The sequence below is a fragment of the Phyllobates terribilis genome, unplaced genomic scaffold, assembly GCF_046119375.1.
Source record: "Phyllobates terribilis strain yellow unplaced genomic scaffold, ASM4611937v1 Scaffold_1__5_contigs__length_1240528914, whole genome shotgun sequence".
Classification (NCBI taxonomy): Eukaryota; Metazoa; Chordata; class Amphibia; order Anura; family Dendrobatidae; genus Phyllobates; species Phyllobates terribilis.
In genome coordinates this window covers 596,488,140-596,632,318 of record NW_027362761.1, presented here as the reverse complement: position 1 = coordinate 596,632,318, position 144,179 = coordinate 596,488,140, and the positions used below count along the sequence as shown (strand labels likewise).

Below are 144,179 nucleotides of genomic sequence, written 5' to 3'. Positions count from 1 at the left end.
CATGAGGATAGCTTCCTACTCAGGCCAATGCTGATTTCGTCCCCTTAACGAGGTCAGTCAGGGGTGCGGCCATCATGGCGAAGTTTGAGATGAACTTCCTGTAGTATCCCACGATTCCTAGAAAGGCTCTAACTTGCTCTTTTGACAGCGGTCTCGACCAGTTTTGGATTGCCTCCACCTTACTGATTTGATCTCGCCTCTGCAGACTACATATCCCAGGTATTTGACTTCTTCTTTCCCCATGGCACATTTTTATTGGATTTATTGAAAACCCCTCTTTCCTTAGAGCATCAAACTCTGCCTGAACCTTTTCCAGATGACTTCCCCAGTCCAGGCTGAAGATTACAATATCGTCCAGGTATGCCACGGCGTACTTCTTAGGGGGTGCGAGGATCTGATCCATTGCCCTCTGGAAGGTGGCCGGGGCTCCCTGCAATCCAAACGGCATCTGGACACATTGGAAGCATCCGTGCGGCATAGAAAAAGCAGTCTTCTCCTTGGTTCCCTGTGACATTGGGATTTGCCAATATCCCTGTGTTAAATCTAAGGTGGTTATGTACCTTGCCGGCAGGGCCGGCGTCAGCACCCGGCGTACCCGGGCAAGTGCCGGGTCCCTGGAAAATCTGAGGAGCCCACCGCCCACTCACTGTCGGGGCCCACTGCCCACTCACTGTCGGGGCCCTGGCCACTTCCTCGGCACCTGTTCAGGGACGCAGGTGCTGCTTGATTGCCAGCACTCCCCCCAGACATGGCCATGCGCTGTGCGGCTGTGTCTGCTAGTAATGACGCGGCAGGGTCGACGGCACTACACCTTTAATTGTGCTTGTGTGTCGCCCCTGCCGCGTCATTACTAGCAGACACAACCGCACAGCGCGCGGCCATGTCTGGGGGGAGTGCCGGCAATCAAACACTGTCGGAGGTCCTGCACAGATGGGGGGGAGCGGCCCGGACCCGACCGCAAGTGGGCCCCTCTGATGGTCCAGGGCCATGATGTCTGTGACACGCCGCTGGCCCTGCACTGCCCCATACCTGAGGAGCTGCTGGACAGGACATTGGACCGGGGACAGGTGAGTGAGGCTTCCCCAATCCCCATATTAAAAATATTTGTAATGGGTCTGTGTGAGTGCATGTATGTGAATGTCAGTGTGTATGACTGTGTATATATATTTGTCTGTTTTATATATGTCTTTAAGAATTTGTGTAAAAATGTGTGTATGTCTGTATGTGTACATATCTGTGTACCATGTGTGCGTGCATGTGACTGTATACCGTGTGTGCGTGCGACTGTGTACCGTGTGTGCGTGCGCATGTCTGCGTACCATGTCTGCGTATCGTGTGTGCGTGCGCATGTCTGCGTACCGTGTGTGCGTGCGCATGTCTGTGTACCGTGTGTGCGTGCGCATGTCTGCGTACCATGTCTGCGTACCGTGTGTGCGTGCGCATGTCTGCGTACCGTGTGTGCGTGCGCATGTCTGCGTACCGTGTGTGCGTGCGCGTGTCTGCGTACCGTGTGTGCGTGCATGTGTCTGCGTACCGTGTGTGCGTGCGCATGTCTGCGTACCGTGTGTGCGTGCGCATGTCTCTGCGTACCGCGTGTGCGTGCATGTGTCTGCGTACGCATGTCTGCGTACCGTGTGTGTGCGCATGTCTGCATATGTGAAGGATGAGGTGGCAGGCTGGGCCCTGTGTACTATATATATATTTCTCCCCCGTATCTGTGCATTATGAATCGTGTATGTGTTAAAAGGGCCCACTGAGACTCTTTTGCCCGGGGCCCAGAAAAACCTGGAGCCGGCCCTGCTTGCCGGCCCAAGTCTCTCGATCAGCTCATCGACACGCGGCATCGGATATGCGTCGAATTTTGAGACTTCATTCAACTTCCTATAATCATTGCAGAATCTCCACTCGTCATCGGGTTTTGGAACCAGGACAATTGGGCTCAACCATCTGCTCTTGGATTCCCCAATGACTCAGAGTTTCAACATGCGACTCACTTCCTTGGAGATCAACTCTCGTCGAGCCTCGGGAATTCAATAGGGCTTCAAGTTCACCCGCACATGTGGTTCCATCAGAAGCTCGTGTTCTATGACCTTTGTACACCCAGGCAGTTACGAGAACAGGTCCCTGTTCTTCTGCAGCAATTCCCGACCCTGCTGTTTTTGGGCCTTTGACAGCGTCTCCGCTATTGTGACTCCTCCAACCTTGGGCTTCTGGCTTGATCAGCAAACATGGAGTTTCAACAGGCTCTCTGTCTTGCCAAGGCTTGATGAGATTGACGTGGTAGATGGTTTACGTCTTCCCGGTTGATGAATCTTGTAATTCACTTCACCAAGCTTTTCCACCACCTCATAAGGCCCTTGCCACTTGGCCAAGAACTTACTTTCCACAGTAGAAATTAGTACAAGGACTCGGTCTTCAGGATTGAATTGCCTGACTCTGGCTGACCGGTTGTAGACCCTAGCTTGAGCCTCTTGTGCCTGGAGGAGATGTCCTTTTACGATGGGCATCACCTTCGCAATCCTCTCCTGCATCTGTGCGACGTGCTCGATGACGCTCCTGTGGGGCGTGACTTCGGCTTCCCAGGTTTCCTTTGCTATATAAAGGATTGCGAGAACCCAGTAGAGGCCTGTGGAACCTCTCGGACAGAGAACAACAGATATGTTAGGAGACAGTCCAGTCTCTGCCGTTCTTTTCTATGGGCTTCCTCAGCATAATCTTTAGAGTTTTATTGAACCTTTCCACAAGGCCATCTGTCTGAGGATGGTATACTGATGTCTTTAGTGATTTGCAGGGCCTTACACAATTCCCTCATCACCTTACTCATAAAGGGTGTTCCTTGGTCGGTCAGGATCTCCCTTGGTAATCCTGTCCGGGAAAAAACGTGGACCAATTCACAAGCTATACTCTTTGCCGAAGAGTTTCTCAGGGAATCGCTTCAGGATAGCGTGTGGCATAGTCCAGGATGACCAATATATATTGATGCCCACGAGCAGATTTAACCAGGGGACCTACCAAGTCCATGGCAATTCTCTCAAACAGCACTTCAATGATGGGCAATGGCACGAGGGGACTTCAAAAGTGGGAGGTGGGGCGGTTAACTGGCACGTGGGACAGGACATGCAATACTTTAAGATTTTCCGGTGACATCCAGGCCAATAGACCCTCTGCATGATCCATTCCTGAGTTTTTTTCCACCCCCAGATGGCCACCCAAGACATGTGAATGGGCCATGTCCAACACCTTTCGTCTTTAGGGCCTTGGGACCAATAACCGTTCCACAAGCTCCTCCCTCACTTTCGTAACCCAGTACAATAACTCCCCACTCAGCATAAAAAAGGGAAATCTCTCGTCAGCCCCTGACTCCTGCGCAATACCATTTATGACTGTGACATTAATAAATGCTTTCCTCAGTGTTAGGTCCCCATGTTTGGTGGACCCAAAATTTTCGCTGGTCACCCCTTACTCAGAAATTTCAATCTCAGGAGACATTACCTCCTCATCCCCCACAAGGACACAGAAAGGAAACCCGTCCGACTCTGGGTGTGGTGATACCTCTTTAGGGCTAACCGGTGTCGTATCCGAGTCACCGAGGCCTGAACCCTTCCCCCACAGATCCCAAAACAAACTAATGTCCCGGCCTATAATAATGGGGTTCAATAAGTCCTAGACGACGCCGACGTCATGGGACTCAGTACCGTGGGCCGTTTCAATGTCCACTCTGGCCACGGGGTAGTCTTTAGCATCACCATGAATGCAGCGGACGTCAACCTTCTTCCATGGGATCAGCTGGAGAGGAAGTGTGGCCCTCACAAGGGTCACCAGACTCCCTGAGGCTAGCAGTACAGTTACTTGCCAACCATTTACCTTTACGGGACAAGCTTGTGGCCCCTCGCTGGGTGGACAGTTCATGCAGGCCGGATACCCATAGTATGAACAGCAGCGTCCCAAGCTGAAGTGCATATGCTCGGGGGTCAGGGGGCAACAGGCGGCTATATGGCCTGAGCCTTGGCATTTCCAGCATATAATATCACCAGCAGGGACCTTTGGCATTACATGCCAGCCCGTTTGGACCTTGGATGCCCCACCCCCTTTTGGGCCTTTGCCCCCTGTTGGGATTCCCAATATGGAGTGGGCTGTCTTCCCAAGGAACCCTCAACCCCCTGATACCTCTCGACCAGTCCGATCAGTTCATCAGCGTTCCGGAGATCACCCTGGGTAACCCAAGTCTGTATTGGCCTTGGCAGGGAATGCACAAACCGGTCCATCACCACTCGCTCTACCATCTGTGCAGGCATAGAGGACTCCGGCTGCAGGCAATTTTTGACCAGATGCAGTAAGTCAACCATTTGGAAGTGAGGGCGTTTTCACGGTGATACCCCCAGCTGTGGACCCACTGAGCCCTGACAGACATTGCTGCCCCCAAGAGTGCCAGAATTTAAGTTTTTAGCTTGCCATGTTCCTTGGCGTCTTGCAAGGCCAAGTCATAATAAGCCTTCTGGGGCTCCCCCATCAAGTATGGCGCCAGCACCTCTGCCCACTGCTCTGGCGGAAGTTTCTCCTTGTCTTGAAATTCATTACCATAAAGATGAAATGGTCTCTAATTCTCCACCTCGGCCCCTGAAACCTTATACAAGGGGCCACAATTTCATTATTACCATACAATGTAATTCTGGAAAAATTTCTACTCATCCTAACACTGATAGATCCACAGCGATTCCCCATATACAGTCATGGCCAAAAGTGTTGGCATCCTTGAAATTGTTCCAGAAAATGAAGTATTTATCCCAGAAAATTATCACAATTACACGTTTTGTTATACACATTTATTTCCTTTGTGTATATTGGAACAACACAAAAAAAACAGAGGAAAAAAGGCAAATTGGACATAATGGATTCTCACTGTCTCACTGCTCGTACAGTAAAGAATCCATAGTAAAGAATCCATAGTCTCACTGCTTCTACAGTAAAGAATCGATAGTCTCACTGCTCCTACAGTAAAGGAATCCATAGTCTCACTGCTCCTACAGTAAAGAATCCATCATCTCACTGCTCATAGAGTAAAGAATCCATCATCTCACTGCTCCTACAGTAAAGAATCCATAGTCTCACTGCTCCTACAGTAAAAAATCCATGGTCTCACTGCTCCTACAGTAAAAAATCCATGGTCTCACTGCTCCTACAGTAAAGAATCCATAGTCTCACTGCTCCTACAGTAAAGAATCCATAGTCTCACTGCTCCTACAGTAAAGAATCCATAGTCTCACTGCTCCTACAGTAAAGAATCCATGGTCTCACAACTACTACAGTAAAGAATCCATAGTCTCACTGCTCCTACAGTAAAGAATCCATACTCTCACGGCTCCTGCAGTAAAGAATCCATAGTCTCACTGCTCCTACAGTAAAGAATCCATAGTCTCACTGCTCTTACAGTAAAGAATCCATAGTCTCACTGTTCCTACAGTAAAGAATCCATAGTCTCACTGCTCTACAGTAAAGAATCTATAGTCTCACTGCTTCTACAGTAAAGAATTCATAGTCTCACTGCTCTACAGTAAAGAATCCATGGTCTCACTGCTCCTACAGTAAAGAATTCATAGTCTCACTGCTCCTACAGTAAAGAATCCATAGTCTCACTGCTCCTACAGTAAAGAATTCATAGTCTCACTGCTCCTACAGTAAAGAATCCATAGTCTCACTGCTCCTACAGTAAAGAATCCAGAGTCTCACTGCTCTTACAGTAAAGAATCCATAGTCTCACTGCTTCTACAGTAAAGAATCCATAGTCTCACTGCTTCTACAGTAAAGAATCATAGTCTCACTGCTCGTACAGTAAAGAATCCATAGTCTCACTGCTCCTACAGTAAAGAATCCATAGTCTCACTGCTTCTACAGTAAAGAATCCATAGTCTTACTGCTCCTACAGTAAAGAATCCATAGTCTCACTGCTCCTACAGTAAAGAATCCATGGTCTCACTGCTCCTACAGTAAAGAATCCATAGTCTCACTGCTCCTACAGTAAAGAATCCATAGTCTCACTGCTTCCACAGTAAAGAATCCATAGTCTCACTGCTCCTACAGTAAAGAATCCATAGTCTCACTGTTCCTACAGTAAAGAATCCATAGTCTCACTGATCCTACAGTAAAAAATTCATAGTCTCACTGCTCCTACAGTAAAGAATCCATAGCCTCACTGCTCCTACAGTAAAGAATCCATGGTCTCACTGCTCCTACAGTAAAGAATCCATAGTCTCACTGCTCCTACAGTAAAGAATCCATAGTCTCACTGCTCCTACAGTAAAGAATCCAGTCTCACTGCTCCTACAGTAAAGAATCCATAGTCTCACTGCTCTTACAGTAAAGAATCCATAGTCTCACTGCTCCTACAGTAAAGAATCCATAGTCTCACTGCTTGTACAGTAAAGAATCCATAGTCTCACTGCTCCTACAGTAAAGAATTCATAGTCTCACTGCTCTTATAGTAAAGAATCCATGGTCTCACTGCTCCTACAGTAAAGAATTCATAGTCTCACTGCTCCTACAGTAAAGAATCCATAGTCTCACTGCTCCTACAGTAAATAATCCATAGTCTCACTGCTTGTACAGTAAAGAATCCATAGTCTCACTGCTTGTACAGTAAAGAATCCATAGTCTCACTGCTACTACAGTAAAGAATCCATAGTCTTACTGCTCCTACAGTAAAGAATCCATAGTCTCACTGCTTGTACAGTAAAGAATCCATAGTCTCACTGCTTCTAAAGTAAAGAATCCATAGTCTCACTGCTTGTACAGTAAAGAATCCATAGTCTCACGGCTCTTACAGTAAAGAATCCATAGTCTCACTGCTTGTACAGTAAGAATCCATAGTCTCACTGCTCCTACAGTAAAGAATCCATAGTCTCACTGCTTGTACAGTAAAGAATCCATAGTCTCACTGCTTGTACAGTAAAGAATCCATAGTCTCACTGCTTGTACAGTAAAGAATCCATAGTCTCACTGCTTCTACAGTAAAGAATCCATAGTCTCACTGCTCCTACAGTAAAGAATCCATAGTCTCACTGCTCCTACAGTAAAGAATCCATAGTCTCACTGCTCTTACAGTAAAGAATCCATAGTCTCACTGCTCCTACAGTAAAGAATCCATAGTCTCACTGCTCTTACAGTAAAGAATCCATAGTCTCACTGCTCTTACAGTAAAGAATCCATAGTCTCACTGCTCCTACAGTAAAGAATCCATAGTCTCACTGCTCCTACAGTAAAGAATCCATAGTCTCACTGCTCCTACAGTAAAGAATCCATAGTCTCACGGCTCCTGCAGTAAAGAATCCATAGTCTCACTGTTCCTACAGTAAAGAATCCATAGTCTCACTGCTCTACAGTAAAGAATCTATAGTCTCACTGCTTCTACAGTAAAGAATCCATAGTCTCACTGCTCCTACAGTAAAGAATCCATAGTCTCACGGCTCCTGCAGTAAAGAATCCATAGTCTCACTGTTCCTACAGTAAAGAATCCATAGTCTCACTGCTCTACAGTAAAGAATCTATAGTCTCACTGCTTCTACAGTAAAGAATTCATAGTCTCACTGCTCTACAGTAAAGAATCCATGGTCTCACTGCTCCTACAGTAAAGAATCCATAGTCTCACTGGTCCTACAGTAAAGAATTCATAGTCTCACTGCTCTTACAGTAAAGAATCCATAGTCTCACTGCTCCTACAGTAAAGAATCCATAGTCTCACTGCTCTTACAGTAAAGAATCCATAGTCTCACTGCTCCTACAGTAAAGAATCCATAGTCTCACTGCTCTACAGTAAAGAATCCATAGACTCACTGCTCCTACAGTAAAGAATTCATAGTCTCACTGCCCTTACAGTAAAGAATCCATAGTCTCACTGCTCCTACAGTAAAGAATCCATAGTCTCACTGCTTCTACAGTAAAGAATCCATAGTCTCACTGCTCCTACAGTAAAGAATCCATAGTCTCACTGCTCCTACAGTAAAAAATTCATAGTCTCACTGCTACTACAGTAAAGAATCCATAGTCTCACTGCTACTACAGTAAAGAATCCATAGTCTCACTGCTCCTACAGTAAAGAATCCATAGTCTCACTGCTCCTACAGTAAAGAATCCAGAGTCTCACTGCTCTTACAGTAAAGAATCCATAGTCTCACTGCTTCTACAGTAAAGAATCCATAGTCTCACTGCTTGTACAGTAAAGAATCCATAGTCTCACTGCTCCTACAGAAAAGAATCCATAGTCTCACTGCTTCTACAGTAAAGAATCCATAGTCTTACTGCTCCTACAGTAAAGAATCCATAGTCTCACTGCTCCTACAGTAAAGAATCCATGGTCTCACTGCTCCTACAGTAAAGAATCCATAGTCTCACTGCTTCTACAGTAAAGAATCCATAGTCTCACTGCTCCTACAGTAAAGAATCCATAGTCTCACTGCTCCTACAGTAAAGAATCCATAGTCTCACTGCTCCTACAGTAAAAAATTCATAGTCTCACTGCTCCTACAGTAAAGAATCCATAGCCTCACTACTCTTACAGTAAGAATCCATAGTCTCACTGATCCTACAGTAAAGAATCCATGGTCTCACTGCTCCTACAGTAAAGAATCCATAGTCTCACTGCTCCTACAGTAAAGAATCCATAGTCTCACTGCTCCTACAGTAAAGAATCCATAGTCTCACTGCTCCTACAGTAAAGAATCCATAGTCTCACTGCTCCTACAGTAAAGAATCCAGTCTCACTGCTCCTACAGTAAAGAATCCATAGTCTCACTGCTCTTACAGTAAAGAATCCATAGTCTCACTGCTCCTACAGTAAAGAATCCATAGTCTCACTGCTTGTACAGTAAAGAATCCATAGTCTCACTGCTCCTACAGTAAAGAATTCATAGTCTCACTGCTCTTATAGTAAAGAATCCATGGTCTCACTGCTCCTACAGTAAAGAATTCATAGTCTCACTGCTCCTACAGTAAAGAATCCATAGTCTCACTGCTCCTACAGTAAAGAATCCATAGTCTCACTGCTTCTACAGTAAAGAATCCATAGTATCACTGCTTCTACAGTAAAGACTCCATAGTCTCACTGCTCCTACAGTAAAGAATCCAAAGTCTCACTGCTCCTACAGTAAAGAATCCATAGTCTCACTGCTCCTACAGTAAAGAATCCATAGTCTCACTGCTCCTACAGTAAAGAATCCATAGTCTCACTGCTCGTACAGTAAAGAATCCATAGTCTCACTGCTCTTACAGTAAAGAATCCATAGTCTCACTGCTTGTACAGTAAGAATCCATAGTCTCACTGCTCCTACAGTAAAGAATCCATAGTCTCACTGCTTGTACAGTAAAAAATCCATAGTCTCACTGCTCCTACAGTAAAGAATCCATAGTCTCACTGTTCCTACAGTAAAGAATCCATAGTCTCACTGCTCCTACAGTAAAAAATTCATAGTTTCACTGCTCCTACAGTAAAGAATCCATAGCCTCACTACTCTTACAGTAAAGAATCCATAGTCTCACTGCTCCTACAGTAAAGAATTCATGGTCTCACTGCTCCTACAGTAAAGAATCCATACTCTCACTGCTCCTACAGTAAAGAATCCATAGTCTCACTGCTCCTACAGTAAAGAATCCATAGTCTCACTGCTCCTACAGTAAAGAATCCAGTCTCACTGCTCCTACAGTAAAGAATCCATAGTCTCACTGCTCTTACAATAAAGAATCCATAGTCTCACTGCTCCTACAGTAAAGAATCCATAGTCTCACTGCTTGTACAGTAAAGAATCCATAGTCTCACTGCTCCTACAGTAAAGAATTCATAGTCTCACTGCTCTTATAGTAAAGAATCCATGGTCTCACTGCTCCTACAGTAAAGAATTCATAGTCTCACTGCTCCTACAGTAAAAATCCATAGTCTCACTGCTCCTACAGTAAAGAATCCATAGTCTCACTGCTTCTACAGTAAAGAATCCATAGTCTCACTGCTCCTACAGTAAAGAATCCATAGTCTCACTGATCCTACAGTAAAAAATTCATAGTCTCACTGCTCCTACAGTAAAGAATCCATAGTCTCGCTGCTCCTACAGTAAAGAATCCATAGTCTCACTGCTCCTACAGTAAAGAATCCATAGTCTCACTGCTCGTACAGTAAAGAATCCATAGTCTCACTGCTCCTACAGTAAAGAATTGTAGCGTCGGCGTCCCTGCCTCCTGCTAGGCAGGGACGCTGTTCCCCTCTCACCTTTCCGCTCCATGCCCGGCGTCTTCCTCCCACTCTGCTGGCAGCGCGCGCTCCTCCCCGGTCACTGTGCTTAGGGCGCGCACGCTCCCCCTCACTTAAAGGGGCCGCGCGCGCGCCGCCCTAGGGTGTCCCCGGCCAATGGCCGGAGGACCTCTCCATATATAAGGCACCTCCTCCAAGATGGAGGTGCCCGAGCAATGTTGTTGCAAAGCCTTCACTCTGCTTCAGCCCTCAGGTCCCGTTACCAGTCACCTGCCAGATTCCTGCTTGTTACCTGCCAGATTCCTGCTTGTTACCTGCCTGATATCCGCTTACCTGCTTGCAAGCCTGCGGTCCGACGCTCTGCCTTCCGACACCTGTCAGTCTGTCTATGGACCAGACTCTTGCCCGCTCACCTGGGAGCGTTCACCTGCTACCTGCCTGCTAGCCTACCTGGAGGCTCTGCCGTCACTTGCCGTGACCACCTACCTGTCCAGAGACTCTTGCCCGCTCACCTGGGAGCGTCCACCTGCTACCTGTCTGCTAGTCTACCTGGAGGTTCTGCCGTCACTTGCCGTGACCACCTGCCTGTCCAGAGACTCTCGCCCGCTCACCTGGGAGCGCTCACCAGTCACCTGTCTACCTGCCCTTCTACCCAGAGACTGTCCCGGTCACTTGCCGTGACTACCTGCCCGCCTTCCCTGGGTGTCACCCGCTTCCTTACAAGGACTGCCCCTTTGTATAGTTGCTCTGTGGTTCCACCTCGCAGACCCGTTACAGTTTGCTCGGGCCATGGAACCTGGTGGCACCCAAGCTCCCTCGCTCTCGGACCTATGTCATGAACTGTCCCGGCAGAGGTCCCAACAGGAGTCCATCCTGAGTCACCTGCGGAGTGTCAACTCTCGCCTGGACACTCTGACTGCTCCACCAGCAACCACCGCTAGTGTCATGACTCGCAACCCGGCAGCACCGCTGCCCACCAATACCATGGTATCCTGCCCCGGACCTCCTCGCTTTGGAGGCGATCCCGCTCAAGCTCGGGGCTTCATAAACCAGTGCACCCTGCACTTTGAACTCCTGTCCCACCAGTTTATCTCCGACCGGGCCAAAGTAGCCTTCTCTATGTCCCATCTCACGGGGGAGGCACTGGCTTGGCTGAATCCTCTATGGGAGAGAGGAGACCCCCTGGTGTCCGACCTGCCAGCCTTTCTCACGGCTTTCCGGAAAGTCTTCGACGAACCCGGACGGAAGATCTCATCCGCATCATCTCTGCTACGCCTCCATCAAGGAAATCTCACCGTGGGTCAATATGCCATACGGTTCCGTACCCTTGCTTCGGAGCTGGCCTGGGATAACGACGCCCTGGTGTCTGTCTTCTGGGAGGGTCTGTCCGGCCGTATTAAAGATGAACTCGCCGGTCGGGACATTCCTACCACTCTCGACGACTTAATAACACTTGCCACCCGGATTGACATCCGGTTCCAGGAGCGCGCCAAAGAGGTCACCCGTGAGAGGAGGTTTCCACGTCTAGCCACTACCTTCCAGAAACCCGTCACTCCCTCCGTTACTCCCCAGGCACACTCACCTGAGCCTATGCAGGTCGACCAGACCAAGATGGTCAAAACCCGTCAAGACTTACGCCGTGCCGAGGGGAGCTGCTTCTATTGTGGCAGTAAGGAGCACCGGATCCGTTCCTGCCCAGAGAGGTCGGGAAACGCCTGTGTCTAGCATCGCTCAGACAGGTCGCCCTAGACAAAAGTAAACCCTCTCCATCCCTGATGTTGTCAGTCTCTATCATCTGCGGAGAGAACCGCTATTTTGAACTGGCTCAACTTGACTCAGGAGCTGCTGGAAATCTCATCTCTCAATCCCTGGTAGAAAAATACCGCATTCCCACCAAACCTCTGGCCGTACCTTTATCTGTCGCCGCCGTGGATGGGGGCCTCTTACCACATCCCATCCAACTCATCACCGAATCTCTAACTCTACAGGTGGGAATGCTGCATTCTGAGAGCATGTCCTTTCATGTTCTGCCTGGACTCTCTCACGCACTCTTGCTAGGCCTACCTTGGCTCCAGAAACATGCACCCGTGCTTGACTGGCAGACCGGAGAAGTCCTTCGCTGGGGACAGGACTGCCATAAGACTTGTCTAGTTCCCGTTCATCCTGCTCGTCCTTCTCCTACCCAAGTCAATCTACCCGGTCTACCGGTTCCCTTTGGTCTTATGCGGATGTCTTCAATAAAAAAGAAGCAGAGACATTACCCCCTCATAGACCATACGACTGCCCAATCGACCTGATACCCGGCTGTACTCCTCCCCGTGGGCGTATCTACCCTTTGTCCGCTGCAGAGACCCGGTCCATGTCAGAATATATTGAGGAGAATCTGGCCCGGGGATTTATCCGGAAATCTACCTCCCCGGCGGGAGCAGGCTTCTTCTTCGTCAAAAAGAAGGACGGCTCACTCCGTCCATGTATAGATTATAGAGGCCTTAACCAGATTACAGTGAAGAATAAATACCCCCTCCCGCTCATTCCTGAATTATTTGACCGTCTGAGGGGGGCTAGAATCTTCACCAAACTGGATCTCCGTGGGGCGTATAACCTGGTCCGTATCCGTCAGGGGGATGAGTGGAAGACGGCATTCAACACCCGGGGCGGCCACTATGAGTACCTTGTAATGCCCTTCGGTCTCTGTAACGCTCCTGCCGTCTTTCAAGAGTTGGTCAATGACATCTTCCGTGACCTTCTCTACTCCTGCGTGGTGGTGTACCTGGACGACATCTTGGTCTTCTCTCCGGACCTTCCTACTCACCGGAGGGATGTTCGTCAGGTCCTGCTCAGGCTCAGGCAGAACCACCTCTACGCTAAATATGAGAAGTGCATCTTTGAGCAGACCTCTCTTCCATTTCTGGGCTACATAATCTCTCAGACCGGCCTACAAATGGATCCTGAGAAACTGTCTGCCATCCAGAAGTGGCCCCGACCAGAGGGGTTGAAGGCTATTCAGCGGTTCCTGGGCTTCGCCAACTATTACCGCTTCTTCATACCGCACTTCTCTTCCCGGACTGCCCCTATCTCTGCGCTCACCGGTAAGGGTACTAATCCCAGAGAATGGCTGGCCGAAGCAGAGGAAGCCTTTCTTTCCTTAAAACAGGCTTTCTCCTCCGCCCCGGTGCTGCATCGTCCGGACGGCAACAAACAATTCTTCCTAGAAGTTGACGCTTCCTCCTCCGGAGCCGGGGCGGTACTTACCCAAAAATCATCTTCCGGAAGAATGGTAACCTGCGGCTTTTTTTCCAAACTCTTCTCCTCTTCTGAGCGCAATTATTCTATAGGAGACCGAGAATTATTGGCCATTAAGCTGGCACTGGAGGAGTGGCGTTACCTGCTCGAGGGGGCTCTTCACCCGGTAATAATTTACACAGACCACAAGAACTTGGCCTATCTCCAGAACGCCCAGAGACTTAACCCGCGCCAAGCCCGGTGGTCCTTGTTTTTTGCCCGCTTTGATTTCGTTCTTCATTTTCGCCCGGCTGACAAAAACATCAAAGCTGACGCCTTGTCCCGATCCTTCCTGGTGTCTGATCTTGAGGAGGAGCCTAAACACATCATCGATCCTGCCAGAGTAATGCAGGTGGCCCCCGTGAGTCTAAATAGTCTCCCTCCCGGTAAGACGTTCGTAACGGTACCTGATCGGGAGAAGATCCTACACTGGGGTCACTCGTCTAAGCTAGCTGGCCACGCCGGTCAGAAAAAGACCCTCCAGCTTATTACCCAGCACTACTGGTGGCCTACCCTGCACAAGGACGTAATAGACTTTGTTTCTGCCTGTGTGTCCTGCGCCCGCAACAAGGTTCCGAGACACCTGCCAGCCGGTCGCCTCCTTCCTCTTCCAGTACCTGCTGCCCCCTGGCAGCATATAGCTATGGACTTCATAACAGATCTCCCTGTCTCTGCCGGTTGTACGGTCATTTGGGTGGTCGCTGATCGCTTTTCCAAAATGGCTCATTTCATTACCCTGCCAGGCCTCCCGTCTGCACCCGAGCTGGCTAAAGACTTTATCCGCCACATCTTCCGTCTCCATGGCCTGCCCCTCCACATCGCGTCGGATCGTGGGGTTCAGTTCACCTCACGCTTCTGGAGAGCCACATGTAAGCTGCTAGACGTCACCCTGGACTTCTCCTCCGCTTACCACCCACAGTCCAATGGTCAAGTGGAGCGGATCAATCAGATCCTGACCAGTTACCTCCGGCACTTCGCTAATGCCCACCATTCAGACTGGGTGGATCTCCTACCATGGGCCGAATTCTCTTACAATAATCACGAGAGCGAATCTTCCTCCAAATCCCCGTTTTTTGTAGTCTTCGGTCAGCATCCTCGGATCCCATTTCCCGTCTCCACCTCGGTGGACAATCCGGCTGCGGAATCTCTCGTTAGCAAATTTTCCTCCATTTGGGAGAGTACCCGATCCGCACTCCTTCAGTCGTCCGAGCGGATGAAAAAACACGCTGACAAAAAACGCCTGGATCCTCCACAATTCCGTCCTGGAGATAAAGTCTGGCTCTCGTCCAAGTATGTCCGGCTCAAGATTCCTTCCTACAAGTTAGGGCCTCGGTTCATCGGCCTACTGGAGGTTATCAAACAGATCAACCCGGTGGCCTATAAATTGAAACTCCCGGCCAACTTGCGGATCCCTAACTCCTTCCACGTATCTCTCCTCAAACCCGTGGTACTTAACTCTTTTTCCAAGTCTACAGGTACGCCTCCTGCTCCGGTTTCCGCTGAAAACGAGTTTGAGGTAGAGAACATTCTGGCCACCAAAAGGGTAAGAAGAAAGACCTTTTTTCTAGTAGATTGGAAGGGGTTTGGTCCTGAGGAGAGAACGTGGGAGCCCCGGGAGAACATACATGCCCCTCTCATTCTTGGTAAATTTCTGTCTGGCCTAAAAAAGGGGGGGCCTAAAGGGGGGGGTACTGTAGCGTCGGCGTCCCTGCCTCCTGCTAGGCAAGGACGCTGTTCCCCTCACCTCTCCGCTCCGTGCCCGGCGCCTTCCCGCTCTGCTGGCAGCGCGCGCTCCTCCCCGGTCACTGTGCTTAGGGAGCGCGCGCTCCGCCTCTCTTAAAGGCGCCGCGCGCGCCGCCCTAAGGAGTCCCCGGCCGGAGGACCTCTCCATATATAAGGCACCTCCTCCAAGATGGAGGTGCCCGAGCAATGTTGTTGCAAAGCCTTCACTCTGCTTCAGCCCTCAGGTCCCGTTACCAGTTACCTGCCAGTCACCTGCCAGATTCCTGCTTGTTACCTGCCAGTCACCTGCCAGATTCCTGCTTGTTACCTGCCAGATTCCTGCCTGTTACCTGCCAGTCACCTGCCAGATTCCTGCTTGATACCTGCCTGATATCCGCTTACCTGTTTGCAAGCCTGCGGTCAGTCTGTCTATGGACCTGCCTGCCCGCTCACCTGGGAGCGCTCACCTGCTACCTGCCTGCTAGCCTACCTGGAGGCTCTGCCGTCACTTGCCGTGACCACCTGTCTGTCCAGAGACTCTTGCCCGCTCACCTGGGAGCGTCCACCTGCTACCTGTCTGCTAGTCTACCTGGAGGTTCTGCCGTCACTTGCCGTGACCACCTGCCTGTCCAGAGACTCTCGCCCGCTCACCTGGGAGCGCTCACCAGTCACCTGTCTACCTGCCCTTCTACCCAGAGACTGTCCCGGTCACTTGCTGTGACTACCTGCCCGTCTACCCAGAGACTGTCCCTGTCACTTGCTGTGACTACCTGCCTGCCTTCCCTGGGTGTCACCCGCTTCCTTACAAGGACTGCCCCTTTGTATAGTTGCTCTGTGGTTCCACCTCCCAGACCCGTTACAAGAATCCATAGTCTCACTGCTTCTACAGTAAAGAATCCATGGTCTCACTGCTCCTACAGTAAAGAATCCATAGTCTCACTGCTCCTACAGTAAAGAATCCATAGTCTCACTGCTTCTACAGTAAAGAATCCATAGTCTCACTGCTCCTACAGTAAAGAATCCATAGTCTCACTGCTTCTACAGTAAAGAATCCATAGTCTCACTGCTCCTACAGTAAAGAATCCATAGTCTCACTGCTTCTACAGTAAAGAATCCATAGTCTCACTGCTCCTACAGTAAAAAATTCATAGTCTCACTGCTCCTACAGTAAAGAATCCATAGTCTCACTGCTCCTACAGTAAAGAATCCATAGTCTCACTGCTCCTACAGTAAAGAATCCATAGTCTCACTGCTCCTACAGTAAAACATTCAGTCTCACTGCTCCTACAGTAAAGAATCCATAGTCTCACTGCTCCTACAGTAAAGAATCCATAGTCTCACTGCTCCTACAGTAAAGAATCCATAGTCTCACTGATCCTACAGTAAAGAATCCATAGTCTCACTGCTCCTACAGTAAAGAATCCATAGTCTCACTGCTCCTACAGTAAAGAATCCATAGTCTCACTGCTCCTACAGTAAAGAATCCATAGTCTCACTGCTCCTACAGTAAAGAATCCAGAGTCTCACTGCTCTTACAGTAAAGAATCCATAGTCTCACTGCTTGTACAGTAAAGAATCCATAGTCTCACTGCTTGTACAGTAAAGAATCCATAGTCTCACTGCTCCTACAGTAAAGAATCCATAGTCTCACTGTTTCTACAGTAAAGAATCCATAGTCTCACTGCTTGTACAGTAAATAATCCATAGTCTCACTGCTTGTACAGTAAAGAATCCATAGTCTCACTGCTTCTATAGTAAAGAATCCATAGTCTCACTGCTCCTACAGTAAAGAATCCATAGTCTCACTGCTCCTACAGTAAAGAATCCATGGTCTCACTGCTCCTACAGTAAAGAATCCATAGTCTCACTGCTCCTACAGTAAAGAATCCATAGTCTCACTGCTTCTACAGTAAAGAATCCATAGTCTCACTGCTCCTACAGTAAAGAATCCATAGTCTCACTGCTCCTACAGTAAAGAATCCATAGTCTCACTGCTCCTACAGTAAAAAAATTCATAGTCTCACTGCTCCTACAGTAAAGAATCCATAGTCTCACTGCTCCTACAGTAAAGAATCCACAGTCTCACTGCTCCTACAGTAAAGAATCCATAGTCTCACTGCTCTTACAGTAAAGAATCCATAGTCTCACTGCTCCTACAGTAAAGAATCCATAGTCTCACTGCTCTTACAGTAAAGAATCCATAGTCTCACTGCTCCTACAGTAAAGAATCCATAGTCTCACTGCTCCTACAGTAAAGAATCCATAGTCTCACTGCTCCTACAGTAAAAAATTCATAGTCTCACTGCTCCTACAGTAAAGAATCCATAGTCTCACTGCTCCTACAGTACAGAATCCATAGTCTCACTGCTTCTACAGTAAAGAATCCATAGTCTCACTGCTCCTACAGTAAAGAATCCATAGTCTCACTGCTCCTACAGTAAAGAATCCATAGTCTCACTGCTCCTACAGTAAAAAATTCATAGTCTCACTGCTCCTACAGTAAAGAATCCATAGTCTCACTGCTCCTACAGTAAAGAATCCATAGTCTCACTGCTCCTACAGTAAAGAATCCATAGTCTCACTGCTCTTACAGTAAAGAATCCATAGTCTCACTGCTCCTACAGTAAAGAATCCATAGTCTCACTGCTCCTACAGTAAAGAATCCATAGTCTCACTGCTTCTACAGTAAAGGATCCATAGTCTCACTGCCTGTACAGTAAAGAATCCATAGTCTCACTGCTCCTACAATAAAGAATCCATAGTCTCACTGCTTCTACAGTAAAGAATCCATAGTCTCACTGCTCCTACAGTAAAGAATTCATAGTCTCACTGCTCATACAGTAAAGAATCCATGGTCTCACTGCTCCTACAGTAAAGAATCCATAGTCTCACTGCTCCTACAGTAAAGAATCCATAGTCTCACTGCTCCTACAGTAAAGAATCCATAGTCTCACTGCTCCTACAGTAAATAATCCATAGTCTCACTGCTCCTACAGTAAAGAATCCATAGTCTCACTGCTCCTACAGTAAAGAATCCATAGTCCCACTGCTCCTACCGTAAAGAATCCATAGTCTCACTGCTTGTACAGTAAAGAATCCATAGTCTCACTGCTCTTACAGTAAAGAATCCATAGTCTCACTGCTTGTACAGTAAGAATCCATAGTCTCACTGCTCCTACAGTAAAGAATCCATAGTCTCACTGCTTGTACAGTAAAGAATCCATAGTCTCACTGCTTGTACAGTAAAGAATCCATAGTCTCACTGCTTCTACAGTAAAGAATCCATAGTCTCACTGCTCCTACAGTAAAGAATCCATAGTCTCACTGCTTCTACAGTAAAGATTCCATAGTCTCACTGCTCCTACAGTAAAGAATCCATGGTCTCACTGCTCCTACAGTAAAGAATCCATAGTCTCACTGCTTCTACAGTAAAGAATCCATAGTCTCACTGCTCTTACAGTAAAGAATCCATAGTCTCACTGCTCCTACAGTAAAGAATCCATAGTCTCACTGCTCCTACAGTAAAGAATCCATAGTCTCACTGCTTCTACAGTAAAGGATCCATAGTCTCACTGCCTGTACAGTAAAGAATCCATAGTCTCACTGCTCCTACAATAAAGAATCCATAGTCTCACTGCTTCTACAGTAAAGAATCCATAGTCTCACTGCTCCTACAGTAAAGAATTCATAGTCTCACTGCTCATACAGTAAAGAATCCATGGTCTCACTGCTCCTACAGTAAAGAATCCATAGTCTCACTGCTCCTACAGTAAAGAATCCATAGTCTCACTGCTCCTACAGTAAAGAATCCATAGTCTCACTGCTCCTACAGTAAATAATCCATAGTCTCACTGCTCCTACAGTAAAGAATCCATAGTCTCACTGCTCCTACAGTAAAGAATCCATAGTCCCACTGCTCCTACCGTAAAGAATCCATAGTCTCACTGCTTGTACAGTAAAGAATCCATAGTCTCACTGCTCTTACAGTAAAGAATCCATAGTCTCACTGCTTGTACAGTAAGAATCCATAGTCTCACTGCTCCTACAGTAAAGAATCCATAGTCTCACTGCTTGTACAGTAAAGAATCCATAGTCTCACTGCTTGTACAGTAAAGAATCCATAGTCTCACTGCTTCTACAGTAAAGAATCCATAGTCTCACTGCTCCTACAGTAAAGAATCCATAGTCTCACTGCTTCTACAGTAAAGAATCCATAGTTTCACTGCTCCTACAGTAAAGAATCCATGGTCTCACTGCTCCTACAGTAAAGAATCCATAGTCTCACTGCTTCTACAGTAAAGAATCCATAGTCTCACTGCTCCTACTGTAAAGAATCCATGGTCTCACTGCTCCTACAGTAAAGAATCCATAGTCTCACTGCTTCTACAGTAAAGAATCCATAGTCTCACTGCTCCTACAGTAAAGAATCCATAGTCTCACTGATCCTACAGTAAAAAATTCATAGTCTCACTGCTCCTACAGTAAAGAATCCATAGTCTCACTGCTCCTACAGTAAAGAATCCATAGTCTCACTGCTCCTACAGTAAAGAATCCATAGTCTCACTGCTCGTACAGTAAAGAATCCATAGTCTCACTGCTCCTACAGTAAAGAATTGTAGCGTCGGCGTCCCTGCCTCCTGCTAGGCAGGGACGCTGTTCCCCTCACCTCTCCGCTCCATGCCCGGCATCTTCCTCCCGCTCTGCTGGCAGCGCGCGCTCCTCCCCGGTCACTGTGCTTAGGGCGCGCACGCTCCCCCTCTCTTAAAGGGGCCGCGCGCGCGCCGCCCTAAGGTGTCCCCGGCCAATGGCCGGAGGACCTCTCCATATATAAGGCACCTCCTCCAAGATGGAGGTGCCCGAGCAATGTTGTTGCAAAGCCTTCACTCTGCTTCAGCCCTCAGGTCCCGTTACCAGTCACCTGCCAGATTCCTGCTTGTTACCTGCCAGTCACCTGCCAGATTCCTGCTTGTTACCTGCCTGATATCCGCTTACCTGCTTGCAAGCCTGCGGTCCGACGCTCTGCCTTCCGACACCTGTCAGTCTGTCTATGGACCAGACTCTTGCCCGCTCACCTGGGAGCGTTCACCTGCTACCTGCCTGCTAGCCTACCTGGAGGCTCTGCCGTCACTTGCCGTGACCACCTGCCTGTCCAGAGACTCTTGCCCGCTCACCTGGGAGCGTCCACCTGCTACCTGTCTGCTAGTCTACCTGGAGGTTCTGCCGTCACTTGCCGTGACCACCTGCCTGTCCAGAGACTCTCGCCCGCTCACCTGGGAGCGCTCACCAGTCACCTGTCTACCTGCCCTTCTACCCAGAGACTGTCCCGGTCACTTGCCGTGACTACCTGCCCGTCTACCCAGAGACTGTCCCTGTCACTTGCCGTGACTACCTGCCCGCCTTCCCTGGGTGTCACCCACTTCCTTACAAGGACTGCCCCTTTGTATAGTTGCTCTGTGGTTCCACCTCGCAGACCCGTTACAGTTTGCTCGGGCCATGGAACCTGGTGGCACCCAAGCTCCCTCGCTCTCGGACCTATGTCATGAACTGTCCCGGCAGAGGTCCCAACAGGAGTCCATCCTGAGTCACCTGCGGAGTGTCAACTCTCGCCTGGACACTCTGACTGCTCCACCAGCAACCACCGCTAGTGTCATGACTCGCAACCCGGCAGCACCGCTGCCCACCAATACCATGGTATCCTGCCCCGGACCTCCTCGCTTTGGAGGCGATCCCGCTCAAGCTCGGGGCTTCATAAACCAGTGCACCCTGCACTTTGAACTCCTGTCTCACCAGTTTATCTCCGACCGGGCCAAAGTAGCCTTCTCTATGTCCCATCTCACGGGGGAGGTACTGTCTTGGCTGAATCCTCTATGGGAGAGAGGAGACCCCCTGGTGTCCGACCTGCCAGCCTTTCTCACGGCTTTCCGGAAAGTCTTCGACGAACCCGGACGGAAGATCTCATCCGCATCATCTCTGCTACGCCTCCATCAAGGAAATCTCACCGTGGGTCAATATGCCATACGGTTCCGTACCCTTGCTTTGGAGCTGGCCTGGGATAACGACGCCCTGGTGTCTGTCTTCTGGGAGGGTCTGTCCGGCCGTATTAAAGATGAACTCGCTGGTCGGGACATTCCTACCACTCTCGACGACTTAATAACACTTGCCACCCGGATTGACATCCGGTTCCAGGAGCGCGCCAAAGAGGTCACCCGTGAGAGGAGGTTTCCACGTCTAGCCACTACCTTCCAGAAACCCGTCACTCCCTCCGTTACTCCCCAGGCACACTCACCTGAGCCTATGCAGGTCGACCAGACCAAGATGGTCAAAACCCGTCAAGACTTACGCCGTGCCGAGGGGAGCTGCTTCTATTGTGGCAGTAAGGAGCACCGGATCCGTTCCTGCCCAGAGAGGTCGGGAAACGCCTGTGTCTAGGATCGCTCAGACAGGTCGCCCTAGACAAAAGTAAACCCTCTCCATCCCTGATGCTGTCAGTCTCTATCATCTGCGGAGAGAACCGCTATTTTGAACTGGCTCAACTTGACTCAGGAGCTGCTGGAAATCTCATCTCTCAATCCCTGGTAGAAAAATACCGCATTCCCACCAAACCTCTGGCCGTATCTTTATCTGTCGCCGCCGTGGATGGGGGCCTCTTACCACATCCCATCCAACTCATCACCGAATCTCTAACTCTACAGGTGGGAATGCTGCATTCTGAGAGCATGTCCTTTCATGTTCTGCCTGGACTCTCTCACGCACTCTTGCTAGGCCTACCTTGGCTCCAGAAACATGCACCCGTGCTTGACTGGCAGACCGGAGAAGTCCTTCGCTGGGGACAGGACTGCCATAAGACTTGTCTAGTTCCCGTTCATCCTGCTTGTCCTTCTCCTACCCCAGTCAATCTACCCGGTCTACCGGTTCCCTATTGGTCTTATGCGGATGTCTTCAATAAAAAAGAAGCAGAGACATTACCCCCTCATAGACCATACGACTGCCCAATCGACCTGATACCCGGCTCTACTCCTCCCCGTGGGCGTATCTACCCTTTGTCCGCTGCAGAGACCCGGTCCATGTCAGAATATATTGAGGAGAATCTGGCCCGGGGATTTATCCGGAAATCTACCTCCCCGGCGGGAGCAGGCTTCTTCTTCGTCAAAAAGAAGGACGGCTCACTCCGTCCATGTATAGATTATAGAGGCCTTAACCAGATTACAGTGAAGAATAAATACCCCCTCCCGCTCATTCCTGAATTATTTGACCGTCTGAGGGGGGCTAGAATCTTCACCAAACTGGATCTCCGTGGGGCGTATAACCTGGTCCGTATCCGTCAGGGGGAGGAGTGGAAGACGGCATTCAACACCCGGGGCGACCACTATGAGTACCTTGTAATGCCCTTCGGTCTCTGTAACGCTCCTGCCGTCTTTCAAGAGTTGGTCAATGACATCTTCCGTGACCTTCTCTACTCCTGCGTGGTGGTGTACCTGGACGACATCTTGGTCTTCTCTCCGGACCTTCCTACTCACCGGAGGGATGTTCGTCAGGTCCTGCTCAGGCTCAGGCAGAACCACCTCTACGCTAAATATGAGAAGTGCATCTTTGAGCAGACCTCTCTTCCATTTCTGGGCTACATAATCTCTCAGACCGGCCTACAAATGGATCCTGAGAAACTGTCTGCCATCCAGAAGTGGCCCCGACCAGAGGGGTTGAAGGCTATTCAGCGGTTCCTGGGCTTCGCCAACTATTACCGCTTCTTCATACCGCACTTCTCTTCCCGGACTGCCCCTATCTCTGCGCTCACCCGTAAGGGTACTAATCCCAGAGAATGGCCGCCCGAAGCAGAGGAAGCCTTTCTTTCCTTAAAACAGGCTTTCTCCTCCGCCCCGGTGCTGCATCGTCCGGACGGCAACAAACAATTCTTCCTAGAAGTTGACGCTTCCTCCTCCGGAGCCGGGGCGGTACTTACCCAAAAATCATCTTCCGGAAGAATGGTAACCTGCGGCTTTTTCTCCAAACTCTTCTCCTCTTCTGAGCGCAATTATTCTATAGGAGACCGAGAATTATTGGCCATTAAGCTGGCACTGGAGGAGTGGCGTTACCTGCTCGAGGGGGCTCTTCACCAGGTAATAATTTACACAGACCACAAGAACTTGGCCTATCTCCAGAACGCCCAGAGACTTAACCCGCGCCAAGCCCGGTGGTCCTTGTTTTTTGCCCGCTTTGATTTCGTTCTTCATTTTCGCCCGGCTGACAAAAACATCAAAGCTGACGCCTTGTCCCGATCCTTCCTGGTGTCTGATCTTGAGGAGGAGCCTAAACACATCATCGATCCTGCCAGAGTAATGCAGGTGGCCCCCGTGAGTCTAAATCGTCTCCCTCCCGGTAAGACGTTCGTAACGGTACCTGATCGGGAGAAGATCCTACACTGGGGTCACTCATCTAAGCTAGCTGGCCACGCCGGTCAGAAAAAGACCCTCCAGCTTATTACCCAGCACTACTGGTGGCCTACCCTGCACAAGGACGTAATAGACTTTGTTTCTGCCTGTGTGTCCTGCGCCCACAACAAGGTTCCGAGACACCTGCCAGCCGGTCGCCTCCTTCCTCTTCCAGTACCTGCTGCCCCCTGGCAGCATATAGCTATGGACTTCATAACAGATCTCCCTGTCTCTGCCGGTTGTACGGTCATTTGGGTGGTCGCTGATCGCTTTTCCAAAATGGCTCATTTCATTCCCCTGCCAGGCCTCCCGTCTGCACCCGAGCTGGCTAAAGACTTTATCCGCCACATCTTCCGTCTCCATGGCCTGCCCCTCCACATCGCGTCGGATCGTGGGGTTCAGTTCACCTCACGCTTCTGGAGAGCCACATGTAAGCTGCTAGACGTCACCCTGGACTTCTCCTCCGCTTACCACCCACAGTCCAATGGTCAAGTGGAGCGGATCAATCAGATCCTGACCAGTTACCTCCGGCACTTCGCTAATGCCCACCATTCAGACTGGGTGGATCTCCTACCATGGGCCGAATTCTCTTACAATAATCACGAGAGCGAATCTTCCTCCAAATCCCCGTTTTTTGTAGTCTTCGGTCAGCATCCTCGGATCCCATTTCCCGTCTCCACCTCGGTGGACAATCCGGCTGCGGAATCTCTCGTTAGCAAATTTTCCTCCATTTGGGAGAGTACCCGATCCGCACTCCTTCAGTCGTCCGAGCGGATGAAAAAACACGCTGACAAAAAACGCCTGGATCCTCCACAATTCCGTCCTGGAGATGAAGTCTGGCTCTCGTCCAAGTATGTCCGGCTCAAGATTCCTTCCTACAAGTTAGGGCCTCGGTTCATCGGCCTACTGGAGGTTATCAAACAGATCAACCTGGTGGCCTATAAATTGAAACTCCCGGCCAACTTGCGGATCCCTAACTCCTTCCATGTATCTCTCCTCAAACCTGTGGTACTTAACTCTTTTTCCAAGTCTACAGGTATGCCTCCTGCTCCGGTTTCCGCTGAAAACGAGTTTGAGGTAGAGAACATTCTGGCCACCAAAAGGGTAAGAAGAAAGACCTTTTTTCTAGTAGATTGGAAGGGGTTTGGTCCTGAGGAGAGAATATGGGAGCCCCGGGAGAACATACATGCCCCTCTCATTCTTGGTAAATTTCTGTCTGGCCTAAAAAAGGGGGGGCCTAAAGGGGGGGTACTGTAGCGTCGGCGTCCCTGCCTCCTGCTAGGCAGGGACGCTGTTCCCCTCACCTCTCCGCTCCGTGCCCGGCGCCTTCCCGCTCTGCTGGCAGCGCGCGCTCCTCCCCGGTCACTGTGCTTAGGGAGCGCGCGCGCTCCGCCTCTCTTAAAGGCGCCGCGCGCGCCGCCCTAAGGAGTCCCCGGCCGGAGGACCTCTCCATATATAAGGCACCTCCTCCAAGATGGAGGTGCCCGAGCAATGTTGTTGCAAAGCCTTCACTCTGCTTCAGCCCTCAGGTCCCGTTACCAGTTACCTGCCAGTCACCTGCCAGATTCCTGCTTGTTACCTGCCAGTCACCTGCCAGATTCCTGCTTGTTACCTGCCAGATTCCTGCCTGTTACCTGCCAGTCACCTGCCAGATTCCTGCTTGATACCTGCCTGATATCCGCTTACCTGCTTGCAAGCCTGCGGTCAGTCTGTCTATGGACCTGCCTGCCCGCTCACCTGGGAGCGCTCACCTGCTACCTGCCTGCTAGCCTACCTGGAGGCTCTGCCGTCACTTGACGTGACCACCTGCCTGTCCAGAGACTCTTGCCCGCTCACCTGGGAGCGTCCACCTGCTACCTGTCTGCTAGTCTACCTGGAGGTTCTGCCGTCACTTGCCGTGACCACCTGCCTGTCCAGAGACTCTCGCCCGCTCACCTGGGAGCGCTCACCAGTCACCTGTCTACCTGCCCTTCTACCCAGAGACTGTCCCGGTCACTTGCTGTGACTACCTGCCCGTCTACCCAGAGACTGTCCCTGTCACTTGCCGTGACTACCTGCCTGCCTTCCCTGGGTGTCACCCGCTTCCTTACAAGGACTGCCCCTTTGTATAGTTGCTCTGTGGTTCCACCTCCCAGACCCGTTACAAGAATCCATAATCTCACTGCTTCTACAGTAAAGAATCCATGTTCTCACTGCTCCTACAGTAAAGAATCCATAGACTCACTGCTCCTACAGTAAAGAATCCATAGTCTCACTGCTTCTACAGTAAAGAATCCATAGTCTCACTGCTCCTACAGTAAAGAATCCATAGTCTCACTGCTTCTACAGTAAAGAATCCATAGTCTCACTGCTCCTACAGTAAAGAATCCATAGTCTCACTGCTCCTACAGTAAAGGAATCCATAGTCTCACTGCTCCTACAGTAAAGAATCCATAGTCTCACTGCTCCTACAGTAAAAAATTCATAGTCTCACTGCTCCTACAGTAAAGAATCCATAGTCTCACTGCTCCTACAGTAAAGAATCCATAGTCTCACTGCTCCTACAGTAAAGAATCCATAGTCTCACTGCTCCTACAGTAAAATATTCAGTCTCACTGCTCCTACAGTAAAGAATCCATAGTCTCACTGCTCCTACAGTAAAGAATCCATAGTCTCACTGCTTCTACAGTAAAGAATCCATAGTCTCACTGCTCCTACAGTAAAGAATCCATAGTCTCACTGATCCTACAGTAAAAAATTCATAGTCTCACTGCTCCTACAGTAAAGAATCCATAGTCTCACTGCTCCTACAGTAAAGAATCCATAGTCTCACTGCTCCTACAGTAAAGAATCCATAGTCTCACTGCTCCTACAGTAAAGAATCCAGAGTCTCACTGCTCTTACAGTAAAGAATCCATAGTCTCACTGCTTGTACAGTAAAGAATCCATAGTCTCACTGCTTGTACAGTAAAGAATCCATAGTCTCACTGCTTGTACAGTAAAGAATCCATAGTCTCACTGCTCCTACAGTAAAGAATCCATAGTCTCACTGCTTGTACAGTAAAGAATCCATAGTCTCACTGCTTGTACAGTAAAGAATCCATAGTCTCACTGCTTGTACAGTAAAGAATCCATAGTCTCACTGCTTCTACAGTAAAGAATCCATAGTCTCATTGCTCCTACAGTAAAGAATCCATAGTCTCACTGCTCCTACAGTAAAGAATCCATGGTCTCACTGCTCCTACAGTAAAGAATCCATAGTCTCACTGCTCCTACAGTAAAGAATCCATAGTCTCACTGCTCCTACAGTAAAGAATCCATAGTCTCACTGCTCCTACAGTAAAAAAATTCATAGTCTCACTGCTCCTACAGTAAAGAATCCATAGTCTCACTGCTCCTACAGTAAAGAATCCACAGTCTCACTGCTCCTACAGTAAAGAATCCATAGTCTCACTGCTCTTACAGTAAAGAATCCATAGTCTCACTGCTCCTACAGTAAAGAATCCATAGTCTCACTGCTCTTACAGTAAAGAATTCATAGTCTCACTGCTCCTACAGTAAAGAATCCATAGTCTCACTGCTGCTACAGTAAAGAATCCATAGTCTCACTGCTCCTACAGTAAAAAATTCATAGTCTCACTGCTCCTACAGTAAAGAATCCATAGTCTCACTGCTCCTACAGTAAAGAATCCATAGTCTCACTGCTTCTACAGTAAAGAATCCATAGTCTCACTGCTCCTACAGTAAAGAATCCATAGTCTCACTGCTCCTACAGTAAAGAATCCATAGTCTCACTGCTCCTACAGTAAAAAATTCATAGTCTCACTGCTCCTACAGTAAAGAATCCATAGTCTCACTGCTCCTACAGTAAAGAATCCATAGTCTCACTGCTCCTACAGTAAATAATCCATAGTCTCACTGCTCTTACAGTAAAGAATCCATAGTCTCACTGCTCGTACAGTAAAGAATCCATAGTCTCACTGCTCCTACAGTAAAGAATCCATAGTCTCACTGCTCCTACAGTAAAAAATCCATAGTCTCACTGCTTCTACAGTAAAGAATCCATAGTCTCACTGCCTATACAGTAAAGAATCCATAGTCTCACTGCTCCTACAATAAAGAATCCATAGTCTCACTGCTTCTACAGTAAATAATCCATAGTCTCACTGCTCCTACAGTAAAGAATTCATAGTCTCACTGCTCATACAGTAAAGAATCCATGGTCTCACTGCTCCTACAGTAAAGAATCCATAGTCTCACTGCTCCTACAGTAAAGAATCCATAGCCTCACTGCTCCTACAGTAAAGAATCCATAGTCTCACTGCTCCTACAGTAAAGAATCCATAGTCTCACTGCTCCTACAGTAAAGAATCCATAGTCTCACTACTCTTACAGTAAAGAATCCATAGTCTCACTGCTCCTACAGTAAAGAATCCATAGTCTCACTGCTCCTACAGTAAAGAATCTACATCTGTGATGATGAATAAGCCTTATTACCTGAAGTCGAGGAGGACACACATGAAGGTGGTGAAAGAAAAAAATGTCCTGTGCAAAAAATGGAGAACAAATACTGATCATCATCTCCATGGCAGGGAGGGTGGGGGTGTAACCATTTGGCTGAGATTGGTCATTGTACTCAGACCGACCAATAGCAGCACGGGGAGCTGAGGAAAAATAGCTGCTGTCAGCTACATTTTGGTACATCCAATGACGGGAAAAGGGTTAAAGCCAGCGGTGTGGGGGAAGCAACTGGGGCTAAGAATCATTCTGGGCCTTCTTACTCCAACGGCTGCAGGTCCAAGACCGACATACAAAATGGCTAAACTTATAAGAAGTGAAATGCTCAGACAACTCCAGAAGTGATAGAAAGTTTTAGAACTTTTCCTATATAGAGATTAAGGCTGATTCACAATAACACAGAAAACCATTTTAACTCGATGAAGGTGACATGGACCTGGTGAGGGAGAGCACTAGTAGGATCTATTAACACTTAGTGTAATGATCCTTTTCTCCTGGACACCGGCGGTGACGTGGACCTGGTGAGGGAGAGCACTAGTAGGATCTATTAACACTTAGGGCAATGATCCTTTTCTCCTGGACCCTGGCGGTGACAGCCGGTCTCTGTGTAACAGGCGTCTACTGTGGTTGTACTGATCCCGCATTATCTGGGGGGTCATGAGGTTATGGGGGGGTAGCACTAGAGGCTCCAGCAGTTTTCCTGGAGGTGGAGGTTCCCCGCTGTTCTTCCATCTAGAAGGACGGCGCACAGAGCGTCCGCGCCTTCCCTGGACATCGTCACAACTGCCCCATCATTGAATTCACAAAGGACCACAAACGGGGAGAGGGCGAGATAATGGGATGAATAAGTCCATTGTTCCTGGCGGACATTCATCAATAGGCCGGTAATGGTTCTGGCAAACAATGGTGCAATGATGCATCAACTGAACGTCTCGTGTTTCCTCCTCTACTAACCGACCTGTACCCGATATTGGAATCACCTTGGAGGGTTCACCCATAACTCCCAGCAGCACGCCCGCTGTTTGGGGTCATATGTGACACACAACTTTCCTTTACTCCCTATATCCGATCACTCGCTCGTGTCACCTGCATCTTAAAACTTCCCCAGAATCCGAACTTTTCTCACCTTTAAAACTGCAAAAACTCTTACTGTCGCTCTCATTCACTCTCGTCTGGATTATTGAAGCTCTCTACAGATTGGTCTCCCTCTTACCAAACTTTCTCTTCTACAATCCGTCCTGAATGCGGCAGCCTGGGTCGTATTTCTGCCCAGCCCCTTCACCGATGCCTCCACCCTGTGCCAGTCATTACACTGGTTACCCATCTGCTACAGAATACAATACAAACTCATCGCTCTCACCCACAAAGCTCTCCAGAGTTCTGCACCGCCTTATATCTCCTCTCTCATCTCTATCTATCGCCCTACATGTGCCCTCCGTTCTACAAATGACATAAGACTAACATCCCCCATAATCCGAACTTCGCACCTCCATCTCCAAGACTTCTCTTGTGCTGCACTACTTTTCTGGATTGCACTACCCCAAACAACTAATATCTACCCCCACATTTTTAAACTTGCTTTAAAAACACATCTCTTTAGACAGGCCGATCACCTCACTAACCTAACTCTCCCCTGTTCCCTATTCTTACATTCTCCTCAGACTCTGCTCCCTCGGTCATCTGTCTCCACTTTCTTCATGCAGCCATGCTACATGCACATTACACACACCGCTCCGCTCATTACACACACCGCTCCGCATATTACACACACGGCTCCGCTCCGCGCACATTACACACACAGCTCCGCTCCGCACATTACACACACGGCTCCGCTCCGCACATTACACACTCGGCTCCGCTCCACGCACATTACACACACAGCTCCGTACATTACACATACAGCTCCGCTCCGTGCACATTACACACTTTGCTCCGCTCCGCACATTAGACACACCACTCCGCACATTACACACACCGCTCCGCACATTACACACACGGCTCCGCTCCGCACACATTACACACTCAGCTCCATTCCGCACACATTACATACACGGCTCCGTCCGCACACATTACACACTCGGCTCCGTACATTACACATACAGCTCCGCTCCGTGCACATTACACACTTGGCTCCGCACATTACACACTCGGCTCTGCTCCGCACATTACACACTCGACTCTGCTCCGCACATTACACACTCGGCTCCGCTCCGCACATTACACACTCGACTCTGCTCCGCACATTACACACTCGGCTCCACTCCGCACATTACACACTTGGCTCCGCTCTGCACATTACACACACCGCTCCACACATTACACACTCGGCTCCGCACATTACACACTCGGCTCCGCACATTAAACACTCTGCTCCGCACATTACACGCTCGGCTCCGCTCCGCACATTACACGCTCGACTCCGCTCCGCACATTACACGCTCGGCTCCGCTCCGCACATTACACGTTCGGCTCCGCTCCGCACATTACACGCTCGGCTCCGCTCCGCACATTACACGCTCGGCTCCGCTCCGCACATTACACGCTCGGCACCGCTCCGCACATTACACGCTCGTCTCCGCACATTACGCGCTCGGCTCCGCTCATTACACGCTCGGCTCGGCACATTACACACTCGGCTCCGCTCGGCACATTACACACTTGGCTCCGCACATTACACACTCGGCTCCGCTCCGCACATTACACACTCGGCTCCGCTCCGCACATTACACACTCGGCTCCGCTCATTACACACTCGGCTCCGCTCCGCACATTACACACTCGGCTCCGCTCATTACACACTCGGCTCCGCTCATTACACGCTCGGCTCCACTCTGCACATTACACACTCGGCTCCGCACATTACACACTCGGCTCCGCTCCGCACATTACACACTTGGCTCCGCACATTACACGCTCGGCTCCGCTCCGCCCATTACACACTTGGCTCCGCTCCGCACATTACACACTCGGCTCCGCTCTGCATATTACACACTCGGCTCCGCTCTGCATATTACACACTCGGCTCCGCACATTACACACTCGGCTCCGCTCCGCACATTACACACTCGACTCCGCTCCGCACATTACACACTCGGCTCCGCACATTACAAACTCGGCTCTGCTCCGCACATTACACACTCGGCTCCGCTTCGCACATTACACACTCGGCACCGCACATTACACGCTCAGCTCCGCTCCGCACATTACACACTCGGCTCCGCTCTGCGCACATTACACGCTCGGCACCGCTCCCCACATTACACGCTCGGCTCCGCACCTTACATGCTCGGCTCCGCTCCTTACACACTCAGCTCCGCTCCGCACATTACCCACTCGGCTCCGCTCCGCACATTACACACTCGGCTCCGCACATTACACACTCGGCTCTGCTCCACACATTACACACTCGGCTCCGCTCCGCACATTACACACTCGGTTCCGCACATTACCCACTCGGCTCCGCTCCGCACATTACCCACTCGACTCCGCTCCGCACATTACACACTCGGCTCCGCACATTACACGCTCCGCTCCGCTCATTACACACTCGGCTCCGCTCCGCACATTACACACTCGGCTCCGCACATTACACACTCGGCTCCGCTCCGCACATTACACACTCGGCTCCGCTCCGCTCATTACACACTCGGCTCCGCTCCGCACGTTACATACTCGGCTCCGCTCATTACACACTCGGCTCCCCTCCGCACATTACCCACTCGGCTCCGCTCATTACACACTAGACTCCACTCCGCACATTACACACTCGGCACCGCTCCGCACATTACACACTCGGCTCCGCTCCGCACATTACACACTCGGCTCCGCTCATTACACACTCGCCTCTGCACATTACACACTCGGCTCCGCACATTACACGCTCGGCTCCGCTCATTACACACTCGACTCTGCACATTACACACTCGGCTCCGCACATTACACGCTCGGCTCCGCACATTACACGCTCGGCTCCGCTCCGCACATTACACACTCGGCTCCGCTCATTACACACTCGACTCCGCTCCGCACATTACACACTCGGCACTGCTCTGCACATTACACACTCGACTCTGCACATTACACACTCGGCTCCGCTCCGCACATTACACACTCGGCTCTGCACATTACACACTCGGCTCCGCACATTACACGCTCGGCTCCGCTCCGCACATTACACGCTCGGCTCTGCTCCGCACATTACACACTCGGCTCTGCTCCGCACATTACACACTCGGCTCCGCATATTACACACTCGGCTCCGCTCCGCACATTACACGCTCGGCTCTGCTCCGCACATTACACACTCGGCTCCGCTCCCCACATTACACACTCGGCTCCGCACATTACACGCTCGGCTCTGCTCCGCACATTACACACTCGGCTCCGCTCCGCACATTACACACTCGGCTCCGCACATTACACGCTCGGCTCCGCTCCGCACATTACACACTCGGCTCTGCACATTACACACTCGGCTCCGCTCCGCACATTACACACTCGGCTCAGCTCTGGACATTACACGCTCGGCTCCGCTCCGCACATTACACACTCGGCTCCGCTCCGCACATTACACACTCGGCTCCGCTCCGCACATTACACGCTCGGCTCCGCTCCGTACATTACACGCTCGGCTCCGCTCCGCACATTACACGCTCGGCTCCGCTCCCCACATTACACGCTCGGCTCCGCTCCCCACATTACACGTTCGGCTCCGCTCCCCACATTACACGCTCGGCTCCGCTCCGCACATTACACGCTCGGCTCCGCTCCGCACATTACACACTCGGCTCCGCTCCGCACATTACACACTCGGCTGCGCTCCGCACATTACACACTCGGCTCCGCTCCGCACATTACACACTCGGCTCCGCTCCGCACATTACACACTGGGCTCCGCTCCGCACATTACACACTGGGCTCCGCTCCGCACATTACACACTCGGCTCCGCTCCGCACATTACACACTCGGCTCTGCTCCGCACATTACACACTCGGCTCCGCTCCCCACATTACACACTCGGCTCCGCACATTACACGCTCGGCTCTGCTCCGCACATTACACACTCGGCTCCGCTCCGCACATTACACACTCGGCTCCGCACATTACACGCTCGGCTCCGCTCCGCACATTACACACTCGGCTCTGCACATTACACACTCGGCTCCGCTCCGCACATTACACACTCGGCTCAGCTCTGGACATTACACGCTCGGCTCCGCTCCGCACATTACACACTCGGCTCCGCTCCGCACATTACACACTCGGCTCCGCTCCGCACATTACACACTCGGCTCCGCTCCGTACATTACACGCTCGGCTCCGCTCATTACACGCTCGGCTCCGCTCCCCACATTACACGCTCGGCTCCGCTCCCCACATTACACGCTCGGCTCCGCTCCGCACATTACACGCTCGGCTCCGCTCCGCACATTACACGCTCGGCTCCGCTCCGCACATTACACTCTCGGCTCCGCTCCGCATATTACACACTCGGCTCCGCTCCGCACATTACACACTCGGCTCCGCTCCGCACATTACACACTCGGCTCCGCTCCGCACATTACACACTCGGCTCCGCTCCGCACATTACACACTGGGCTCCGCTCCGCACATTACACACTCGGCTGCGCTCCGCACATTACACACTCGGCTGCGCTCCGCACATTACACACTGGGCTCCGCTCCGCACATTACACACTCGGCTCCGCTCCGCACATTACACGCTCGGCTCCGCTCCGCACATTACACACTGGGCTCCGCTCCGCACATTACACGCTCGGCTCCGCTCCGCACATTACACGCTCGGCTCTGCTCCGCACATTACACACTCGGCTCCGCTCCGCACATTACACACTCGGCTCTGCTCCGCACATTACACACTCGGCTCCGCTCCGCACATTACACACTCGGCTCCGCACATTACACACTCGGCTCCGCTCCGCACATTACACACTCGGCTCCGCTCCGCACATTACACACTCGGCTGCGCTCCGCACATTACACACTCGGCTCCGCACATTACACACTCGGCTCCGCACATTACACACTCGGCTCCGCTCCGCACATTACACACTCGGCTCCGCTCCGCACATTACACACTCGGCTCCGCACATTACACACTCGGCTCCGCTCCGCACATTACACACTCGGCTCCGCACATTACACACTCGGCTCCGCTCCGCACATTACACACTCGGCTCCGCTCCGCACATTACACACTCGGCTCCGCTCCGCACATTACACACTCGGCTCCGCACATTACACACTCGGCTCCGCTCCGCACATTACGCACTCGGCTCCGCTCCGCACATTACACACTCGGCTCCGCTCCGCACATTACACACTCGGCTCCGCTCCGCACATTACACACTCGGCTCCGCACATTACACGCTCGGCTCGGCTCCGCACATTACACGCTCGGCTCTGCTCCGCACATTACACGCTCGGCTCCGCTCCGCACATTACACACTCGGCTCCGCTCCGCACATTACACACTCGGCTCCGCTCCGCACATTACACACTCGGCTCCGCTCCGCACATTACACACTCGGCTCTGCTCCGTCCTCCTCTATAATACTATACATCATCCAGCACAGCAGAGTCCTGCAGACACTGAGCAGAGAACCCTGGAGCTCCGCCCCTGATCATGTGACTGATCTCATGACGGTGACGTCACACAGGTCCTGGCAGCACACGGCGGTGTCGGCTCTGCAGGTGGAGGTGTGTTGTGTTGTTTTGTGTTCTCCTCATATTATGACTTTGTTTCTGATGCTTTTCCTCCTCTTTTCTTTCTCTCCATTTATCTTCTTGTTGCTTTTTACAGTAATGTTTTCTTGCATGTTACAGTTTCTATGATGTACAATAACATTTATATTATTCTAGCGCCATTTATTCCATTTACATGTGATAGGGATATACCTAATAAAAAACAATTACAATAATCTTGAACACAATGTGATGGCGACCGTTACAGGAGGAGCGAGGACCCTGCCCGCGAGGGCTCACAGTCTACAAGGGATGGGTGAGGATACAGTAGGTGAGGGTAGAGCTGGTCGTGCAGCGGTATGGTGGAGCGAGGACCCTGCCTGCGAGGGCTCACAGTCTACAAGGGACGGGTGAGGATACAGTAGGTGAGGGTAGAGCTGGTCGTGCAGCGGTATGGTGGAGCGAGGACCCTGCCCGCGAGGGCTCACAGTCTACAAGGGATGGGTGAGGATACAGTAGGTGAGGGTAGAGCTGGTCGTGCAGCAGTGGTCACTGCAGGTTGTAGGCTTGTCGGAAGAGGTGGGTCTTCAGGTTCCTTTTTAAGGTTTCCATGGTAGGCGACAGTCTGATATGTTGGGGTAGAGAGTTCCAGAGTAGGGGGGATGCACGGGAGAAATCTTGTATGCGATTGTGGAAAGAGGAGATAAGAGGGGAGTAGAGAAGGAGATCTTGTGAGAATCGGAGGCTGCGTGCAGGTAAGTGCCGGGAGCCTAGGTCACAGATATTTGGAGGAGACAGGTTGTGAATGGCTTTGTATGCCAAGGTTAGGGTCTTGAACTGGAGTCTCTGGGCAATGAGGAGCCAGTGAAGGGATTAACAGTAGTTAGAGGCCGGTGAATAGCGGGGGGACAGGTGGATTAGTCTGGCAGCAGAGTTTAGGATACATTGGAGGCGTGCGAGAGTGTTAGAGGGGAAGTCACAGAGCAGGAGGTTACAGTAGTTTAGGCGGGAGATGATGAGGGCATGCACTAGTGTTTTTGCAGATTCTTGATTGAGGAATGTGCGGATCAGGGAGATATTTTTGAGTTGCAGGAAGTGGAAAGGGCTTGGATATGTGGTTTGAAGGAAAGATTAGAATCCAAGGTCACCCTGAGGCAGCGAGCTTGTGGTACTGGGGAGAGTGGGCAGCCATTGACGTTTTTATGGATAGGTCAGGTGGGGGGGAAGATGATACATTCTGTTTTGTCCATGTTAAGTTTTAGAAATCTGTCCAAGAAGAACGACGAAATAGCGGACAGACATTGTGAGATTCTGGTCAGTAGGGAGATGATAACTGGTCCAGAGCGTTAGATCTGTGTGTCATCAGCATAGAGATGATACTGAAAGCCGTGAGACTATGAGCTGGCCAAAGGTGTAGATGGACAAGCTCAGGGGTCCTAGAACTGAACCTTGGGGGGCACCAATAGATCGGGGGCGAGATGAGGAGGAGGTGTGTGAGTGAGAGACACTGAATGTCCGGTCTGTTAGGTATGAGGAGATCCAAGATAGGGCCAAGTCGGTGATGCCAAGAGATGAGAGAATCTGTAGTAAGAGGGAATGGTCCACTGTGTCGAAGGCAGATGACAGGTCCAGGAGGAGGAGGACAGAGTAGTGTCGCTTGGATTTGGCGGTTTGTAGGTCATTGGGCAGTTTCTCTGGAGTGATGATGTAAGATTGTAAGCGGTCAAAGAGGGAGCAGGAGGAGAGGTGGGAGGACAGTTCAAGATGGGCGTGTTGTTCCAGTAGTTTTGAGGTATAGGGGAGAAGTGATATGGGCCAATAGCTAGACAGAGAGGATGGGACCATGGAGGACTTTTAGAGGGTGGGTGTGATCGAGGCATGTTTGAACATGAGGGAAAGACACCAGTTGTTAGTGATAGGTTGAAGAGACGGGTTAGGGTTGGGATGAAGACTGTGGTGAGGTTTGGGATGAGGTGGGACGGGATGGGGTCAAGTGTACAGGTGGTGAGTTTTGATCTGGAGGCAAAGAGGAAAGTTAATCTTTTTATGGCGGAAAAGCTGGTTTTAGAGGAGAAGAGCTGAGTATTTCTAAGAAGGGGCTGTTGAGACTTTGAGAAAAAGCTTTGTTATCAATCTTCTGCTTGAAGAATGAGGCGTCAGCTGAGAAGAGAGGAGAGAAAGGAGGAGCTGGGGGACGGAGCAGAGAATTTAAAGTGTTGAATAGTTGTTTAGGGTTGTGAGACAGGGAGGATATGAGCGATGAAAAGTAGGTTTGTTTTGCTGCAATGAGTGTGGACTTGACAGTAATTTGAATGTGATGAAGTGCTCTTTGGAATAGGATCTTTTCCATCTCCGCTCAGTAACTCTGGAAGCCCACCTCAGTTGTTTAGTCAGGCTGGTGTGCCAGGGTTGCTTGTTGATTGTGTGAGCTTTGGTATGTGTGAGGGTGGTGACCGACTCAAGAGCTGCAGTTGTTGTGGAGTTACATGCAGTAGCATGTACGGTACTAATGTTTGCAAGAGGGAGAAGGGATTGTGAGGGTAGATCAAGATGTTTAAGATTTCTGCGAGGATGTGAAAGTTTGTGGAGTGGAGATTGTCCACCTGGAGAGGAAAGGGGAGAGAATGTAAGGAGGTTGTGGTCAGAAAGGGAGAGGTGAGTTAGAGAGGTTAGATAGGGAACAGAGGCTGGTGAAGATGAGGTCCAGTGTGTGGCCATCTTTGCGAGTGGCTGTGGACGACCATTGATCAAGGCCGAAGGAGGAAGTGATAGATAGAAGCTTAGAGACAGCTGAGTGGGAATATTGTTGTTCTGCGTTAGCCAGAAATATTGATGAAAATACTTTTATGCCCAAACATGACAGGACTCTTCTAATAGTGATCCCTTTATTGGTACCAGAAGAATTATGTTTACAGCATTTTAATCACAGCGGCTTCTTCAGGCAGTTTGCAAATGAATGACAAGGGCAGAACATGTAAGACATATGACACCAGGACATTTGTGCCCGGGGTGGATGGGGCAAGTCCTCCTGAAGACGAGCCCAGGAAATCGAGCTAAGGTTTCTGTTACAAATGGAGAGGTGGTGGAGTGATCAGGAGTCTGGTAGAGGTATGAACTGCATCCATGTAGGGAGTCATATTAACACCTGGATTTATGACTCCATCTGCTCAGATCAAAAGATGTTGTGGGGTTTGTAGTAGAGAATAAAGTGGGGTTGTCTAGGCGGATAATACTGATGACCCATCCTTGGGATTGTCAGCTCCAAATTGTTCAAAATAAATAAGAGACAAAAGTCTTGGTGGGGGCTCGGTGATGTCTACAGTGAAGCAAGGCAGGGGCTCGGTGATGTCTACAGTGAAGGAAGGCAGGGGCTCGGTGATGTCTACAGTGAAGGAAGGCAGGGGCTCGGTGATGTCTACAGTGAAGGAAGGCAGGGGCTCGGTGATGTCTACAGTGAAGCAGGACGGGGGCTCGGTGATGTCTACAGTGAAGCAGGACGGGGGCTCGGTGATGTCTACCGTGAAGCAGGGCGGGGGCTCGGTGATGTCTACCGTGAAGCAGGGCGGGGGCTCGGTGATGTCTACCGTGAAGCAGGGCGGGGGCTCGGTGATGTCTACAGTGAAGCAGGGCGGGGGCTCGGCTCGGTGATGTCTACAGTGAAGCACGGCGGGGGCTCGGTGATGTCTACAGTGAAGCAGGGCGGGGGCTCGGCTCGGTGATGTCTACAGTGAAGCACGGCGGGATCTAAGTGATATCTACAGTGAAGCATGGCAGGGACTCGGTGAGGTCATCGCCACACAATGTAGGATGTTCTGAGACGATGTGCCTGTTCCAAATTAAATTGTAAAATACTTACAGGAGAGAGAACCACGCTGACATGGTTAGTATCAGAACAGAACTCTGTTTATTACCAGTGATGAGCGAGCACTAAAATGCTCGGGTGCTCGATGCTCAGGTCAAGCAAATTGGAATACAAGGGTGCTCGATCCAAGCAACGAGCCAAATGTTAGTCTAGGGGAAACTCGAGCATTTTTCAGGCGGCTCCCCCCGGCGGTCTGCAGAGGGCCTAAAAATTGCACAAATCGATGGGAACAGTGCTCAAATGACATGGGGACAGCATGGGGAAGACCCCTGGAAGCATTTCTGACTCCCAGGTCACTGCTGTTAACAACGTTGTCAGAGTATTACGCCACTTTTACGGACTCACAATAAAACATACAAAAACTAAACCAAAATGGATTTTCCTGGGAAATATGTTAAGGAACATCCTTTCCAGGGTAATGACTTGTATATAAGGCAAAATAAATAACCAAAAACAAAAATACTCCTCCACACCTTGGGCTATGTTCACACGTAGCGTTTTTGATGCATTTTTGCACTTTTACATTGCTTTCAACCGTGACACATGCATTCACCAGGAAATGTCATTTTAACATTTTACAACCTTATCTGGCCATGTGGTGTGTGAGACGTGATCCGACACATCCTGTTTCATTTATGAAGGAGGGACTCTGAAAATCACAAAGCCTATTTTTAAACGGCCATCAGGCGGCCTTTACTATTCTTAAAGGGCCAGCAGTCGGCCCTCACTATTGTTAGAGAGCCATCAGTCGGCTATGCTTTGTTCCCATTACTAAAGAGTGGGTCTCCTATACTGTTATTGCGTATGCAGTGAGTGGCAGGGCTGGCCAAAATTTGGACGCATCCCAATGCCCCTTTGAAGAGACTTGGAGGAGGGCCTCCTGAAAACAATGTTCCCATTATTAGGAAGTGGGTCTCCCATAGTGTTGGCCTGTGCAGTGAATGCAAGGGCTGCTAAAAATAGGGAGGCACTCCAATGCCCCTTGGAAAAGACGTGGAGCAGGGCCTCATAAAAAAATGTTCCCATTAGAAAGGAGCTGGTCTCCTATACTTGTAATACCCATGCACTAAGTGTATGGACTGACAAACATTTACCCCTGGGGGGTATACATGAACATACTGTATACATTTTTGTTTTTTACGGGCATCATAAACGTCCTTTAAAAAAAATTATGCGGGTGCTGCTTCACTTACCACGGTCACCCTGGTGATATGATGGTGTAGAAGGAGGAGGACAAGAGCAAATGGCCAAAATCAGGAAGCGTATACCCATGTGTGGGTGTGAAAATGTGCATGGGAATATGCCTCCCAAAAAAAGACATTGGATTTGAGTTTGTTACACTGCTATCATTTGGTGTTGTTGAGAAGTCTGGCCCAATCCAGCCCTTGTTCATTTTTATAAGAGTCAGCCTGTCAGCATTTTCAGTTGACAGGCGGATGCGCTTATCAGTTATAATTACATTAGCGGCGCTAAAAACCCACTATGATAAAACGCTAGCGGCAGGGCAGGCCAGGACCTCCAAGGTGTAGAGAGCGAGTTCATTCCACTTATCCAGCTTGGATACCCAATAATTATAAGACACAGCGGAATCACGGAGGATGTTGGTACAGTTGGCAAGGTACTCCCTCAGCATCTTCCCAAATTTTGCACTCCTTGTGAGAGTACCCTGCGCCTCAGGGCCTGTGCGATGGGAGGGGCTGAGAAAACTCTCCCAGAACTTTGACAGTGTTCCCCTGCCTCTGCTGGATTGGAGTTGTCTCTCTCGCCTGTACTCCTTGGTTGTCCAACAAACTGTGCCCTCTGCCGCCAGCGTTTTCAGATGTGAATTTTTTTAATAGTTCCGCAACAAGGGCCTTCTGATACTGCCCCATTTTTGTAGACCTGTCCGCCTCAGGAATAAGAGATATAAAGTTCTCCTTGTAGCGTGGGTCTAGGAAGTGTCACCAACCAGTAATGACTGTCACCCGAGGGTCACGGGAAAGGCAGCATAACATAAACTCAGCCATGCATGCCAGACTACTAACAGGTAAGACTTACGTGTCCTCACCAAGAGGACGACTGACCATGCTCTCTTCCTCCTCCTCCTCCTCCTCCCTGTCCTCAGGCCATCCACACTGAACAGATGGTATGACAGTTGTGCAGGTAGTACTGTCTATAGTGCATGAAACTAGCTCCTGTTCTTCCTCCTCCTCCTCTTCCTCATTGTCACCCAATCCATGTTGGGATGAGATGAGGCTGGGCTGTGTGTATTCACCCTGTATGGTTCCTTGCTTCATCTCATCATGCTCCGCCTGCAATGCATCCTCTTTGATTGTGAGCAGAGAGCGTTTCAGAAGACAAGACAGAGAAGCGGGATGGTGACGCTAATTATGGCGTCATCGCCGCTCACCATCTTGGTGGAGTCCTCAAAGTTTTGGAGGATGGTACATATGTCTGACATCAATGTCCACTCCTGAGGTCTCATGTGTGGAGTCTGAACTCAATACCGACGGCCTTGTTGAGCTGGTAGTCAACAACTGCCCTCTTCTGCTCACAAATCCTTCCCAACATCTGCAGTGTAGAGTTCCAATGCGTGGGGACATCACACACTAGTCGGTGAGCCGGAAGCTGCAAACGCTGCTGAAGCACTGCAAGGGAGGCGGAAGCTGTAGCTGTCTTTCTAAAATGGGCACACAGGTGGCATACTTTAACAAGCAGCTCCAGGTAGGTTTTGAGAAACCCCTGAACCACAAGGTTAAGCACATGGGCCAGGCATGGTACATGTGTGAGCTCGCCTCTCCACAGAGCCGCCACCAGGTTCCGGCCATTGTCACACACGACCATGCCTGGCTGTAAGTACAGCGGTGTCAGCCACAGATCTGCCTGCTCTTTCAGAGCTGTCCACAACTCTTCAGCATTGTGCAGTTTGTCACCTAAGCATATTTGCTTCAGCACAGCCTGTTGCTGCTTGGCCGAGGCAGTGCTGCAGTGCTTCCAGCTTGTGACTGATATGGTCATTTTGGAGATGGAGGCTGAAGAGGAGGAGGAGGCTGAGGTGCAGGAGCTGTAGATTGTGGGGGCAAACCTGATTGACCTAGGGCCCGCAAACCTCGGTGTCAGGAGGATGTGTTCCATCCCAAGGTCCGACTGGGTCCCGGCTTCCACTATGTTAACCCAGTGTGCCATCAGCTAGATGTACCGCCCCTGCCCACAAGCACTTGTCCACGTATCCGTGGTTAGGTGGACTTTCCCTGTAACTCCATTGTTGAGGGCACGGCTAATGTTGTGGGACACGTGCTTGTGTAATGCGGGGACTGCACACCGAGAGAAATATTGGCGGCTGGGGACCGAGTACCGAGGGAAGGCCGCCATCAGGTTGCAGAAAGCTTCCATCTCCACGAGCCTAAAAGGCAACATTTCGAGCGCAAGCAGTCGCGAAATGTAGGAATTTAGTAGTGTGACCTGTGGGACATTGGCTGCGCATTTGCGCTTGCGTTCCAAGGACTGGGGTATGGTCAACTGAACGCTGCGCTGGGGCAAGGACGTGTTTGCTGATGGTGCTAGTTGAGAGTGTGCAACGACAGGTGCAGGGCAGGAGGCATCTTCGCATGCACTATGGACAGGGGATTGGCTTGCACGCACAACAGCGGAAGAAGCAGTGGTTTCACCTGCAGACACTGTTCCTGGACCCTGGGGTTCGGCCCACAAAGTCGGGGTGCTTTGCTGCCAAGTGCCTGATCATGCTGGTGGTGGTCAGGCTGGTAGTTTTGCTACCCCTGCTGATGCTGGCCTGGCAGGTGGTGTAAATGGCCTTTTTGGGGTTATTGGCAGAGTCTTTAAAAAACAACCAGACTCGGGAAGACCTAACAGTTGTACTGGCAACTTACGTCATGTTGGTGTTACGGGGAACGGTTGCCCGCCTTCTGTCTGCGGCCACCACACTGCTTCTTCCTGCCTATTGGGGTGCTCTGCCTCCCTCCCCCTGTGTGCTGCTGTCCTCTGCATGTCCGCCTGCCAGGTTGGGTCATTTACTATATCATCCACCACCTCGTCTTCCACTTCCGCACCCTGGTTCTCCCCCTGACTTTCTGGCAATTGTATCTCATCATCGTCCACCTCTTGTGACACTTTCCCACCGTCGCCTTTGTATGACCGTGGCTGCTTAAATATTTGGGCATCCTCGCTCCTCCTGTACCAGTCGCTGACTCGTTTTGTTAAGATTATGTAAATGCTTTTGTTATGTATATCCCTATCACATGTAAAGCGCCATGGAATAAATGGCGCTATAATAATAAATAATAATAATAATAATAATCCCTACATGCGATCTCCTCTTGCCCCGCTTCAAGTGGACCGGGCGAGAGGCCCGAATCTATAAATGGAAAAGTGAACAGCTCTTCGGAGTGTCCAAGTGTGGGATCAGTTGTCTCTGGGTACTCGGCATGGTGGGAGGAAGGAGGATCAGGGTGAGGAATATGCAGTCCAGATTCACAGCTACTGAGACTTGACCGTGTGGAAGACAGGGTGTTGGTGGTGGTGGCTAAGTGACTGGAAGCATTATCTGCTATCCAACAAACAACCTTTTGACACTGCTCTGGGTTCAATAGTGGTGTTCTGTGGTGCCCTATTAATTGGGACAGGAAGGTTGAGCGAGAAGATGTGGGTGTTTGTTGTGGCACAATTTCAGCTTGCCCACGGCCTCGGCCTCTGCGTTCACCATCACGTCCAGTTCTCCGTCCCTTGCTACGTGCCTTGCCCATTTTAAATGGAGGACAGTATCTTCCATGCTCACTACAAATGGCTGAATTAGGAGTGAATTTATATGTGATCTGTGTAACAGACAAACCACAGTTTTAAATACCTGGCCTGTAGGTAACTATTTTTAACAGCGCCTACCTCGTATCAATAAATTCACTGACACACTGCAACAAAATGTCAATGGAGGCCAGAAATGGCAATATTTACAGCCAATTCTATGTGATCCGTGTGATGGACAAGCAACAGTTTTAAATAGCTGGATTTTTAGCGCTGTAATATGGAAAGGACCTGACTGTATTCTGCAGTGCCAACGAGCAAATGGTGCAGATAAACTGTGTTCTCTGGATTGCTTTTTAAGCAAATAATCTGGATTAAGATAAAAAAAAAATTATTCCTGGCCCCTGATACCTGGGCCTATTTCTAGAAATATCTGTAAAAGCACCAGCAGACAGAATTGGAATGGACCCTCTTACTATGTGCACTGCAGTCTGCTATCTACCCTGCCTGCCGGCCTAGCACGGACATCTCTGCAGCTGGATTAGTCCTCAAAAGGACTGTTAGTTGAGATGGATATGTGTCTCTAATATAGTTTGGTATATCTACGCTAACTAGAAACAAGCAAAGCTCTCCCTAGCTCAGCAGCACCTCTCCCTACACTGTCTGATTCCGGAGTGACTGTGGCAGACAATCCCTGCATATTTTTGGCGCTCTAAAGAGCGCCAAACATGCAGGGAGGGGACCCGAGCTCCCGCCGAGCAACCTCGGAAATACCCGGCGAGCACCAAGCAGTAGCAAGCATGCCTTCTCATCACTATTTAATACATGATTGGTCAGGGTTTATATAGGTTTTCAAAGGACAAAAGCTGAGCCAATTATATTGCTACAATGTATCTCTACATTCTAAGCATATATACATCTAATTGGCTAAAATTAATATCATCTACGCCCTAGGTGTGGCTCTCGCTTCTTTCTTTCACTTTCCTACGTTATCTCTAAGTTCCGTTAGACAAAGAAATTCCTGAGACTCTTTGTATCAAAACATACACAGACTCCATTTTGGAAAGCAAGGAGATGCACGTATAATAACCAAAATGGAGTAGTCAGGATAGATACTGTAAATAAATCTTGCTCTCACAATTCCCTTCTCTTGTGGCAGTGGGTGGCTGTTCCAGCTGACGTGCTCGTCTAAAGACTCCCCCAAATACATTCTGCTTCCCTAATAGAAGCAGTCGGCCTTCCTACGCTGCTTCGCCGGATTCTCCGGATCGGTCTGCCTGTCACACCATCAGATGGACACACATACACACACAAGTCAGAACAGCTATTCCCCAGAATGCATCCCTACTAAAATTAAAAAATCTCTGTTGGTTATAGTATCCACAAAAATTGGAGGCAGCACACAAATAGAAGATGAAAAATATCTTATTTAATAGCCCATGTGGCTGTGGCGACGTTTCGGTCCAATATTGTGGACCTTTCTCAAGCAATGTTGGTTATAGTAGATATAATTTATCCAGTCCACAGTTTTATTCACTGTAATGATGGGGAATAGTGATTCAAATTGATCTCTGGCTTTGAGCTCGTCTGATACTCCTCTTGGTACTCCAATAGCATCAATGTACACGTGAGGATCGAATTGTCTATAGGTGTCCCCATGCTGCCACTCCACTCTAGGGCAGGAGACCATGTTAAACAGGTCAAATTTATAACTGACTCTCGGGTCTGAGGTATTAAACCAGAAAGTGGAAACTATTTCACCATTCTTTCTCTTTTGGGACATAGCCCTTGATGAGCCGAATTCATCAAGGAAAAAAGAATAAGGCACAGGGTGTGCGTCCACATCATTCAGTGGCTTTCTTGAGCTCATTTGTCTTCTTGCAGTTTGAGGCGTGGATCCAGTTGGGCTTTCCCTCAGGCTTTACAGCCGTCTCAGTTGTCAGCAAAACTTGGAAGGGCCCATCAAATCGAGGCTCAAGGGCTCTTCTGACGTGTCTTTTGACCACCACCAAATAACACCCCTATGAGCTGAGGCATTGTCTTTTTCTTGGGAGTATGCCTAATTGAGAAGAGTGCTAGGGGCAAGAATTCTGTCCATGGTTTACCCACTTCAGGGATGATTTTTTAGTGTTTCAGGGTCCCATTCAATCTCTCTACTTTACCGATACTTGTAGACACAGAGTATGAAAGGCCTGTTCCACTCCCAGACTGGACATTATTTCCTGCATAACTTCTCCGGTAAAGTGGGTGCCTCTGTCACTCTCTATGGTCTCAGGCACCCAGTATTTGCAGACAATTTCTGAAATTAGTTTCTTCGCTGTAGCCTTGGCGGTGGCTTTACACATGGGGTACGCTTCTGGCCATCCTGAGAAGAGATCGACACACACAAGTACATACTCTTAGGTTTACATTTTGGGAAGTTGAATGTAGTCTATCTGAAGACGTTGGAGCGGATTCAGGGACCTCGGTGTGTGTCTCATAGGTGTCTTGGTGGTACATCCCACGTTGTTTAGTGCACAAGTCAGACAGGCTTGAACGTGTTTGGCTGCAGTTACACTGAACTCAGGAGCATACCAATGGTGGCTAAGAGGTCTGTCATGGCAGTCTTCGATTGGTGGGTATTACTGTGGGTGGCTTGAGCCATCATGGTATACAGAACCCGTGGAAGGCACACATTGTCCCCCACATGCCACAGTCTTTCTGGTAACTGCACAGCTCCCTTCTCTTGCCATATGGTGAATTCTTCAACACCAGCCTGTTGTTGCAGCTTCTGAAGAAGGTCATAGGTCACAGGTGGGTCTGCCGTGGAGGCCACCTGTGCAGCTGCCACCCTGGCAGGGTTGTCTCTTGGTTGGTAAGCTGCGCATTTTACAGCCTGGTCGGCCAGGTGGTTGCCTTTAGCTGTGGTTGAGTCGTCGTTTGCATGGCCTTTGACTTTCACTTAGTAACATAGTTTTTAAGGTTGAAGGAAGACTATTTAGAATACTGTGTACAGTTTTGGTCTCCGGTGTATAAGAAAGACATAGCTGAACTAGAGCGGGTGCAGAGAAGAGCGACCAAGGTTATTAGAGGACTGGGGGGTCTGCAATACCAAGACAGGTTATTAGAGGACTGGGGGGTCTGCAATACCAAGACAGGTTATTAGAGGACTGGGGGGTCTGCAATACCAAGACAGGTTATTACACTTGGGGTTATTTACTGTGGAAAAAAGAAGGATTAGGGGTGATCTTATTACTATGTACAAGTATATGAGGGGACAGTACAAAGACCTTTCTACTGATCTTTTTACTCTGAGGCCAGAGACGGGGACAAGGGGGCATCTTCTACGTCTGGAGGAAAGAAGGTTTAATCATAATCACAGACGGGGATTCTTTACTGTAAGAGCAGTGAGACTATGGAGCTCTCTGCCGCATGATGTTGTAATGAGTGATTCACTACTAAAATTTAAGAAGGGCATGGATGCCTTTCTTGAAAAGTATAATATTACAGGTTATATATACTAGATTCCTTGATAGGGCGTTGATCCAGGGAACTAGTCTGATTGTCGTATGGAGTCGGGAAGGAATTTTTTTCCCCAATGTGGAGCTTAGTGTTTGCCACATATTTTTTTTTGCCTTCCTCTGGATCCACATGTTAGGCTATGGGTTGAACTAGATGGACTTAGTCTTCATTCAACCTTAAAAACTGTTACTATGACAACTTTCTCGGGTAATATTAAGGCCTCCATCAGGCGTTGGACGGATTCATAATTCTTGATACACTTGCTTGCTACTGTGAGGAAAGATCGAGCTAGGTCCATAGTTGTGATCTATGCCAAAAACATAGTGGCTGTTTGTATAAATGATGGCCGTTTGTTTTTTGGCATGTCTGCAGGCTTCTTCTAGGGCACAGCATTAAGCTTCCTGGGCAGACGTGTGGCGGCAGTGGTTCTGCTTTTATGGTTTCATGGAGGGAAACAGCATATCCAGTATAGAACTGGCCATCCACGCCATACCGCGATCTATCCACAAATAGTTCATGGTCTGGGTTATCTAGTGGGACATCGGTAACATGATTGAAACACACCGTTTCCTGGGACATTAGTTGCACACAGTCATGTTCCTCTACTGGCTCAACTAGCAGGTCACTCAAGTTACCACTACAACCTCCTCCTCCAGAGGGAACAAGGTGGCTGGATTCGTTCCCTTGCTTGGTCTGGTCATACATAAGAGGGGATTGGGACCGGGTTTTTCAGTCCATTGGTTGATTCCACACCTTTAGCTACTTAGAGTATCACGGCTGGGGACATTGTCCAGTACTCCGGGTAGGACACTATTAGTGGCTCACTAATCACGGGCTTTAAACCTTCAACAAAGGCACAGAACAGAAAACGGGTGTGGACCTTGGACGTGTTCTATTAAGTCCTGTAATCTTTGCTAGAACCGGGTATAATATTTTTCTACTGACTGTAGCATCCTGTTGAATATCATGAAGGGTGGCTGACTGGGAGGCTAATTTGGCCTGCCCCACTGTGTGAGTTTTCTCACATACTGCTTCCCCGAATCTAGATTGCCCTCGCCACAAGGGGTTAGAAGGTATCCCCTTGTGCTGACACCAGATCCTCTAAATCCCACTAACAACAGGAAAAAGCCTTTCTAATTTTCTCTACTTCTCTAGTAAATGGCATGGGAAACATTTCAGGGTCTGACATTCTACTCATCATGGTCAGCATTTCACTAGAGTTCCAGGGACGCCACAGACCCTCCTGGGGCTCTAAAGTATTAGGTCCCCTAGACTGGCGTGTGAGGTCTGGTGGTAGCAATCTGGGCGAGTGCTGCAGACAGCAGCAGTGGTTGAGGTGAGCTGCCCACCTTCACTGAGTAATTGTCCTAGTAAGTCTTGGATGGCAGCAAAAGACTGATGTAAATGTGTGGCATTGACCTGGTCTCTAATCTGAGCTGCTGTTAACCTGCGATTTCTGAGGCTGGTGACTCGGATAAACTTATCCTCAGAAGCAGAGGTGACTCTTGGTCTTCCTTTCTTGGGGCGGTCCTCATGTGAGCCAGTTTCTTTGTAGCACTTGATGGTTCTTGCAACTGCACTTGGGGACACTTTCAAAGTTTGCCCAATTTTTCGGACTGACTGACCTTCATTTCTTAAAGTAATGATGGCCACTCGTTTTTCTTTACTTAGCTGCTTTTTTCTTGCCATAATACAAATTCTAACAGTCTATTCAGTAGGACTTCTGCACAACACAACTGATGGTCCCAACCCCATTTATAAGGCAAGAGATCCCACTTATTAAACCTGACAGGGCACACCTGTGAAGTGAAAACCATTTCCGGTGACTACCTCTTGAAGCTCATCAAGAGAATGCCAAGAGTGTGCAAAGCAGTCATCAAAGCAAAAGGAGGCTACTTTGAAGAACCTAAAATATAAGACATATTTTCAGTTGTTTCACACTTTTTTATTCCACATGTGTTAATTCATAGTTTTGATGCCTTCAGTGTGAATGTACAATTTTCAAAGTCATGAAAATAGTGAAAAATCTTTAAATAAGAAGGTGTGTCCAAACTTTTGGTCTGTACTGTAAATGAGTAAGCTCTCCTTTAATGATGGTGGGGAGCAAGGTCATGGGGGAAGGGCAGTGGTCTGTTAAACTAGAGGGTTGTGGTTGGGCAGTGAAGATTTGTCTTGTTTGGTCGATCTTATTTTTTAAATGTGTGGTAAAGTTTTTTTCAGAGATGAGGGAGGATGGAGGAGTCAGTGGAGGTCGGAAGAGGGCATTAAAAGTGTTGAATAACTATTTGTGGTTGTGAGATAAGGAAGATAAGAGGGAGGTGAAGTCGTCCTGTTGAGCACCGACTAGAATGTGAAAGTTACTGTTTTGAATGCGGTTAAGTCTTCTTGAGGCTGAGTGCCCACGATGCGTTTTTCAAGCGTTTAAGCTGCGGAATTTCCACAGCGTAAACTCTTCGGAAACGCTTGGTAAACCTTCCCCCATGGTCTCCAATGCAATTCCGCACTTTCAATGTCCATGCTGCGTATTTTTCCGCAGCGTTTATGCTGCGCTCAAAAATACGCAGCATGTCCATTAATTTTGCCGAAACGCAGTGTAATCGCCACCATTGACTTGCATTAGAACGCGCCAATTCTGCAAGACTGCATCTGTACTTGCGTAATTGGCGCATTCTAATGTGCGGATGGTACCCAAGTCTGGAGGAGAGGAGACTCTCTTCCAGACCTGGGTACCATAGAATCTGTAAAAAAAAAAATAAATAAAAAAAATAAAGTTTATACTCACCTTCCGATGTCCTCCCGGTGTTTTTTCCACGCCGTCCGGTCTCTTGCAATGCTCGCGCTGTTGTGAAGGACCTGCCATGACATCACTGAGTCATGTGACCCATCACATGAGTCAATGACGTCACCGCAGGTCCTTCACAACAGTGTGAGCATTGCAAGAGACCGGACGCAGCAGAGATGACACCAGAAGGTAAGTATAATCTTTTTTTTTCATTTTTTACCATTCTTATTCTTTTTTTTAACTATTACTTGGTCACACTATATAAATCTATGCCGGTTGCATGGATTTACAGTATATAGTGTGACCAACTTGTCAAGCACTTTTCCAAGTGATGCTCAAAATCGCTTGGAAAGCTGCTTGAAAAAACGCATGCGAAAACGCTGAAAAAACGCTTCTCTCTGGCAGAAAAAACGCATGTAAATCTGCATGCGTTTTTTTCTGGCAGAGAGAGGCAAAAACGCTCTGCATCAAATCTGCTACGTGGGCACATAGCCTAAGAGTGTGTACAGTATTCTTCCAGCGTCGCTCCACAGCCCTGGACACTTGCTTTTCTATTAGTTTGTTGCACTCAGCCATGCACGAGAGGGGCAACTGAATCAATAGCTGATGTCAGTGTGGCATTATAGAAAACAGTGGCACTGTCTGTGTCGCGGAGTGAAGATATGGGGGACAGCGGTAGAATAAAGTCAAGAGAGTGTATGAATGTCTAGGTGTCTGATGTTTCTGCGGAGAAAGTTGCTGGACAAGGACGGCAATTGAAAAGGACAAGGATGAGAAAGTTAGTAGATGGTGGTCAATTAGGAGAGATGGAGTTGTGAGACTAGATAGGGAGCAGAGACAGGTGAACAAATAAAAACTGGAATGACAATAAGCGCAATTACAAGGATTACAAGGGAAAAAGCAAAACAGTATTTGCTCACCTGGGGGGGGGGGGTTACAGTTTTACAGTCACAACCCCTTTGTTGACTTGTATAAAAATGGCTACTGCAGATCTACTAAAAGATAGAGTACAAGCTTGGGAGTAAAAGTGGATGTAAACCCGCATTGCTGGGGATCCGATATACGATAAGAGACCAGATGCAGTGTGGCTGCGCTTTTATTTGTCAAAGCTTTTTGAGGTAATTATACTTCTTCATCAGGACAAACCACAATGAGCATCCCCTGTGATGACTTTTGACAAAAAACAGGGTCATATCCTTACTCGCCTGACCTAGCTCCCTGCGACTTCTTCTTATTCCCAAGAATTAAGAAAAACCTTAAGGGAAAGCGTTTTCAGGACGTAGAAGAGGTTAAGAAAAAATAGCTGGTGGCACCGAACAGCATTAGTTCAGAAGAATATAAGAAAATGTTTTGAACAGTGGCAAAACCATTGGGACAAATGCATATCATCTAATGGACATTATTTTGAAGGGTATTAATGTTTTCAAGATGTTATCTTGAAGAAGAAAAAAAAAAAAAAAAAGTCTCTTTTTTTGGGTACCCCCTCGTGTACCATAGGATTACATTTTTGATGTGCACTTAAAACAGGCACTTGAGAAGAGGCTCGCAGAAATCATAAAAAGATTTGGCTAATAAAAAAAGCCTTCCACATTCTTCATCTTCTCAGAGAAACAAACAAGTCTGAAATGGAACTTGTGAATCTCTGAGGTTCTGTATATACCGAAACAGAAATTTATTGTCTATAAGATGGAATAGACGTCTACAACACCTCATATAATTATATATTATCCATGTTTCAAGTTTATTGGATATAGGATGAAGGATGGATTGGGACAAGACCAAGATGGCGGAGAGGATACTAAACCTCACCCTGGAGATAATCTTACATCTCACTGGAGAGGTGAGAGGTTGTGATGTCATCACATGACATCATTATCTATGGGAATAACAGGTGATATGACCGGAGAGGTGATGGACTCTGGGAATGTCTGTAGTGATATTATTAATGTCTCCACACTCAGGATTACACAGTAGTGAAGAAGACCTCTAGTGATCGCTGTCAGGCCCCTGTGTCTGAAGGATGGGGAGGAACCCTGAGCCCAATCCCGGGGCCTCCACCTCACCCCCGGATACATGAGGACATCAATGACCAGAAGATCCTAGAACTCACCAACAAGATGATTGAGCTGCTGACTGGAGAGGTGACACTGCTGGGAATGCTGGGACATTATACAGGACAGCACTGGAGGATTCTGGGTGATGACGGTATCATTGTGTGTGTCAGGTTCCTATAAGGTGTCAGGACGTCACCGTCTATTTCTCCATGGAGGAGTGGGAGTATCTAGAAGGACACAAGGATCGGTACAAGGAGGTGATGATGGAGGAGCACCGGCCCCGCACATCACCAGGTAATAGACAGGACTAAATCCACACGGCCTATAATTCTCTGTATGTAATAATGATGGCAGTCCTGTCTGTGTCTCCTGCAGGTCTCTCCAGTAAGAGGACAACCCCAGAGAGATGTCCCGCTCCTCCTCCTGCACAGGACCATCAGGTAGATGGAGATCTCCCCTATGATGTGTAGACGGCTGTGACCTCCTTGTGTTCAGTCTTGTCTTCTCCTCCAGTATTAGATGTTTTATACTTGTGTAATGAGAGCGGTGGAGACGGCAGGATCACAGCTGACCACAGACATGGCCGGATCTTCTCACCATTATTCCCGGGGACTTCTCCAATCATCGGGGACTTTTACAATATTTGTTTTGCAGCTTTTGGATCCGGATAAAGATCTGAACAATATTAATGCTCCAGAGAGAAATGTGAGGGGCGATCAGCGGTGTAAAGAGGAGACTCAGACAGATAACCGCCCAGGTGAGTGGTGACCGCTGGATAAGAAGAGAAGTCACATTCCTTTCACTATATTTTTTAATATCACAATTTTTGTATTTAAAAAGAGTAATTGAAATCTAGCTATTTATTCAGTGGCCAGTGGGGTTACTATAGACTCGTACCTTCTGTTCTTTCATAAGTCTTATTATCATCACAATAAATGATGTCACAGCTCACCTCCTCCTCCTCCTGTACAATGACTGATAACACCTCTATATACAGTAGATAACACAGGATCCACCATTCACAATAAGTGATGTCACTGCTCACCTCCTCCCTGTCCCTTCTGTAAGGTAGCGCTATTCATCACGCTGGGGGGCACTCGCTTCACCGGATCAATTAAAGCACACATGCAACGTTTTCCGGTATTTCACAGTCCAGCAGTTTATTACACATCATAAACTGCACATAACCTAGTCCATCTCAGTGGCTCACCGACATGTTACACATATAACATCCAAGAGCCTTTCCAGTGACAGATATGCCCACTTGGCTCCAGATACAGCCTTCAGCAAGGTAACAATATCAATGTCCACATCAAGCAGCGGTTTTACCTTTGTCAGGTCATAGCTGCTTCAGCAGCTCGGTCCTGCCACAGCTGTGGCTTTAAGGCTTCCCAGATGGGGACTCCAGGCCACGTACCTTCAAAGGCTACTGGTATCTCAAACACAGGGGGATCCAGCCTCTGCCTTCCAGGCTAGTGGAGTCCCACACAGGGACCAGGTCTCTCTCTCTCTAGGCCTCACCAGGCCACACTTTCTCTTCCAGCCTCTCCAGGCTAACGGTGTCCCACACACAGGGATCAGGCCTAACGCCTCTCACACGGTTTTAAAACCACCAGGATTTATATATCCTTCAGCGCACACAGGACCTGTGATGATGTCACAGTCATGTGATCAGTCCTTCTGTGCGCGCAGGACCTTTATGATGTCACAGTCATGTGATCAGTCACCTGAGGGAGAGGTACATGGTCAGGCAGAACACACCCCCTGGACCATTACAGTAATGCCGCAAGCCGCTGCATTACACTTCACAATAATCTTTGCTCACGCTCATTAGATGCTTCAATATAAATGCTGCTAATGTACATGTCAATTTCCTGAACAAACGGGAAGTTTGAGTAAAGAGCAGGCCCAATGACAAGTGTGAAAATTGCAAGATTTCATTTTTTTGAGAGATGAGATCATAAAGAATTAAAAGAAGACAACTCAAAAAAATGCCTAAAACTCTGATGTAAACATTGGTCATTTTTTGATGACGCGTTCCCTTACACGGTGACTGTGAATTGGGTAGAGTCTAATAGCTGTCTGATCTCAGTCATTTAACCCTTAGGATGCTGTTATCTATAACACAGAATCTAGGTGGTTAGACAATGTAGGGAAATGTGTTAATAAGTTATTGGTGCTCCTTGAAGAGTCTGGTGCACATATTGTTCACCTGTCAGCTGCTATCGACATTATCGAGCAGAACCTCTGATCTCCTGATGCAGAAGTCAGAGGTGAAGAGAACTCCTTAACCAATGCAGAGTAAATATCGGCTCCATCCTCAAAGGATTAATGGATTTAGTCAGTGACAGTTTATTGTGCTGCCCACTAGCTGTTCTGATTATGCCTGTCTCTAAAACAGGGGTGGGAAACCTCTGGCCCACAGGCCATTTATGGCCCACAACATCTTTTTCTCTGGCCCCTCGGCAGATTCCCAGGGCCTGCAGTGCTTGGGCCAGAGATGGAAGTGCTTGAGCCAGCGGCCAGCAAAACACCGGCCGCTGGCTCTTTAATTGCTTTTTCATTGCACGTGCAATTATCGGATTATGTCCTGATGTGTGCCAGCATCAAGACGCACTTAGTGGGCTCCAATCCCGACCGCAACAACATTGGTGGCAACCCCAGACTTTCCAGTGATGTATATCCCCCCAGCTCCTCCTGTCATGTATATGCTCCAGCCCCACTTGTTATGTATATGCCCACAGCTTCTCCTGTGATGTATATGCTCCCAGCTTCTCCTGTGATGTATATGCTCCAGCCACAGTGTCTCCTATGTCATGTATGTGCTGCAGCCCAATTGTCTCCTGTTTGATGTTTATAGAGCAGTCTCGGTGTCTCCTATGTGATGTACAGTACAGACCAAAAGTTTGGACACACCTTCTCATTTAAAGATTTTTCTGTATTTTCATGACTATGAAAATTGTACATTCACACTGAAGGCATCAAAACTATGAATTAACACATGTGGAATTATATACTTAACAAAAAAAGTGTGAAACAACTGAAAATATGTCTTATATTCTAGGTTCTTCAAAGTAGCCACCTTTTGCTTTGATGACTGCTTTGCACACTCTTGGCATTCTCTTGATGAGCTTCAAGAGGTAGTCACTGGAAATGGTCTTCCAACAATCTTGAAGGAGTTCCCAGAGATGCTTAGCACTTGATGGCCCTTTTGCCTTCACTCTGCGGTCCAGCTCACCCCAAACCACCTCGATTGGGTTCAGATCTGGTGACTGTGGAGGCCAGGTCATCTGGCGTAGCACCTTATCACTCTCCTTCTTGGTCAAATAGCCCTTACACAGCCTGGAGGTGTGTTTGGGGTAATTGTCCTGTTGAAAAATAAATGATGGTCCAACTAAACGCAAACCGGATGGAATAGCATGCCGCTGCAAGATGATGTGGTAGCCATGCTGGTTCAGTATGCCTTCAATTTTGAATAAATCCCCAACAGTGTCACCAGAAAAGCCCCCCCACACCATCACACCTCCTCCTCCATGCTTCACTGTGGGAACCAGGCATGTAGAGTCCATCCGTTCACCTTTTCTGCGTCGCACAAAGACACGGTGGTTGGAACCAAAGATCTCAAATTTGGACTCATCAGACCAAAGCACAGATTTCCACTGGTCTAATGTCCATTCCTTGTGTTCTTTAGCCCAAACAAGTCTCTTCTGCTTGTTGCCTGTCCTTAGCAGTGGTTTCCTAGCAGCTATTTTACCATGAAGGCCTGCTGCACAAAGTCTCCTCTTAACAGTTGTTGTAGAGATGTGTCTGCTGCTAGAACTCTGTGTGGCATTGACCTGGTCTCTAATCTGAGCTGCTGTTAACCTGCGATTTCTGAGGCTGGTGACTCGGATAAACTTATCCTCAGAAGTAGAGGTGACTCTTGGTCTTCCTTTGCTGGGGCGGTCCTCATGTGAACCAGTTTCTTTGTAGCGCTTGATGGTTTTTGCAACTGCACTTGGGGACACTTTCAAAGTTTTCCCAATTTTTCGCACTAACTGACCTTTATTTCTTAAAGTAATGATGGCCACTCGTTTTTCTTTACTTAGCTGCTTTTTTCTTGCCATAATACAAATTCTAACAGTCTATTCAGTAGGACTATCAGCTGTGTATCCACCAGACTTCTGCACAACACAACTGATGGTCCCAACCCCATTTATAAGGCAAGAAACCCCACTTATTAAACCTGACAGGGCGTAACTGTGAAGTGAAAACCATTTCCGGTGACTGCCTCTTGAAGCTCATCAAGAGAATGCCAAGAGTGTGCAAAGCAGTCATCAAAGCAAAAGGTGGCTACTTTGAAGAACCTAGAATATAAGACATATTTTCAGTTGTTTCACACTTTTTTGTTAAGTATATAATTCCACATGTGTTAATTCATAGTTTTGATGCCTTCAGTGTGAATGTACAATTTTCATAGTCATGAAAATACAGAAAAATCTTTAAATGAGAAGGTGTGTCCAAACTTTTGGTCTGTACTGTATATCCTGCAGACTTCACCTCACACTGCTTGAGTTCTATACATGTACTGTGAGCAGTGATTTCCCCCTGTGTTGAGACCTGCAGTGTGATCTACATCTGTGTTCAGAACAACTTACTGCTGTAAGTTCTTTTCAAAATTCATCATAAAGAGTCGACTGCGCTCCAGACGGATACAAATCTGGACAAGCAGTTGCGAGTAGCAACATTATCAATATCACCTAACATCGTTGTACCAAAGAGAAGCCGATCCAGCCATTATATTAGGAGTGAGTTAATTAAATGTTTCACCAAACATAGAAGGGTAAATTTCAAGTTGATCATTTTGTACTGTCCCCGAGTGATGGTATAAATATCCAAATGGCCCCAAATGGCCCCTGGTGGAGAAAAGGTTCCCCACCCCTGCTCTAAAAAGAAAATCCAACACTATTCCTCCCTTGAGGTTCTGACAAACCTCATTGTATCGGCCAATCTAAATATATCATGGCAGCTATGTAATGGTTGGTGGCTCGGGGTGCATAGTATTGGACCTGGATGGACCTGACAGCATATAAAATTATTCTTGTAGAAAATACATTTTAATAGATGAGCCGTTCTGTATCTGTATTATTTGTTATTAAAACATACATCGCATTCCAAATTATGATGCAAATGCTATTTTTCTCTGATTTTCCTGGATGTTGGATGCAGTTGCGTCAGTGTAATGTTCAAATCATCAATGGTGGATACCGCATAGACTCACTCTGCACTGTATTTTGCAGTTCTTCTTCTATCCTGCTTGACTGATGAAGGTCAAATTTTGACCGAAACACCTCAAATTTTTGTCTGGATTTCTCTACAAAACAAAATTGCATCTGTGTTTATCATATCAAACGAGTGCTAAGTTTTTTCCTCAACCTTCACAATTTTTGCATCCATTGAACTTGGGAGTTTTTTTTGCAGAGTTTCTGCTTGAATTTCTTTGCAGGATGTCAGACTCTCCTCCTGGAGCAGCTGTTTTAATGTGAACAGCCTCCCACCATCATAGATCTTTTACTTCGGGATACTTCAAAGATTCTCAGAAGAGTTGAGGTCAGGGGAGGATGGTAGCCGCACCATGAGTTTTTTTGCCTATAGCAGCTAATGATTCCAAGGTTTTCTTTGCAGCATGAGATGGGACATTGTTAACGTGAAGATGTTTTTTTTTTATTGATGGCACTGTTCTTCTTTTTCTACAATGGAAGAAAGTGGTCAGTCAGAAACTCTTTGTTCTTTGACGAGGTCATCTTCACACTTTAAGGGACCCTAAAGAGGTCTACCAGATCTCTTTCCATGATTCCAGTCCAAAACATGACTCCACCACCTCATTGCTGACGTCGCAGCCTTGTTGGGACTTGTTAGCCATCCACCAACCATCCACTACCCCATCCATCTGGACCATCCTGGGTTGCACTGCATCATCAGTAAACAAGACTGTTTTAAAATAAGTCTTCATGTATGTCTGGGCCACTGCAACAGTTTCTGCTTGGGAGCGCTGTTTAGGGGCGGCTGGATATTAGGTTTATGCACCATTACTGCCTCTGGGGGATCCTACACCTTGAGATTCGTGGGATTCTAGAGGATCCAACAGCTTTGCTGCTTTTGTACTGGGATTTTAGCAACTGCTCTTTTAATCCGATGAATTTGTCTGGCAGAAACCTTCCTCATAATGCCTTTATCTGCACGAACCCATCTGTGCTCTGTATTAGCCACAAATTCCCCTTTCCCAGTACATTGATCACGCTTACGTTTTCGTATAATATCTATTGTTTTCATACCTCGTCCGAGGCATTGCACTATGTGATGCTTTTCGGCAGCAGAGAGATCCTTTTTATTTCCCATTTTGCTTGAAATCTGCAGCTGCTTAATAATGTGAAACATCCTTCTTAAGTAGTTTTCCGTTATTTGGGCACCTAGTAAACAAATTATCATAGGGGCCTGAGGTTGATTTCATTGATCTAAAGAGCCCTGAAACAGAAACCATCCATGAGGTTATGGGAAAAGCAAAAATTGCATCTGTATGACACTTAAACCTAATTTGCATAATAATTTGGAAAGCAGTGTGATTTTTTTTTTTTTATAAGATCTTTTAGGAAAAATAGCAATGGCTTTTGGTGCAGAAAAGGACATTTTTTTCCTTATGGAATATGTTTTTTTATGTAGCTTGAGGTAGGTGATCTACTGGAGAATTGGTGAAAGGTACCAAGTTCTTGCAGAGGGCAAGAAGGGTTATTCTGAAGTCCTGGGAAGCTCACAACTCTGCAGTCTCCTTACTTCCTGGTTTCTGGGGGTGTGTTCTCCTCCTTGAGTGACAGTTCTGGTGAGTAGCAAAGCTGTAGTATTAGTAGAACTATAAAGCTCAGCAAAAGTTCTGCTGTACAGCTGCCCATAGACATTAGATGGCTGAAGGATGCCTTGGCCAATCATTCGGCCGGCAGCTATCTCTGCCATCTCTCTCCTACTCAGAAGCCCTCGTTTGACTGAGCACTGCTATGTTGTCTATGTGAAAGTTGCCGGTTGACACGTCGGCTTGCGGTTTGTCCCCACAAGAACAATGCAATCAGCAGTCCAAAATTGGACATGTCCAATCAACATCTCCCTTGACAATCTGTTGATCAGTGCCACCATACACTTTACACTGTCTGCCAAATGTGTATGGAGGCCTTTACACATTCAGTTGTCAGTGGTTTGTTTTAAGTCTACATTGCTATCACTGTATTTACCCACATAGATACCAGCGCAATTGAAATAACAAATGGGTCAGCAAGAGCCCTATTAAAAGAACTGCTCTGAAAGCTGCTGATGATGGGGGCTGGTGATTTTGCAAGATCTATAAAAGCATCTTGTCAGGAGCTAAGGGGGAGAGAGGTTAGCAGTAGGGTTGAGCGAGTATGTTCTGTCCGAGTATCTCGGGCCGAGCTCCGAGTATTTACAGCTGCTCGGTGATATGGTTGAATCGCTCCCGTGTGCATGATTTGCGACTGTTTGACAGCTTTATTACATGTGAGGAATGTGTAAGAAATAGACAATCCTCCCATGTAATAAAGCTGTCAAACAGGTGCAAATCATGCACACGGGAGCGATTTAACCTTATCACCGAGCAGCTGTAAATACTCGGAGCTCGGCCCGAGCATACTCGGCGAAAGGGTTAATAGAACATACTCGCTCAACACTAGTTAGCAGCTAACTTCTGCATATAAATCCATGTTCTGGAGGGAGGTGGCTAGGATATTAGAAGTTATCTCCTCTTCTTGAATGTAATTACTGCGCGCTGTAGGTCAGGGCTAGGACGTTGATTAGTGGCCGAGCTCCATGCAAACCAGCTGTACACTATGAAAGATAAAAGCTCTCATTGCAGTAGAATGACAGCAGATAGTAAAATCAAGCCAGTTGCAAACATATATTGATGCTTTCTAACTAATGCAATTTAGTAACTTGGGAATCCCCTTTAGGATACTTAGGATAATAAGCTACATGTACATGAAGCTAAAGGCAATTGTGTGAGATGGATACTACCTGACAGCACTGACTCACATGTCTACTTATGATTCTCCACTGAGTATTTTATTTTAAAATGGGGGTGACAGAAACATGAACCTCCAAAGGTGTTTCCTTCAACTCATAAGTGGATAACTGCAACATATCAGCCTGGTATCCTAACATTGTGATCTTTGCTCTGACTTTTACTTTTAGTCCATGGCCCCACTATCAGTATTCAGTCTGTATTTTTTCTCAGGAGTGGGTGATAAATGCAGAATTGGTGACTTGTTTCTATTATACCTTTTCTCTGATTGTTCCTCACCTGGTTTTAGCTCCCACTCCTGAGAAAAAAATTCTGATCGAATACTGACCAAATACTGATAGTGGTGTCGTGGCCGTAGATTGTGATCTGATTTGTAGCCAATGTTTTAGTCAATTAATAATTAAATTTTGCTAAATACAGTACAGACCAAAAGTTTGGACACACCTTCTCATTTAAAGATTTTTCTGTATTTTCATGACTATGAAAATTGTACATTCACACTGAAGGCATCAAAACTATGAATTAACACATGTGGAATTATATACTTAACAAAAAAGTGTGAAACAACTGAAAATATGTCTTATATTCTAGGTTCTTCAAAGTAGCCACCTTTTGCTTTGATGACTGCTTTGCACACTCTTGGCATTCTCTTGATGAGCTTCAAGAGGTAGTCACCGGAAATGGTTTTCACTTCACAGGTGTGCCCTGTCAGGTTTTAATAAGTGGGATTTCTTGCCTTATAAATGGGGTTGGGACCATCAGTTGTGTTGTGCAGAAGTCAGGTGGATACACAACTGATAGTCCTACTGAATAGACTGGTAGAATTTGTATTATGGCAAGAAAAAAGCAGCTAAGTAAAGAAAAACGAGTGGCCAACATTACTATAAGGAATGAAGGTCAGTCAGTCCGAAAAATTGGGCAAACTTTGAAAGTGTCCCCAAGTGCAGTTGCAAAAACCATCAAGCGCTACAAAGAAACTGGGTCACATGAGGACCGCCCCAGGAAAGGAAGACCAAGAGTCACCTCTGCTTCTGAGGATAAGTTTATCCGAGTCACCAGCCTCAGAAATCGCAGGTTAACAGCAGCTCAGATTAGAAACCAGGTCAATGCCACACAGAGTTCTAGCAGCAGACACATCTCTTCAACAACTGTTAAGAGGAGACTTTTTGCAGCAGGCCTCCATGGTAAAATAGCTGCTAGGAAACCACTGCTAAGGACAGGCAACAAGCAGAAGAGACTTGTTTGGGCTAAAGAACACAAGGAATGGACATTAGACCAGTGGAAATCTGTGCTTTGGTCTGATCAGTCCAAATTTGAGATCTTTGGTTCCATCCACCGTGTCTTTGTGCGACGCAGAAAAGGTGAACGGATGGACTCTACATGCTTGGTTCCCACCGTGACGCATGGAGGAGGAGGTGTGATGGTGTGGGGGTGCTTTGCTGGTGACACTGTTGGGGATTTATTCAAAATTGAAGGCATACTGAACCAGCATGGCTACCACAGCATCTTGCAGCGGCATGCTATTCCATCCGGTTTGCGTTTAGTTGGACCATCATTTATTTTTCAACAGGACAATTACCCCAAACACACCTCCAGGCTGTGTAAGGGCTATTTGACCAAGGAGGAGAGTGATGGGGTGCTATGCCAGAGGACCTGGCCTCCACAGTCACCAGACCTGAACCCAATCGAGATGGTTTGGGGTAAGCTGGACCACAGAGTGAAGGCAAAAGGGCCAGCAAGTGCTAAGCATCTCTGGGAACTCCTTTAAGGTTGTTGGAAGACCATTTCCGGTGACTACCTCTTGAAGCTCATCAAGAGAATGCCAAGAGTGTGCAAAGCAGTCATCAAAGCAAAAGGTGGCTACTTTGAAGAACCTAGAATATAAGACATATTTTCAGTTGTTTCACACTTTTTTGTTAAGTATATAATTCCACATGTGTTAATTCATAGTTTTGATGCCTTCAGTGTGAATGTACAATTTTCAAAGTCATGAAAATACTGAAAAATCTTTAAATGAGAAGGTGTGTCCAAACGTTTGGTCTTTACTGTATGTCTCAATTGTATTTTTTATGCAGAAGTGTCATAAAATGTCAATATACTTTTTAATATTACCTTGTTCATAAGTAGTAAAATGAGTTTTATATTTGGCAGATGACTGTGCCAGGAGCTCAGTTGGATTTCTGATATCTTCACGTTTTAATGCAGATGATTGTAGTATGATACAATATGCATATGAAGAGAATGCCAATATTGAAGATATAACCTCAGTCTCTTATGTCCAAAATATATCATCTGATCTTTTTAAATGGATCCTCTCCCCTGATTCATCACAGTCTGCAAAGCAAAATAAAAGTTACAGAAAGGGTGTTGAACATCTAAGGGCGACCATAGACCAGAAGCCATACTTATGTTCTGAATGTGGCAAATGTTTTAACTCAAAATCATATCTGGTTAGACATCATAGAACTCACACAGGGGAGAAACCATTTTCATGTTCAGAATGTGGGAAATGTTTTAACCAGAAACCAACTCTTATTGTACATGAAAGGATTCACACAGGGGAGAAGCCATTTTCATGCCAGCAATGTGGAAAATGTTTTACCCATAAATCAGATCTTGTTAGACACGAGAGAATTCACAAAAAAGAGAAGCCGTATTCATGTTTCGAATGGGGTGAATGTTCTGACCATAAACCAGATCTGATTAGACACCAGAAAAGCCACATAGGAGAGAAGCCATTTTCATGTTCAGAATGTGGGAAATGTTTTAACCAGAAACATATTCTTATTAGACATCAAAGAATTCACACAGGGGAGAAGCCATTTTTATGTACAGAATGTGGAAAATATTTTACAGTGAAAACAGATCTTGTAAAACATCAGAGAATTCACACAGGGGAGAAGCCATATTCGTGTTCAGAATGTGGAAAATGTTTTAACCAGAAACATGTTCTTATTGGACATCAAAGAATTCACACAGGGGAGAGGCCGTTTTCATGTTCAGAATGTGGAAAATGTTTCACTCTGAAATCAGATCTTGTTAAACATCAGAGAATTCACACAGGGGAGAAGCCATATTCGTGTTCAGTATGTGGGAAATGTTTTAACCAGAAACCAACTCTTATTGGACATCAAAGAATTCACACAGGAGAGAAGCCTTTTTCATGTTCAGAATGTGGAAAATGCTTTACGTGTAAATCAAGTCTTGTTGGTCATGATAGACTTCACACTAAGGAGAAGCTGTATTTGTGTTCAGAATATTGAAAATATTTTACCAGAAAATCAGATCTGATGAGACATGGTTGAATTCTCACAGTAAAAGACATTTTCATGTTCTAAATGTGGGAAATGTTATAACTTTTTAATTTAAATCAGATGGGACATTGAAAAACTCACATGTTCGAAGCCTTTTTTTATGTTTTATGTTCAAAATGTGGGAAATGTTTTACTCAGAAATCGCATCTTATTGATCATCAAGAACACAGGAAAGAAATTATATTCACATTTAGAACTGGGAATTCAGATTTTGTTTAACATGAAAGATGTAGCAATGGGGAGAAGCCATACTCATGTTTAGTATGTGGAATGCAGATCTTATTTAACATGAAGGACGAAGCACAAAAGAGAAGCCATATTCATGTTTAGAATATGAGGAATTTTTTTTTTTTACCCAAAAGAAAACTCAAGTTCCCGTAGGGGAGAAGCTCAGGGGATTCACATGAGAGACACTCTTTTCTTTGTATGCAGTAATTGGTCCATTGCACGCAATCTGTGAGAGGACTACACACAGTGAAATCTCTCTGCTTTGAAAGTAGAGGGGAAAAAAAGGAGTGCGTAACTAAAGGTCCCCAGGTTTAAGATTAGAGCATGATATTTTAAGAAAAATTCCCGAAAACTTAGTATCCTTGCACTCCTAGCAAATCGGTTGGAGGTGTGAGCTAATAGGAGAAATAGTAGTTAGTTTCATACATTGTGAAGAAGGTAGAAGCAAAAATCTGATTAGGATTTTAAGCTGGCCATACACTTTAGATAAATGTTGAATGTGCATTCATGTGTTTTCTATAGGAAAATGGAGAGAGTCACTGCTGGATTAGTTGCCTGCAGAACAAAAGGATTAGGCAAGTGCAGGTGCTTGATGTTCATCTCCCCATCATCATTTTTCATGAAAAAGTCAGGAGGACGCCATACATATTGGATGGTCGAAAATTGGCAGTTTTGGCTGACTTATTTAAAGAGGTTGTCCACTAATATTTTGAATGCCCCAATGTATTTAAATGGTGGATATAAGTTTTTTTTGTAATTACTTCTGTTGTGAGTATTGCCTGTGAGCGGCGCTATCGCTGACTGTGCTCACAGGCATCACATGACCCCCGGCTGCAGCCGGCTCCGGCATTCGCTGATGTCACGTCAAGTTCCGGCTGCAGCCGGGGGGGTGACCCAGTGACGCTTTCCCCCCCACCGCGCGCTTTCCTCATGAATGCAGAGAAGAGGGAAAGCACGCGGTGAATGCTGAGTTGTGACGTGTTGGGAAACCCCACCCACAGCCCATCAATCGGGGGAACGATCATTGGGTCATCCCCGGTTGCAGCTGGAACTTGATGGGACAGTAGCGGGTGAGTGTCAGAGCCGGCTGCAGCTGGGGTCATGTGATGCCTGTGAGAGGTCAGCGGTAGGGCTGCTCACAGGCAATACGCCGAAATACCGAAGGTAATCACAAAATCTTATATCCACCATTTAAATACATTGGGGCACTCAAAATAGTAGTGGACAACCTCTTTAATGTTTGTACAAAAAGCCTATTTGCTGGCACCGTACTTAGCAGGCAGTGAAAGCCAGGTCTCGCGTAACAAGTTCTCATGTGTACCTATTGTCAGTGTTAACTATAAGTACTCATTCAAGGGGGAATCAAAATATAGTATGTGATTAAATTTGTTTAAGGGCGCAGTTAGATGGCTATAGAAGACGGACAACGATCGCAACACAATGTTCAGACTGGCCGACGGCTCTCCTGAGCATGTATTTCTATGCAGCTGTCTCTTTCGGGTCAGGGGAGTCGTTGGCTAATTCGTGCACTGCGATCTGATCGTCCTCCGGGTTATACGGCCGTCTGACTGCTCCCTCAGACTGAGCGCTTAAACTAGATGACGTGATAGTGACTGTTGACTGACTGATTGCTGTCCTCAGTACCATTTTTGGTACCGAATTGCCATCAGCGGCTTTAATAGTCAAGAAATGCTGAGGTCTATCAGACAAGAAGCCAAACTGAATACTTCTGAAGCCAAGTGGGTGAGGTACATGATGGTGTATTGTGGCTATTGTGTATGAACATTTAAGTAAAGGGGAGGCCCAGACCTATAGATAAAGTATGACACTACGTGTATGATCTGGGTCAAAAAATGGGATACAGGGAACAAGTACAGTATAAGCATCAAAGCCAACAAACTACTGGTGTAACCCAAACTGTGAGATCGTAAAAGAAAGACGTGCCGCTTGGTCCATTACTCATCAGTTGACTTGACGAAGACCATAATTACTTAATGGTGGACCATATGGAAAATATCTAAGGATTCTAGGCTACAGATTAGTTATTAGTGTAGGCTATCTATCAATTGGTGATCACAACGGTAACTTAGATGTACAAATGAACACAATAACTAAAGCTTGTAACGCACCATGGACATTACTTCGACTTACTCTGGGTAAAAGAAATCGGACTTTATGTGATATATACTATTATGTTGTAATTTTTCATGTACGTAACTTTAAAAAGTATAGAAATGTTAAATGTAGTTTTCAATAAAAATGTCATGTTAAAAAAATATATATATAATGCAATCGGTTGCAAGGTGAATTACAAATCTGTACAGCAAAATTACCGACCTCGAGGATTACAGAAGAAAAATTATTCATTATACAGTGTTCCCGGATCCCTAGTCTGGCATATACTGCATATTGACTGGCAATCTGGGGAGAGGGATTGACGTCCTCTCCAGGTCCCCTGATGAACCCTGGTGGAAACGCGTTGGGACTAGGGATTACTAATGATAAGTGTCATTCTCCACTTACTTATGAATATTTATGATTAGATGTTATTTCTGTTTGTCTGAAAAAGTTTAAAAAATGTTGGGTACATTATGAATTGTGGTGACCTAACACTGCGTTACAGATGTGATGCCTATCTATGTGGTATCAGCGCCAGAGCTTCATTGGGTGCACAGTGAAGTAAGAAATATCATTTATCCGTGTTGATCCATTACTGTGCTGCATATGTAACATTCGTTTGGGTGGAATTGGTGCCAGAGTTTTTATTGGGTGCATAGCTAGGAAGCTAATATTACATATGATACGTACATGCCGGTTCACGACTGTTTATAAACTGATTAATCTGGCTATGCTAAGACAAAATTTGCTCCTAAGTCCTTGAGCACTGCTATATACCCAATTATATAGATTTGGCTTTTCTATAATTATTAATAAGGATTATTGGCTTCTTAAATTATACGTTCACTTTTTTTCCACCCTTTCTCACCATTGTGGTTTTGTTAATATTAAGATAAGGGTCTTTGTAGGGATATAAGGGACTGCGACGTGGAGCGGGGGCACCACGAAGTACAAAATAGGGTGCCAACCTCCGCTGTCAAGAAGGGAGAGGAATTAGGGATAAAATAGGGACAGGATCAGTCTGTATTCCCTCACTGTCGGTGTGCGACCTGATTTTGGAGTCCTACCATTAGGAGTATCATTGTTGTTCGTTTAGGGATTGTTTACTCCTTTTTAGATTCAATTTATTAAGAGTTATTTTTTAGGGGGCTTTTCTCTTATGGTTGTCAGTTTTCCCACCTACAAAGAATGGAGAGGCCTGTAATTTTTATCGAGAGTATACTTCAACTGTGCGAGAACCTAAAAAAAAAAAAAACAGAAAATCACATTGTATGATATTTCACGCAATAAAATGCAATTTAATTATTTAAAAGCGTATTTGATCACCTACCAACCAGAAAGATTTCTGGCTTTTACAGACCTGTTAGTTTTTCTTTAAGAAGCCCTCCTACTCTGCACTCATTACAGTGCTGGCCAAAAGTATTGGCACCCCTGCAATTCTGTCAGATAATACTCAGTTTCTTCCTGAAAATGATTGCAATCACAAATTCTTTGGTATTATCTTCATTTAATTTGTCTTCAATGAAAAAACACAAAAAGAATTGTCCTAAAGCCAAATTGGATATAATTCCACACCAAACCTAAAAAAGGGGGTGGACAAAAGTATTGGCACCCTTTGAAAAATCATGTGATGCTTCTCTAATTCGAGTAATTAACAGCACCTGTAACTTACCTGTGGCACCTAACAGGTGTTGGAAATAACTAAATCACACTTGCAGCCAGTTAACATGGATTAAAGTTGACTCAACATCTGTCCTGTGTCCTTGTGTGTACCACATTGAGCATGGAGAAAAGAAAGAAGACCAAAGAACTGTCTGAGGACTTGAGAAACCAAATTGTGAGGAAGCATGAGCAATCTCAAGGCTACAAGTCCATCTCCAAAGACCTGAATGTTCCTGTGTCTTCCGTGCACAGTGTCATCAAGAAGTGTAAAGCCCATGGCACTGTGGCTAACCTCCCTAGATGTGGACGGAAAAGAAAAATTGACGAGAGATTTCAACGCAAGATTGTGCGGATGGTGGATAAAGAACCTCGACTAACATCCAAACAAGTTCAAGCTGCCCTGCAGTTCGAGGGTACAACAGTGTCAACCCGTACTATCCGTCAGCGTCTGAAAGAAAAGGGACTGTATGGTAGGATACCCAGGAAGACCCCACTTCTTACCCCGAGACATAAAAAAGCCAGGCTGGAGTTTGCCAAAACTTACCTGAGAAAGCCTAAAACATTTTGGAAGAATGTTCTCTGGTCAGATGAGACAAAAGTAGAGCTTTTTGGGAAAAAGCATCAACATAGAGTGTACAGGAAAAAAAAAAAGGCATTCAAAGAAAAGAACACGGTCCCTACAGTCAAACATGGCGGAGGTTCCCTGATGTTTTGGGGTTGCTTTGCTGCCTCTGGCACTGGACTGCTTCACCGTGTGCATGGCATTATAAAGTCTGAAGACTACCAACAAATTTTGCAGGATAATGTAGGGCCCAGTGTGAGAAAGCTGGGTCTCCCTCAGAGGTCATGGGTCTTCCAGCAGGACAATGACCCAAAACACACTTCCAAAAGCACTATAAAATGGTTTGAGAGAAAGCACTGGAGACTTCTAAGGTGGCCAGCAATGAGTCCAGACCTGAATCCCATAGAACACCTGTGGAGAGATCTCAAAATGGCAGTTTGGAGAAGGCACCCTTCAAATATCAGGGACCTGGAGCAGTTTGCCAAAGAAGAATGGTCTACAATTCCAGCAGAGCATTGTAAGAAACTCATTGATGGTTACCGGAAGCGGTTGTTCGCAGTTATTTTGGTTAAAGGTTGTGCAACCAAGTATTAGGCTGAGGGTGCCAATACTGTTGTCCGGCCCTTTTTTGGAGTTTTGTGTGAAATGATCAATGATTTGATTTTTGCTTCATTCTCTTTTGTGTTTTTTCCTTGCAAGCAAATTAAATGAAGATAATAATACCAAATAATTTGTGATTGCAATCATTTTCAGGAAGAAATTGAGTATTATCTGACAGAATTGGAGGGGTGCCAATACTTTTGGCCAGCACTGAACCTGTATTAATTGCACCTGTTTGAACTCATTGCTTGTATAAAAGACACCTGTCCACACACTCACTCTAACCTCTCCACAATGGCCATGACCAAAGAACTATCTAAGGATTCCAGGGACAAAATTGTAGACCTGCACAAGGCTGGGATGAGCTACATGACAATAGGCAAGCTGGTGGGTGAGAAGGCAACAACTGTTGGCACAATTATTAGAAAATAGAAGAAACATAAGATGACTGTCAATCTTCCTCGGTCTGGCGAGTTCACGCCTCGTGGGATAAGGATGAGTCTGAGGAAGGTCAGGAATCAGCCCAGAATTACATGGGAGAACCTGGTCAATGACCTGAAGAGAGCTGGGACCACAGTCTCAAACATTACCGTTTGTAACAAAGGGGGCTGTCACTAGGAATTTCGGGGCCCCATACTGTCAAAATTTCCGGGCCCCCTTGAGACTCCGCCCAGGCTCCACCCCTGAAACCGTCTACAGTCTCACCGCCCACTCTTGGAAAAACACTTCTGCACCACGTTCTCACCAATCACACATTACCAGTTCCCATGGAACACCAGATCACATATATAGCCAGCAGCTTTTGTTTTGGTGAAAAGATTTTTTAAGCTGCCACCACAAAAAGGAGACTCTTCTGGCCGGGCCCTAATCTACTCTAACCTAATAAACATTTCTTAAAACATCCAATACTCTTTTTTTTTTTTTAGGTATATTTTATTTTTAAGGGAATGTGTCACATACATTTTTTTTAAACTAATTGTAACCAGATTGTGAGATTTTTTTTTATATAATCTGTATTTCTGATTACAGATTCCATCAATCATTCCCTCCGCTCTCCAACCAAAATGTATAAGCTCCTGGAGAATCCTGATCGCGGCCGCCTGATGCTGTAATTCGGCATTTGGTTTTGCAGCATCGCTCAGGATCAGCCAGTAGCTTATAAAGTTTGGTTGGGGGTTGGAAGGGTGGAGGGAAGGGAATGATTGCATCATACCATCAGTACTGAGATGGTGGACAAACTGATACATGGAATTAAGTTATCTACTCACACAGCCGGTGGCACCGCCGCCCAGTCAAGAAGAATCTAATGGTCACCTCAGCCTGCGATCACCGAATTAATAAATGTAAACAGGGTATATGATTGCATATATATTCACTGATTATACACTATTAAAAATATCTTTATTGGTATTCATTAACCTAGAAATTCTAGAATATAAATACAAATACACCTCAAAACATAACTCAAAGTGATAATATAAAAAAATTATCAAGTAGTCAAGAGTAATGGGGGGAGGGGGAACACCCCATTTAGCAACTAGTCGTCTCTACCTGCCTCCCCTCCCTCATCGGCGTCCCCTCAGCAGCCTCCACTCCCTCCTCGGCGTCACCTCAGCAGCCTCCCCTCTCTCATCTGCGTCCCCTCAGCAGCCTCCCCTCTCTCATCTACGTCCCCTCAGCTGCCTCCACTCATTCATCGGCGTCCCCTCAGCAGCCTCCACTCCTTCATCGGCGTCCCCTCAGCAGCCTCCACTCCTTCATCGGCATCCCCTCAGCAGCCGCCCCTCCCTCATCGGCGTCACCTCAGCAGCCTCCCCTCTCTCATCTGCGTCCCCTCAGCAGCCTCCACTCCTTCATCGGCGTCCCCTCAGCAGCCTCCCCTCCCTCATCGGCGTCACCTCAGCAGCCTCCCCTCTCTCATCTGCGTCCCCTCAGCAGCCTCCACTCCTTCATCGGCGTCCCCTCAGCAGCCTCCCCTCCCACATCGGCGTCACCTCAGCAGCCTCCCCTCTCTCATCTGCGTCCCCTCAGCAGCCTCCACTCCTTCATCGGCGTCCCCTCAGCTGTATATAGTGTACAGATATTACAGGGATCACCAGGGACATTATACACGGGAGCTCTGTATATAGTGTCAGTGTACAGGGATCACCAGTGATATTATACACAGGAGCTCTGTATATAGTGCACAGGTAATACAGTGATCACCAGTGATATTATATACAGGAGCTCTGTATATAGTATCTGTGTACAGGTAATACAGGGATCACCAGTGACATTATACACAGGAGCTCTGAATATAGTGTCGGTGTACAGGTAATACAGGGATTACCAGTGACATACATAGGAGCTCTGTATATAGTGTCAGTGTACAGGTAATACATTGATCACCAGTGACATGCAGAGGAGCTCTGCATATAGTGTCAGTGTGTGTGTATAGGTAATACAGTGATCACCAGTGACATTACACACAGGAGCTCTGTGTATAGTGTCAGTGTGTGTGTATAGGTAATACACATACTCACCAGTGATGTCTCTAGGTGAAGTTCTTTATCTGCCGCAGACTGATATATCACATCTTCTATGCAGGACTTATCTCTGCAGAAAATAACATAGTTCGCTATAACTGATCACTTCCCGAGCACAATCCACACTTTCCTCAAGATTTCTACACTGCATGAAATGACAAAAAAAAGAAACATAGCACTACACTACACAGTAACATTGCTCCAGCGTCATTCTGTGCCGGCTCATCTGTCAGCAGACATACTGTATTTGTCTGATGGCAAAGATATAGCAGAGCTGAAGACAGAAGACCTATAGATTACGTTGGAGTGAGGATTTTTCTTTATTAAAGATGGAGTCCCTAAAAATTCTGTCTTTTTTTTTCTGTTTAGTAGAAATTCATGGTGGCTATGTCTAATTTGGCGTGACACCATGAATTTCAGGCTTAGTACCAGCTGACAATACAAAGCTGGCCTGGTACTAACCCTATTATTACCCAGGGTGCCACTCACCACCAGGGCCGCTGGAAGAGCCGGGTAAAGCACCTGGAAATGCTGCTATGATGAATGCGCCATTTTCAGGGGTGGCTGCAGGCTGAGTTTTGAGCGTGGGGGGCAAAGAACGCTTGGGCCTTACCATGCTGCGAATCCCAGCCCCCAGCTGCCTTGTTTTATCTGGCTGGCGATCAACATATGGCGGGAGCTGGGCAATGGGCATGATTATCAAATAATATATACCTGACAGGAGCCCATAGATTCTGCTGGCTCCAATAATATATACCTGACAGGAGCCCATACATTCTGCTGCCTCCAATAATATATACCTGACAGGAGCCCATACATTCTGCTGCCTCCAATAATATATACCTGACAGGAGACCATACACTCTGCTGCCTCCAATAATATATACCTGACAGGAGCCCATACATTCTGCTGCCTCTAATAATATATACCTGACAGGAGCCCATACATTCTCCTGCCTCCAATAATATATACCTGACAGGAGCCCATACATTCTCCTGCCTCCAATAATATATACCTGACAGGAGCCCATACATTCTCCTGCCTCCAATAATATATACCTGACAGGAGCCCATACATTCTGCTGCCTCCAATAATATATACATGACAGGAGCCCATACATTCTGCTGCCTCCAATAATATATACCTGACAGGAGCCCATACATTCTGCTGCCTCTAATAATATATACCTGACAGGAGCCCATACATTCTCCTGCCTCCAATAATATATACCTGACAGGAGCCCATACATTCTGCTGCCTCCAATAATATATACCTGACAGGAGCCCATACATTCTCCTGCCTCCAATAATATATACCTGACAGGAGCCCATACATTCTCCTGCCTCCAATAATATATACCTGACAGGAGCCCATACATTCTGCTGCCTCCAATAATATATACCTGACAGGAGCCCATACATTCTGCTGCCTCCAATAATATATACCTGACAGGAGCCCATACATTCTCCTGCCTCCAATAATATATACCTGACAGGAGCCCATACACTCTCCTGCCTCCAATAATATATACCTGACAGGAGCCCATACATTCTCCTGCCTCCAATAATATATACCTGACAGGAGCCCATACATTCTGCTGCCTCCAATAATATATACCTGACAGGAGCCCATACATTCTCCTGCCTCCAATAATATATACCTGGCAGGAGCCCATAGATTCTGCTGCCTCCAATAATATATACCTGACAGGAGCCCATACATTCTGCTGCCTTCAATAATATATACCTGACAGGAGCCCATAGATTCTCCTGCCTCCAATAATATATACCTGACAGGAGCCCATACATTCTGCTGCCTCCAATAATATATACCTGACAGGAGCCCATACATTCTCCTGCCTCCAATAATATATACCTGACAGGAGCCCATACATTCTCCTGCCTCCAATAATATATACCTGACAGGAGCCCATACATTCTCCTGCCTCCAATAATATATACCTGACAGGAGCCCATACATTCTCCTGCCTCCAATAATATATACCTGACAGGAGCCCATAGATTCTCCTGCCTCCAATAATATATACCTGACAGGAGCCCATAGATTCTGCTGCCTTCAATAATATATACCTGACAGAAGCCCATACATTCTCCTGCCTCCAATAATATATACCTGACAGGAGCCCATAGATTCTCCTGCCTCCAATAATATATACCTGACAGGAGCCCATAGATTCTCCTGCCTCCAATAATATATACCTGACAAGAGCCCATACATTCTGCTGCCTTCAATAATATATACCTGACAGGAGCCCATACATTCTCCTGCCTCCAATAATATATACCTGACAGGAGCCCATACATTCTGCTGCCTCCAATAATATATACCTGACAAGAGCCCATACATTCTCCTGCTTCCAATAATATATACCTGACAGTAGCCCATACATTCTGCTGCCTCCAATAATATATACCCGACAGGAGCCCATACATTCTCCTGCCTCCAATAATATATACCTGACAGGAGCCCATAGATTCGGCTGCCTCCAATAATATATACCTGACAGGAGCCCATACATTCTACTGCCTCCAATAATATATACCTGACAGGAGCCCATACATTCTCCTACCTCCAATAATATATACCTGACAGGAGCCCATAGATTCTCCTGCCTCCAATAATATATACCTGACAGGAGCACATACATTCTCCTTCCTCCAATAATATATATCTGACAGGAGCCCATACATTCTCCTTCCTCCAATAATATATACCTGACAGGAGCCCATACATTCTCCTTCCTCCAATAATATATACGTGACAGGAGCCCAAAGATTCTGCTGCCTCCAATAATATATACCTGACAGGAGCCCATACATTCTCCTGCCTCCAATAATATATACCTGACAGGAGCCCATATATTCTGATGCATCCAATAATATATACCTGACAGGAGCCCATACATTCTCCTGCCTCCAAAAATATATACCTGACAGGAGCCCATACATTCTCCTGCCTCCAATAATATATACCTGACAGGAGCCCATACATTCTCCTTCCTTCAATAATATATACCTGACAGGAGCCCATACATTCTCCTTCCTCCAATAATATATACCTGACAGGAGCCCATGCATTCTGATGCATCCAATAATATATACCTGACAGGAGCCCATATATTCTCCTACCTCCAATAATATATACCTGACAGGAGCCCATAGATTCTCCTTCCTCCAATAATATATACCTGACAGGAGCCCATACATTCTGATGCATCCAATAATATATACCTGACAGAAGCCCATACATTCTCCTACCTCCAATAATATATACCTGACAGGAGCCCATACATTCTCCTTCCTCCAATAATATATACCTGACAGAAGCCCATACATTCTGCTGCCTCCAATAATATATACCTGACAGGAGCCCATAGATTCTGCTGCCTCCAATAATATATACCTGACAGGAGCCCATACATTCTCCTGCCTCCAATAATATATACCTGACAGGAGCCCATACATTCTGCTGCCTCCAATAATATATACCTGACAGGAGTCCATACATTCTGCTGCCTCTCATAATATATACCTGACAGGAGCCCATAGATTCTCCTGCCTCCAATAATATATACCTGACAGGAGCCCATACATTCTGCTGCCTCCAATAATATATACCTGAGAGGAGCCTATAGATTCTCCTGCCTCCAATAATATATACCTGACAGGAGCCCATACATTCTCCTGCCTCCAATAATATATACCTGACAGGGGCCCATACATTCTCCTGCCTCCAATAATATATACCTGACAGGGGCCCATAGATTCTCCTGCCTCCAATAATATATACCTGACAGGAGCCCATAGATTCTGCTGCCTCCAATAATATATACCTGACAGGAGCCCATAGATTCTGCTGCCTCCAATAATATATACCTGACAGGAGTCCATACATTCTGCTGCCTCCAATAATATATACCTGACAGTAGCCCATACATTCTCCTGCCTCCAATAATATATACCTGACAGGAGCCCATACATTCTCCTGCCTCCAATAATATATACCTGACAGTAGCTCATACATTCTCCTGCCTCCAATAATATATACCTGCCCATAGCCCATACATTCTGCTGCCTCCAATAATATATACCTGACAGGAGCCTATAGATTCTCCTGCCTCAAATAATATATACCTGACAGGAGCACATACATTCTCCTGCCTCCAATAATATATACCTGACAGGGGCCCATACATTCTCCTGCCTCCAATAATATATACCTGACAGGGGCCCATAGATTCTCCTGCCTCCAATAATATATACCTGACAGGAGCCCATAGATTCTGCTGCCTCCAATAATATATACCTGACAGGAGTCCATACATTCTCCTGCCTCCAATAATATATATCTGACAGGAGCCCATACATTCTCCTGCCTCCAATAATATATACCTGTCAGGAGCCCATACATTCTCCTGCCTCCAATAATATATACCTGACAGGGGCCCATAGATTCTCCTGCCTCCAATAATATATACCTGACCGGAGCCCATAGATTCTGCTGCCTCCAATAATATATACCTGACAGGGGCCCATACATTCTCCTGCTTCAAATAATATATACCTGTCAGGAGCCCATACATTCTCCTGCCTCCAATAATATATACCTGACAGGGGCCCATACATTCTCCTGCCTCCAATAATATATACCTGACAGGAGCCCATACATTCTCCTGCCTCCAATAATATATACCTGACAGGAGCCCATACATTCTCCTGCCTCCAATAATATATACCTGACAGGAGCCCATACATTCTCCTGCCTCCAATAATATATACCTGACAGGGGCCCATAGATTCTCCTGCCTCCAATAATATATACCTGACCGGAGCCCATAGATTCTGCTGCCTCCAATAATATATACCTGACAGGGGCCCATACATTCTCCTGCTTCAAATAATATATACCTGTCAGTAGCCCATACATTCTCCTGCCTCCAATAATATATACCTGACAGGGGCCCATACATTCTCCTGCCTCCAATAATATATACCTGACAGGAGCCCATACATTCTCCTGCCTCCAATAATATATACCTGACAGGAGCCCATACATTCTCCTGCCTCCAATAATATATACCTGACAGGAGCCCATACATTCTCCTGCCTCCAATAATATATACCTGACAGGAGCCCATACATTCTGCAGCCTCCAATAATATATACCTGACAGGAGCCCATACATTCTACTGCCTCCAATAATATATACCTGACAGGAGCCCATACATTCTGCTGCCTCCAATAATATATACCTGACAGGAGCCCATAGATTCTGCTGCCTCCGATAATGTATACTTGACAGGAGTCCATACATTCTCCTGCCTCCAATAATATATACCTGACAGGAGCCCATACATTCTCCTGCTTCCAATAATATATACCTGACAGGAGCCCATACATTCTCCTGCTTCCAATAATATATACCTGACAGGAGCCCATAGATTCTGCTGCCTCCGATAATATATACCTGACAGGGGCCCATACATTCTCCTGCTTCAAATAATATATACCTGTCAGGAGCCCATACATTCTCCTGCCTCCAATAATATATACCTGACAGGGGCCCATACATTCTCCTGCCTCCAATAATATATACCTGACAGGAGCCCATACATTCTCCTGCCTCCAATAATATATACCTGACAGGAGCCCATACATTCTCCTGCCTCCAATAATATATACCTGACAGGAGCCCATACATTCTCCTGCCTCCAATAATATATACCTGACAGGAGCCCATACATTCTGCAGCCTCCAATAATATATACCTGACAGGAGCCCATACATTCTACTGCCTCCAATAATATATACCTGACAGGAGCCCATACATTCTGCTGCCTCCAATAATATATACCTGACAGGAGCCCATAGATTCTGCTGCCTCCGATAATATATACTTGACAGGAGTCCATACATTCTCCTGCCTCCAATAATATATACCTGACAGGAGCCCATACATTCTCCTGCTTCCAATAATATATACCTGACAGGAGCCCATACATTCTCCTGCTTCCAATAATATATACCTGACAGGAGCCCATACATTCTCCTGCCTCCAATAATATATACCTGACAGGAGCCCATACATTCTCCTGCTTCCAATAATATATACCTGACAGGAGCCCATAGATTCTGCTGCCTCCGATAATATATACTTGACAGGAGTCCATACATTCTCCTGCCTCCAATAATATATACCTGACAGGAGCCCATACATTCTCCTGCCTCCAATAATATATACCTGACAGGAGCCCATACACTCTGCTGCCTCCAATAATATATACCTGACAGGAGCCCATAGATTCTGCTGCCTCCGATATTATATACCTGACAGGAGCCCATACATTCTCCTGCCTCCAATAATATATACCTAATAGGAGCCCATACATTCTCCTGCCTCCAATAATATATACCTGTCAGGAGCCCATACGCTCTGCTGCCTCCAATAATATGTACCTGACAGGAGCCCATACATTCTCCTGCCTCCAATAATATATACCCGACAGGAGCCCATACATTCTCCTGCCTCCAATAATATATACCTGACAGGAGCCCATACATTCTCCTGCCTCCAATAATATATACCCGACAGGAGCCCATACATTCTCCTGCCTCCAATAATATATACCTGATAGGAGCCCATACCCTCTGCTGCCTCCAATAATATATACCTGACAGGAGCCCATACATTCTGCTGCCTCCAATAATATATACCTGACAGGAGCCCATAGATTCTCCTGCCTCTAATAATATATACCTGACAGGAGCCCATACATTCTCCTGCCTCCAATACTATATACCTGACAGGAGCCCATACATTCTCCTGCCTCCAATAATATATACCTGACAGAAGCCCATACATTCTCCTGCCTCCAATAATATATACCTGATAGGAGCCCATAGATTCTCCTGCCTCCAATAATATATACCTGACAGGAGCCCATAGATTCTGCTGCCTCCAATAATATATGCCTGACAGGAGCCCATAGATTCTGCTGCCTCCAATAATATATACCTGACAGGAGCCCATACATTCTCCTGCCTCCAATAATATATACCTGACAGGAGCCCATACATTCTCCTGCCTCCAATAATATATACCTGACAGAAGCCCATACATTCTCCTGCCTCCAATAATATGTACCTGACAGGAGCCCATACATTCTCCTGCCTCCAATAATATATACCTGACAGGAGCCCATACATTGTCCTGCCTCCAATAATATATACCTGACAGGAGCCCATACATTCTGCTGCTTCCAATAATATATACCTGACAGGAGCCTATAGATTCTCCTGCCTCCAATAATATATACCTGACAGGAGCCCATACATTCTCCTGCCTCCAATAATATATACCTGACAGGGGCCCATACATTCTCCTGCCTCCAATAATATATACCTGACAGGGGCCCATAGATTCTCCTGCCTCCAATAATATATACCTGACAGGAGCCCATAGATTCTGCTGCCTCCAATAATATATACCTGACAGGAGTCCATACATTCTCCTGCCTCCAATAATATATACCTGTCAGGAGCCCATACATTCTCCTGCCTCCAATAACATATACCTGACAGGGGCCCATACATTCTGCTGCTTCAAATAATATATACCTGTCAGGAGCCAATACATTCTCCTGCCTCCAATAATATATACCTGACAGGGGCCCATACATTCTCCTGCCTCCAATAATATATATCTGACAGGAGCCCATACATTCTCCTGCCTCCAATAATATATACCTGACAGGAGCCCATACATTCTGCTGCCTCCAATAATATATTCCTGACAGGAGCCCATACATTCTGCTGCCTTCAATAATATATACCTGACAGGAGCCCATACATTCTCCTGCCTCCAATAATATATACCTGACAGGAACCCATACATTCTGCTGCCTCCAATAATATATACCTGACAGGAGCCCATACATTCTGCTGCCTCCAATAATATATACCTGACAGGAGCCCATAGATTCTGCTGCCTCCAATAATATATACCTGACAGGAGCCCATAGATTCTGCTGCCTCCGATAATATATACCTGACAGGAGTCCATACATTCTCCTGCCTCCAATAATATATATCTGACAGGAGCCCATACATTCTCCTGCCTCCAATAATATATACCTGACAGGAGCCTATACATTCTCCTGCCTCCAATAATATATACCTGTCAGGAGCCCATACATTCTCCTGCCTCCAATAATATATACCTGACAGGAGACCATACATTCTGCTGCCTCCAATAATATATACCTGACAGGAGCCCATACATTCTCCTGCCTCCAATAATATATACCTGTCAGGAGCCCATACATTCTCCTGCCTCCAATAACATATACCTGACAGGGGCCCATACATTCTGCTGCTTCAAATAATATATACCTGTCAGGAGCCCATACATTCTCCTGCCTCCAATAATATATACCTGACAGGGGCCCATACATTCTCCTGCCTCCAATAATATATATCTGACAGGAGCCCATACATTCTCCTGCCTCCAATAATATATACCTGACAGGAGCCCATACATTCTGCTGCCTCCAATAATATATTCCTGACAGGAGCCCATACATTCTGCTGCCTTCAATAATATATACCTGACAGGAGCCCATACATTCTCCTGCCTCAAATAATATATACCTGACAGGAGCCCATACATTCTGCTGCCTCCAATAATATATACCTGACAGGAGCCCATACATTCTGCTGCCTCCAATAATATATACCTGACAGGAGCCCATACATTCTGCTGCCTCCAATAATATATACCTGACAGGAGCCCATACATTCTCCTGCCTCCAATAATATATACCTGACAGGAGCCCATACATTCTACTGCCTCCAATAATATATACCTGACAGGAGCCAATACATTCTCCTGCCTCCAATAATATATACCTGACAGGAGCCCTTACATTCTCCTGCCTCCAATAATATATACCTGACAGGAGCCCATAGATTCTGCTGCCTCCAATAATATATACCTGACAGGAGCCCATACATTCTGCTGCCTCCAATAATATATACCTGACAGGAGCCAATACATTCTCCTGCCTCCAATAATATATACCTGACAGGAGCCCTTACATTCTCCTGCCTCCAATAATATATACCTGAAAGGAGCCCATAGATTCTCCTGCCTCCAATAATATATACCTGACAGGAGCCCATACATTCTGCTGCCTCCAATAATATATACCTGACAGAAGCCCATACATTCTCCTGCCTCCAATAATATATACCTGACAGTAGCCCATACATTCTCCTGCCTCCAATAATATATACCTGACAGGAGCCCATACATTCTCCTGCCTCCAATAATATATACCTGACAGGAGCCCATAGATTCTGCTGCCTCCAATAATATATACCTGGCAGGAGCCAATACATTCTCCTGCCTCCAATAATATATACCTGACAGGAGCCCATACATTCTCCTGCCTCCAATAATATATACCTGTCAGGAGCCCATACATTCTCCTGCCTCCAATAATATATACCTGACAGGAGACCATACATTCTGCTGCCTCCAATAATATATACCTGACAGGAGCCCATACATTCTCCTGCCTCCAATAATATATACCTGACAGGAGCCAATACATTCTCCTGCCTCCAATAATATATACCTGACAGGAGCCCTTACATTCTCCTGCCTCCAATAATATATATCTGACAGGAGCTCATACATTCTCCTGCCTCCAATAATATATACCTGACAGGAGCCCATACATTCTCCTGCCTCCAATAATATATACCTGACAGGAGCCCATAGATTCTCCTGCCTCCAATAATATATACCTGACAGGAGCCCATACATTCTGCTGCCTCCAATAATATATACCTGACAGGAGCCCATAGATTCTCCTGCCTCCAATAATATATACCTGACAGGAGCCCATACATTCTCCTGCCTCCAATAATATATATCTGACAGGAGCTCATACATTCTCCTGCCTCCAATAATATATACCTGTCAGGAGCCCATAGATTCTCCTGCCTCCAATAATATATACCTGACAGGAGCCCATACATTCTGCTGCCTCCAATAATATATACCTGACAGGAGCCCATACATTCTCCTGCCTCCAATAATATATACCTGACAGGAGCCCATACATTCTACTGCCTCCAATAATATATACCTGACAGGAGCCAATACATTCTCCTGCCTCCAATAATATATACCTGACAGGAGCCCTTACATTCTCCTGCCTCCAATAATATATACCTGACAGGAGCCCATACATTCTGCTGCCTCCAATAATATATACCTGACAGGAGCCCATACATTCTGCTGCCTCCAATAATATATACCTGACAGGAGCCAATACATTCTCCTGCCTCCAATAATATATACCTGACAGGAGCCCTTACATTCTCCTGCCTCCAATAATATATACCTGAAAGGAGCCCATAGATTCTCCTGCCTCCAATAATATATACCTGACAGGAGCCCATACATTCTGCTGCCTCCAATAATATATACCTGACAGAAGCCCATACATTCTCCTGCCTCCAATAATATATACCTGACAGTAGCCCATACATTCTCCTGCCTCCAATAATATATACCTGACAGGAGCCCATACATTCTCCTGCCTCCAATAATATATACCTGACAGGAGCCCATAGATTCTGCTGCCTCCAATAATATATACCTGGCAGGAGCCAATACATTCTCCTGCCTCCAATAATATATACCTGACAGGAGCCCATACATTCTGCTGCCTCCAATAATATATACCTGACAGGAGTCCATACATTCTGCTGCCTCCAATAATATATACCTGACAGGAGCCCATACATTCTCCTGCCTCCAATAATATATACCTGACAGGAGCCCATACATTCTCCTGCCTCCAATAATATATACCTGACAGGAGCCCATACATTCTCCTGCCTCCAATAATATATACCTGACAGGAGCCCATACATTCTCCTGCCTCCAATAATATGTACCTGACAGGAGCCCATACTTTCTGCTGCCTCCAATAATATATACCTGAGAGGAGCCCATACATTCTCCTGCCTCCAATAATATATACCTGACAGGAGCCCATATATTCTGCTGCCTGCAATAATATATACCTGACAGGAGCCCATACATTCTCCTGCCTCCAATAATATATACCTGACAGGAGCCCATACATTCTCCTGGTACCAATAATATATACCTGACAGGAGCGCATACATTCTGCTGCCTGCAATAATATATACCTGACAGGAGCCCATACATTCTGCTGCCTCCAATAATATATACCTGACAGGAGCCCATACATTCTCCTGCCTCCAATAATATATACCTGACAGGAGCCCATACATTCTCCTGCCTCCAATAATATATACCTGGCAGGATCCCTTAGATTCTTTTGCAGCTGCCTGGGGCGATGCCGGGTCCATCCTCCACAGTGCGCACAAGAAGCAGTCCCAGGGCGACGACGTCATCGCCATGAAACTGACCTCCTGCCGCTGTCCCCATCACTAATCATATCGGCAGTGCTGTCAATATGATTAGCAAACCGGGGGGGCCCTCTGTTCTCTGTAGAGGGCCTAGGGGGTGGGGCTTTGGGGCGCGGCCATCAGGACCCGGGGCCCACCGGGGGTTTTCCCGATCCTCCCGTGGGCCAGTCCGCCCCTGACTGTGTTGGGGGTCACCATGCATTTCCGGTGGAGGTAGGTACAGTAGGGCAGTAGGGTCATTATACTGTGCATGTGGTGGAATTCTCCATGGGGGTATCATACTGTGTTTGGGGGGGCACTTTTATTGGCATCATACTTTAGGGGGGAATGAAAGAGGGATCTGGGACTTCAGCAGGTGGAAAATTACTGTGTAAAGGCTGGAAAGTTGTGAGAACTGCTCTACTATGACCTCGACAATTATTTACATTTTTTTTTGGGGGGGGGCAATTAGAACTTCTGCTATGGGGCACCATGAGTTCTATGTACGCCCTTGTAAGCAGGCATTCCACAGCAGGCATAGCACACAGCAACGTACAGGCTCATATGAAATAATGGCTCATGTCCAATAACCTACTGAATAAAGGGACAATACGTCTGTCATAATTAAGAATAATTCGCCCCCGCACCAGGCCAGGATGTGTCGTCACACTTGTCATTACGGAGCTCCCTTGTTACCCTGCCTGTGGACAGGCTTCAGAGGAGACCGTGATTTCTGCTATATGCAGCATTACTATGGTATGGTAGTGTATAGTACAAGCGATCAGACGATCGCAGCTTCAAGTCCTCTAAGGGGACTATTAGGAACAATGAAAAGTAAAAAAAAGAAAAAAAGTTTTAAAAAATATGAAGAAAAAACAAAAACAAAAGTTCAAATCACCCCCCCCCCCCTTTTCCCTTATTGAAAATACGGATATTAAAAAAAATATATATATATATACATATGTGGTATCACGGTTTTCAGAAAGGTCCGATTTAAAAATAATTAACCCGATCTGTAAACACTAAAAACGGAAAAAATTTAAGAACGACAAAATTATGTTTTTTTGGTTGCCGCAATTCCACAAAAAATGTTGTAACAAGCGATCAAAAAGTCACATCTATCCCAAAATGGTATCAATAACAACACTGTCTCCCCCGACAAAAAAATAAGCCGTCACACAGCTCTATTGACAGAAAAATGAAAATGTTATGGGTCTCAGAAAATGGCGACACAACCCAAAAAATATTTTTTGGGCAAACGTCTGATTTTTTTTTCACCCCTAAAATTATAATAAAAAAAAAACTCGACATGTTTGATACCACCGTAATCGTACTGATGAGCAGAATCATATCGTGAGGTCATTTGTGCCACAAAATGTACAACATAAAAACAGTTCTCAAAAAAAACAATATCAGAATTGCATTTTTTTTTCACAATTTCTTGGATTTATTTTTTTTCAGTTTTCCAGTTCACTATATGGTAAAATCGATAGTGTCATTCAATAGTACAACCCAGTCCCGCAAAAAAAAAAAAGCCCTCATAAGGCTATAGGGACGGGAAAAAAAAAGTTATTTCTCTGGGAAGAAGAAGAGGAAAAAACGGAAAGAAAAAAAAAACGGAAAATCTTGCGGAAAAATAATCCGTGGAAAAAGTGAAGTTTTTTTCTTTTTAAAGAAAGAGCAAAGATAAGGCGTCCTTACAAATACTTTTTAACTCTATCATTTCCAGAGCGCACAGCTTAAAGGGATCGGTGCTTCTCAGATAGAAAAGTCAGATAACCGACACGGGTGTCGGGAAGTTTTTCGATTTCGCCTTACGGCACGGAGACTTCATGAATACGGCGTCACAGTCACAATAAGAGGCTGATGTAAAAAAAAAAAAAAAAGAAAATGGAGACTCCTCCCCTCTATGTGACTGATCACATGACGGTGACATCACACAGGTCCTGTACGCACACGGTGCGGCGGCGGTGGAGGTATGTGCGTGTTCTTGGCTGCGTATTATTAACCCCTTTAGGACTGGATCGACCGACAGACGGTGAAGGTTTTCTTTGCGGGATAAGTTGTAGCGTTTAACCCCTTCCTGACTCTCTTTGTCTTCGCTCCTCTCCTTCTTTCCTCCCCTTCTTCCATAACTTTGTTATTTTCCGTCCCTATAACCATACGGGGGATTGTTTTTTGCGGGACGAGTTGTACTTTTGAATGACACCATCCGTATTATCATATGATGCACTGGAAAAGGGGAAAAAGTTCCAAAGACGGCGAGATAGCAAAAAAAAAAAAAAAAAGTTAAATTCCACAATTGTTTTTTTTGGGGGGGTTTTATTTACCTTCTTCACTACACGGTAAAACTGACCTAATATGATTCCTCAGGTCAGTACGAGTGCGTGGATACCAGACATGTAGAGATTTTGTTTTTTATTTAAGTGGTGAAAAAAAAAAAGTTAAGACATTTGTAAAAATAATAAATATATTTTTGCTTTTATCGACGTTTTCCGAGACCCCTAACATTTTCAATATTTGGGCTCTGGGGCTGGGTGAGGGCTTATTTTTTGCACCGAGTCTATGCTTTTATAGATATCACTTCGGGACAGATAAGATGTTTTGATCGCCTGTTATTATATTTTCTTGCGTTGTTTCAGCAGCAAAAAGCCCCACAATTCTGATGGTTTGATTTTTTTTTTCCCGTCAGATTAATTAACTTTATATTTTGATAGATAGGACTTTTACAGACACAGCGATACCCTGGCCTTATGGGTTTACAGTCTACAGTATAATGGGGAAGGAGACCGTAAGTTGGGGGTCACAGCATCTCTGGTAGTGTTGAGATGGCAGCCCCGAAGGAGGTGAGGTGGCAGCGGGGTCATTGCTGGCTGTAGCTTTCTTGAAGAGATGGGTTTTCAAGTTTCGCCTGAAAGTTCCAAATGTAAGTGATAATCGGACGTGTTGGGACATAGAATTCCAGAGGAAGGAGGATACTCGGGAGAAGTCTTGGAGACTATTGGGTGAGCAAGGTATGAGGGTGGAGGAGAGAAGAAGGACTTGGGAGGACTAGTGGTTATATGTGGGGAGAGTTTGGAGATATATAGAGAAAACAGATTATGGATGGCTTTGTAGATCAATTTTAGTAGTTTTAACTGGATACATTGGGAATTGGGAGCCAGTGAAGGGATTTGCAGAGGGGAGAAGTAGAGGAGGAGGAGAGAGGTGGATTTGTTGGGTTGTAGAGTTAAGGACTGTTAAATATACATATTTTGCATATTTATTTATACAGGACTTCTTACCAAATGCGATACTCCAAAGAAAATGTCACAATAATTCTTATAAAAAATGTAGTGGTTTATTGTATTGTCCACCAAAAATAATAATTTCTCACATAACATCTGTTTTTATATATTGCGCTACTATCTACCCTCAGCTAAGTGTATAGAAATAACACATGTAATGTCAGCAAAACTTTCTATTAGGGTGAAGCAATGTACCCAGTACAGAGTTGACATAAGAAATTAATAACTTGATTATTTAACCAGGACAGACTAGAGAGGAGCGAGAGTGTTAGCAGGTAGGACACATAGGAGGATATTGCAGTAGTCGAGGCAGGAGATGATGAGGGCATGTACTAGCATTTTAGTAGATTCAGGATTGAGGAAAGTAAGTATTCTGGAAATATTTTTGAGTTGGAGGTGGAAAGAGCTTGGATGTGCAGTTTGAAGGACAAGGCAGAGTCAAAGGACACTCCAAGGCAGTGGACCTCTGGTACAGGGGAAAGCGTGATGTCATTTATTGTGATAGATAGATTGATCGCGTAGGGAAATTAAGTAGGATGGAGGAAAGATGATGAGTTTGGTTTTGTCCACGTTGAGTTTTAGGAAGCGAGAGGAGAAGTAGGAGGATATGGCTGATATACATTCTGGGCAGCAGAGAGGTGACGTCTGGGCCAGAGAGGTAGATCTGAGTGTCATCAGCATATGGATGGTAAGGTAAGCCATGGGACTTCGACTTGTCCCAGGCTAAAGGTATAAATGGAAAAGAGTAGGGAGTTCCAGGAAAGGGCTTTGAGGGACAACGTCAAGCAGAGGGTGGTAGTATGGGAATGGGAGATGCTAAATCCAGTTAGTGAGTTATGAAGTGATCATGGAGAGGGCAAGGTCTTTGATGCCAAAGTGAAGAGAAAATCCATAGTAGGAGAGAGTGGTCGACTGTGTTGAAGGCAGAGGACAGGTCTAGGAGGCGAACAAAAAATTGTCTGTTAGCTTTGGCAGTAAATAAGTCGTTAGTAATTTTGGTCTGGGCAGTTTCAGTGGAGTGGTTCAGACAGAATCTGGATTGTAGGCTGTTGAATAGTGAGTTAGATGAGAGGTGGGAGGAAAGTTCAGTGTGGAAATGCTGTTCGAGGAGTTTGGAGGCGCACAGAAGCAGCGATATGGGGCGATAGCTGGATGTAGAGGTTGGGTCAACTGATGGATTCTTTAGGATTTGTGTGATTGTGGCATGTTTTAAAGCAGAAGGTACGGTACCAGAAGTTAATGATAGATTGAAGAGATGGGTTAGGGCTGAGATAAGTTGTGTAGTGATGAGTTTGGGGAGGAGGTAGGATGGGATCGGGTCCAGTGTACAAGTGGTAAGGTATGATTTGGAGAGAAGATGAGTAAGCTCTCCTTCAGTGATTGTGGGGAGGAAGGCTATGGGGGAAGGGCATTCGTCTTTTATATGGAGGGATTGTGGTGGTTGATTAGTAAAGACCTGCCTGATTTGGTTGATCTTGTTTATGAAATATGCGGCAAAGTCTTCTGCAGAGATGGGTGAGGTTGGAAGTGGCATTGGTGGGCAGAGGAGGCAGCTAGAAGTGTTGAATAACTATTTGGGGTTGTGAGATGAGTATGTGTAATCTCTGCTTGTAGTGCAACTGGGCATTTCTTCAGAGTCTACTCTGAGGGTGTGCACTTTCACCCCTCCCTCCCAGACGCTGCCAGTCAGAGCACTAGCAGTCTGTCACTGCAGAGCTTTGATTAGCAGGAACTAGGAGGGATAAAAGCACATGCCCCTAGAGAAGTCTCTAAAGAAACTTGAAGTTGAGCTACAAGTAGATGCTGCCATTACCATGTTTGATGGTGGGGATTGTATTTTCAGAGTGATGTGCAGTGTTGGTTTTCCACCACACATAGCGTAATGCATTTAGCCCCAAAAGTTCTCGCTTGGTCTTATCTAACCAGAGCACCTTCTTCCACATGCCATGTAGGGGACACAGCTAGCAAGTAGAAGAAAGTGCTCTGGTCAGATTAGACCTAACTAGAACATTTTGGGATAAATGCAAAACGCTATTTATGGCAGAAAACTAACATTGCACATCACCCTGAAAACACCATCCCCACCGTCAAATATGGTGGTGATAGCATCATGTGGGGAGGCTTTTCTTCAGCAGGGACAGGGAAGCTGGTTAAAGTTGAGGGTAAGATGCATGGAGCTAAAAGGGGTACTTAAGCAGTGTGGTCTTATTTTTCATAATGGCACATAGTGAGTATGGTGACTTATTTACATCTGTAGTCATCAATATAGGAGGTTATCTCCCAATGCTTTTTATATATACTTATAATATGATTGTTTTTTGAATTGGTGCCACATTCCTCCAGGTACAAGTATATTGCCATTATACAGCGACAAGCAAAAGGGTAACAATGTTTTGAACTTTTGACTTTCAGGCTCCATATCTCACCATCCACTACTGCTTCCAACTTGAGACTACCGTCATTTTATAGACAATCATCTTGGCTATCTCATACATAAATTTGACTTGCAACTATTTAGCATACGATTAGTTATGCAGATTCTTGTCATGTCACTTCATTGTTACTGTTTTGCTCCCGGTGGTGGAAAAATCTTTTTTCTTCCTTTATAGTACAAATTACGACCTGTTCTCACATTCCCTAATAGTTCAGTGTGTTATGAGGTTGATTCCCATGGAAAGGTCACTGATTCAAATCGAGGAGCAGCCATGAAGAAGATTTTCCAAGAAATGAGAAACAGAATCATCCAGCACATCGATAGCGGATTTTCGGCCTAGAACATTGCCAAACTGCATCATGTGAGTGATATGACAGTTAGAAGAATATGAAATGAAGTCCGTCCATCCATTCTAAAGCCAAGAGGTGGACGTCCAGGCAAAATATTGGAGTCAACAAGTTGGTTCATCACAAGATTTATCAGTTCTGGAGCAACAAATACGGCAGTGGAGGTGGCTTGTAGGCTTCGTAATAGTGAGATCACAGACATCCATGCAAGCACTGTCCTATCCAAGTCTGGAATGATGGCCCGAAAAAAGGTGAAGAAGCATCGACTTTAACATCGTCATAAGAAGCGTCGGCTCGAGTTTGAAAACAAGTACGAAAAGTGGACAGTGAAAGATTGGAAACGGGTGATTTGGAGCGATGAGACGAAAGTCAATAGATTAGGCTTTGATGGGTGCAAATGGGTCTGGAAGAAACAAGGGAAAAAGGAGCTAACAGATCGAAAAATTAAAGGAACAGTCAAGTTCTGTGGATGAAGCCTGATGATATGAGGTTGTTTCACAGCCACTGTTAAGGAGAGCGGTTGCAGACAACTTTATTTAATGGAATGCTACCGACCCCAGGGTCCGCGATGCAGCCTAGAGGACTGCTGCCGAACACTTTCCGGGTGGAAAGGCAAACGACAACTAAATGATAAACCCTTCCGTGTTAACTTCACACCGGACAGGGTATAGCGGTACGCTCTATCTCCGTTTACAGCACGGAGGAGAGAGCGACCGGCGACGCACCTAACAATTATCTTAGTCCTTCGTGTTAACGCACACGGAAGGGTAAGACGGTTCGCACAATCTCCAAGAACCGCAGGGAGACGTGCGACCGTGGGAACAGCAGTAGCCCTGTCTTTGATACAGGCGCTACGCTATGGGGATTGGCGCTAAAGCGGTTCACACAATCTCCAAGAACCGCAGGGAGACGTGTGACCGGACTATGAGCAGTAGCCCTGTCTACGGTACAGGCGCTACGCTATAGGAGACGGCGCTAGCGTGCGGGTGTGATTCCCGCCGGGTATTCAAGCACTCAGCCGGCGTGCTACCGGACTGAGCAAACCCGCTCTAATTAGCTCACAAGCGGCTCGGGGTGTAAGGCGAACCCCCTAGTTAGAGCCAGTCAGCGAGGCGAAGCTACCTGCCTACTTTTTCTACCTGCCTAGCTAAAGCTATGGCTCTACGTGGAGCCCAGAGTAAGCGTGCACACCACAAACAGCTAGCTCAAATGATCTGAGCGCGCCGCCATGTTTGTGGGCGGTCCTTTCAAAGATTAAGCCCTGCCCCACTGTCGCACCATTGGTGACGACACCCGTGACCAATCAGGCGGTGCCAGGTCACCGGGTCAGGTGGGTGCCAACCCACCAATCATGATCCGCCAGGTCACGGACATGCTCAGTGCGGCAAATCCTGGACTTAGATTCCGCAAGCCCTGTCTCCCTCTGCAACCCAGGCTTAACATTGCTAGGCACAACTACCTGGGAGACAAACGGTGCTCGCGGACCAGCCAGGCGTTGGGGTTGATGGTGATGCTGAGCAGCATCAGCCCTGGCTGGACTGAAATGGGAGACCACAGAAGGTCCTGGACCCATTTTGAATCCAGTACCAGACTGATGCCTAACAGCCAAAGGCGCTGGATACTTGACCAGTATCAATGGTGGTCTCAATGCTGAGCTATATGTGATTATCCTACAAGACGAGTTACTTCATACACTCGAGTACTATGGGTATGAAAAGGACGACATAGTGTTCCAGCAGGACAATGACTCAAAGCATACTTTGAGATTGGTGAAGAAATGCTTTAATGACAATGAAGTAGAGGTGGTAGATTGGCCTTCACAGTCCCCAGACCTCAACCCAATCAAACACTTGTGGCTAGAGTTGAAGAAAAAGCTGTATACATACCCAAGTGAATCGACCAGTATGCACCAACTGTGGAAGCGTGTAGAAGAGACCTGGGATCAGATTTCGGTCGAGACATGCTTGAGTCTGATTAAGAACATGCCCAGAAGGATTCAGGCAGTGTTGAAAGCCAAAAGTGGATTTACAAAATACTAACAATTTAAATTTAGGATTTTATGAGCAAAACAGTAACAATGTAGAGACATGATAAGAATTTGTATAACTAATCCTATGCTAAATAGTTGCAAATCAAATTTATGTATGAGATAGCCAAGATGATGGTCTATAAAATGATGGTAGTCTCATATTGGAAGCCGTAGTGGATGGTGAGATATGGAGCCTGAAAGTCAAAAGTGCAAAACATTGTTACCCTTTTGCTTGTCACTGTAATAGTTGTCATATATACTTTATGCTCCTGGTAGTTTTTTGATATATAATTCACCAACTTAATAATGTTGTCTGCAGTTATGTGTATTTTTCATGCTTCTTTGACCACACTGCAGATTCTTACTTTAATTGGGTTTTATGAGGTTTATAAGGGTAATTGTGTTGTGTCTTGTAGTTGTGATTACATTGTATAATGTTTTTGATATTATTCATACTTTATTATTGTTGTGGTGGTAAATAATATAGAATTATGTACAATTTATTGATACCCCCAATAGTGCATTAGATTTTGGTTATTTGAATATGGGTTTAAATATCCAGTTTGCTCTAATATCAATGAGACAAGTCTGTTGGAGGATAGAGTGGAGTCCTTTTTTGAGGTGGTCAAAGATGTATCAGGTGGTAAGCTGAGATTCAGGGACACAGGTGCTGCCCTGTTAAAGTGGTTACGAATTTCTTGGGCGTTAGGGGTGGTTATCCTGGTTCTTTACTAAGACATTTGGATGGTTTTGAATTATCTAAATGTCAGTTTATTCCGGTATTCTGGGAATTTGTGACACGTCTGGACGAGAAGCCCAATGAATATGGGTTGAATTTTTTTTTGCATTGAGGCTGCGACAAAGGCGTCGCGTTTGGGTGACGAGATGGTTTGGCATGTTGGAATCTTCAAGGTTTCTTTCTTATGTTCGCCCTCATTTGGTTACGTTGTAAATGATTTGCTTTGGAATTTTTATATTTTGTGGTATGGTAGTTTTGTATTAATCTAGTTGGTTGTTTTATCGTATATCCATGCCTGATTTGGATCCTTGGGCACTCGTATGTTTTCTGAGGGGCATTACTGGCTGATATGCGCCCTGATGGTCAGCAGTTTGGGCAGGCTAGTTCTATGTCGACAGTCAGATGGCTGGGAATCCAAGGATGTTACCGGAATTTTCCCACTACCACCAAGTGGACTGTTCTCCTGATGTGTCGGTGTTGCATGTTGGGGGGAACGACTTTGGTGTCAGATCCTCCAAGGAACTAATCCGGGACATAAAATTTGATTTGTTGCAGTTGTGGTCGTCCTATCCAGGGATCATAATTGTATGGTCGGACATTGTGGCTCAGATTACTTGGAGGTATGCGAGGTCGGTCGATATTCTGAACAAGACAATAATTTAAGTTAATAGATTGTGGTGCAGTGAAAAGACTTGGAGACTCCTTCAAGAGATTATTTGAGTATCGATCACGTCCATCTTAACGTGATTGGCGCAGATCTCTGGATGCTGGGATTTTGAGATGACGTGGAGCAAGCTTTGGAGGTGTGGCGGAAGCAGTCCGTGTAAGGTGTCACACGGTCAAGTCTGTGGCGAGAAATAAGTCTGGGTCAGAGGCTCGTTAAGTGCCATGTCCTTTTCCATGAAGGGCGCTATTGGGGGGATAGTAACTTCAGTTACATCTCAACATAACTGGCGGACGTAGGTCCTGCATGGTTAAGGGTATTAACCCTGTGGTGGTAATACCTTACTCCCTGGGTGTGATGCGGCCAGGGAAATTTCTCTAGGTTTGCCTCTGGCCTAGACCTATTAGCCTTTATGTAGAGATTTAAATGTCTACTTCGTTTATAAATGGTGGGGTCGCCATTGTTGTGGGTGCTCCAGGTTTTGTCATGATATGATTTAATAAAAGGCTCCTGTGGTCATTTTTTTACCCAAGTCGCAAGCAGTCTTGTGTCTTATTTACATACTTTAGGTATTAAAAGGGGGGTGTTATGGGTTAATCAATAATTAAACAACCAAATTCCTCTTAGCTTGTCAAGATCAAAACATATTCCGGTGTGAACGGCGCAATTGTCAGATTTATATTTTTAAAATATTACACTTACACTTTCTTATCATTTCATTTACACTTCACAAATACTTGCTGCTTTGTGTTGGTATCACATACAATCTCAATAAAACACATTTAAAGGGGTTGTCCACTACTAGGATAACTACTTCTCATACCCCACACTTAGCCCCGATAAAATAAAAAAAGCCTATACTCACCTCCCAGGCAAGCACCGTCCCGTGGTGTCGAAACTTGTTGGCAGCTGCTATCTACAATTAAACTAAACCCAAACAGAGGAGAAAATACAACATCCACACTGTATATCTCCAATATATCTGCGGTAATTGTACTGATTACTATAAAATGTATGTCATTTTTATATCGTCTCATCTTCTTTTTATTCAGGTTCCTACAAAAAAAGGATCCTAATAAATTCTATATGAAATGACTTTCCCGATCGACTCTTCAAGGATGAATAAGGACAGAGACAAGATGTCGGAGAGGATATTAAACCTCACCCTGGAGATAATCTTCCATCTTACCGGAGAGGTGAGAGGTTGTGATGTCATCACATGACATCATTATCAATGGGAATAACAGGTGATATGACCGGAGAGGTGAGAGGTTCTGATGTCATCACATGACATCATTATCTATGGGAATAACAGGTGATATGACCGGAGAGGTTCTGATGTCATCATATGACATCATTATCTATGGGAATAACAGGTGATATGACCGGAGAGGTGAGAGGTTCTGATGTCATTACTGTCATGATACTGTAAAAGGATTTCCTGGGGCAACTGGCTCCTTCCTTCCTTTCCTGTCCCTCAAGCTAGGAGGACCCTAGGCTATCCCTGTTCCCCAAATTACCCCTGAAGTTGGGGATGCCGGGGTCTCGTATCTCGCTATGCTTCTATTTGCACGATTAACTGTTCCAGAGAGGAATGGGACTGACGTATATACAATAACGCAAATCTGACAGACAGGGATAAAAGAAAACCACAGTCATACAAATGCTCTCACAAAACAACTGAGTGTAAATCAAGAGAACAGTAGCAGGAACAAACTACATGGGAACAGGATTAAGATAAACCCACAAACCAAATCCACTCAGAAATTTCCTGAAAGAAAACCACCAAACAACTGCTACTAATTCAGAACTCTCCTTCAACACCAAACCAGGAAGTGTGAGCTATCACTGGCAATTCCCAAGTGCCAGTGGAGAGCATATAATCCAGAGGGGAGTGGCCAACACAGAACAGCTGAGACAACTCAGGACTGAGAGCTCCAGGAGATCAATAGAACTGATAAACCCTTGCGAAAACGTCATCTTGTTCCGCAAATGGGGGCCGCCATACAGCTCTATCAGCCGAAAAATAAAAAAGTTATAGCTCTCAGAATAAAGCGATGCAAAAAAAATATTTTTTTCTATAAAATAGTTTTATTGTGTAAAAGCGCCAAAACATAAAAAAAGATATAAGTGTAGTATTGCTGTAAATGTACTGACCCGAAGAATAATGCTGCCTGATCACTTTTACCACACGCAGAATGGCATAAAAAAACCCTCAAAAAACAATTCCTGAATTGTTGGTTTTTGTTCATTTTACATCCCAAAAAATAGCGATCAAAAAATGTCACGTACCCAAAAATGGTACCAATAAAAATGTCAACTCGTCCCTCAAAAACAAGCCCTCACATGACTCTGTCGGCCGAAATATGGAAAAATTATAGCTCTCAAAATATGGCGATGCAAAAACTAGATTTTACAAAAAAAAGCGTCTTTTAGCGTGTGACAGCTGTCAATCATAAAAACCCGATATAAATCTGGTATCTCTGTAGTCACACCGACCCGAAGAATAAAGTAATGTAATCACTTATACCACACGAGGAACGGCGTAAAAAATAAATAAAACCAATTCTTCACCTGCTGATGATTTTGTTTATTATGGCTCCCAAAGATCACAGTAAGGCTCTGCGCTGAGCACTTACATCAGAGTTTCCGTGTAAATCTCTGAAATACGTGATTCAGACGGAACCCATGACGGAAGATTCCCTGTAATGAGGCAGATATAGGCCACTGTGGATGCCGTCTGGCCTGTGATCCCACGGTGTCAGTTTTTTTAGGCGTGCATAAAAGTGCGGTTGGCCACAGTTTTATGCACTTCTGAAAAAAAGGACACCGCTACACAGAGGCCAGACGGAGTCCAGAGTAACTCTGCTGCCTCATTATAGTGAATGGATCCCGCAGGGGTTTCATCTGAATTACATCAATTGGAAATTTAGATGGAAACCCCAATGTAAGTGCTCAGCCTAGGGCGGCGGATAAATGTTATGTAAAATGTTCCCAATAAAAGCTTCAACTCAGTCCTCAAAATAAGCTAGTCCCAACTCAGGTCCATTATCTGTTAAAAATATAAGGGACTTCCAAGTTACTGGTAGCAGAAAGGCTCTGGAAAAGCTAAATGGCCCTTGCCCCCCAAAAGAAATTCAGAAAATTTTGTGCTCCCAAATCCAAATGCCTCCCTCCCGTCTGAGCCCCACAATGTGCCTAAACTACATTTAGGGTCAACATGTTTGACATTCCTGTAGCGATGAGAGCTTGCCTAATTTACAGGTGCATGTCTCCAGAAGCACAATCTGGGCACAACGTACCGGTCACTACAGCGTACTGGTCACTTCAACGGCAGTTTGAAATTTTCACTCAGCAACATCCACTGCTGCTTGTTTCTGGAAAAGACCCATGGAGTCAAAATGGTCACTACACCTGTAGGTAAATTCCCAAAGGGGTATAATTTCCAAAATGGGGTCACTTGAGGGGGGATTCTGCTCTTCTAGCACTTAGGGGCTGTGTATATGGAGTCCGCAAACTATTCTACAATAATTTGTTCTCCAAGAGTCAAATAGCGCTCCGTCCCTCCCGAATCTCGCCGTATGGCTAAGCGGTACTGTACAGCCACAAATGGGGTATTGCCACGTTTAGAAGAAATTGTGTGACACATTTCTGCACCATTTTTACCCATTGCCCTGTGTGAAAATGTAAAATCTGAGGGTAAAACATTTTTTTGTGGTAAAAATATAATTATGTTTTCTTCACTGCCCAATGGTATAAATGTAAAAATTTAAAAATACTCACTACTTCCCTAGATGAATTCCTTGAGAGGTGTAGTTTACAAAATGGGGTCACTTGTGGGGGTTTCTGCTGTTTCGGCATGTCACCGACTCTTCAAATGTGACATGGTGTCTGCAACCTATCCCAGCCAATATAGCGCTCCTTTCTTTTCCGAACCCAGCCGTACACCAAAGCAGTGGTTTTCCCCCACATATGAGGTATCGGCGTACTCAGGAGAAATTGCACAACAAATTTCATAGTGCAATTTCTCCTGTTACCCTTATAATAATGCAAAATTAGGGAATGAAAAACATTTTTGTGGGAAAAATGTGAAAATTTTATTTTTACGGCTCAATATTATAAACTTCTGTGAAGTACCTGTGGGTGCAAGGTGCTCACCACACATCCAGATAAGTTCCCTAAGGGGTCTAGTTTCCAAATTGGTGTCACTTGTAGGGGGGTTTTCCACTGTTTAGGCACATCAGGGGCTCCCCAAATGCGACATGGCGTCCACTAATTATTCAAACAAATTTTACATTCAAAAAGTCAAATGGTGATCCTTCCCTTCCGAACCCTGCAGTGCTCCCAAACAGTGGTTTTCCCCCACATATGGGGTATCAGCATACTCAGGAGAAATTGCAAAGTAAATTTCATGGTGCAATTTCTCCTGTTACCCTTATGATAATGCAAAATTAGGGGATGAAAAACATTTTTGTGGGAAAAATGTGAAAATTTTATTTTTACGGCTTAATGGGCACATCAGGGGCTCCCCAAATGCGACATGGTGTCCGCTAATTATTCAAACAAATTTTACATTCAAAAAGTCAAATGGTGCTCCTTCCCTTCCGAACCCTGCAGTGTACCCAAACAGTGGTTTTCCCCCACATATGGGGTATCTGCGTGCTCAGGAGAAATTGCACTACAAATTGTGTAGTCCATTTTTTCTTGTTACCCCTGTGAAAATAAAAAAATTGGGTCTAAAGTAACATTTTTGTGAAAAAAAGTTAAATGTTCATTGTTTTCTTCCACATTCCAAAAATTCCCATGAAGCACCTGAAGGGTTAATAAACTTCTTGAATGTGGTTTTGAGCACCTTGAGGGGTGCAGTTTTTAGAATGGTGTCACTTTTGGGTATTTTCTGTAATAAAGGCCCCTCAAAGTCACTTCAAATAAGATGTGGTCCCTAAAAAAATGGTTTTGTAAATTTTGTTGGAAAAATGAGAAATCGCTGGTCAAATTTTAACCCTTAGAGCTCCCTACTAAAAAAAAATGTTGGTTCCAAAATTGTGCTGATGTAAAGTAGACATGTGGGAAATGTTATTTATGAACTATTTTGCTTGACATATCTCTCTGATTTAACGGAATAAAAATTCAAAGTTTGAAAATTGCAAAATTTTTTCAATTTTCGCCAAATTTCCAATTTTTTCACAAATAAACGCAAGTGATATCAAAGAAATTTTACCACTATCATGAAGTACAATATGTCACGAAAAAACAATCTCAGAATCATTGGGATCCGTTGAAGCGTTCCAGAGCTATTACCTCATAAAGTGACAGTGGTCAGAATTGAAAATATTGGCCTGGTCACGAAGGCGAAAACAGGCTCTGGCGCGAAGTGGTTAACTAATAAGGTGGTTTCTTAAATCTCTAATTTATGATTAGCATCACGGAATAGAGGTGATGATGCAGTGAAAATAGACAGCATTTGTATCAGCATGAACCGCAGGGCATTTAAAACGTTAGCTGGAGAAGTGAAGCTAAAAACAGTACATTCAGCTTGAGGGCCGTTATATGCAGTAACAGTTGAGAAGTACATATGGAGTGCTGGGTGGGAGTCGCGGGCGAGGCACTCATCTTCTCCTGTCTTGCCCTGGCGCACTACATGAAAGAGTGGGTCCTGGCTGGGTGTTGGTGTTGTTTGGGCCTTGCACCCATGTAGGCCACCTTTAGCCAATGGTGTTGGCTGGCGAGGACCATAGGTTTCAGAGTTCAATAAAGGAGACTCCTGTTCAAAAACACAGCCTTTACTGAACGGTTACTTGGTAAGGGTTATGTACAAGGGGCAGTGGGTACAAAGTTTTTACAGTGTAAAGCATTTTCACACATATCGTTTCCGTCCACTGTAGTCTACTCCAGGGTTGGAGAATTACACTGTTTCGCCCTACTTCGTCACAGCATGGCTTGTCCTGACAGTCCTGATCAGCGAGTCTCTGGCGCTCTGAATCTACCCCTCGGAACCCCCCTAAGTCCCATGAACTCAGTCCTGTTTAGGTCCATTACCTTCAGCGTTAAGCAAGCCCAGGGTTTCTCATGAATGTCGTCCTATCCAAGGACCACTTTTAGGTGGAAGGCCACTCTGTTTCTTCTTCGGTCAGTTCAAGGTTGCGCCACTCTTTTGTTCCTTTTGTCTCCTTTTCTTAGTAGTTTACCCAAATGGCAGCACTGCTCACAGACACTTACTACTTCAACTTAAACTTGTCCCTATCTAACTATCTACAGGAAACAGTTACTTACCCTAACACTAAGTCCCTCCCACTATGGGCTAGTGCTACACATTAACTCTATCTTACCCTAATGTCGCTATCTAACTACAGTCACTATTAGAGATGGGCGAACCTGAACAGTAAAGTTTGGGGTCCGTACTGAACACCTACTGTTCGGGCACGGAGCCCAAACACAGACTTCCTAAGGAAGTCCGTGTTACTGTTCAGGTGTTTCCCGGGGTCTCCGATCGTTACCGCTGATCAGAGCGCTGCAGGGTCACGCTGAAAGGATCCCGCAGTGTGACAGTGACCCTCGGTAAAAAAACTACTGCGGGTCACCTGTGTAGGCTAATGAGACTACTACACGCATCAGCGAGCTCAGGCGTTGCTGATGGGAGTATTCATCAGCCGGCGCCTGTGCGCAAAGTAAAAAAGAGTAAAAAAAAAAGTTAAATACATATTGAAATAAAAATAAAAAACACAGTTATACTCACCTACATCTAATCCCCGATGCCCAAAAAAACACCATAATACTCACCTACTGCCTCATCCCCAAAGTCCATGTCACCTGTAAAAGAGTAAAAATTATAAACCGCCATAATACTCACCTATCCGCTGTAATCCGTATTGTCCCACAATGATTTCACTAGTATAACATTCATATTAGCAGATGTGACTGTTCTACCCGGCAGCTGGCTACACACTGACAGAAGCGTAACCGCTCCCGCAGTGTATAGCGCTGAGCTGTCGTGAGAGAGGTCACAGGAGTTCACATTACACATTTATTTAAAAATAAAAAAAATGTATACTCACCTAAAGCCCCATCCTCTGAAGCCATTGTCCCCTGTAAAAACAGAAAATAAAAAAGCAACCTTACTCACCTAACGCCCAATCCATTTGAAGCCATTTTCACATGTTAAAAAAGCAAAAATAAAAAAAAACAATATTCCTCACCTGTCCGATGTGATGAAATAATCCATAGTGTCCCACGATGATTTCCCTTGTAGAGCAGTCACATCAGCAGTCACTGATGTGACTGCTCTACAGGACAGCAGGCTACACACTGACACAGGCAGTGTGCAGCGCTGAGCTGCCGTGAGAGAGTTCACAGGAGTTCATCAGCTTACAGCACTGCTGCGTGAGAACTTTCTCACGCGGCGGTGCAGTAATTGGGATCACCGGAGCTCATCAGCTGATGAACTCCTGTGACCTCTCTCACGGCGGCTCAGGGCTATACACTGCGGGAGCGATAACGCTCCTGTCAGTGTGTAGCCTGCTGCCGGGTAGAACAGTAACATGTTTTTTTTACTGTTTTTTACTTGGAGCACAGGTGCCGGCTGATGAATACTTACATCAGCAGCGTCTGCACTTGCTGTTATCAGTGACAGCAGGCGTAGACTGATGTGAGTAGTAGTACTCTCATCAGCCGACGCCTGTGACCTGCAGTAAGCTTTTTACCGCGGGTCACAGTCACAGCTGCGGGATCACGCTGGCATCTGACAGGTAACTGACGCGCCCCCTGGGCCGCGTGGGAAACCCAGAACCGGGCCTTTTTGTAGATGCTGGGGGTCGTAGTCACCGTGGCGGTGACCCGGTCCCGTGGCTCAGGGTGGTCAAACTAAATGGCAGTCTATATACTGAATGTCCGACTACGCCACCCGTGGATTGCGGTCAGAGTGAACCGCCGCTGCAGGGCAGACCGCTGAGGCTGGTGTTGTGGGTGCAGCAGAGGATAGTATAACTCCCCACGGCAGGAGTATAGCCTCAGGGCAGCAAGTGTGGATGTTGGGGGTGATGGTGCGCGGGAGCAGCAGTAACGACAGAGTCCTGTAATGCAGTCCAGGATATTTACTCACAGTTCTTTATCCACGTTACTACAGCTGGTCATAACGTCCCTCGTCGCACTGTGCTCACCAGGTGAGGGGCTCGGCCTACTCCCAGATAACTTTGAAGCGTTTCACAGGACCCCCTTTGTGTGTCCTTTCTCTGGCCTGTCGTACCCCGCCAGTGACCTCGCTTCTGTCCGGCTGCCTCGGGCCTTCACTGGTAAACTTTTGCGCCAGCTTCCCTGACCCTATATGGTGCCTTCCTAGCGGGTGTAGCGAGGGGCTGCGCCACGTGAAATGTCACAGCCTCCGGTTTCTAGCTGAGGGTAGTTCCCCGCCTCCACTAGTTTCGGGGACCGGTCTCCCCCTTTGGCCTGACCCTTCTACGCAGGTAGATTCGGGCGTGCGGTGGCGACTCGCCGGTCCACACCCCTGGGGTCCCTTCGTTCCTTGTCCCTGGAGCCTCCTCCGCTCCTCTTCCTTCCTTCTCCTTCCTTCTGCTTCTTCCAGGCTCCGGCCTCTCTCTTAGGCCTGCCTGCAGAGCAGAGCCCATGCAGAGCCTCTGCTCTGGCCTCCTGCTCCCTCCTCTTCTCTGTCTGACTGAACTCAACTGACTACTGATCTAAGATGGTTCCCACCTTTTATACCTCCCTTTAGGTGCACCCAGGAACTGCCCTCTCCCTCCTATGCACTACAGGGTCCCCCCTTCCTCGGTGTTCCCTCCCCCCACTCCAGCTAGGAACAGGGACTGTCGTGCTCTACTTGGAGCATATCGTTCGCCCTGCCCCCCCGGAAATGTGGTGTAATGCATGCAGGTGTCGGGGTCCTGATCCACACTCCATCCTTACCTGGAAGTGAGATATCACACATCTGGATGAGATGCAATACCTCTGTAGCGGTCGAACCCTCGGGGCGTTACATAGCAATGTTACCGCCGATCAGAGCCACGGATGTTCGAGACCCCCCCATTCATATGAATGGAGGAATCCTGTTTCGGGTACTGTTTTGGTACCCGAACCCAAACTTTTAATAGATGTTTGGCTGAACCCTCCCGGACCCGATCATCCACGGGTCCACCCATGACTAGTCACTATCTTATCCTACCTGCCTTATGATCTAACTCCTAACCTATGTCTTATCCTATACTATACACTACCAACATTACGTTATCACATTCTGAATTATACATTACTATACATTATGTAGGCAAACATCACATGACACAATATATATAAAAGACGCAGGACACTATACACAAGACGAGATTGGTGTCTTCAGTGGTAGGAACATGACAGTCCAGTCCCCACCTCCTACACATACAATCAGGAACTTGCAGCAGGGATACCGTTAATCGCAGGATTAGTAAAGATGTGTATACTAGAAAGTTGGCCTATAAATAATGAGGGGGATCCCCTCCAGCTAAAACATTTTCACTTATAAAGGAGAAAAGGAAGGAGCACTAGATCAAAATAATTAGTATATCAAAAAAGTTTATTTTATCAAAATTATTTAAAATATGTTATAGTATAAATATTATCATATACATAGATGCAGGACATAAACTTAGTACAAAAGGTTTTGAGAGACCTTTGAGCTGGACTATTTGATTGTCCCCCCCCCTCCCTCCCCTTTGAGTCCAAGGTAAGAAATCTTACATAGTATAAGGAAAGTATAAAAGACTTCCTAATAATTTACACAAGAAGTATGTTATATTCAAAGGTAACTCTAGAAATATAATTAGAGAGGTATAATTAGAAAGGTATATTACCTGTAGACATTTGGGTGTAGTCCTAAAATTGCTCACTTGTTACCTCGACGCTCGTTTCACCGCTGCTTGCAATTTCGTCAGGAGGATCTTAGTAAAGATGTGTATACAATAAAGTACTTTGATAGCTGAAAGGAGTTGCAACTTGTCACCAGAGTTGAGAAAGAAATAGCCAGAGGATACACAGGGCTGAGCTAGTCGTTGCAATAGAGTGTTGGAAAACAGACAGAAGTTGCAATGTAAGGTGCGCCAGCGAGGTAGTCGTGGGCGAGTTGTGGTCCCTGCTCGCTTTGGCACCTTACAGACAATTTGTGTCCCCCCTCTGATGTGTGGTTGTGCATGTGACATTCTTCACTTACTTCACACCATCCGGTCGCGGTTGTCTCCAGACATTTCTCTTCTGGGACCAGGGCAGTAATAATTTCAGAGGACACAAAGTTATTAACCAAAGCTGGGGTTTTACTTAGGGGAAAGGAGTAATTACAATATTTACAGTCTGGTAGATTGGATAAGGCCCAAGAGGTTCTTGTCTCCCATACAGGTGCTAAAATCATCTTCAGCCCTGGTGCCCTCTTTAGGTGAAGCATCTCTCTGTTTCTATTCCTTAGCCTAAGAGACAGTTCCTCATCAGCGACAGTGTGCCCAGATCCTTTATCTCCCTAACAGCTTATCCTGGAGTCCTATTTTCCTCTGCTACCTGCAGACTAGAAGTCCCGGGTCCTCAATACCTCCGTTGAGTTTCTCCGGCCGGCTATTGGGACTCCTGGGTGAGGAGATATTCACACTACGGATTCACTGTCTGAGGGTAGAGAGCCCCCGTCTACCCTAGTAGCCAATTTTCCTGGACGTCCGCACGTAAGAGTTCCTGTCACGTCCCTGGCAGGGCTTCAACAGACTCAAAAATAACGGCTGCAGCTATTTTTAGCACACCCAGAGGCTCCACCCACTAAGCCATCTGCTTAGCAACTGCCTTGCCTCTCACTGACAACTGTGCTCAGCAGTGGCATCTTGTGGCTGATAAAAAGTACTGCAGCCCCACAAGGAATTATGTCTATCCCTGTCACTACGTTTCACCCTTAATCCACTGACTGCGCCACTGAAAATAACCCCGTAACTTGACCTAATAGCAGTTCAGAGAGTGTCTAACTATGGGGATATGTAATTCTAACTACTTCAGTCCCAGGGGAAGGTTACACCCTTCCTCACTATTACAATAGGAAGATAATTAACCAGCTGGCTGGAGCACAGTCTAGAGGAAAAAAGCATGTGGTACAAAACGCTATACTTTGCTGAATACTCAGGCAACATATACTGTAGCTACCTGAGCCAGACTTGGTTGATGATGACGGAGGTGTTTGTCAGGTTATCACAGTAACTCAGTACAGCACCAAGGGAACCAGCAATAGGGGAAGGAAACAAAGGTCAACACTGGAACCAGGACAGGTGAATAAAAATAAGTATGTGTCTGTAGTGATATTATTAATGTCTCCACGCTCAGGATTACACAGTAGTGAAGAAGACCTCTAGTGATCGCTGTCAGGACCCTGTGTCTGAAGGACGGGGAGGAACCCTGAGCCCAATCCCGGGGCCTCCACCTCACCCCCGGATACATGAGGACATCAATGACCAGAAGATCCTAGAACTCACCCACAAGATGATTGAGTTGCTGACTGGAGAGGTGACACTGCTGGGAATGCTGGGACATTATACAGGACGGCACTGGAGGATTCTGGGTGATGACGGTATCATTGTGTGTGTCAGGTTCCTATAAGGTGTCAGGACGTCACCGTCTATTTCTCCATGGAGGAGTGGGAGTATCTAGAAGGACACAAGGATCGGTACAAGGAGGTGATGATGGAGGAGCACCGGCCCCGCACATCACCAGGTAATAGACAGGACTAAATCCACATGGCCTATAATTCTCTGTATGTAATAATGATGTCAGTCCTGTCTGTGTCTCCTGCAGGTCTCTCCAGTAAGAGGACAACCCCAGAGAGATGTCCCGCTCCTCCTCCTGCACAGGACCATCAGGTAGATGGAGATCTCCCCTATGATGTGTAGACGGCTGTGACCTCCTTGTGTTCAGTCTTGTCTTCTCCTCCAGTATTAGATGTTTTATACTTGTGTAATGAGAGCGGTGGAGACGGCAGGATCACAGCTGACCACAGACATGGCCGGATCTTCTCACCATTATTCCCGGGGACTTCTCCAATCATCGGGGACTTTTACAATATTTGTTTTGCAGCTTTTGGATCCGGATAAAGATCTGAACGATATTAATGCTCCAGAGAGAAATGTGAGGGGCGATCAGCGGTGTAAAGAGGAGACCCCTACAGATAACCGCCCAGGTGAGGAGCTTTAGATGAATATTCACTGTTCAGCCACAATCTGAATAGATAATAATGTGATCCTGTTATATGTGATGTCACAGGTCGTGCATTTATAATATGGATGATAATATACAGCGGGAGATGAATTATACTTATGTGAGCGGCCGATTTCTTCATCATCTGATGTCAGTTCTGATGAAGGAAAGAATTGGCCTAATTTGTGACTCAGAAACCATTAGCTCCTATTAATCTCATGTCAGTGTTTGGTGACAGAATACAGAACATGGAGGCGTCCACCCAAATAACCGCGACTGACAGCCGGGCTCCGGCCATAATGACTGGGAGTGGAGATAACTCTGATCTTAGTCTTTACCCCTAAGATGCCTCGTTTAATAGCAACTATAGACTCTAAGTGGTTTGATAATGAAGGGAATTTTCTCTGCCATCTGTGAGACCCATGGGATTATATAAATAGACTTTTTTGAAAAATGAATGTGCACAGGGATGAAAAAAAATTGGATTTATTATAAAGTTAATATATTATTTTAACGACAATTCCCTTTTTCCAAAAAAATAATAAAAGTTAATCATCTACAGCTGCCCCAAAAGGGTTACATTAAAAATGGTGACATCCTAAAAAAAAATAATCAAACAATGCGGAACATTAAATTAATTTCATCCATGAAAGCACCATGAGAGAGGGGATCCCCCCATCAAGGACAGGAAACCTACAGAATAAAAGGGCGGAACATCTCCCCCGCATCAGTTGGTTTCCTGTCTTTGAGGGGGAATGCACACACAATGTCTGGTTGCAGAACGAAGAGAAGAAGGCTTACCCAGATCTGCTTGATCGTCTGGAGGAGCGGCGGTGTGCCTGCTGTGCCGGAGTGCAGGTCTTGGAAGCACTGCAGCAGGTCCAAAGGGGGATCTATCTGGTGGGCGGCGACGGCATTTTCGTGTGTCTGCTGGCCGCCGTCGCGGTTGCTTCGGTACGCGCTCTAGTTTTGGCATGGAGCAGCGGGAGAAGAAGCGGAAACAGCTTTGGCGTAATAGTGGCAGCAGCAATCGCAGTGGTAATGGGAGAAACACCAGAAGTGACCGCAAGACCAGTCAGCAGAGCCATAGCACTAATAGCGCGGATCGAGACATAGGTTTCCCTTATAATAGGTCATTCTCTTGCTTGCTTAGTTATTAGGAGATGCCTAGGAAATGTGCTGCAAAGCTTAAGTATAAAGAGTGTGTGCTTTGCGGAGAAGGATTATTCGGCTCATGGAAGAAAAAACTCTGCCGTGCCTAAATTGAAAGAACGGTATGCGAAGAGTCCCCTAGCTTCGCTATGGAACTGAAATCAGTTACTAAGGCAGAGATGAAAAGTTCACTAAAATCCTTAGTCCACCATGAAAGCGGCAAACTCAGGAAGGGAAAAAGGTTGACAATATTATCATCTCATTCCAAAAGAATCAGAGGGGGAAGAAGGGGGTGCGTCCTCAGATTCCGCTTCATCCTCAGACGATGGTGCAGGGGGTAGCCCGTGCTTCCCGCTGGAGGATACTGATTGGTTGGTCAAGGCAGCAAGATCCACCATGGGCATAACAGACATAAAAGCCAAAAAGTCGGTGCAAGATATCATGTTCGAGAACTAGAAGAGAAAAAACTTTCCAGTGAATGAGAAGATAGAAGTCCTCATTAAAAAAAGTGGAAAAGACCTGAGAGGAAAGGTTCGCTGTCCTCATCATCGAAGAGGAATTATCCCTTCGAGGAGGATGAGACGGCCCTATTGGATTAAGCATGAAAAATAGATGTGGTGGTGGCCAAGTTGTCTAAAAAATCTATGTTGCCCTTAAAGAACATGGGGATACTTTAAAGATACTTTAGATAGGAAGGCAGATGGCTACTTAAAAAATTGCCTGAGAATCCTTGGCAGGAGCTATAAAGCCGGCTATTTCGGCGACTTGTACATGTGAAGGAGAGTATCTGTTTGGTCCAGTGGTTGATAATATCCTAGACAAGGCTAGAGACGGCAAGAAACAGTTTCCTAATTGGTCCATCCCTTTCTAAAGGAAGTATTTTCGAAAGAGGAGATAAAAGATTATTGCAGTAATGGTAGCTCATCTTCGGGAGCAGAACACCCTTCTAATACCATACTTGTATGATTTTCTGATCGTGGGCAAAACGATCGAACACTGCAGCTCCCAGTTAGCAAGTGTCAGAACCACCTTGACGTATCTAGATTGGCTCCTGAACCTGAAGAAGTCGAGACTAGTTCCTTTGAGATTCCAGATCTTTTTAAGCCTTCTGTTGGACTCAGTAAATGAAAGCTGTTATCTTCCAAAGGAAAAGATAGCAAAGGTGTCGGACCAGGTTCTAAAAGTGATAGACAATCCTACCATCACTCTCAGGAATGCCATGCCGCTGCTAGGGTTTCTGACTTCTTGTATTTCAGCAGTCCTATGGGCTCAGTTGCACACCAGAAGATTACAACGAGCATCTTGACATACAAAACTGCGCTGAAAGGGTGTTTAGAAAGAAGACTTACTCTTTCCTCGACTGCAGTCAAGTCTCTCCATTGGTGGTTAAGCATAGAAAATCTATGAAGGGGAGTCTCTTGGGAAAATCTAGCCCCGAACGTCATAACCACAGATGCAAGCCCAAGAGGATGGGGGAGCACATTCAGAGGACTGTCTGGTTCAAGGTGGTTGGAGAAGGGAGGAAAGGTTTGGGTCCTCCAACCTTAAAGATGTACTGGTGGTGAAATATGCGGCGGAGAAGATGCCTTCATCGATACAGGGCCGACATGTTCGTATCCTATTGGCCAACAGAGTAACAGTTATATATATAAATCATCAGGGAGGAACTCGATCCGATTCTCTAATGACCGTAATTGAGCAAATCTTTCATATTTCGGAAGCCTATCTCTCTTACTTAACAGCAATGCCTATAAAAGGGAAACACAACAACAAGGCAGACTTTTTAAGCCGCACTCGGTTGAGGCAAAGACAATGGGGCCTGAATCCATCAGCTTTCCAGCAGATGATAGAATCATGGGGTCTCCCGGAATAGACCTGTTTGCGAACAAACAGAACAGAAAAATAAAAATGTTTTTCTTGCTGGATCCCAGAGAACAACCGCATATGGTGAATGCTTTTGGAATCAAATGGGATTTCAGTCTAGCCTATGTTTTTCCACCAGTGATGTTGATTCTGGTAGTACTGAGGAAGAACAAGAATAATCCTAATAGCACCATTCTGGCCCAAAAGACCATGGTTGTCATGGATGAGGTTAATGTCAGTCGCCGATCCATGGGTGCTAGCATAGATCCCGAATCTACTTGTTCAGGGTACAGTTTTCTATCCCCAGGCAATTGGCCTTCACTTGACAGCATGGAGCTTGGGAGATGATTACTAATAAAGTGAGGTATTTTACCAAATCTGGTCTCCACCATACTCCAAAGTAGGAAACCAGTAACCACTACGGTAGAACCTGGAAGTTATTCCTAAACCGCTCAAGTGTAAGACAAGAGGACGGAGTCTCAGTCGAACCTATCTTACAATTTCTCCAAAAGTGGCTAGATAGGGGGTTATCTACTAACTCCCTTAAAGTACAAATCTCAGCCTAAGGGCCATTATATAATTATGACTTAGCAAGTAGATGGAAAACAAGGTTCATAAGAGCATGTGATAGATCAAGACTAATTTCTAGTCCAAAAATTCTGCCTTGGGATTTGAGTCTGGTGCTGGAGGCACTAACCAACTCCCCGTTTGAGCCTGTAGAATCAGTATCTGTCAAAAACCTTACGTCAAAACAGTCATTCTGGTGATCCTAACAGCCACTCGTAGGGTTAGTAATATTCAAGCCTGGTTGGTTAGTACTCCCTTTATGCAAATCCTGGATGACAGAGTTATTTTAAAACCAGACCAAGGTTACCTTCCTAAAGTTGCAACTAGCTTCCATAGAAGTAAGGAGGTTGTTCTCCCTTCCTTCTGCGCTAACCCCAGGAATCCTAGGGAAGAAAAATTCCACACCTTAAGCTATGTTCACATGTCCAGTAGTGATCAGTTAGAATGGATCCAGCAGCAATCCGTTGGCAAAAAAGTTGTGCAGACACAACTTTTTAGTCCGATTTTAAATAACTGATCTCTGCTGGATTCGTTTTTTTTTAAAATTGAAGTCTATGGAAAACGGATCCGTTAATTAGTCATGCGTTTTCCTTTCATTTGTAACAGATCCGTTTTTTTGCTTACTGGATCCAGATGTCAGGAGATGCCTGATAAAATATATCTCTGCCACAAGACCTTGGAGGAAAAGTCAGTCATTATCTGTTTCCTTCCAGGACCCTAGCAAAGGGATGAAAGCCTCAAGAAGTCCTCTAGCTTGGCGGATTAGAGAGGTCATCAGATTAGCCTATTTCTCAAGTTATAGGGCAGCTCCAGTGGATCTGAAAGCTCATTCTACACAGGCCATTTCAGCCTCCTTGACAGAGAAGGAGAACGTGTCTATCGACCAGATGTGTAAGGCTGCAACGTGGTCCTCTCTTTCCACATTCTATAAGCACTATAGCCTTGATTTGTCCTCTGCTGATCTATCCTTTGGGAGAAGGGTCAACAGGCAGTGGTCCCTCCCTAAGGTTGATTTGTTTCTGTTTAAATCTCGTATGCTGTCTTGGGTGAAAGGAAAATACATAATTATTTACCGGTATTAGAATTTTCCAGAACCCATGTCAGCACTTTTTTATCCCCCCCCCCCATCATCATGGATAATGGTTATGCACTAGTTGAATTTTTGGTGTGCGGTTCTTGTGGTGTAGAAGGTAATGTAGTTGGTGATGGTATTTGCGGTTGTATATAACTGTTAATGGAAGTCCTCTCATGCTCTGTAACCAAACTAATTAGAGAGGTTCCGCCCTTTTATTCTGTAGGTTTCCTGTCCTTGATGGATGGATCCACTCTCTCGTGGTGCTGTAATTGGTTCTGGAAAATCCCATTACCTGCAAGCAATTATGTTTTTTCTTTCCATGAAATGTGGAATTTTTGTGCAAAAGTTGTAAAACCTATAATAAACTAATGATATCTGTATATATTTGGTATCACTTTAGTTGTAAAGGCCCAAGGTGAATTAAATGGTAAAAAAAAAAAATCACAATTTCACGATTATTTTTTAAGTTTTGCTTTTTACAATGTTCGATATGTAAAATGACCTGGTGACATGATTCTCCTGCTCACTACGAATACAGTGATACTGAACTGTAACGCTCGTGGCTGTGGACCCACTGCACTACTGGCCAGACTTACCCTAGAGGGGTTTGACTGAGTGGCTACCTGGTCTTCACTAGCGTCTCTGATGGTGAGGATAGGCTTGGGCCGCAGGATAGCCACCAGGTGCCACTCCAGGGCAGTGTCCGGGCCTGCAGCAGCTGACCAACAGATCACAGCAGGTATGCGAGGTACAGAGGGGCGAGACAGAAGTGTAGTCAGTCGGTTTGGGGTTGGGGCAGGCACCAGAGGTTCAAGAAACAAAGCCAAGGGCAGTAGTGGGGAGAACAGACAGGTGTAACACCAGCCGGTTCAGTACCGGGAGGTATAAACAAAAGAACTCCTTAACAGGAACTAGAAGCAAACAGCAAACTGGAACCTAAGCTCAGGCACAGGTGTGGAGGGCGGTGCTGCCTAATATAGCACCTGCTGGATGGTGATTGGCTTGGAAATATAAACTCTGCAGGACACAGCCGGGTTAAATTCCTGCAGGATCTGGCCGTGCCCCCCTACAGCCATGTGGAGATATCAGAGGTATACAGCAGAGTTGGAAGGGCAGTAGTGGGGAGAACAGACAGGAGGAACACCAGCCGGTTCAGTACCGGGAGGTATAAACAAAAGAACACCTTAACAGGAGCTAGAAGCAAACAGCAAACTGGAACCTAAGCTCAGGCACAGGTGTGGAGGGCGGTGCTGCCTAATATAGCACCTGCTGGATGGTGATTGGCTTGGGAATATAAACTCTGCAGGACACAGCCGGGTTAAATTCCTGCAGGATCTGGCCGTGCCCCCCTACAGCCATGTGGAGATATCAGAGGTATACAGCAGAGTTGGAAGTGCTGCATGGACTGCCAGCCAGGGTGAATGCAGTATTTAGCACGGCGGCGGAATTGCATGCAAGTTACCTCTGTGAGATTTTCCTCCACTTAAACCCCCCCTCCCTTTTACGGCTAGACCGACAGACACTCTTCGCAAGAGTGGCAGGGGCGCAGATGTTTCCTCGACTTCTCCTCCTCCTAAATGACAGAACAAAGGTTTTACGCAGAGGAATGTCCCTTTGAAGCTGGGTAAGGAATGTTTTGTGATTTTTACTCCGAATCAGTCATATCAAAGGATTGAGACAAGGCACGAGTTTTAGGCAGCGAGAGAGGAAACACCTGGCCACGTGGTGGAGAGGGAAGACCAGAAGGTACGGAAGGAGGAATCTTAGGCACTATCTTGGCAATGCAGTTGGTAGCACAATACGATTACCATTGAAGCACCTGGCCAGTGGACCGGTGAACAACCGGCGAATGTAAACGCAACCATGGGAGACCTAGAAGAGCCAAGTTTACAGACTTAAATAGCACGTAGAAAGAAATTTTTTCGGAATGCTGAATTCCGATCTGCAGGGTGACTGGCAGCGTGATATAACTATTAGGTTCTGCCAGGAGTTGTCCTTCAGTGGAGGCAGTAGACAGGGGTTGATCAAGCTGTTTTGTAGGGAGCTGAAGTTGACGGACCAGATCCACATGGATGAAATTTCCTGCGGAGCCGGAATTCAAATGGGCAGTTGCGGAGAGGGTCTTCTCCTGCTGGGACAGGGTAACATTGGTCACCAGTTTTGGAGAGCAATCTCTTTTATCTTGGGTCAACTCTCCATCCAACTCTAGAAACCGGGGTTCTCCGGGCTTCACTGGGCACTGTCGAGCATAATGGCCTTTGCCACCACAGTACATGCTCACGTTGTCACGATGCCTTCTCTGTCGCTCTTGCACAGAGAGTTAGGCTTGCTCTACCTGCATAGGCTCTATAGCAGGAGGTGGTGCATGCGGCAGCAAGGGTGGGATACTGAAAGGTTGGAACCGACCTGGTGGTTCCCCGAAAAGAAAAGAAACTTGAGCCTGTTCCAGAGCTTGCTCATGGAAACTGAGATCAATCCTAGTAGTGAGGTTTATAAGGGCATCCAGGGAGGATGGTAGATCCCTGCCTGCCAACTCATCCTTAATTCGGCCAGACAGACCCTGTCAGAAAGTCGCAACCAGGACCTCTTCATCCAGGCCAGCTCCTCCGCCAGAGTGCAGAAGTGTAAGTCATACTGAGCTACGGTACCTATGCCCTGTCTTAGAGTTAGCAGGGATGAAGTGGAAGATAAGGTGTGGCCAGGTTCCTCAAATACTTCTCGAACTTTCCAATAATCTCCCAGTGTCGCAAGTCTCATGACCACCATGCTCCAAAATGGGGTTTGCCCAAGTCTGGGCTCGTCCAGACAGCAGAGAGACCATGAACGCAATCTTGGTCTGATCCAAAGGTAAAAAATTTGCGTGGAGAGTGAAGTGGATCTGGCACTGGTTTATGAAGCTTTCCTTGGTGTCTCCATCAAATTGGTACGGAAGTGGAAACTGAAGCTTAGCTGCTCCACCAGACACTAGAACTCATGGCGGCTCCTCTGGAGACAATGTCGATGCTGATGGAGGAGGACCTGTCGCTGTTGGGGTGCGGGTCAAAGTGGACACAAAGATGGACAAAACCTTTAGCTGAGTTGCCATTACATTAATCACCTGCATCAGCTGATCTTGATGCTCATGTTACGCAAGAACCTCCTCATACAGAACTTGCACAAAAGCCTTGGAGTCTCTAGATCCCGTCTTGTCAGTGGGGTCCATGGCTTTAGCTTACTGTAACACTGATTGCTGTGGACCCAATGCGCTACTGGAGGGGCGTGACTAATTGGCTACCTGAGAGACCAGCGCCTCTGATAGTGAGGATAGGCTTGGGTCACAGGATAGCCACCAGGTGCCACTCCAGGGCAGTGTCTGGGCCTGCAGCAACTGACTTATGGGTCAGAGCATGTATGCGAGGTACAGAGGGGCAAGACAAGCACAGCCAGAAGGTCCGGGGTCGGGGCAGGCAGCATAGGTTCAAGATACAAAGCTAAGGTCAGGAGCGGAGAGAACAGACAGAAATGTAATTTATGCATATATTTTTCTCACTTCACTTCACCAACTTAGACTATTTTGGGCTGATGCATCACTCACAAATCGGATTACAAAAATATTTCAACACAGGTTGTAATATAACAAAATAAATAAAAAGGGGGTGAATACTTTCGCAAGCCCAACTGTATGTTGGGAATTGCCCTAGAAATCTCCATTTGGCGCTGTGAAGACCTGGAGTCTTCTCTGGGCATAACGCTACTCAGACAGCACAGGTTGAGGGAAAAAAAGCGTGGTAATACTTTATTGAACCACAAAGCAGCCAATAAACACACAGAACAGTCCCAGCAAATACCCAAGATGGTACAACATTACACAATCTCACCCTTACTTCTCCGTCTGCCTGGGTTAGAACAGCTGCGAATTTGGAGACTTCCAGGGCCCCCACAGCGCTAAGGTGGCGGAAAACTTAGGAAGCTAGCAGTCCATCGAGGTACAAGACCAGAAAACCCGAGGGTCCCAACCTGGTCTCTCCCAGAGTTTCAATGGGGCCAGATGACCGGTGGGTCCCAATTTGGCTTCTCAGGATGTCTCCGTGGGTTGAAGGCGACCAGTGGGTCCCTCCTGGCAACCCAAAACAACATATCCATGGGGCCAGGTGACTTCTTCATCCCAACCCTGGTCTTCCCAAAATGTATCCATGTCTCTCTGATGGTCAATGGAACAGATCCGAATTTTTCCAGTCAGGGCCGATACCCTTACACTAGAATCATGTAGAATTCAAATCTGTGTCTCTTAGGATAATGCCATGCAATCCGTCTACTTTCCTGAAGAATGTCATCACTCTCCTTGTAAAGTCTTACTGATGCTCCTTTATTCTCTGTCCCAAGTCTGACTGCTACAAAAACACATGTCCCTTCTGCTTCTCTGGGCTCAGCCCCCTGAATGGAAGAACTGCTCTCACACCCACCCCTCCCCCTAAAGCTCAGTTTGCATTGGTGAGGTATCTTTCTCATGTGGACCGCATCACCTGGGTTTACATGTGAGACTCCCTGTGGTGAAGACTCCGTCGGATCTTCTTTCAACACTTACACAATGTCCCCTAGATGATTTTTGCACAATGGTTAGAGGCTCCTGAGATACTAATGAGATGAGTGGAATGCTGGACACTTTACAAGTTAAATTAGTGTACATAAACTGACCAGCAAGCAGAACATTAATAAAACACAGCCATCAATCTCTAATAAAACACAATAAGGTATTTCTCTTGGATTACCAAATCTAATCGTCTGGATAATTAAGATTTTAAGTTGTATCGTCACAGGCGCTATTAGCCCAATTACTAAAACATTTGAAAGGAGATAACATTCCTGACAGCAGATCAGCGTCTGGCTGCTTTTCACTGACAGGGTTAATAGACTACAGAGAGCACTGTGGGGCCACTCACTGTTCCACTCCACTGATCAATTCATCTGCCTTGGGGCCTGCAGAGCAGAAGCTGACTGCTCACACATCGCCTTCTTTTTGTGATGAGAAGTAGCTGGTGACTGTTCTGTTGTCTTCTAATCCTCTTCTGTCCTTGCATCTTCATGGAGACTCCTGCATCTTCCAGCGCCGCCTCCTCTTATAGGGAATGTGTCAGCAGGTTTTTCATAGAATCATAGAATGGTAGAGTTGGAATGGACCTCCTGGGTCATCTGGTCCAACCCCCTGCTCAAAGCAGGATTCACTAGATCATCTCAGACAGATGTCTGTCCAGCCTCTGTTTGAAGACGTCCATTGAAGGGGAACTCACCACCTCTCGTGGCAGCCTGTTCCACTCATTAATCACCCTAACTGTCAAAAAGTTTTTTCTAATATCTAATCTGTGTCTCCTCCCATTTAGTTTCATCCCATTGCTTCTAGTCTTTCCTTGTGCAAATGAGAATAAAGATGATCCTTCTACAATGTGACAGCCCTTGACATATTTGTAGACAGCTATTAAGTCTCCTCTCAGTCTTCTTTTTTGCAAGCTAAACATTCCCAAATCCTGCAACCGTTCCTCATAGGACATGGTTTGCAGACCAGTCACCATTCTGGTCGCTCTTCTCTGAACTTGCTCCAGTTTGTCTATGTCTTTTTTAAAATGTGGTGCCCAAAACTGTACACAGTATTCCAGATGAGGTCTGACCAAAGAGGAGTAAAGACCGATAATGACTTCACGTGATCTAGACTGTATGCTTCTGTTAATACATCCCAGAATTGTATTTGCCTTTTTTGCTGCTGCATCACACTGTTGATTCATGTTCAGTCTATGATCTATTAGTATACCTAAGTCTTTTTTCACATGTACTGTTGCTTAGCTCTATTCCTCCCATTCTGTATATGCTTTTTTCATTTTTATTGCCCAGATGTAGTACTTTGCATTTTTCCCTGTTAAAAACCATTCTGTTGGTTGCTGCCCACTGCTCCAGTTTATTTAGGTCTTTTTGAATCCTCTCTCTCTCTTCTCTAGTATTAGCTATCCCTCCTAGCTTTGTGTCATCAGCAAATTTAATCAGTTTACCCTCAATTCCTTCATCTAAATCATTGATAAAGATGTTGAACAATACAGGTCCCAGGACGGAGCCCTGTGGTACCCCACTTGAGACATTCATCCAGCTGGATGTGAAGCCATTTACAACCACCCTTTGAGCCCGATCACTAAGCCAGTTATGAATCCACCTAACAGTTTCCTGGTCCATTGCATACTTGGTCATTTTTTCAATAAGGATGGTGTGAGATACTTTGTCAAATGCTTTGCTGAAGTCAAGATATACTATATCTACAGCATTTCCCTGATCCACCCAGTCAGTGATTCTGTCATAGAAGGAAATTAAGTTAGTCTGACATGACTTGTTAGTTACAAACCCATGCTGACTCTGGTTAATCACTTCATTCTTATCCATGTACTTACATACATGTTGTTTAATAATTTGTTCAAAGATCTTTCCTGGTATAGAAGTCAGACTCACCGGCCTATAGTTCCCTGGGTCCACCTTCTTCCCCTTTTTGAAGATAGGAACAACATTTGCTCTTCTCCAGTCTTCTGGGACTTCTCCTGTTCTCCAAGAATTTTCAAAGATTATGGAGAGTGGTTCTAAAATTTCTTCTACGATCTCCTTCAGTACTCTGGGGTGTAATTCATCTGGACCTGGAGACTTGAGCTCATTTATGTTAGCTAAATATTCCCTCACAATCTTTCTGTTTACCGATAACTTGGATTCCTCTATTCCTTTAAAAGGACAGTGAAGATCAGTTGATGTTACATTTTCTTTCTGAGAGAAAACAGATGCAAAATAGGAATTAAAAAGTTCGGCCTTCTCAACATCCTCTCTTACCATTTCTCCATTTTCATCCTGTAAAAATCCTATAGCATCTTTGACTTTTCTTTTACTTTTGACATACCCCCAAAATCCTTTTTTATTGCTTTTGACATCTCTTGCAAGCCTTAATTCATTGTCAGCTTTAGCTAACCTGATACGTGCCCTGCAGGATCTGCAGACTGCATTATAATCTTCTTTAGATATGCCTCCCTCTTTCCATTTAATAAACATTTCTTTCTTTCTTTTTAGCATGTGTTTAAGTTCTGTGTTCATCCATCCTGGTTTCCTTAAATGCTTCCCATTCTTCCTACTTTTCGGGATTGTTAACGATTGTGCTTTGAGAATCTCATTTTTAAAAATTTCCCATCCTTCCTGGACATTTTTGTCCTTAAGGACATCCAGCCATTGGATCCCTCCTATTCTCTTACTGAGTCTCTTAAAATCTGCCTTTCTAAAATCTAACCTTGAAGTTTGAGTCTTCACATGTCTTCCTCCTCTAGTTATCCAAAATTCTATAATAGCATGATCGCTGCCTCCTAGGGTCCCAGCCACTTTTACCTCCTCAACCATTTCCTCCCTGTTTATAAGGATTAGATCCAAAGTAGCAGATCCCCTTGTTTTCTCCCCTACCTTTTGGAAGATAAAGTTGTCAGCAAGAGAGGATAAGAATTTGCTTGACCTGTTAGTTTTACTTGAGAGAGATTCCCAACAAATGTCTGGATAGTTGAAATCTCCCATGACCACTACGTCATATTTTTTGGAGAACTTGGTCATTTGATACATAAAGAGTTCATCCATATCTTCAGCTTGCCCAGGTGGCCTGTAGTAAATGCCTACAATGGTGTCCTTTCCGTTGTTCTCTCCTTGTATTCTTACCCAAACAGTTTCCACAGAACTCCCAGTCTCTGAAGCTTCAATCTCTGTGCAGATATTCGCTTTTCTAACATACAATGCAACACCTCCTCCTCGTTTATCAAGTCTGTTTCTTGCAAATAAGTTGTATCCTTTTAGCCTTTTATTCCAATCATGTGTATCGTCCCACCAAGTTTCAGTGATTCCAATGACATCATATTCCTTTTCCTGCATTAGTAGTTCCAATTCTCCTTGTTTGTTGCCCATGCTTTGTGCATTTGTATAAAAACATTTTAGTTTGTGATTGGTTTCTCTTCCTCCCATATTTTTATTATTTAGATTTTTTTGTCTTTGTTCTTCTTTTCCACTTCCAGTAGCAGAGATCTCAATAGTATTTGTCAGCTGTATGGCTTTTTCTTGCCTTTTGCTTCCCTTCCCACATTGTTCTAGTTTAAAGCTCTTCTGATGAGTGTAGCAAGGCGACTTCCAAATACATGTTTTCCAGTCTTCGTAAGGTGCACCCCGTTTTTGCTATGTAATCTAATGTCATCATGAGTTAGGGGTTAAAACACATATTTCAGTGATGCCTCTCTTATCAAGCTCCAGGTTTTGTTTGCTTACAATGATTGTTTTAGCACCAGTAGCTTATCATTGCTGTGACTAGCTGGTCTGTGAACCTTGGTCCAACCCCCCCTCCTGTGATAGGTAGCTCACTGTCTATAGACATTCTATATACAAAGCCTGGTGGGGGCGGTGGCAACTTTTCAGCTCTGCTTCATTGCTAAATCTAAAACCTCTGATTGTGTGAGAACGGCTGCACCCAGTAATCTAAGTGATACATTGTTGGATTCAGCTTCTCTCTGCCTACATAAGGCTGTTCTCAGATGAGGTAGCAAAAACCTGCTGACCGATTCCCTTTAATCAAATGCCGCCGTCAATACTTCCCACTCCTCCGGCACTATGTCAGCGGCTTGCTGGGTTTTACCTTCCTGAAGACACTTGTGTAGCCACTCCTCACCACTGCTCTTTACATGAGGAACATCTGACTGGTGCGCAAAATGAGCTTTATAAAAACTCCAGACTCTCGCTCAAAGTGCTCTCCACCAATCCAGTCACATCTCACCAGATTTGCCTGGTAATGGAGACAACCTGAGAAGATTCTAGAAAGGGGAGTACCATAAGTATACCCCAGAAAGGAGGGCGGAATGTACCAACAATTAAAATAAAGAGGAACACAATGAATAAGTACTTGAAGGGGGAATATTAAGAGGTTAAAACTAACAGAATGGAAGCAATAACATTTAAAGAGAGAGATGCTAAAGAGAACCTCTAACCTTATGTCTTATATTCTAGGTTCTTCAAAGTAGCCACCTTTTGCTTTGATGACTGCTTTGCACACTCTTGGCATTCTCTTGATGAGCTTCAAGAGGTAGTCACCGGAAATGGTCTTCCAACAATCTTGAAGGAGTTCCCAGAGATACTTAGCACTTGTTGGCCCTTTTGCCTTCAATCTGCGGTCCAGCTCACCCCAAACCATCTCGATTGGGTTCCGGTCTGGTGACTGTGGAGGCCAGGTCATCTGGCGTAGCACCCCATCACTCTCCTTCTTGGTCAAATAGCCCTTACACAGCCTGGAGGTGTGTTTGGGGTCATTGTCCTGTTGAAAAATAAATGATGGTCCAACTAAACGCAAACCGGATGGAATACCATGCCGCTTGCATGATGCTGTGGTAGCCATGCTGGTTCAGTAGGCCTTCAATTTTGAATAAATCCCCAACAGTGTCACCAGCAAAGCACCCCCACACCATCACACCACCTCCTCCATGCTTCACGGTGGGAACCAGGCAGGTAGAGTCCATCCGTTCACCTTTTCTGCGTCGCACAAAGACACGGTGGTTGGAACCAAAGATCTCAAATTTGGACTCATCAGACCAAAGCACAGATTTCCACTGGTCTAATGTCCATTCCTTGTGATCTTTAGCCCAAACAAGTCTCTTCTGCTTGTTGCCTGTCCTTAGCAGTGGTTTCCTAGCAGCTATTTTACCATGAAGGCCAGCTGCACAAAGTCTCCTCTTAACAGTTGTTGAAGAGATGTGTCTGCTGCTAGAACTCTGTGTGGCATTGACCTGGTCTCTAATCTGAGCTGCTGTTAACCTGCGATTTCTGAGTCTTGTGACTCAGATAAACTTATCCTCAGAAGCAGAGGTGACTCTTGGTCTTCCTTTCCTGGGTCGGTCCTCATGTGAGCCAGTTTCTTTGTAGCGCTTGATGGTTTTTGCAACTGCACTTGGGGACACTTTCAAAGTTTGCCCAATTTTTTGGACTGACTGACCTTCATTTCTCAAAGTAATGATGGCCACTCGTTTTTCCTTACTTAGCTGCTTTTTTCTTGCCATAATGCAAATTCTACCAGTCTATTCAGTAGGACTATCAGCTGTGTATCCACCTGACTTCTGCACAACACAACTGATGGTCCCAACCCCATTTATAAGGCAAGAAATCCCACTTATTAAACCTGACAGGGCACACCTGTGAAGTGAAAACCATTTCCGGTGACTACCTCTTGAAGCTCATCAAGAGAATGCCAATAGTGTGCAAGGCAGTCATGAAAGCAAAAGGTGGCTACTTTGAAGAACCTAGAATATAAGACTTATTTTCAGTTGTTTCACACATTTTTGTTAAGTATATAATTCCACATGTGTTAATTCATAGTTTTGATGCCTTCAGTGTGAATGTACAATTTTCAAAGTCATGAAAATACAGAAAAATCTTTAAATGAGAAGGTGTGTCCAAACTTTTGGTGTGTACTGTACCTCTCAATTGTAATATAAAACATCAGTACAATTGTTGCGTTTATATTACTAAAAAAATATATAATCAGTTTTATTCTTTGCAGATGACTGTACCGGGAGTTCAGAGGGACATCCAAAATCTTCACATGTTAATGCAGATGATTGTAATATCATTCAATATGTATATGAGGAGAATGCCAATATTGAAGATATTCCCTCCACCCCTCGTATCCAAAATGTATCATCTGATCCTTTTAAACATTCTGATTCTTCACAGATTGTAAAGCAAAAACGTTACAGATTGGGCGTTGAACATCAAAAAGCTCCCAGGGGTGAAAAGCCATATTTATGTTCAGAATGTGGCAAATATTTTCCCACAAAATCAGGTTTGCTTAGACATCACAGAATTCACACAGGGGAAAAGCCATTTTCATGTTTAGAGTGTGGGAAATGTTTTACCCAAAAACCAACTCTTAATAAACATCAAAGAATTCACACAGGAGAGAAGCCATTTTCATGTTTAGAGTGTGGGAAATGTTTTACCCAAAAAGCAGCTCTTAGTAAACATCAAAGAATTCACACAGGGGAGAAGCCATTTTCATGTCAGAAATGTGGAAAATGCTTTAGCCATAAATCATATCTTATTAGCCATGAGAGAATTCATGAAGGAAAGCCATTTTCATGTTCAGAATGTGGGAAATGTTTTGATCAGAAATCACATCTGGTTAGACATCAGAAAAAACACACAGGGGAGAAACCATTTTCTTGTTCAGAATGTGGGATCTGTTTTAACCAGAATCATAATCTTATTAGACATCAAATAATTCACACAGGAGAGAAGCCATTTACTTGTTCAGATTGTGGAAAATGTTTTACTGTAAAATCAGTTTTGATTAGACATCAAAGAAGCCACAAAGGTGAAAAGCCATATTCATGTTCAGAATGTGGGAAATGTTTTGAACAGAAACATCGTCTTATTGGACATCAAAGACTTCACACAGGGGAGAAGCCGTATTCATGTTCAGAATGTGGAAAATGTTTTACCATGAAATCAAATCTGATTAGACATCAAAAAAGTCACACTGGTGAGAAGCCATTTTCATGTTCAGAATGTGGGAAATGTTTTACCATGAAACCAGATCTGATTAAACATCATAGAAGCCACACAGGGGAAAAACCATTTTCATGTTCAGAATGTGGAAAATGTTTTGCTGTGAAACAAAATCTTGTTAAACATCAGAAATTTCACACAGGGGTGAAGCCATTCTCATGTTCAGAATGTGGAAAATGTTTTACCATGAAACCAAATCTGATTAGACATCAAAAAATTCACACAGGGGAGAAGCCATTTTCATGTTTACAATGTGGAAAATGTTTTGATCAGAAACATCTTCTTATAACACATCAAATAATTCACACAGGGGAGAAGCCATTTTCATGTTCAGAATGTGGGAAATGTTATTTTGTGAAATCACAGCTTGTTAAACATCAGAAAATTCACACAGGGGAGAAGCCATTTACATGTTCAGAATGTGAGAAATGTTTTACTGTGAAATCAGATCTTCTTAAACATCAGAGAATTCACACAGGGGAGAAGCCATTTTTATGTTCACAATGTGGGAAATGTTTTACTCAGAGAAATGTTCTTATTAGACATCAAAGAATTCACACAGGAGAGAAGCCGTACTCATGTTCACTATGTGGAAAATGTTTTAATCAGAAAAATGTTCTTATTAGACATCAACAAATTCACACAGGGGAAAAGCCATTTCCATGTTCTGAATGTGAGAAATGTTTTATTATGAAATCAGATCTTGTTAATCATCAGAGAACTCACACAGGGGAGAAGCCATTTTCATGTTCACAATGTGGAAAATGTTTTAATCAGAAAAATGTTCTTATTAGACATCAAAAAATTCACACAGGAGAGAAGCCGTTTTCATGCTCAAAATGCAGACAATGCTTTATCCATAAGTCAGACCTTGTTAGTCATGAAAGATCTCACACAGAGGGAAGCCAGCTTCATGTTTAGCACGTGGGAAATGTTTCTCTATTAGATCAGATCTTGTTAAACATCAGAGAATTTACACGGGAAAAAACACTTTCAAGTTTAGAACGTGGAAATCATTATAGATTCAAATCAAGTCTGATTGAACATCAAACAGCTCACACAGGGTTGAAGCCATGTTTATGTTTTACTAGATAGACTATACCGAGTATATAGACAAGACAGCACGGGATCGCAGCTGATTCTTTTTGTGAAGTAAAACATTTCCCTCCCTGTTTAAAAACAGCATCTGTGATCCCATGTTGTCCTGTCTGTATACTCTCTTTTGCTTCTCTGATGACCAGGAGCTGTGGTATGATCAGACCATGTTCCTGCACAATCAGACACCAGTCATTACATAGTACACAGCAGGGGCACATTTATAAGATTATCTCAGCACAGGAACATTTTATTTAACACATTCAATTATGGAACTTATTTTTATTCCAAGATCTATTGATTAAAATGTACTTTGCTCACGGGAAAACCCCTTTAAGACTTTTGTTCACGATAATTGTGTAATGTAATAATTAATAATTTCTCACTCATTGATGATGCAATGGAAATGGAGGTCGTTTCCATAACAACACCTGCAAACAATAAATGAATAAGCAATTATTTGTACACAATAATCGTTTCACGTAAATTCTTGACTGACTTCAACATTAGGTCATGTATGGTGACCATATAGTAAGTCACTTTTACAATCCTCATCTTGTCTCAATGGGCCTTAAGACATAGAAAGGGTGATGAGCATCAAAGAACTCACACAGTGGAGGAGCCGTATGCATGCCCAGAATGCGGAAAATGTTTTATAAATCACAGTTTGTTAAACATCTGAGAATTCACATTGGGGAGAAGCCATATTCATGTTCAGAGTGTAAGAAGTTATATCAATTAACCTCTACCCATCACTGTGCTGCCCTTTAACGTCTTTATAGATTTGCCACCTTCCATTAGGACATGAAAGGGCAGTGATTACTCACCCATGGGATCCTGATCCTTTGGTGATTACTGCTTTGCAAATTTCAATTCCCCCTGCTAGTAGAGATGTAACAGAGGATTTGAGTGCTGTCAATGTTTGCTTAATTAACTCTTTACTTGGTGCAATTAAAGTGACTGTCAAGGAATGACACCGGAGAGACGACGCAAAAGCCCACCGATGTCACCAATTGTCAAAGATCACAGCCTGGAAGGTCGCACAGATCCACCCGCTGTTATCTTTTTGCCACGAACAGCTCTATACTGCCCCCTTATCGTCCAGACAATTATGCAATTTACAGATGATTAACGGAGGAGCCCGTAGGTCGTTTCCACTAATAAGCCGGATATTGGGAAACTAACAGTGAGCGTATGGTATATACACTTTCGATTCCAACGCATGGAATATATATATACCCTGGTACGGTCACTGCTAACTCATTATATATTATTGTTATGCATAAAATACAATAAAGTTGTCATCATCTTCCTAGGATTCGATTTTTCCATTCAAACAAACTAATACAACCCTCTTACCCCCCCCCGATAACACTCCAGAGAAATGTATATTCATACAATTTTTTTTATTTATGATGTACAGTAGAGACCAAAAGTTTGGACACACCTTCTCATTTAAAGATTTGTATGTATTTTCATGACTATGAAAATTGTACATTCACACTGAAGGCATCAAAACTATGAATTAACACATGTGGAATTATATACTTAACAAAAAAATGTGAAACAATTGAAAATATGTCTTAAATTCTAGATTCTTCAAAGTAGCCACCTTTTGCTTTGATGACTGCTTTACACACTCTTGGCATTCTCTTGATGAGCTTCAAGAGGTAGTCACCGGAAATGGTCTTCGAACAATCTTGAAGGAGTTCCCAGAGATGCTTAGCACTTGTTGGCCCTTTTGCCTTCACTCTGTGGTCCAGCTCACCCCGAACCATCTCGATTGGGTTCAGGTCTGGTGACTGTGGATGCCAGGTCATCTGGCGTAGCACCCCATCACTCTCCTTCTTGGTCAAATAGCCCTTACACAGCCTGGAGGTGTGTTTGGGGTCATTGTCCTGTTGAAAAATAAATGATGGTCCAACTAAACGCAAACCGGATGGAATAGCATGCCGCTGCAAGATTCTGTGGTAGCCATGCTGGTTCAGTATGCCTTCAATTTTAAATAAATCCCCAACAGTGTCACCAGCAAAGCACCCCCACACCATCACACCTGCTCCTCCATGCTTCACGGTGGGAACCAGGCATGTAGAGTCCATCCGTTCACCTCTTCTGCGTCGCACAAAGACACGGTGGTTGGAACCAAAGATCTCAAATTTGGACTCATCAGACCAAAGCACAGATTCCACTTGTCTAATGTCCATTCCTTGTATTCTTTAGCCCAAACAAGTCTCTTCTGCTTGTTGCCTGTCCTTAGCAGTGGTTTCCTAGCAGCTATTTTACCATGAAGGCCTGCTGCACAAAGTCTCCTCTTAACAGTTGTTGAAGAGATGTGTCTGCTGCTAGAACTGTATCTGAGCTGCTGTTAACCTGCGATTTCTGAGGCTGGTGACTCGGATAAACTTATCCTCAGAAGCAGAGGTGACTCTTGGTCTTCCTTTCCTGGGGCGGTCCTCATATGAGCCAGTTTCTTTGTAGCCAGTTTCTTTGTAGCGCTTTATGGTTTTTGCAACTGCACTTGGGGACACTTTCAAAGTTTGCCCAATTTTTCGGACTGACTGACCTTCATTTCTTAAAGTAATGATGGCCACTTGTTTTTCTTTACTTAGAATTTGTATTATGGCAAGAAAAAAACAGCTAACAGTCTATTCAGTAGGACTATCAGCTGTGTATCCACCTGACTTCTGCACAACACAACTGATGATCCCAACCTCATTTATAAGGCAAGAAATCCCACTTATTATACCTGACAGGGCACACCTGTGAAGTGAAAACCATTTCTGGTGACTACCTCTTGAAGCTCATCAAGAGAATGCCAAGAGTGTGCAAAGCAGTCATCAAAGCAAAAGGTGGCTACTTTGAAGAACCAAGAATATAAGACATATTTTCAGTTGTTTCACACTTTTTTTTGCTAAGTATATAATTCCACATGTGTTAATTCATAGTTTTGATGCCTTCAGTGTGAATGTACAATTTTCATAGTCAAGAAAATACAGAAAAATCTTTAAATGAGGTGTGTCCAAACTTTTGGTCTGTACTGTACATCTCAATTGTAATATAAAACATAAGTACAATTGTTACGTTTATGTTACTAAAAAATATATAATCAGTTTTATTCTTTGCAGATGACTGTACCGGGAGCTGAGAGGGACATCCAAAATCTTCACATGTTAATGCTGATGATTGTAGTATCATTCAATATGTATATGAGGAGAATGCCAATATTGAAGATATACCCTCCACCCCTCGTATCCAAAATGTATCATCTGATCCTTTTAAACATTCTGATTCATCACAGATTGTAAAGCAAAAACGTTACAGATTTGGCGTTGAACATCAAAAAGCTCCCAGGGGTGAAAAGCCATATTTATGTTCAGAATGTGGCAAATATTTTCCCACAAAATCAGGTTTGCTTAGACATCACAGAATTCACACAGGGGAAAAGCCATTTTCATGTTTAGAGTGTGGGAAATGTTTTACCCAAAAACCAACTCTTAATAAACATCAAATAATTCACACAGGAGAGAAGCCATTTTCATGTTTAGAGTGTGGGAAATGTTTTACCCAAAAAGCAGCTCTTAGTAAACATCAAAGAATTCACACAGGGGAGAAGCCATTTTCATGTCAGAAATGTGGAAAATGCTTTAGCCATAAATCATATCTTATTAGCCATGAGAGAATTCATGAAGGAAAGCCATTTTCATGTTCAGAATGTGGGAAATGTTTTGATCAGAAATCACATCTGGTTAGACATCAGAAAAAACACACAGGGGAGAAACCATTTTTGGGATCTGTTTTAACCAGAATCATAATCTTATTAGACATCAAAGAATTCACACAGGAGAGAAGCCATTTACATGTTCAGATTGTGGAAAATGTTTTACTGTAAAATCAGTTTTGATTAGACATCAAAGAAGCCACAAAGGTGAAAAGCCATATTCATGTTCAGAATGTGGGAAATGTTTTGAACAGAAACATCGTCTTATTGGACATCAAAGACTTCACACAGGGGAGAAGCCGTATTCATGTTCAGAATGTGGAAAATGTTTTACCATGAAATCAAATCTGATTAGACATCAAAAAAGTCACACTGGTGAGAAGCCATTTTCATGTTCAGAATGTGGGAAATGTTTTACCATGAAACCAGATCTGATTAAACATCATAGAAGCCACACAGGGGAAAAACCATTTTCATGTTCAGAATGTGGAAAATGTTTTGCCGTAAAACAAAATCTTGTTAAACATCAGAAATTTCACACAGGGGTGAAGCCATTCTCATGTTCAGAATGTGGAAAATGTTTTACCATGAAACCAAATCTGATTAGACATCAAAAAATTCACACAGGGGAGAAGCCATTTTCATGTTCAGAATGTGGGAAATGTTATTTTGTGAAATCACAGCTTGTTAAACATCAGAAAATTCACACAGGGGAGAAGCCATTTACATGTTCAGAATGTGAGAAATGTTTTACTGTGAAATCAGATCTTCTTAAACATCAGAGAATTCACACAGGGGAGAAGCCATTTTTATGTTCACAATGTGGGAAATGTTTTACTCAGAGAAATGTTCTTATTAGACATCAAAGAATTCACACAGGAGAGAAGCTGTACTCATGTTCACTATGTGGAAAATGTTTTAATCAGAAAAATGTTCTTATTAGACATCAACAAATTCACACAGGGGAAAAGCCATTTCCATGTTCTGAATGTGAGAAATGTTTTATTATGAAATCAGATCTTGTTAATCATCAGAGAACTCACACAGGGGAGAAGCCATTTTCATGTTCACAATGTGGAAAATGTTTTAATCAGAAAAATGTTCTTATTAGACATCAAAAAATTCACACAGGAGAGAAGCCGTATTCATGCTCAAAATGCGGACAATGCTTTATCCATAAGTCAGATCTTGTTAGTCATGAAAGATCTCACACAGAGGGAAGCCAGCTTCATGTTTAGAACGTGGGAAATGTTTCTCTGTTAGATAAGATCTTGTTAAACATCAGAGAATTTACACGGGAAAAAACACTTTCAAGTACAGAACGTCGAAATCATTATAGTTTCAAATCAAGTCTGATTGAACATCAAACAGCTCACGTATGGTTGAAGCCATGTTTATGTTTTACTAGATAGACTATGCCGCGTATATAGACAAGACAGCACGGGATCGCAGCTGATTCTTTTTGTGAAGTAAAACATTTCCCTCCCTGTTTAAAAACAGCATCTGTGATCCCATGTTGTCCTGTCTGTATACTCTCTTTTGCTTCCTCCTCTGCCCAGGAGCTGTGGTATGATCAGACCATGTTCCTGCACAATCAGACACAGCCATTACACAGTACACAGCAGGGGAACATTTATAAGATTATCTCAGCACAGGAACATTTTATTTAACACATTCAATTATGGAACTTATTTTTATTCCAAGATCTATTGATTAAAATGTACTTTGCTCACGGGAAAACCCCTTTAAGACTTTTGTTCACGATAATTGTGTAATGTAATAATTAATAATTTCTCGCTCATTGATGATGCAATGGAAATGGAGGTCGTTTCCATAACATCACCTGTAAACAATAAATGAATAAGCAATTATTTGTGCACAATAATTGTTTCACGTAAATTCTTGACTGACTTCAACATTAGGTCATGTATGGTGACCATATAGTAAGTCACTTTTACAATCCTCATCTTGTCTCAATGGGCCTTAAGACATAGAAAGGGTGATGAGCATCAAAGAACTCACACAGTGAAGGAGCCGTATGCATGCCCAGAATGCGGAAAATGTTTTATAAATCACAGTTTGTTAAACATCTGAGAATTCACATTGGGGAGAAGCCATATTCATGTTCAGAGTGTAAGAAGTTATATCAATTAAACTCTACCCATCACTGTGCTGCCCTTTAACGTCTTTATAGATTTGCCACCTTCCATTAGGACATGAAAGGGCAGTGATTACTCACCCATGGGATCCTGATCCTTTGGTGATTACTGCTTTGCAAATTTCAATTCCCCCTGCTAGTAGAGATGTAACAGAGGATTTGAGTGCTGTCAATGTTTGCTTAATTAACTCTTTACTTGGTGCAATTAAAGTGACTGTCAAGGAATGACACCGGAGAGACGACGCAAAAGCCCACCGATGTCACCAATTGTCAAAGATCACAGTCTGGAAGGTCGCACAGATCCACCCACTGTTATCTTTTTGCCACGAACAGCTCTATACTGCCCCCTTATCGTCCAGACAATTATGCAATTTACAGATGATTAACGGAGGAGCCCGTAGGCCGTTTCCACTAATAAGCCGGATATTGGGAAACTAACAGTGAGCATATGGTATATACACTTTCGATTCCAACGCATGGAATATATATATACCCTGGTACGGTCACTGCTAACTCATTATATATTTTTGTTATGCATAAAATACAATAAAGTTGTCATCATCTTCCTAGGATTCGATTTTTCCATTCAAACAAACTAATACAACCCTCTTACCCCCCCCCCCCCGATAACACTCCAGAGAAATCTATATTCATACAATTTTTTTTATTTATGATGTACAGTACAGACCAAAAGTTTGGACACACCTTCTCATTTAAAGATTTGTATGTATTTTCATGACTATGAAAATTGTACATTCACACTGAAGGCATCAAAACTATGAATTAACACATGTGGAATTATATACTTAACAAAAAAATGTGAAACAATTGAAAATATGTCTTAAATTCTAGATTCTTCAAAGTAGCCACCTTTTGCTTTGCTGACTGCTTTGCACACTCTTGGCATTCTCTTGATGAGCTTCAAGAGGTAGTAAAACAACATAGATTATAACAGTACCTCTCCTTTTACGAGGATCCACTGGATCCTCTAGGCCGAGCCTTACCAGGTAATCTCCTGTGAAAAGCCTTAATTAGCCTTGAGGTCGAGACGTCCTCGGCCTTCACCCAGGAATTATCCTCGGGGCCGAAACCTCACCAGGACACAAGATAATGTAATCTCCCTCTATGCCACCTGGAATCTAAAATGCAAAAAATCTCAAATTCACCATCCTCATCAACAGGAGGAACAGTAGACTTTGCCTGCTTATCAGGCGGGTCCACCTTCTTAAGTAACGACACATGAAACACAGAATTAATCCTCCAGGACGAGGGAATGCCCAACCTCACCGCTGCCGAGTTGACAATCTGAACCACTTTGAAAGGACCCACAAATTTAGGACCCAGTTTTTTAGAATGAATTTTCAAACGAAGATTCCTAGAGGACAACCAAACCATGTCCCCAACAGCAAACAAGGACGCCTTTCTTTTTTTGTCAAAATACCTTTTTGATCTCCTGTCAGCCGCTTTAAGATTCAGGCGTACACTGGTCCAAACCCTCTGCAAATCACCAGAAAAATTGTCTTCCTCCGGTACAGCAGCCCCAACTTTGGAAAATGGGCCAAAAGATGGATACCTGCCAGCACAACAAAATAAAGGAGAACACCCAGCCGACGAAGAAGTATGATCATTAAGGGCAAACTCTGCAAGTGGTATAAATTCCGATCACATTTCCTGATTGTCTGCCACAAAACATCTGTGGTCTTCTATCAGAAACAACGTCTGTGGGAACACCATGGAGCCTGACAATCTCCTTCACAAAAGCCTTAGCAGGAGTCTTGGCGCAAGGTAACTTGTTGAATGGAACCAGATGACACATTTTACTAAACTGGTCCACAACAACCCAGATGACAGAAAAACCCTCCGATACAGGCAGATCGGTGATAAAATCCATGGCAAGGTGCGTCCATGGTGAACTAGGAACTTCCAAGGGGCACAGCAACCCCGCATCCGGAGCGTGAGAGACCTTCGACCTAGCGCACACAGAACACTGACGCACCCACTTGATGACTTCTCTTTGCCACCAGAAACTCCGACAGATAGACTTCCTAGTTTCAGAAATCCCTGGGTGACCCGACAAACGAGACTCATGACATTTAACAAACAATGCTCTCCTCAAGGCTCTAGGCACAAACAATTTACCACACGGAGTGTTAGTTGGTGCCGCGCTCTGAGCTCCTAGGATGCTATTCTCCAACTCTGAATCCAATGCGGCCACCACCACCCCTCTCTGCAAAATACACTCCTCCCTCTCAGCATTCACCGCTGGAGAGAAACTGAGAGAGAAAGTGTCAGCCTTAACAACATAGTCCCCGGGACAAAGGTTACAGGAAAATTTAACTGGGCAAAAAACAGTGCCCACCTAGCCTGATGGGCATTCAAACGTTTAGCTGCGTCCAGATAAATCAAATTCTTATGATCAGTGAAAACCTGTATAGGATGTCGAGCCCCCTCCAAAAAATGTCGCCAATGCTCGAACGCGAGTTTAATAGCCAACAACTCACGATTCCCAACATCATAGTTGAGCTCTGTCTCAGAAATTTTTTTTGAAAAGAAAGCACATGGATGCACTCCATCCTCTCTATCCTGGGACAGAACTGCCCCTACGCCTGTAGATCAAGCATCCACCTCAACCAAAAATGGCTTAGTCTCATCCATCTGGATAAGAACAGGAGCCTCTCCTTGAGATACTCAAAAGCTTCAATAGCCTCAGTGGACCAATGGACTGTATTAGCACCCTTCTTGGTGAGATCAGTAATGGGTTTAGCGATGACAGATAAATTCTTTATGAATTTCCTGTAATAATTGGCAAACCCCAAAAACCTCTGTATGGACTTCAAACCTTCAGGCCTCGGCGACTCCAGCACAGCCTGAACTTTCACCGGGTCCATCTCAAAACCATCACAAGAGACAAAGTAACCCAAAAAACTAATTTTCTGGACAGCAAACTGACACTTCTCCAATTTAGCAAAGAGTGTGTTATCTCTCAGTATCTGAAGAATTTCGCGGACTCTCTGCCAATGAGACTCAAGATCCGATGAATAAATCAAAATATCATCCAGATAAACAATAATACTCCTACCGATCAAGGGTCTCAGAATGTCATTGATGAAATTTTGAAAAAATGCAGGAGCGTTAGTAAGCCCAAAAGGCATCACCAAACACTCAAAATGTCCTTCCGGGGTGTTAAAAGCTGTCTTCCATTCATTTCCGTCCTTCACCCGCAGCAAATTGTATGCCCCACGAAGGTCAATCTTAGAAAACCATTTAGCTCCAGTCAATTGGTTAAACAAATCTGGAATAAGTGGTAACGGGTAAGGACTGCGCAAAGTGATCTTATTAATCTCCAGAAAATCCAGACATGGCCTAAGACCCCCATCCTTCTTTTTGACTAAAAAGAACCCAACCTCCACAGGAGACTTAGAGGGTCTTATGTGACCTGCAGCTAAACTAGTCTGAAAGTATTCTTTCAAAGACTCCCTCTCGGGAATTGTCAGATTAAACAACCGACTCTTTGGGAGCTTAGCATCAGGGACTAACTCAATAGCACAATCGTAATCTCTATGAGGTGGTAAAGCTTTCCAATCCACCTCCGAAACAACCCTCCAAAAATCCTGAATGGGTTCAGGTAACTCCCCCTTGACAACAGCCGCAATGTGAACATTACAACATTTACCATAACACCCCTGACCGCAGGATCTTGTGGAACTAGATGACCAGTCCAGCAAAGGATTATGTACTTTTAACCAGGGCAACCCCAGGACGACCGGGGAAGGCAATTTAGCAAGTACAAATAAGTCAATCTGCTCCTGATGTTCCATATTCATAGTAAGCGGAAACTCGGTGACTTTTCGAAGAATGCTCCCATGCTCCAGGGGAGTATTATCAATCGCCACCACAGGAAAAGGAGACGACAAAGGTTCAGAACCGAAGTTATACTTTTCAAGAAACTGTTGATCAATCAAATTAAGTGCAGAACCACAGTCCACCATTACCTGAAACTCAATCGAACGACCCTGACAGGTGGTATTACCAGGAAAAAACACCCCAGCAGAACGTAAAAACGCAATGCGAATGGGAGTGTTATTTCTACTGACCATTTTTTTGTCTTTCCTTAAGAGAACATTGCTTTAAAAAATTATCAGCCTTACCGCAATACAAGCAAAGTCCCTCAGAGAGCCTCCTGTCTCTCTCCTTGGAACGGGATGACATTGCCCCCACCTGCATAGGTTCCCCAGTGTCAGCAGGATTATCGTGAGAAACAGAATCCAGCAATATAGGAAACTTCTCATTCTGTCTGGCCCTCAACCTTCTATCCACAAGGATAGCTAATTGCATGGCAACTTGCAAAGTATCAGGTGCAGGAAATGCAATGAGCAAATCTTTAACCTTTTCACTCAAGCCTGCCAGAAACTGAAACTTGAGTGCCAGGTCGTTCCACCTGACCTCTGCAGACCATCGTCTGAACAGGATGCAATAACTCTCAGCATCAAGAGAACCCTTTTTGAGACGACTGAGCTCTGCCTCAGCTGATGTAACCTGATCAGGATCATCATACAGCAAACCCATGGCATCAAAAAATGCCTCCACAGACTTCAAACAATGATCATCAGGAGACAAGGAAACCGCCCAGATTTGAGGTTCTTTACGCAATAGAGACATAATAATCCCTACAGGCTGTAGTTCACTCCCAGAAGATCTAGCTCTGAGCCAAAAATACAACAAACAAGCAATGAAAAAAAATCCTATCGTTTCCCCGAGAAACACTCAGGTAATCCTACCTTAGGTTCTTCATAGCGTTCTGCAGGGTATTTACTCACGTACTGCTGAAGACCGGCAAGCTCCAGAGTAAACCCTTGCAAGCGTTGAGCAAGCTCCTGGACGGTACTCATAGAAGAAAACCCAGGAAGAGGAGAGGAGTAGAAAAAAAAAAAATCTTTTTTTCTTTTTTTTTAAACGGGGCTGGACAAACTGTTATGTTCTGCTACTAAGAACTAAGGAATAGGAGGGAGAAGCTGTCCCTGCACTGACACTCTGCTTAAACCCTACGCTGGGGTGGGTGCAGTGGCGACTGCTATGGTGCCTATGAGCTGGGGGGCCCATAGCAGTCCAGGGGCGGACATACCGCTGCTGGTGCAGCTGCGCCGGGGGGCCGCTGGTGCAGTGTCTCCCTGCTCGTGGCGGGCAGGGAGCGATCCCTGCAGCTCCGCTGCTGACAGGACAGAGTGGCAGCGGAGCTGCAGAGAACCGAGAGCAATTGTGGGGCTGATGGGGCTGGGGAGAGAGTTGATGGGTCTGGGGAGAGCAATGGTGGGGCTGGGAAGAGCAGTGATGCTGCAGCTTGCGGGGAAACGGGCAGAGAGGTAAGTGTTTTTTTTTATTTTTACTGAAACACTGGGGAGAGCAATAATGGGGCTGATTGGGCTGGAGAGAGCAATGGTAGGGCTGATGGGGCTGGGGAGAGCAATCGTGGGGCTGATAAGAGCAATGGTGGGGCTGGTGGAGCTGGGGAGAGCGCTGATGGGTCTGGGAAGAGCAATGGTGGGGCTGGGAAGAGCAGTGATGGGGCTGATGGGAGAGTAATGACGGGGGTTGCTGGGAGAGAACAATGAAGGGGGTGCTCGGAGAGAGCAATGACGGGAGTGCAGGGAGAGAGCAATTATGGGGGTGCTGGGAGAGAGCAATGATAGTGGTGCTGGGACAGAGCAATGATGGGGGTGCTCGGAGAGCGCAATGACGGGGTGCTGGGAGACAACAATGACAGGGTGCAGGGAGAGAGCAATGACGGGAGTGCTGGGAGAGAGCAATGACAGGAGTGCTGGGAGAGAGCAATTACGAGGGTGCTGGGAGAGCAATGACAGGGATGCTGGGACAGAGCAATGTTGGGGGTGCTGGTAGAGAGCAATGACGGGAGGTGCAGGGACATAGCAATGACGGGGGTGTTGGGAGAGAGCAATGATGGAGGTGCTGGGACAGAGCAATGATGGGGGTGCTTGTATATTTTCCGTGTGCACATAGCCTTACAGTTAATTGGGAAGAGTCACAGAGACTGAATAATTTATATTATTGGCAGGTGGAGATTATAGTTAATGGGGGGCACAGTGCTGCTTATCACTTTATATTTTGATTACTAAGTGGCTAATAGTATATTAATGGGGGGTTACAGATCTAGATTCAGGGGCGCAGCGCGGGGGAGACACGTGTATATATACAATATATGTGACCTTGTTATTATCTAGGCTGGAGATCATGCACCCTCTTGGCATTCTCTTGATGAGCTTCAAGAAGAAGTCACCGGAAATGGTCTTCCAACAATCTTGAAGGAGTTCCCAGAGATGATTAGCATTTGTTGGCCCTTTTGCCTTCACTCTGCGGTCCAGCTCACCCCAAACCCTCTCGATTGGGTTCAGGTCTGGTGACTGTGGAGGCCAGGTCATCTAGTGTAGCACCCCAGTCACTCTCCTTCTTTGTCAAATAGCCCTTACACAGCCTGGAGGTGTGTTTGGGGTCATTGTCCTGTTGAAAAATAAATGATGGTCCAACTAAACGCAAACCAGATGGAATAGCATGCCGCTGCAAGATGCTGTGGTAGCCATGCTGGTTCAGTATGCCTTCAATTTTGAATAAATCCCCAACAGTGTCACCAGCAAAGCACCCCCACACCATCACACCTCCTCCTCCATGCTTCACGGTGGGAACCAGGCATGCAGAGTCCATCCGTTCACCTTTTCTGCATCGCACAAAGACACGGTGGTTGGAACTAAAGATCTCAAATTTGGACTCATCAGACCAAACCACAGATTTCCACTGGTCTAATGTCCATTCCTTGTGTTCTTTAGCCCAAACAAGTCTCTTCTGCTTGTTTCCTGTCCTTAGCAATGGTTTCCTAGCAGCTATTTTACCGTGAAGGCCTGCTGCACAAAGTCTCCTCTTAACACTTGTTGAAGAGATGTGTCTGCTGCTAGAACTCTCTGTGACATTGACCTGGTCTCTAATCTGAGCTGCTGATAACCTGCGATTTCTGAGGCTGGTGACTCGGATAAACTTATCCTCAGAAGCAGAGGTGACTCTTGGTCTTTCTTTCCTGGGGCGGTCCTCATGTGAGCCAGTTTCTTTGTAGCGCTTGATGGTTTTTGCAACTGCACTTGAGGACACTTTCAAAGTTTTCCCAATTTTTCGGACTGACTGACCTTCATTTCTTAAAGTAATGATGGCCACTTGTTTTTCTTTACTTAGAATTCGTATTATGGCAAGAAAAAATCAGCTAACAGTCTACTCAGTAGGACTATCAGCTGTGTATCCACCAGACTTCTGCACAACACAACTGATGGTGCCAACCCCATTTATAAGGCAAGAAATCCCACTTACTAAACCGGACAGGGCACACCTGTGAAGTGAAAACCATTTCCGGTGACTATCTCTTGTAGTTCATCAAGAGAATTCCAAGAGTGTGCAAAGCAGTCATCAAAGCAAAAGGTGGCTACTTTGAAGAACCTAGAATATAAGACATATTTTCAGTTGTTTCACACTTTTTTGGTAAGTATATAATTCCACATGTGTTAATTCATAGTTTTGATGCCTTGAAAATACAGAAAGATCTTTAAATGAGAAGGTGTGTCCAAAATTTTGGTCTGTACTGTATATGGGGGACATCTATTTTTTGTCCTGTAGGACAAGACTACCATTCTTGCCCACACTCTCTCGGTTTCCCCACCCATGAAAACATTGCATCTGCGAAGCTATAAAATATATCCATGGATCTGGAATCGCCAAACCTTCCTCAGTTTTGTCCCTTTGAAGTGACGCTGGTTTTATCCTCGCATTTCGCTTACACCATATCAGTTCTCTGAACAATGATTGCACCTTTTGGAATATGCGAGGAGGGATCCAACATGGGGAATTGAGAAGCAAACACAACAATTGTGGCATCAAAATCATTTTAATGAGATTCCCCCTACCTATTACGGACAGAGCTAATTTACACCACACATTTATTTTGGATCTAAATCTATCTATTAAGGGGTTTATATTTAACGCTATCTAGTCTTTAATATTTTGAAAAAAAAATAAGGAGAATGGTGGCACTTACGCTGTATAAAAGTCCAAAAATGTATTCACAACATTAAAATGATTGGCATAGGAGAGAGTGGCATAAAGAATGGACGACAGACATTTCGTGCCTGCCTGCACTTCAACGGGTCCTAGACAAGAATGGGGATTTGGGATCGACATCCTGCTTTAATAGCCCTACTTCTGACACTGGGATGGGATGAAACACAGATTAGATATTAGAAAAAACTTTTTGACAGTGAGGGTCATCAATGAGTGGAACAGGCGACCAAGGGACGTGGTGAGTTCCCCTTCAATGGACGTCTTCAAACAGAGGCTGGACAGATATCTGTCTGAGATGGTTTAGTGAATCCTGCTTTAAGCAGGGGGGGGGGGTTGGACACAACGACCCTGGAGGTCCCCTCCAACTCTACCGTTCCATGATTCTATGACACAGCTATGTCTGGATAACTATAGGACTTGCAATAATAAAAAACACATATGCAGAACATAAGCATTACAAGACAAATACAATTATTAAAAACACCGACATATCAAATTTGTCACTGAAACCTATTGGACCCCGTCTTCGTGTGAGCATAATCCATATTGATTATTTCCTCAGGAGCATTTTATGGTGATTAGTTTTGGGGTTTTAACTCTAAGATTACACACTCGGCTCCGCTCCGCACGTTACACGCTCGGCTCCGCTCCGCATGTTACACACTCGGCTCCGCTCCGCACATTACACACACGGCTCCGCTCAGCACATTACACACTCGGCTCCGCTCCGCACGTTACACGCTCGGCTCCGCTCCGCATGTTACACGCTCGGCTTCGCTCCACACGTTAGACGCTAGGCTCCGCTCCGCACATTACACGCTCGGCTCCGCACCGCACATTACACGCTCGGCTCCGCTCCGCACATTACACGCTCGGCTCCGCTCCGCACATTATACGCTCGGCTCCGCTCCGCACATTACACGCTCAGCTCCGCACATTACACACTCGGCTCCGCACATTACAGAATCGGCTCCGCACATTACACAATCGGCTCCGCACAGTACACACTGGGCCCCGCATGTTACACGCTCGGCTTCGCTCCACACGTTAGACGCTAGGCTCCGCTCCGCACATTACACGCTCGGCTCCGCACCGCACATTACACGCTTGGCTCCGCTCATTACACGCTCGGCTCCGCTCCGCACACTATACGCTCGGCTCCGCTCCGCACATTACACGCTCAGCTCCGCACATTACACACTCGGCTCCGCACATTACACACTGGGCCCCGCACATTACACACACGGCTCCGCACATTACACGCACAGCTCCGCTCCGCACATTACACGCTCGGCTCCGCTCCGCACATTACACGCTCGGCTCCGCTCCACACATTACACACTTGGCTCCGCACATTACACACTCGGCTCCGCACATTACACACTCGACTCCGCTCCGCACATTACACACTCGGCTCCGCTCCGCACATTACACACTCGGCTCCGCACATTACACACTCGGCTCCGCTCCGCACAATACACAATCGGCTCCGCACATTACACGCTCGGCTCAACTCCGCACATTACACGCTCGGCTCCGCACATTACACGCTCGGCTCAACTCCGCACATTACACGCTCGGCTCCGCTCCGCACATTACACGCTCGGCTAAGCTCTGCACATTATACGCTCGGCTCCGCTCCACACATTACAATCTCGGCTCCGCTCCGCATATTACACGCTCGGCTCCGCACATTACACACTCGGCTCCGCTCCGCACATTACACAATCGGCTCCGCACATTACACACTCGGCTCCGCACATTACACACTCGGCTCCGCACATTAAACACTCGGCTCCGCTCCGCACATTACACACTCGGCTCCGCTCCGCACATTACACGGTCGGCTCCGCACATTACACGCTCGGCTCCGCACATTACACACTCGGCTCCGCACGTTACACATTCGGCTCCGCTCCGCACATTAGACGCTCGGCTCCACTCCGTACATTACACGCTCGGCTCCGCTCCGCACATTACACGCTCGGCTCCGCTACGCACATTACACGCTCAGCTCCGCTCCGCACATTACACGCTCGGCTCGGCTCCGCACATTACACGCTCGGCTCCGCTCCGCACATTACACGTTCGGCTCCGCTCCGCACATTACACGCTCTGCTCCGCTCAGAACATTACACGCTCTGCTCCGCTCCGCACATTACACGCTCGGCTCCGCTCCGCACATTACCCGCTCGGCTCCGCTCCGCACATTACCCGCTCGGCTCCGCTCCGCACATTACACACTCGGCTCCGCTCCGCACATTACACACTCGGCCCCGCTCTGCAAATTACACACTCGGCTCCGCACATTACACACTCGGCTCCGCTCCGCACATTACACACTCGGCTCCACACATTACACACTCGGCTCCGCTCTGCACATTACACACTTGGCTCCGCTCCACACATTACACAATCAGCTCCACACATTACACACTCGGCTCCGCTCCGCACATTACACACTCTGCTCCGCACATTACACACTCGGCTCCGCACATTACACGCTCGGCTCCGCTCCGCACATTACACGATCGGCTCCGCTCCGCACATTACACGCTCGGCTCCACTCCGCACATTACACACTCGGCTCCGTACATTACACGCTCGGCTCCGCTCCGCACATTACACACTTGGCTCCGCTCCGCACATTACACGCTCGGCTCCGCACATTACACGGTCGGCTCCGCTCCGCACATTACACACTCCGCTCCGCACATTACACACTCTGCTCCGCACATTACACGCTCGGCTCTGCTCCGCACATTACACACTCCGCTCCGCACATTACACGCTCGGCTCCGCTCCGCACATTACACGCTCGGCTCCGCTCCGCACATTACACGCTCGGCTCCGCTCCGCACATTACACGCTCGGCTCCGCTCCGCACATTACACGCTCGGCTCCGCTCCGCACATTACACGCTCGGCTCCGCTCCGCACATTACACCCTCAGCTCCGCTCCGCACATTACACGCTCGGCTCAGTTCCACACATTACACGCTCGACTCCGCTCCGCACATTACACACTCAACTTCGCACATTACACACTCGGCTCCGCACATTACACACTAGGCTCCGCTCCGCACATTACACACTCGGCTCCGCTCCGCACATTAAACGCTCGGCTCCGCTACGCACATTACACGCTCGGCTCCGCACATTACCCGCTCGGCTCTGCTCCGCACATTACCCGCTCGGCTCCGCACATTACACGCTTGGCTCTGCTCCGCACATTACACGCTCGGCTCCGCACATTACACGCTCGGCTCCGCTCCGCACATTACACGCTCGGCTCCGCTCTGCACATTACAAGCTCCACTCCGCACATTACACGCTCGGCTCCGCTCCGCACATTACAAGCTCGGCTCCGCACATTACACGCTCGGCTCCGCTCCGCACATTACACGCTCGGCTCTGCACATTACACGCTCGACTCCGCTCCGCACATTACACACTCGGCTCCGCACATTACACACTCGGCTCCGCTCCGCACATTACACACTCGACTCCGCACATTACACACTCGGCTCCGCTCCGCACATTACACACTCGACTCTGCACATTACACGCTCGGCTCCGCTCCGCACATTACACGCTCGGCTCCGCACATTACACGCTCGGCTCCGCACATTACACACTCGGCTCCGCTCCGCACATTACACACTCGACTCCGCACATTACACACTCGGCTCCGCTCCGCACATTACACGCTCGGCTCCGCACATTACACGCTTCGCTCCGCACATTACACGCTTGGCTCCGCTCCGCACATTACACGCTCGGCTCCGCTCCGCACATTACACGCTCTGCTCCGCTCCGCACATTACACGCTCGGCTCCGCTCCGCACATTACACGCTCGGCTCCGCTCCGCACATTACACGCTCTGCTCCGCTCCACACATTACACGCTCGGCTCCGCTCTGCACATTACAGACTCGGCTTCGCACATTACACACACGGCTCCGCACATTACACGCTCGGCTCCGCACCGCACATTACACGCTCGGCTCCGCTCCGCACATTACACGCTCAGCTCCGCTCCGCACATTACACGCTCGGCTCCGCTGCGCACATTACACGCTCGGCTCCGCTCTGCACATTACAGACTCGGCTCCGCTCCGCACATTACACGCTCGGCTCGGCTCCGCACATTACACGCTCGGCTCCGCACATTACACGCTCGGCTCCGCACATTACACACTCGGCTCCGCTCCGCACATTACACACTCGGCTCCGCTCCGCACATTACACACTCGGCTCCGCACATTACACACTCGGCTCCGCTCTGCACATTACACACTCGGCTCCGCACATTACTCGCTCGGCTCAACTCCGCACATTACACGCTCTGCTCCGCACATTACACGCTCGGCTCCGCACATTACACGCTCGGCTCAACTCCGCACATTACACGCTCGGCTCCGCTCCGCACATTACACGCTCGGCTAAGCTCCGCACATTATACGCTCGGTTCCGTTCCGCACATTACAATCTCGGCTCCGCTCCGCACATTACACGCTCGGCTCCGCACATTACACACTCGGCTCCGCTCCGCACATTACACACTCGGCTCCGCTCCGCACATTAAACACTCGGCTCCGCTCCGCACATTACACACTCGGCTCCGCTCCACACATTACACGGTCGGCTCCGCACATTACACGCTCGGCTCCGCTCCGCACATTACACACTCGGCTCCGCACATTACACACTCGACTCCGCACGTTACACATTCGGCTCCGCTCCGCACATTAGACGCTCGGCTCCACTCCGCACATTACACGCTCGGCTCCGCTCCGCACATTACACGCTCGGCTCCGCTCCGCACATTACACGCTCAGCTCCGCTCCGCACATTACACGCTCGGCTCCGCTCCGCACATTACACGCTCGGCTCCGCTCCGCACATTACACGCTCGGCTCCGCTCCGCACATTACACGCTCTGCTCCGCTCCGCATATTACACGCTCGGCTCCGCACATTACCCGCTCGGCTCCGCTCCCCACATTACCCGCTCGGCTCCGCTCCGCACATTACACACTCGGCTCCGCTCCGCACATTACACACTCGGCTCCGCTCTGCACATTACACACTTGGCTCCGCTCCGCACATTACACAATCAGCTCCACACATTACACACTCGGCTCCGCTCCGCACATTACACACTCTGCTCCGCACATTACACACTCGGCTCCGCACATTACACGCTCGGCTCCGCTCCGCACATTACACGCTCGGCTTGGCTCCGCACATTACACGCTCGGCTCCACTCCGCACATTACACACTCGGCTCCGTACATTACACGCTCGGCTCCGCTCCGCACATTACACACTTGGCTCCGCTCCGCACATTACACGCTCGGCTCCGCTCCGCACATTACACGCTTGGCTCCGCACATTACACGGTCGGCTCCGCTCCGCACATTACACACTCCGCTCCGCACATTACACACTCCGCTCCGCACATTACACACTCCGCTCCGCACATTACACACTCTGCTCCGCACATTACACACTCTGCTCCGCACATTACACGCTCGGCTCTGCTCCGCACATTACACACTCCGCTCCGCACATTACACCCTCGGCTCCGCTCCGCACATTACACGCTCGGCTCCGCTCCGCACATTACACGCTCGGCTCCGCTCCGCACATTACACGCTCGGCTCCGCTCCGCACATTACATACTCGGCTCCGCACATTACACACTCGGCATCACTCCGCACATTACACCCTCGGCTCCGCTCCGCACATTACACGCTCAGCTCGGCTCCGCACATTACACGCTCGGCTCCGCACATTACACGCTCGGCTCCGCTCCGTACATTACACACTTGGCTCCGCTCCGCACATTACACACTCGGCTCCGCACATTACACACTCGGCTCCGCTCCGCACATTATACACTCGGCTCTGCTCCGCACATTACACACTCGGCTCCGCTCCGCACATTACACAGTGGGCTCCGCTCCGCACATTACACACTCGGCTCCGCACATTACACACTCGGCTCCGCTCCGCACATTACACACTCGGCTCCGCACGTTACACATTCGGCTCCGCTCCGCACATTAGACGCTCGGCTCCGCTCCGCACATTACACACTCGGCTCCGCACATTACACGCTCGGCTCCGCTCCGCACATTACACGCTCGGCTCCGCTCCGCACATTACAGACTCGGCTCCGCACATTACACACACGGCTCCGCTCCGCACATTACACACTCGACTCCGCTCCGCACATTACACACTCGGCACCGCTCCGCACATTACACACTCCGCTCCGCACATTACAGACTCCGCTCCGCACATTACACACTCGGCTCCGCTCCGCACAATACACGCTTGGCTCCGCTCCGCACATTACAGGCTCGGCTCCGCTCCGCACATTACACGCTCGGCTCCGCTCCACACATTACACGCTCGGCTCCGCTCCGCACATTACACGCTCGGCTCCGCTCCGCACTTTACAAGCTCGACTCCGCTCCGAACATTACACACTCGGCTCCGCACATTACACGCTCGGCTCCACTCCGCACATTACACGCTCGGCTCCGCTCCGCACATTACACGCTCGGATCCGCTCCGCACATTACACGCTCAGCTCCGCACATTAACCGCTCGGCTCCGCACATTACACGCTCGGCTCCGCACATTACCTGCTCGGCTCCGCACATTACACGCTCGGCTCCGCTCCACACATTACACGCTCGGCTCCGCTCCGCACATTACACGCTCGGCTCCACACCGCACATTACACGCTCGGCTCCGCTCCGCACAGTACAAGCTCCGCTCCGCACATTACAAGCTCCGCTCCGCACATTACACGCTCGGCTCCGCTCCGCACATTACAAGCTCGACTCCGCTCCGCACATTACAAGCTCGACTCCGCTCATTACACGCTCGGCTCCGCACATTACAAGCTCGGCTCCGCTCCGCACATTACACGCTCGGCTGCGCACATTACACGCTCGGCTCTGCAAATTACACTCGGCTCCGCTCCGCACATTACACACTTGGCTCCGCTCCGCACATTACACACTCGGCTCCGCACATTACACACTCGGCTCTGCACATTACACACTCGGCATCACTCCGCACATTACACGCTCGGCATCACTCCGCACATTACATGCTCGGCTCCGCTCCGCACATTACACGCTCGGCTCCGCTCCGCACATTACACGCTTGGCTCCGCTCCGCACATTACACACTCTGCTCCGCTCCGCACATTACACACTCGGCCCCGCACATTACACACACGGCTCCGCTCCGCACATTACACACTTGGCATCACTCCGCACATTACACGCTCGGCTCCGCTCCGCACATTACACGCTCGGCACCGCTCCGCACATTACACACTCCGCTCTGCACATTACACGCTTGGCTCCACTCCGCACATTACACGCTCGGCTCCGCTCCGCACATTACACGCTCGGCTCCGTTCCGCACATTACAAGCTCGGCTCCGCTCCGCACATTACACGATCGGCTCCGCTCCGCACATTACACACTTGGCTCCGCTCCGCACATTACACACTCGGCTCCGCACATTACACACTCGGCTCCGCACATTACACACTCGGCATCACTCCGCACATTACACGCTAAGCATCACTCCGCACATTACACGCTCGGCTCCGCTCCGCACATTACACGCTCGGCTCCGCTCCGCACATTACACACTCGGCTCCGCACATTACACACTCGGCTCTGCACATTACACGCTCGGCATCACTCCGCACATTACACGCTCGGCTCCGCTCCGCACATTACACGCTCGGCTCCGCTCCGCAAATTACACGCTTGGCTCCGCTCCGCACATTACACACTCTGCTCCGCTCCGCACATTACACACTCTGCTCCGCTCCGCACATTACACACTCGGCTCCGCACATTACACACACGGCTCCGCTCCGCACATTACACACTCGGCATCACTCCGCACATTACACGCTCGGCTCCGCTCCGCACATTACACGCTTGGCTCTGCTCCGCACATTACACACTCGGCTCCGCACATTACACACTAGGCTCCGCACATTACACACTAGGCTCCGCTCCGCACATTACACACTCGGCTCCGCTCCGCACATTATACGCTCGGCTCCGCTCCGCACATTACACGCTCGGCTCCGCACATTACACGCTCGGCTCCGCTCCGCACATTACACGCTCGGCTCTGCACATTACACACTCGGCTCCGCTCCGCACATTACAAACTCGGCTCCGCACATTACACGCTCGGCTCCGCAAATTACACACTCGGCTCCGCTCCGCACATTACACACTCGGCTCCGCACATTACACACTCGGCTCCGCACATTACACACTCGGCTCCGCTCCGCACATTACACACTCGGCTCCGCACATTACACACTCGGCTCCGCTCCGCACATAACACGCTCGGCTCCGCTCCGCACATAACACGCTCGGCTCCGCTCCGCACATAACACGCTCGGCTCCGCTCCGCACATAACACGCTCGGCTCCGCTCCGCACATTACGCACTCCGCTCCGCACATTACACACTCCGCTCCGCACATTACACACTCGGCATCACTCCGCAGATTACACACTCTGCTCCGCACATTACACGCTCGGCTCCGCACATTACACACTCGGCTCCGCACATTACACACTCGGCTCTGCTCCGCACATTACACGCTCGGCTACGCTCCGCACATTAAACGCTCGGCTCCGCACATTACACGCTCGGCTCCGCACATTAGACGCTCGGCTCCGCACATTACACACTCGGCTCCGCTCCGCACATTACACACTCGGCTCCGCTCCGCACATTACACGCTCGGCTCCGCTCCGCACATTAAAGGCTCG

The 144,179-nt window shown here is 46.3% G+C and overlaps 1 protein-coding gene and 1 pseudogene across 1 annotated transcript; both read left to right on the top strand.

The window, feature by feature from the left end:
• Positions 1–34,803: 34,803 nt before the first annotated feature.
• On the top strand, positions 34,804–52,108 carry LOC141273262 (gastrula zinc finger protein XlCGF66.1-like). The gene is made up of 4 exons (XM_073684900.1): positions 34,804–34,879; positions 51,484–51,583; positions 51,705–51,884; positions 51,968–52,108. The coding sequence occupies exons 2-4, from the start codon at positions 51,506–51,508 to the stop codon at positions 52,106–52,108; spliced, it is 399 nt and encodes a 132-aa protein (XP_073541001.1). The 5' UTR covers positions 34,804–34,879; positions 51,484–51,505.
• Positions 52,109–52,454: 346 nt separating this feature from the next.
• On the top strand, positions 52,455–126,960 carry LOC141273200 (uncharacterized; annotated as a pseudogene).
• Positions 126,961–144,179: the final 17,219 nt, after the last annotated feature.

Bases quoted from the DNA above. Each gene is read 5' to 3' on its own strand.
- LOC141273262 (XM_073684900.1), top strand. From the start codon at position 51,506: ATGGATTGGGACAAGACCAAGATGGCGGAGAGGATACTAAACCTCACC. The intron at 51,584-51,704 runs GTGAGAGGTTGT...CTCCACACTCAG, and splicing joins TCTTACATCTCACTGGAGAG to GATTACACAGTAGTGAAGAA. The intron at 51,885-51,967 runs GTGACACTGCTG...TGTGTGTGTCAG, and splicing joins TTGAGCTGCTGACTGGAGAG to GTTCCTATAAGGTGTCAGGA.